The sequence below is a fragment of the Bos grunniens genome, chromosome 23 (assembly GCF_055505025.1).
Source record: "Bos grunniens cultivar Pamir isolate PY7600 chromosome 23, Bosgru_T2T1.0, whole genome shotgun sequence".
In the NCBI taxonomy this organism is placed as follows: Eukaryota; Metazoa; Chordata; class Mammalia; order Artiodactyla; family Bovidae; genus Bos; species Bos grunniens.
Genome location: NC_141187.1, coordinates 21,187,572 through 21,331,416, shown reverse-complemented (window position 1 = coordinate 21,331,416; position 143,845 = coordinate 21,187,572). Strand labels below are relative to the sequence as shown.

Sequence of the window (143,845 nt, the reverse complement as noted above, 5' to 3'; positions counted from 1 at the left end):
CATCTTGTCTATTTTAAAAATAATTATCTAGACATCTATTCTTTCCTTTTCACCTGAAAACTTTGAGGTGACGAACTGAAAGGTCATGAGTGTTCCCCCTGCACGAATGGGCCAACTTTGGGGATTACTCCAGCCCGTTCTCATCCCAAGGTTTTTATTTTTTCATGCAGAGCCAAGTCCCAAACGAAGTAGGCTAATGACTATTAGAAACTACACAGCAAATTCAGAAGTCCAGAAAAAAAGCAAACAAAAAACAACAAGAAAAACAAACAAACAAAAAAACCACCAGGCTCTTTCCTCATCATGAAAAGAAACAGGAACTGATCGGGCAAGTCCTGAGCAGATGGCTGCCACTTCCCACTTCCCATGTTCCAAGGTTGACTTAGGACCCCGCCTTTTTGGGAACCACTTTTGATGGGTATCATCCCAGGTCCTCCATCCTGCCAAACAGCCCACCCCGACCCCCTACCTCACCAAATGCAAGAGGCGTTTGATTTTGATTAATCGAGAAAATTCGTACATCCCTTTACTGCTTTTCTGGAACTGTGTTTCCCATGCCCAGAGGCGCTCAGTTCACAGCCGTCCTGGTCAGGGCAATTCTGATGGACGGCGGGTTGGGCTGACGAGTGACAGTTGTCCTCCACGCTGGGGCTCCTTCCACAACAGCCCGCCGGCTTTCCCTGAGGCTTGATCGCCACCTGCTGGCTATTAGAGGAAGCGCCTCCTCTGAGCCCCTTGGCAGGACCTCGAAGGTGTGCAGCTTACTCTTGGCAGCGGGGTGAGTGCCCGGAGGGCGGCGGGCAGAGCACAAGTAACTTGGGACGTATAAAAAGAATGATAGAAACCAGGCACGAAGAATGACTCTCGATGCCCTCCTCCTAACACGTTCATATTATCATCCTCGCAAGGAGAAAGAGAAATGATGCAGAGAGGGATGTCAGAGTATAGGCACGCAATTGCACTGGGTGTGATGGGTTTGCGGGCAGGTGTGCATTTCTGAGAGATACTAGCCGGGATCACTCCCTCCTTCTGTCTTTTATCCTCCTTCATGGACAGAGTCTTATTTATGGATCTAAAAGCAAAGCTAAAAGCAGCCCCGGAAATCACCTGGTCCCCTCATTTCAGACAGGAGTGTAGAAGGCAACTTGAGGAAGTAAAACCGGTGCCTTCCGCGCTTCTAGGGACCTTCCCACTTTCCCCTCTACGCGCCTTCTAGAGGATGAACCTGGACGGTCTTATTCCCCCTCCCTTTTTTTTTGCATTCACCCACAGAAACCTACTGCTGGGCTGGGCTTTCGTCTTCAGTCTGTTGAATCTGCAGCTGTCCCAGGGCTAGTGACACATCAGCCAGCAGCCACGGCCGGCTGGGTAAGGTTTTAGTCTAGTCTCTGGGACACGCAATGAAGAGCGGGCCGCTGACTCTGCAGCCAAAGTGTGATCCAAGAAGATTTAGAAGTAAACAGTACAGCTGCCGAAAGGGCCGGCCCTTGGGGCAGGGGGACAAGCTGACCTGGCCTTGCATGAGAGGCAGATGACTTCTGACTGCAGGGGACTGTCATATGCCTGGGGTATTACTCATAGCCCTCAGGATAGCTCTTCTCCCTTGTGCGGGACATCCCTTTAACAAACAAAATCACAAGGAGAGATGAGGCTTAACACGGACCAACCTCCAGGAGAGGGACACAACAAATCACAGGAAATGTACCCTCCATGGAAACGGCTGGTAACTCTCTATGTTAACCAACATTTATTGAGTTCTTACTATTTATTTGGTGCTGTCCTAGAATCTAATTTAAGCCTGACAACAACCCCTGACAGGGTGGAGGAAGTATTCTTTTTCTCTTCATTTTACAGATGAATGAACTAAGCACAGAGAGGTTAATCACTTTCCCAGAGTCACACAGCTCAAGAATGATACCGAATGCAGTGTCTGACCTAGAACATGAGCACATCACCACCTCGCTTGTTGCTTTCCTGTGATGCAGGCAGACGCCCATGGCGGGGAGTGTTCTGAACACAGGAAACGAGAGAGGGAGAACTAGGTGACACAAAGGGTGGAGAAGTTAAGACATCTCCAACCTTAATTCCACTTTATAATTTCATCTTGGGGCAGCCCATGCTAGTGTTCTGTGCAAACATGGAACCACTTCCTTTTCCAGTCTCTGATGGAGCATGAAAGGATGACAGCTTTACTGAAGGAGATCTCTCCAATCTGAAAGTTCGACAGTACTCTGCACATATTCTAACTCTACGTTCTTCTCTATCATCCCATTTTAATACTCTGTAACCCTGTAGATGTTAAAATGGGCTTAGAGACATCACTGGTGGTCCAGTGGCTAAGATTCTATGCTCCCGATGCAGCAGGCTGGGGTTTGATCCCTGGTCAGGGAAGCTGATCTCACATGCCACAGCTAAAGATGCTGCAACAAGGATCCCATATGGTACAGCTAAGACCCAGTACAACCAAATAAATAAATAGTTTTTAAATAAAAAAGTGAGCTGGGAGGAGGTAGACAGCTATTACTTCCATTTGAAAGATTAGTAAAGGAAGACCAAGTGTATGAGTGATTTTATGACAATTGCAGAGCAAGTTATTAATAGATGGCCCATTCAAGCCTGTAGCCAGGGACCCTAAAGTTCAGGCCTCTTTTCTGTCCACTAAAGCAGCAGTTCTCGCATCAGCATCACCTGGGAATCTGCTAGATGTGCAAATTCTTAGACTCTATCCCAGACCTACTGAATGAGAAATTCTGGGGGCAGTGCCTGTGATCTGTGTTTTAACCAATCGTCCTGGGGATGCTGACTCACCTCTGGCTGGAGAGTCGGTGTTGGGTGCGGAGGTTGCACCTGCTACAGACTCTTCTCACACCTTTGCATGAAAGGGACTCTTCTTAACCCCTTATGTTTATTTCCAGAATGGCCATGAGGTATATACTTAGAAGGCTGATAATGTAATGCCTTCCCAGGTGGCGCAGTATGGTGCACTACTGAAGAATCCACCTGCCAATGTAGGAGATGCAGAAGACTCAGGTTTGATCCCTGGGTCAGGAAGATCCCCTGGAGGAGGAAATGGCAACCCACTCCAGTATTCTTGCCTGGAGAATCCCATGATCAGAGGAGCCTGGCGGGCTACAGTCCATGGGGTCACAAAGAGTTGGACACTACTGAGCAGCTGAGCAAACACACACACAAGAGATAGCCTGGACTACTCAGGCTCCGTTAAGTACTGATATTTTCTTTTAGGAAACTTCTGGAGCCAGCTTTTTCTGGGGCTTGTGTTGACTGAGGACGGGAACCTCCGCTCTCCTTATTTGATCTCTCTTGCAGCTTTCTCCCCCCGGGAAGTTTTGTCTCCTTAGGAACTGTGGAAAGAAAGTATGTCTACAAATACCTTCTTCACCTGATACTTTTAATTTGTTAATAAGATAATTTTATACAGGAATATAGATCAAATATACTTTAAAACTTACAAAGAACTGAGGAATACCTTTTGAATGATTATCCCCCCCACCTCCACATGGACACACACACAAATTCACATACAATTCTGGACGTTTTGAAGGTACTGACAAAATAGCTATTTGAATTTATTAAAGATTTCCCCCTAGAATCGGAGGAGGAAAGCAAATGCTGTTGCTAGGAGAAATCTTTATTTAAAATTCTTTAACACACAAGATCCTCAAAGAATAATAACACTATTGTGTCCAATGGAAAAACGGGTATTTGAGAATTGGATTCTGGTACAAAAAGAAGTGTGCATTTCATTGTCCATGTCTTACCTGCAGTAGAAAGCAGAGAGTTTCTATAGCTTAGTTATTCATTCAGTTATTGGCCCATTCATTTGTTTTTGTTAAGTGATCCCCTGAGCTGGGCCGGGCAGGCTCCCAGCATTGGGCTAACATGGTAAAGGAGGGTCTGCTCACATGGAGCTTACTGTCTATGAGAAAGACAGTCTATTAAAGAAAGAATTTACAATCAAGGGATATGAGTGCTGTCACAGGACACCCTGGGTACACTGGGAGCACAGAGCAGGGTAACAGAACCATGTGGGGGCAGGGGTATAGAAAACAGAAGGGTCACACAGGAGGCTGGAGGCAAAGCAAGGCTGAAAGAAAACAGCCCCAAACTACACTGAGCAGCGGAAGCAAAGGGAGGGTCCAAGGGCATTTCTGCTTCTGGCTGACATCCTTGGGCATCACTGCCTTGACCTTTGGTAAAGGATGGAGATGACGGTGAAGGTCAAGAAGACCACGCCGGCCACGCCTCCGATCAGCAGGCCCAGGACGCTGCTGTGCACCTGCAGGGCCTGACATCGCTCCCCCGTGTAGAAGAAGGCGTGACCCGAGGTGCACCTGGGGAGATAGGACGGAGGGCACAGTGGGAACCACACAAGCCCCCAGGGCTTCCTGACCAAGAGACCGGCTCCGCAACTATGGCCTTGTTAAGAGCATTTGCATTCGTTAATGCTCATTTCTTCGCGTTGCTGATCGGAATTTGGTTACCGAAGATGTTGACTCTAGGTACTGGGAATTCTGTAGTATTGTGTCAGTGTATCTGCACATCTGGAATTATCTCAAAATAAAAGTTTAACAAAGAAGAAACAAAGTGGAGATCAAAAAAATGCTGAGAAGGGAACTTCCCTGGTAATCCAGTGGTTAGGATTCTGCACTTTCACTGCAGAACGGGTTCTGCATTGGGTTGGATCCCTGGTCAGAGAATTAAGATCCCACATGCCACAGGGTGTGGCCAAGAAAAAAAAATTCAATAATTAAAGAAAATTTCCTTTACTATTAAAAAAAAGAAAAAGGATATAAAAATCCATGATGAATAAAAAAGTAAAAGTTTAAAGAAAAAAAAAGAGGTGAGAAGAAATGTTGATATTTTGAACCAATCAGACCAGCTCCCACATCTGCTACTATTCTGTCAAATGAAAGTGATGCTTCTGTCATCCCACACATCCTTTTATGAAATATTTTATACAAGTAACAAGCATTATAAAAAGAACTATTAAATGTAACAGACAGTCAGACCTGGATGCAGATCCCAGCTCCAACATTCACAGACAAATTACTTATGTCTCTAAGTTTCTTATGCCCTACTTATGTGTCTAAGTTTCAAATTTCTTATGCCATAAAGGAAGGGCCTTTATGTCACAGGAAGGCTGTGAGGAATAATTTAGATCATGCATACATACTGCTTGGGGAAGCAGATGACATACAGTAAGCAGCCCCCAAATATCAGATATTTTTATTACTAGTATTGAAAACATAACTGTGATTATAGGACAATGATCTAATGGACAATAGAAATAATCTTAATTAATAACTCATACTAATATCTGTAGTCAGGGAAGATTTAAGCTTGGTCCTGAGTCTCACCATGATGGAGCATGGAAGCTAAAAGCTCTGAGTCACTTTCAAGCCCTGTAGTAGAGTTCAAAATTCCAACAACATTCAAGCTGTTATTGACGATGCCCCGGAGGAGATTCAGGACTCTTCTGCTCTGCAGGACCCTTGCTCTGCCCGTTGATTCGGGGCACAGCCTCATGGAGTCAAGGACAGCCACAGTTGACCATCTGATGCTACGGATGCCTGACCTGAGACTGTGCTTTCTAGCAGGGTAAGAAGACCTGGGGCTCCTCTCTGCCACCCCTCACCTGTGCCCCACCCCCGCCCCGACCACAGAGCCTACCTGCAGCTCACCATCCCCTTCACGTTCACGCAGATGCCCTCATTTTGACAAGGGTTTGGGTCACACGGGTCTCTGAAGTACTGTGGCCAGTTGTGGTTCTCCAAGGGGCCCGTGTTGTCCACTGACCGCTTCTGTCGGCTGCTCTGCCCCTGGGCCAGGCTGCTCGGGAGGGCTGTCTCTAAGGGGGCCTTTCTCGAATCTTCTTCTGAGGTCTGCTGCTCCTGGCCATGCAGAACAAGGCCTTGGGGGGTCAGCCTGCTGTTTTGAACTTGAACTTCAGTCTGATTAAGATGGGTGATATCTTGAGGAAATAGACAAAGAGACATGAGGGCAACAATGCACTTCCGCTCCCGGAGAAAGTTCCCTGGGCCGCGTCGACCTCTCTTGGACATCACGTTTAGTGGCACAGGAAAGTGGCTTTGAATCCAGTAGATTTTTATAATGTCAGCTATTTATTATTTTTTATTTTTATTGATGTATATAGCTGACTTAAATATTATATTAGTTTTAAGTTGTTTAACATGTAATTTGACATTTTTATAGATTACAGTCCCCATAAAGTTATTATAAATATTGACTATATTCCCTGGGTTGCACGTCACGCCCTTGTAATTTATTTCATTCTAGTAGTTTGTACCTCTTAATCCCCTCCCCCTAATTTGTCCCTCACTCTGCTACTCTGGTTCTTTATATCTGTGAGTTTGTTTATTATATTCATTCATTTGTTTTGTTTATCAGATTTCACATATAGGTGAAAACACAGAATGTTTGGCTTTCTCTGTCTGACTGATTTCACTAAGCATAATACTCTCCACGTCCATCCACGTTATCACACATGGCAAGACTTCAGTCTTATTTTGCTGTGTTTATTTTTTAAAGTAGTCCAATCGTGGTTTTATTTATTCCAACTTAAAAAAAGAAGCATAACGTGAGCATGGATAGGCTGATTGAGACTACACTGAAGTCAGTCTGAAAACTGTCACATTGGATAAATTATGCAAAAAGATGGCACTAAAATTGTAGTTTCTCCCAAGGGCAGTTAAAATCAAGATACAAGTCTTCGAAAAAGAGAGTAAAACATTGTTCCCTTAGGGCACATCTATTTTTTAACCTTGTTGCCCCCCAGAATATCCCCACCTTTCATGAGATGCTTAAAAATCCATGTAAAATCAGTAGAACGCCCAGAACATAGGATTACATATTCAGGAAAGCCAGCAAAATACCTTCAAAGTCCACAAAAATTATAAGGTCATCATTTTTAAGGAAGCTTCTCCTCTTCAGCATTTGGTGGGAGATGACAGCACTCCAACCCCAGTCAATGCTTCTGAAACATTCACAACTGTTGTCATAAGATCCCACGACCGAGGGCCTGTCCCAGATGACAGAGCCATTTATAGCTGCAAAGTTACAGATAACAGAAAATCACATTATCGCTTTAGCTTTCACTTTCCATTTGTCTTTGATGAGTATAGAGAGTTTTGTGGGATTTTTTTTAATTAAAGTATAATTGACTTACAAAGGTGTGTTAATTTCTACTGGACAGCCAAGTGATTCAGTTATACATGTATGCATATATACATTTTTTAAACAATCTTTTCTATCATGGTTTATCATAGGATACTGAATATAGTTCTCTGTACTATACAATAGAACCTTGTTTATCCATAAGGGCTTTGTTAATCAGAAAAAAAAATGTGTTGGAAAAAAATCAGGTTATTTACTTTTTCCAGGAGAATTAAAACTGAGAATTGGGAGAGGGAGAAGCAGAGAACCACTGCTCTGAGGGGTCACAGCCCCTTACTGAGTGACTTCCTCAACGAAGGGGAAGAGACAGCTATAGAATCTTCCTTTCAAGGCTTATGTCTCTTCTTTGAAAAAAAAAAAAAACAATAATAATAACTTGTCCATTCCTTTGTTATGCAAATTTGCTTCCTAGACATACTGACAATCAGTAATATTTTAAGAGTCAGTGCATCAGTTCAGCACAGAGCCTCACAAATTCTGAGTATTTAATAAATGACTAGCAGGATGCGTCTTCTCGGACTGAGCTCAGTGAAGCAGAATCTGCATGATTTGCTTGTATTCTAAGAAACTGGCACAGAATTTGGCACATTGCAAATCGTGACTAGATGCGCGATGGATGAATTTATGAACACGAGAGAAGATGACATTGAAAATTTTAATTTACATAGAAAAACAAAGTTGTTACTAAAGGGGAAAGGGAGTGGGGGGATAAATTGGGAGTTTGGGATCCGCAGCTACAAACTACTGTATATAAAATAGATAAACAGCAAAGTCCTACTGGATGGCACATGGAACTAAATTCAACAGCCTGTAATAAACCATCAGAGAAAAGAATATGAAAAAGAATATATATGTATGAGTGAATCACTCTGCTGTACACCGGAAACTAGCACAACATTGTAAATAAGCTATGCATCAATTAAAGAAAAAAGAAAAATTTAACTTAATGCTCCAACATGATGGTATTTTTAAAATTTATTTTAAATTGGAGGATAATTGCTTTACAATGTAAATTGCTTTACAATGTTGTGTTGGTTTCCGCTGTACAACGTGAATCAGCTGTAAGTATACATATATCCCCTCTCTCCCAATCCCCAAACCCACCCCTCCAGGCCATCACAGAGCTCCTGGCTGAGCTCCCTGGGCTATACAGCAGCTTCCCACTAGCTATCTATTTTAGGCATGGTAGTCTTAGCAGCAGCAGCATCAGTGGATATACCAATATGTGCCCAAGGAGGAAGTGTGAGAAGAAAGTTAATTTCTCCTACACAGATGGGAACTGTATCTGTTGGCCCTTCCAGGTGGAGGGGCAGTTCTTCCAACCACCTACCTGTAGATGTCTGGGTCTTGGAGGTAGTAAACACCATGCTGGAGGACATTCTCTTCCTGACATCAGCTTCTTGGTCGAGTATTGTCATGATCACCTGTCTGTTCTCCACTGGCCACTCGAGGACAGCATCGTTCTCTCCACTGCACAGGTGAAAGGCAAGTCCCAAGTACCCAGAGCTCCCGGAGCTCGTTCTGCCCTGAGGGTACAAGGTCAACCCCAGACCATAGCCCTCTGAATTATAGAATCGAGGGCTATGGAGTTTGTCCCCTTTCACCGTGTTCTGCAGGACCTGGGAGAAATTCCGGACTGTCCAAACCCCTGCGGGGCATGGGGTTTCCGTCAGAGTGATGTCATCTAAGTAAATTCCCCCACTCGAGTTCTGGGGGTCACCTTTTGTGCCCTGGAAAAGGTAGCGAAACTTCTTTTCCTCTCTGAGTGTCACATGGGCAATTTTCCAATTGTGGTCAAAATCTCCTGAGGATAGAGAATAAAATTGGTGACAACTGTGGCCAACATTTTTGGAGCAGTCTTTTGAGCCTGGTACTGTGGCAAGTGCTTTACATGAATGATCTCATGTAATCTTCACAAACGAACACAGGAGAGATCTGCTATAAACTTCTTAAGGAATGTTTCCAAAGTCACATATCGGATATGGGAAAACAGCTAAACAAGAAAACAAGCAAAAAAAAACACCCACTCTGTTTATCATAAAAATTTTAATTATGAATTTTTTTCTATTATTATTTCATTCTGCAGGTTCTGGGTTTTCCCTTGGTATAAATGCACCACATCCCTTAATATTAGCACTGCATGGTCCAAACAGACATTTGATAAGACAAAAGTCAAAAGATGGCAATTTCCGTATTTACAATTTATGTCCATATTTACAATACTTGTAACACAGCAAATTCTCGCCTCTTAAAGGGCACCTAGCTGTCATCCCTCCATTTAATAAAGATGCTCTGCAAATTTCAGCCAGAAAAGTGAACTCCTCAAAACCATTATTTGTAGCATTTTCTACTCACAGAGTGGCCTGGGTAGAGACGATTTGGGCCCCTGTTCTTCTGAGTAGTCTTTTACAAAGGAAGCCTCCTCCCTTCAAGAGCAGCAGCTTATGGGGACTCTTCTTGTGGTCCAGTGGTTAAAACTCCATGCTTCCACTACAGAGGACGTGGGTTCAATCCCTGGTCGGGGAAGTAAGATCCCACATACTTGGAGGCATGGCCAAAATATTAAAAAATATATAAATAAAACCAACATTGACTGGCTTTTGGGACTTCCCTGGCAGTCCAACAGTTAAGATTCCACTCTTCTAATAAAGGAGGCATGAGTTTGATCTCTTTTCAGAGAAATAAGATCCCATAAGTCCCATGGCACAGCCAGAAAAAAATTTTTTTTAAAAAAAGACCAGCCACTTCTTCTGGAAGTACAGAGAATGCTTCCTGTACCTGGAATCCTCATTTTAATTGAGAAATTCTTTGCTGAATGAAAAAATAGAAAAACACATTTTTCCCTCTCTGTTTATGAATGAACCACCACCACAATAAAAAAAAATGTAAGTACTTAGCTTTTATAACCCTGGATCCTGATTTTCGGTCAGATTGCTCTCACATGCCCCTAACTACCTTGGCATTTTATTAATGTGATTTTCATGATCTTCTCACAGAAATACACAAAATATCACTTAGGAATATATAAATGATTTTTAATGAAGTTAATGTATATGAATGGCTTACTTTCCACCAAATTCATAAGTAGGTTTCAAGGTACTTCAGTGTATTAAATAATGGTATCCTTCACTTTGCTGAAACAGATGCAGAAATGGTTGTGGTCCACTATCTAAACACATTCTTTCCCTCAGCATCAATTCCTGCTTCCTTTAACCTTCCAGTCTCCACCCTTGAATCACCAGTTCTCTCTGTCCTGGCTTTCTCCAAAGTTCCAGGAAAACTGGATTTTTATATTCCAATTATTTCCTTTATTCTTTCCCTGATTGGCCTCTTACAATCGTATATTTCAGCCTCACCTGAAACCGCAGCTTTTGAATGGTTAAAGCATCCATTGAGTGGTTAAAGCATGCCAGGCATTATGCATTTGGAAGACAAGAAGGGAGGCCAAGGAAAAGGAGGAGGAGGCAGAGGAGAGGAAGGTTGGGAGGATGCGGAGGAATGGAGACGGGCAGGAGGGTGAAAAGGGCGGGGGAGGGGGAGGAGGGCAAAGAGCACAGTCCTGGGTGTGAAGCCCAATCAGTCCCCGCAGGATGCCTCCACGTACCTTGAAAGGTCTTCAGCTTGACCAGCTTGCGCACGTTGCCAGTACTGTCGTCCCTCCTGATCCAGACGACCAGTCTATCTGAAGGGCTGCCTGACATTTTATAAAAAAACTGCAGGCATTGCTGCTTCCTCTTCCGGTAAAGAATCCGAGACTCCAACATGGCCGCCTCCTCCGCTGCCCCGAAGCTGGTGTTCAAGTACATGAAGTAGCCGGCGCCTACGGAGAGAGGACCCCGAAGTCCCATCTCTGCCCATCCACACCCCAGGCTTCCCTCAGCCCAGGTAAGGTGACAACAGTGAGCACCGGCCCTTATCCAGGCAGCAAAGGCTAGAGCTCTTCCGGGAAAATTGAAAGGTTGTTTGTCAGTAAACACTGTCTCCATAGACAGAATTGCTGGTGGAAGCCATAGCACTCCACTGTCTCTTTTTGATTACCTTTGTTCCCAAAGTTGGGAAATGTACACCTTTGACTTAAGGAAATACAGGGTTTAAGCAAAGTTTGATGGAATTTAGTGTCTATGAGATGAATTCCATCTTCTTCATTAACTTTGTTATTAAAGATTCATTCCAAGGAAAAGAGCTGGCCTCCTAGTTATGTCAGAAACTATGGGATTCAAAGTTTTAAGGGTTGGATTTTACATATTCACAATGATAAGGATTCAGTTTCAACCTTTTGTAGCCTAATAACTGGGTGTAGATCAGTAGTAAAGAATCACCTTTCCTATGTCCAAGGAAGAGGCATTCAAGGCATGTTAGGGACCAATTGAAGATTTCTCCTGAATGGAAAGAAAGCCTTGGAAGGACACTTAAAATAGGAGGTAAAGGGTCTATATTTGTGCCAGAGGTTGGGTTCACCCAACTCAGGTATCTCAAAATTCTCTCCCTTCAAACAGAAACAGGCAAGTGGCTAAACATATACATCACTTGGAAAACCAGCTCCCTTCTTCAAAGTCAAGGGCAATGAACAAGTCTCACATATAAAGAAGTCATTTAAACTTACTCCAGTAGTCATGTATGAATGTGAGAGTTGGACTATAAAGAAAGCTGAGTGCCAAAGAATTGATGCTTTTGAACTGTGGCCTTGGAGAAGACTGTTGAGAGTCCATTGGATTGCAAGGAGATCCAACCAGTCCATCCTAAAGGAAATCAGTCCTGAATATTCATTGAAAGGACTGATGCTGAAGCTGAAACTCCAATACTTTGGCCACCTGATGCAAAGAACTGACTCACTGGAAAAGACCCTGATGCTGTGGGAAAGATTGAAGGCAGGAGAAGGGGACAACAGAGGATGAGATGATCGGATGGCATCAGCGACTTGATGGACATGAGTTTAAGTAAGCTCCGGGAATTGGTGATGGACAGGAAAGCCTGGAGTGCTGCAGTCCATGGGGTCACAAAGAGCTGGACATGACTGAGTGACTGAACTGAACCGAACTGAACTGAATACTCAACCTCTTACCAAATGCTCCACTCAAAACATTTCACCAAGTAAAAAGGAAGTGAACATCTGGTACAGTTCTGCGTTCTGTGACACTACAAATCCCTGCTTCATCCTGCCTCATACATGGGGCACATGCCTTCCTCATTGACAGCAAGCAATGATGTTTAAATAAGCTTTCCACAAAGCTGAAAAATACAGTAATGGCTTTACTATTTCATCAGGGAAAATTATATTTTCCTGTATGTTCTTCTCAATACTTGATCTTACAAGCCCAAGACTTAGGTGTTGTGAATAGCCAAGGGCTTGGGTTAAGGTAAACAAGAGCTCACAGGTCTAAGGAGGCCTCTAGGTGGTCCTTGATCAGGAATTCCACCAGATATAGTCAGAAGTGTGAAGTGCAAATTCAATAACTCAGATCGGGGAGTTAGCAGACCTGAATTCTTGCCCTGATGCTGCCACTGACTGGATGTGCACTCATCTCTCTGGGGTTCAAGTGGGAAGTGGCTTCTATCCTTCAAGCTCTTTGAGTCTATGCATCTACCCAAATAATGCAGTGCTCTCTAGCAGAGGAAACCCCGTCCCATTAAGTGCCTCCTGTGGAAGAAGCATAGTGGCTGGTCAGGTTAACCTGATAAAGCTTTTCAAGATCCTTCCTCTGGGTCGTGGTCCATTCCTTTCCTACTAAAGTGCTAGAATAGTCAGTCAGCAGATTCTTCTCACACAGAGATCACGTTTCTGTTTAGCTGGAACTTGCACGTTAACCTAGTAGCAAGCCTACAGGAGAGATTAGATTAGAGGCTACAATGGGGATTAAGAGAGAACCTCGGGTATAAACCACCCTTTGGACACTGGAGATTATACATTTAATAATCTGATATGTGACAGAGACTTTCACCCTCTATCAAGGCGGAAGGAAGAGGAGCCATGGTTTACGACCTCTGACAATCCCCCTGGTGGCCTGGTATCTTGGTGATAAGCTAGATCCCTTCTGTGAAGGAACTCTAACCAACAGTCACACAGGTATGGACTAAGGGACTTGATAACAGCCCAGAATTTAAAGGGCAATTATAATCTATGACCCCACCTGCTTGCAAATAGGGTTGACATGATTTCGATACCAAGCACATAATAAAAGGGTCTTAAGATAGAAATTTAAAAATAAATAGAACCTCCAGAGAAAAGGGAAAGATGGGAGGAAAAAGTAATAGGGAGTGAAGTGGCTGGTCTGCCCTTTAAGGCTCTGTATGCTTTATCTCCTTCCATGCTCACGATAAAGTATCAATAGCTTGATGGCTTGTTATTGTTACTTAGTCGCTCAGTCGTGTCCAGCTCTTTGTGACCCCATGGACTGTAGCTGCCAGGCTCCTCTGTCCATGGGATTCTCCAGGCAAGAATACTGGAGTGGGTTGCCACTTCCTTCTCCAAGCTTGATGGCTTACAAAAGCCAAAAGACTTAACAGCATCAACAAAACAACTTCTTGTGGTCACAATTACCCAGATGGAGCCAGATTTTAAACCCAGGTCTCCCCAGACTTTGTGGCTTTTTTTTCACTGCACAAATCAGGTGTAGGAACTATCTGAAGTTATGCTATTCATTATGGTGGCTACCAAACATGCATGCTGATCAATCATTTGAACTGTGGTCAGTCCAAAGTGAAATGTGCTTTAAGGATAAAACAATACCAGATTTCAAATACTCACTACAAAAAAAGGTGAAGTACCTCATTAATAGCTTCTATGTTGATTACACATTGAAATGCTAAGATTTTGGATATATTGGATTAAATAAAATATATTATTGAAGAGACTCCATTGTTTCTTTTTTTATGTGACTGTTAGAAAATTTTACATTGCATATGTGGTTCGCACTGTAGTTCTATTGGAGGGCACTGCTCTAGAGACATTACCCTAATTTACAAACTTTCATCCTTTTTTTTAATTAAAAATTTTTTATTGAACGATAGTTGATTTACAGTGTCATAATAGTTTTAGGTATGCAGCACGATGATTCAGTTATATATATATAAACTGAATTTAGTGATTCAGTTTTATGTATACATATATGTATATTATGTATATATATACACTACAACTCTCCCTTATAAGTTATTACAAAATAATGATATAGTACCCTGCACTACACACTACTGTATATAAAATAGACAATCTATAAGTACAAAGTTGTATCTTATCAACCATCTGTCTGTATCAGTTTTGTTATTGCTTAAATTTATCTTTCTTTTGCATGTCCAGAACCTGGATGCTTTTTATTGCGTTAATAATAAAGATATGAGAAATGCTTTTTGTCCTCATTTAGAGTGTCAGGTTTGATAACAAACATTCCTACTTAAGCAAAACCTGCGGCTGCCATCACCCCTCAAATCTGGTGGCCCACCCCAGTGTAGTTCCTCGCTGCCTTTACTGACCTGTGCATTGTCCCGCCAAGGTGTGATCCGCTTGTCCAGGCTGAGCGTTGTCCTCATGGACCCAGTCAGTATCATCTCTGGTACCCTGAATCATCCCACAGATGTTTGCCTTCTCAAAATCACAGTGGTCCAAAAAGGTATGAGTTGTGGCTGCAAATATTTTTGTCAGCTGGTTAAAAACTTGAGGCATGTCATTTCAAATGCCTAAAGTCTTAGACTACTAAGGCCTCACTATTTAGCAGGATCATGAAACTTTTGTTGCCTGGATTTTTCTCAAATACAACTCTTACTGTCGCCCATTAGATCAAGGAACCTGCGAACATAGATGTGGCCCTGCCCACCTCAGAGTCAAAGGATAAAAAGGCTTACCATCATGCTTTGCTGTAGATGCCAACCGTCAACTCCCTTCAATTAAGAAAGAGGTACAACTATGCTGAGCTTGCCCTTAGTAGATCTTCTCTATGTACATACTGAACAGAATTAAAGAATGTGTCTCAGAAGACTAGTGAAGCCATTTTAGACAACAACCCATCTCTGAGGATTAGATGACTCTAGGAGCCACTAAGCCCGACAAAGAATTTGCAAGATGCAAAATACTTTCAAGCCTGTAACTATCTTGAGCTTTACATGATGATACATCCTTCAGAAGGAAGCCAAAGAAGTAGGACAATTCCAGCTCCTTTCATTGGTCCAATACTCTCAATTTCATAAAATGCAACTACATAATTGATTTTCGTAACCATTCTGTGAGGTAGATGTTGTATTTTTTTCTAAGGAGAGAGAAACTAATTTTATGTAGTCTGTCCATTTCCCAATGGACAGGAAATCAGCAAAAATTAACACAAAGGAAAATGTACGGAAAACCTATAAGGTCAATGAGGGTACCCAGTCCTCAGACTCAGAGGTACTCACTGCAGTTGTACATTCGGTTCAGCCTCTCCAGATCAATGGCACTGAAATCCATACGCTGCCCAATGATGGAGTTAAACTCAGGGATCTTGGCCGTGATGGTAGGGATACTATCATTCTTGTTAAACGACAGAGGCCGGTAGTGCATCAGAGACTCGTAATCATAGGGTGTGTTGAGGTCTGTGATGAAGTTGTCATCATAGGTGTTAAAGTTGTGCTGGTAACCTGTCAGGAAGGGAGTCCACAGGTCCTGAGTAGTCATGCTATTTCCCTGTCCTTCCCTCTGACTAGATACTCAGGCAGAGACCAAAAAGGGGAGGGGGCAGAATAAAATTTCTTTAAGTACATATACACATTTAACATATTTTATAATTATATAATATATATAATTATTATGTATTTATTAATATGTACTAATAATATTGCAATGTACTGTTGTTGTTTAGCCGCTAAGTCACATCTGACTCTTTACAGCCTCATGGACTATAGCTCACCAGGCTCCTCTGTCCATGGGATTTCCAGGCAAGACTACTGAGGTAGGTAGCCATTTCCTTCTCCAGGGGATCTTCCTGACCCAGGGATCAAACCCACATCTCCTACATTGGCAGATGGATTCTTTACCAGTGAACCACCAGGGAAGCCCTATTATAATGTATTAGTATGCTATATAATAGTATATAAAATTATTATAATGAATATTAAAGTACATGTTATATTAATAACAAATATACACATAGAATTGATGCTTTTAAACTGTGGTGTTGGAGAAGACTCTTGAAAGTCCCTTGGACTGCAAAGAGATCCAACCAGTCCATCCTAAAGGAGATCAGTCCTGAGTGTTCATTGGAAGGACTGATGTTGAAGCTGAAACTCCAGTACTTTGGCCACCTGATGTGAAGAACTGACTCATTTGAAAAGACCCTGATGCTGGGAAAGATTGAAGGCAGGAGGAGAAGGGGAAGACAGAGGATGAGATGGTTGGATGGCATCACCAACTCAATGGACATGAGTTTGAGTAAACTTCAGGAGTTGGTGATGGACAGGGAGGCCTGGTGTGCTACGGTCCATGGGGTTGAAAAGACTTGGATACGACTGAGTGACTGAACTGACTGATACACATATATAATAGTATATAATACAAAATGCATGTTGTTAAATGTATATTTAAATCAAAGTTTCATTTTTATACATACAAATAAATAATGTGTGTGTATGCATAAGACTTTAAGAAAGAGAAGATAAACTATCAAAGTGGAGGCAGATATTCCTTATGGCAGAAGAAAGGAATTTTTTAATTCAGAAAAATATTCAGGATTGATTCATCTCACTAACGGCCTAGTATCTCATCCACCAAGAGTTATACCTGGACAACTCTCCAACAAGTTAGGGAAAAGAAACCTGAGGGGCAAAGGGAAAGGTTAGCAGCTAACAAGAACATCGCATCCTGTAAATCAAGGCTCACATTCTCCTTTTCCATAAAATTCCCCATGATGAAAAAAATAAAATAGGAAGAAAACGGACTTTCCTTTCAAAATAGAAGAGGAAAATATTTTTGATGAGATTAGGTCATGGAAGAGAATATGCACTGTAAAGTGAAATGCCAAAATGATATACCACTCAGATGTCCTTTTAATCCAGCAGCCACGAGTAATTTACTGTTGAAGCTGTAGGAATGGCAAGTTTACAGATCTTTCACTGTCTTCGTAGGGAGTGATAGGAAAACTGAATGAGAATGCTCAACTCTCCCAATCATAGCTTTCCACTTCATCTCCTTCTGCCTTTTTAGCTTCCCATCCAACTGTATTTAGTAATTAGAAGAAAATGTGATCACCTTTTAAAGATATTAATGCAGGAACACTCAGGATTGGAGAACTCTGGCAGGTGGTCTCCAAATACTTTTGGAAAAGTCCGTGATCAAAAACTTGTTTTAACTATAAAACGAGAATACTGATGTTTCATCCTTCCAATTCACAAGAGTTTTGTGGGGACTGAACCCAAGAGGGATCAAAGGTAGGACTGATTGCAAGCAATAAATGACCCAAATAGGGAAGGAAGAAAGTCATTCCTTCTACAGTAGGAAATGGCAACCCACTCCAGTATTTTTGCCTAGAAAATCCAATGGATAGAAAATCATTCCTTCGATGGCAGTTAAGAGGGTAACATGATAAAAAGCATCAAAGTGGTGTGAGGACTAGGGTCTGGGATCTCCTGGTGACTCTCAGCAGCATCTTAGGCAAGGTACTTTCAATTCACCAGCTACTTTCCTTAACTTTCAATATAATCATTGGATTAGAATAGATGACTTTATTCTTTCTTATTCAAGGAGACTTATCAGAATGCTTTACCCAATAAATGTTTTTAATACATTTTAAAATTTAATTCAACACAGTTTTGTCATGCCTACTATTTACTGGGAGCTGTGCTAGGTGGGTGGTGGCCCCTGGAAGTGATTACGACAGGCATGGTCCTGCCTTCAAGGAACTCATAACCGAGGGCTTGAAAAGGAAGTGACCTTGTAAAGCAGAGATCATGGGCAAGCCTTTTGTGTAAAAGGTCAGGTAGAAAATACTTTTGGCTTTGCAAGCTGTATGGTATCTGTCACAACTACTAAACTCTGCTGATATAGCTGAAAACCAACCCTAGGTAATACATAAATAAATGGGCGTGGCTGTGTTTCCATAAAGCTTTATTTACAAAAGCAGATATGGCCCATGGGCTGTAGTTCTGTAGTTTGCAGATCCCTGCTAAACCTTCGAAGTGTTCTCCTTAATGGAAAAAAACAGATTCAGAAAACACAATTCTGACTTCAGAAACAGAGATGGATTTAGGGAGAGAATTGTATTGCCAATAGTCTCTAAGGTAAGATAAGTTAAGGTGAAGTCGCTCAGTCGTGTCCAACTCTTTGCAAGCCCATGGACTGTAGCTTACCAGGCTCCTCTGTCCATGGGATTTTCCAGGCAAGAGTACTGGAGTGGGTTGCCATTTCCTTCTACAGAGGATATTCCTGACCCAGGGATCGAACCCAGGTATCCCACATTGTAGGCAGAGGCTTTACCATCTGAGCCACCAGGGAAGTCTCTTCTTAGGTTAAATAATGAGACTACTGTCAACTGAAGACAAGATGCAGCAAAAGTCATAAATTCCCCTGAGTGATAATACTGCCATTGCTTATGATCTTATTTGGACTGAATGTCTCGCTTGAGAAAATTTCTCCAGTGATGGTCGGCAATTTAGGTATAAGGAATTACACCTGATGAAAACATAGACCGAGATGAGCAAACATGGCGAGTCATCCACGCTCAACCCAGAGCTGAGTACATCTGCAAATTCTCCTGGCAATCCCTCAAGAAAGGGGATTTCCTATAGCCTTTGTTGTTGTTGCTTACTCACTAAGTCATGTCTGACTTTTGCGACCCCATGGACTGTAGCCCACCAGGTGCTTCTATCCATTGGATTTTCTAGGCAAGAATACTGGAGTGGGTTACCATTCCCTACTCTAGGGGATCGTCCCAACCCAGGGATGAAACTGGTGTCTCCCACATTGCAGGCAGTTTCTTTACCACTGAGCCACCAGGGAAGATCCTTTATATAGCCTGCATGCATGCCAACTCGCTTCAGCTGTGTCCGACTCTTTGCAACCCTATGGACTGTAGCCTACCAGGCTCCTCTGTCCATGGGATTCTCCAGGCAAGAATACTGGAGTGGGTTGCCATGCCTTCCCCCTGGGGATCTTCCCATCCAGGGATCAAATCCACGACTCCTGCATTGCAGGTGGATTCTTTACCACTGAGCCACCAGGGAAGCCCTCATATAGCCTAAAACCATCTTAAAAGCTCTGAGCATCATGTTCTTGAAGACTTAAAAATGCACATATTTTCTGCTTCCTCATGTCCTTTTCGGCAGAGTTAAATATACAGAGGAGAAAGTGAGAAATTCAGGCCTCTAGCAAACACAAAGTCTACAAACCCCCCGAGCCTCATAGTCAGAGATTTGTTTCTTTGACTTTTGACCTGCCCTCTCTGTCCCCTCTACACAGACCCAGATATAAAGGAATTAGGCCTGGGAGACAAGCATATGTTTTTGATCTATTATTTCCTACCTGGTAATGGATTAGGGTTTTTTGGTTAAGTTTTTATTGACATTGTTACAATATTGCTTATTTTTTATGTTTCAGTTTTTGGCCACAGGCGTGTGGGATCTCAGCTCCCTAACCAGGGGTCAGGCCCACACTCCCTGTATTGGAAGGTGAAGTTCCAACCCCTGGACCGCCAGGGAAGTCCTTGGATTAGGATTTTACAAACCACATACTTTCTCCTCCTCCCACCAGCACTCCACATTCATAAAATATCAGAATAGGAGGTGTCCAGAGGGACACGTACTGTAAACCCCGTAGGTGCTTTTGATAGAATTAGCCAGCGGTACCCCCTCCTCCTATGAGAACCAGTGATGCCGCTTCCTCCCAAGGAGCTAGTTCTGGCAGAAGTCTTTTGGGGATTCACACTTTATTTTAAAGTATGGCCAGTTCTTCCAAGCCCATAAAATTATTAGAGATGCACTACTATCCATGAACTCATATGTGAAACTGAGATCTAAATGAAACAGATAATTACAAGGCCATGATTTGCTTCATGAAAACCATGTGTGGTCATCGCTAAGACATTTCCAATCCATTAAGGTTTCACTAAGCTATCACTGCCAAAAATAATGCTTTTCCACCTCCTGGACTAATTCCTGTTTAAAAACTAGGCGTTTTCAGAAACACAGCATGGAATTTTCCCCCACCCATTGGGCAACTCTTTGATAATAATATTTTCATGTACTCAAAAGCATTCAGCTTAGTTGTCTCAAAGAAGGTAGGTAGTGTTGAAGGAAATCCAACAAAACTAAAGAACATCAGAATTGTTAGAATAACTGCATAATAATATGTGAAATAAAACTGTGTTATCCTTTACAAAGTATGGGCTGGGGACAAAAAAAAAAAAAAGAGGCACTTAGAAAGGAGAAAGAAAAGATTTATATGTTTTGGTTAATCAAAACTCCAAACTATTAGCTACAGTTAACAAAATTAGGAGTATAATTTCAACTAAAAGAGCTTTTTTTTTTTTTTTCTAATGTAGTTGTTCTGTTTTTAAACATCTATCATTGATTTGGTAGAGCACAAAAATCCTCAAGTGTCTCAAGGTTATTATACAGTTTCTACTTTCCTAAAGTTACATGAGATTTCACATCCTGAAAAAAGGGACCCTGACATCCTCAAGGATCTAGTTCATTTTACACACTAAGACAGGAAGTAGAATTTTAGATAGAGTTTCAACAATAACACTGAAGCAAAACCAAAGCATCTGATTAACTTTTCAACCCCGCATTGAGATGAGCAAGATTCCTCATTTCCTGAGACCCTTATCTGGGATCAATTATGATCAGATCAACTCAGCCCAGAGGAGAGGTCATAGTCTGCGTTCCTCCTGGAGAAACTGAAGCTCCTGTTCACACATAGGTTTGGCCTGGTCATCCCAGGGTTGATCCCAGCAAGTGATAAAGGTAATAGCAAATCCCACCCAACCGGTTACCTTGCGTTCATACACACCTGGAAGAATTTCATCCCACCAGATATTCACATAATCATCTCGGTCCGTCCTTGACTGCTCATGGTAAAACCCCAGAGCATGCAAAATCTCATGTTCCACGATGGCCTTATAGTCACATCCCTGACCAATGGAGAGGTTCTGTCCCACGTGTTGGTCACCAACCTCAGACCAGCACCTTTAGAAAGGAGAGAAATTTTCTTCTAGAGAATTTTCAAGTGGCTGTAATTCCTAAGTTTCCAGAATACAAATTTGAAGGTTAGGTTTGATTTTAAGAAGAAGTTATTATTAGCCTTTTCATAAGCTAATTGTTCAACCTACATGACTGGTTAAAAAAGCAACATTTCCTGGAGGGATTATTATGTAGGCTTTACAAGTGACAGACCATTATAAAAGTGGTATCTACTTAGAAGCAAATCAAACCTAATAATGCATTAGGTAAAAAGAAGGAAAAATTGGCTATTTTCTTCACCTTCACAAACCCATGGGGCATTCCAAAAAATAATGTTATTGCAGTTATACCACAAAGGTGTCTCTGAGTGGTGACTGTGGTTGATTTATACTTTCTCCTTTACATTTTGATGACTTTTCAAATTTCCTTTAATGAGAAGGTATGTGTTTTATGATTATGAAAAACACCCTTATTAAAACTGCAAGTTCATCAAGTTCATATTTTGGGATTTTTCCCAATCTGCAGCATTATGACAGCACACAGCAGGCTGCCTAACTTATGTCTAAAAGGCTGCAGGCAAAAAGGACCCATAAATTCCCTCAGAAAATAGTGGACTCAGGAACTGCTGGCAGATACTCTAAATTCCTCATACACAGGCTCTTTCCCTCTTTTTCCCAATTATTTTTGTTTTTGTTCAGAAATCTGATTTTCCATCTCTATTAGCAAACCAGGAGCTGTATACAAATTGTCTCCTTGCCCCCTTTGAGTTGAGGAACAAGGCTCTATACACTGACCAGGGCTCAACAGAATGAGAGATTTACCAATTATTTTAAATGCTATCAATGAAGTGTGAGTTCCTTGGTGACAATCACATTAAATTACCTGCTATTGCTTTCCCCAAATTGCTAACATCATATATGTTCAAATGCTAATAGACTTGAATTCTACTCAAAAACGAATCTTAGTTATTTTCTAACAACTTATTAAGGTGTAATTTACATACCATAAAATTCACCAATTTTAGGGGTACAATTCAACGATCTTTAGTAAATGTATTGAGCTGTGCAAATATCACCATGTTCACCTTGCCTCTTAGATAGTAGCATTTAATTACCAAGTCAGAATTTACTCTGCAAAATATCCACAATCCAGAAGAAGCATATATTATTTATCATTTTTAACATCCCTCCCCCAAAGAAAGGTATACATTGTAAAATACCATAGCATTACCACTCTGAAATTTTGACCTTATCTTTCTGGAAGAGCCCCGTTAACCTCCAGCTTCAGAGCATCAGGATCTCCAAGGGTTTGGGGTGCTTTGGGCCAGTCATTTCTTGGAGTTACTTCCTCCCTTTTCCTCTCCCTCTAACTTAAATGTAAGAGACATCCCAACCACAGAGTCCCTAGATTGATTTTTTTTTTTCTATGAAAGAATTTTATTTTCAAAAAACTTTAAAATTCACTATTTGCTTATCTTTTATTGAAGTATAATGTCTTTATAATGTTAATGTTCATTTACATCATAATGTTGTTTCTGTTATAATGTCATAATGTTAGTTTCTGCTGTACAACACCACAAATCAGCTATATGTATATATTTCCCTTCCCCCTTGCACCTTCCTCTCACCCTCCCCCGATTCCACCCATCTCGGTCACCACAGAGCACGGAGCTGAGCTTCCTGTGTTATACAGGATTTTACCTCTCTTCCCACTCTCTATTTGTTCTTCCATCTCCTCTGCCTCTCCAGTGTTCTCCCTCCTGCATCTCTCTTGACACTCTATGCTGCTCCCCTGACCCTTCGATTCTCACTGTGTTAGAGATCCTGCGTCTGCACTCACCCCAGCGTATTAGAGCTTTTCACTTGCTTTTACCCCACGGCCCCTCCTGCCAAGTGCGCACCTTGTGAGGTCTAAGACTCTTTTCTTTAGAAGCTAAAACGAATGCTAACTTCCTTCTTTACCTTTGTTAGTCATCCACGATAAACAAAATCCCCACCTTCACAACTAGACAACCAAGTCCAGGCAACACCTGGAGGCCGTGATGGGAACCGCAATATGAAGAGAAACCTCCAGGTAGGTCTTTTCGGAGAAGGCAATGGCACCCCACTCCAGTACTCTTGCCTGGAAAATCCCATGGACGGAGGAGCCTGGTGGGCTGCAGTCCATGGGGTCGCTAGAGTAGGACACGACTGAGCAACTTCACTTTCACTCTTCACTTTCATGCATTGGAGAAGGAAATGGCAACCCACTCCAGTGTTCTTGCCTGGAGAATCCCAGGGACGGAGAAGCCTGGTGGGCTGCCGTCTATGGGGTCACACAGAGTCGGACACGACTGAAGCGACTTAGCAGCAGTAGCAGCAGCAGCAGGTCTTTTTGTTTTTAGTTTTTATTGGACTATAGTTGTTTTACAATGTTCTGTTAGTTTCTGCTGTACAGCAAAGTGAATCGGCTATAGTGAAAGTGAAGTTGCTCAGTCGTGTCCGACTCTTTGCGACCCCATGGACTGTAGCCTACCAGGTTCCACCATCCATGGGAGTTTCCAGGCAAGAATACTGGAGTGGGTTGCCATTTCCTTCTCCAGGAGATCTTCCCTACCCAGGGATTGAACCCGGGTCTCCTGCATTATAGGCAGACGCTTTACCGTCTGAGCCACCAGGAAAGTCCATGAATCGGCTATATGTATACATATATCCCCTCCCTTTTTTTGATTTCCTTCCCATTTAGGTCACCATAGAGCACTGAGTAGAGCTTCCTGTGCTCTACAGTAGGTTCTCATTAGTTACGTATTTTATGCATAGTATCAATAGTGTATATATGTCAATCCCAATCTTCCCATTCATCCCATCCCCTTTTCCCCTCCTTGGTATCCCTATGTTTGTTCTCTATGCCTGAGGTACATATATAATGTATGAAATGTAATGAAATATTACTCCGCCATTAAAAAGAATGAAATTGTGCCATTTGCAGAGGTGTAGATGGACCTAGAGACTTTCAAACATAGTGAAGTAAATCAGAGAAAAGCAAATATATAATATCACTTACATTGATAGAACTTTTCAGAAAAGTCTAGCCAATGGAGTACTAATAATCGAAAACAGTACCATCAAGAGAATGCAGCTTTAATAAACTTGATTTTTTTTTTAAAGGCTGTAATTTAAAACATGACCTCAACCCAGAAAAGAACTGAGATGAGTCTCCCTGGTTCCTAGAGGTATCCAAACAATGCATTCTTTATAGAGCACAATAAAAATGTGATGCCACTTTAAAAAATTCACAGTGAAATATTTGATTTTGCTTTTAGTTTCTTTCCAATTTCTTTGTTTAGTCTTTGAAAGGGATGTGTCACTTTTTATAAATCAGAGGACAGATTTCACACTCTGTAACATTTCATGCTCACCCACTAAACTCCTGAAAGATGATGTATGAGCTCTCGCCTTCATAGGGCTTGAAATCCACACAGGACTTGAGGCGGAACATTTCAAAGGCATAGAGAATGGCTCCTTTGGCATTCAGTGCTGTAGAAATCAATAAAACTATCAATGAGCCTTAGCTAGATCTTAGATAATATATATAACCTAGAAACATAGAAACTCATGCTGCTGTATGAAATCTACTGAAGTCCATGATAAATTTTTTGATAGTAAATGTAGCCCTTGGAAACTAAAACTGACAAACCATTTGTATATATAAACATGCTAAATGATAAATACATAATGTGTGTATATATATATATATTTATCTACAAAATAGGAATACACTTATGGTATGTGTGGCTGAACAAAATCATAAAATAATTTCCCCACTTTCTCCCTTTCATTTTCCCTCATTTAAGCAAAAATTCTGAGCGCATTGCCTCAAGAGACCAATATGGCCGAGCAGAAGACAGAAGTGACGTCACTTCTGTCTTCTGGAAAAACAGATAAATTACCTTGGAGAGAAGCAGTGAGAGTGGGGTTCCTTCCCCCAATCTAAAGAGACTGTCCCTCTTGCAGGAGAAAGACAGCTGAGAGAGGTTTGAGGGTTCTAAAAGCATAAGAAGTTAAGTGTAATATTTATGCGGCTTCCCTATAGGATCCCCATGCAATGACAAGGCTAGACAGGGAGTTCTGCAGACAGCCTTAGAAAAGATTTCTGTAACCCAAGTTTGGAACCAAGGCAGCAAAAACCTATGTACCTGAGTCAGCAAGAATAATAGATGCCTGTTAGTAACTTTTGTGGCTTGATGACCAAAGATCAAATGTCACTCCTCTTGCTTAACCTGCGCGCGTGCCTACCTTGGTATTGCATGAGACAAGGACGAGGTGGAGGAGAAAGAGACACCAGAGGAAAGGCAGCGGTTTCTCACTTTGTGTGTGTGTGGATTTTAACCCCATCAACTCGTTGGTTGTAGGTCTCTAAGTTAAAAATTAAGCTAAGTTCTATAAAACTAAACTGTATTCTTGCATACTTGATTTTTGGGGATTCTCCCAAAGAGTTTATCATTCTTGGCACTTTACTGTGTACTTATCTCACATTTTTATGGGCTTTATTTCAGGAACTCCTGAGTTGGAGACTCTACACTCAGATGTCATAAAATCATATTAAGGTCATTAAAGGAAGTCATTGGAATAACCAGTAAATAAATTATGGAAACATCACACACAACAACAGCAAGAGCATGCATTAAACCTGTTTGAAGGTTTTCATGAACTTTTATGTATTCTCACTGAGTAACATCTTTAAATTGAAGATATGTACCCCAGACAGCTTGGTTGCCACAAAATATAAGAAAAAAGTTTGATTATAATTAAAGTCATGCTGTCTGTAAGATTGTGTTGCTTTTGTTATCTTCAACTCAAATGGTGGAAACACTGAGAGTGGTGGATTTAAAAATCCCATCTCATCTGTTTTCAGGGTAGGAATAGAGATGCAGATGTAGAGAGTGGACTTATGGACTCAGTGAGGAAAGGGTTGGACAAATTGGGAGATTAGGACTGACATACATACACTACCATGTGTAAAATAGATAGCCAGTGAAAACCAACGGTATATAGCACAGGGAGCTCAGCTCGGTGCTCTGTGATGACCTGGAACGGTGGGATCGGGAGGGGAGGAGGAAGGGAAGTTTAAGAGGGAGGAGATATACGTAGTCACACAGCAGATTCACTTTGCTGTACAGCAGAAATTAACACAACATTGTAAAGCAATTATACTCCAATGAAGAACATAACTGAGAACAATAACATTTGTTTCTATGTAACTCTTCTCCAGAAAAGACGCTGGAAGCAACACTGATAAAAGTGATGGAAAATCTTGAAACACAATCTACGTCTCCTGAGAGCGGGAGCAGCCTAGCAGCTCATCAAGATTGAGCAACACTGTCCTAGCTTCCCCTCTGCTCTGGAGTCTTCCCATCCACAGAGGAAGGGCCTCCCAGACAGGCATCGCGTCATCGTGGCTGTTGAGCTGTCAGTCAGCTGCTTGAGGTCAGCCAGTGTCCACACGTGGCTTCTATTATTTATTTTACTTCCACCAGCTATTATTTCTGACAATGAGCAAAATCTAACTTATATTGTCCTTTCTCTTGAGACAGAGAAGAATAGAAAATTTTCATACCAAGGAATGAGAATGATGAACATATGAAATATAGCCTTTTCTAGTTCTCAAAAGTGTGACATGTTTGTTTTGCAACAGAAAGGGAAGACATCAATATGCTGAAATTGGTATCCTGGTACCATATTTGCTGCTGCTGCTGCTGCTGCTGCTAAGTCGCTTCAGTCATGTCTGACTCTGTGTGACCCCATAGACGGCAGCCCACCAGGCTCCCCTATCCCTGGGATTCTCCAGGCAAGAACACTGGAGTGGGTTGCCATTTCCTTCTCCAGTGCATGAAAGTGAAAAGTGAAAGTGAAGTCGCTCAGTCGTGTCCGACTCTGTGTGACCCCATGGACTGTAGCCCACCAGGCTCCTCCGTCCATGGGTTTTCCAGGCAAGAGTACTGGAGTGGGGTGCCATTGCCTTCTCCATATTTAGAGTCACTTAAACAAACTCTTATTTCAGGTGCGCGTTTTTCATTGCTATGATGTCAAACTGTATTTCATTTTGTCCTTCGTGTTGCTCTCTTGGTCTAATTAACATGTTAGTGTGTTCTGCATTTCAAAAAGTACTATTTGACATTCTGTATCTTAGACTGGTTAAGCAGCATGGGTTTCCATGAGATAAAGAATCCTCAGAGCTTAGAGACTCCCTTAGATGTTGGCAGTTACTCAACTTTGAAGCTGATGACCAGGAAGAGAGGGGAGAGAGAAGAGTTCAACTCAAGGCTTCCAATGAAAAACAATTAATGTTACCCAGATTGTCGGCCAGGATGTAAGGAATGGGGAACTTCCACCTGGAGCTCGGGTCTCTCAGGCCATTTCTGGAATTCTGCAGAAACAAAAGGCAAAGCTGACTGGATGGCTGGTCTCTTTGGCTTCTTTTCCCCTTCTATAAACTCTCACATCACAAACAATCTGTCACACTATTCAGATAGTCAAGTTGTCTTCCAATTATAAAAACAATAAATGTTCATTATAGACAATATAGAAATTTCCAGAGAAATTTTTAAGACCAAATAAAGGATGCTTGCTCCTTGAAAGAAAAGCTATGACTAACCTAGACAGCATATTAAAAAGCAGAGATATTACTTTGCTGACAAAGATCCATATAGTCAAAGTTATGTTTTTTCCAGTAGTCATGTATGGATGTGAGAGTTGGACCATGAAGAAGACTGAGGGCCAAAGAATTGATGCTTCCTAACTGGTGGTGAAGATTCCTGAGAGTCCCTTGGACTGCAAGTGGGTCAAACCAGTCAATCCTAATGAAAACCAACCCTGAATAGTCATTGGAAGGACTGATGCTGAAGCTGAAGCTCCAATACTTTGGTCACCTGAAGAAGAGCCTACTCATTGGAAAAGACCCTGATACAGGGAAAGATTGAAGGCAAGAGGAGAAGGGGGTGAGAGAGGATGAGATGGTTGGATGGCATCACCGACTCAATGGACATGAGTTTGAGCACACTCTGGGAGTTGGTGAAGAACAGGGAAGCCTGGTGTGCTGCAGTCCATGGGACTGCAAAGAGTCGGACGTGACTCAGCGATTGAACAACAACGAGAAAGACCTACATTTCTTCAAAATTGAAATAGTCACTTTCAGTATGGTGGTGGATTTCCTTCTCTCTCATTCTTCACTTCTTAGGAAAATTGGGTGGACAAGAAATTGAATAATTATAGACTCTTTTTCTGGTCGCTAATGTTTTCGTCTTTTTTTTTTTTTAACCAGCAACCACAGCGGAAGTCTTTGTGCATACAAATTATGGCTGAGATTCTTTCATCTTCATAATGGTCATCTCAGGGCTGGACACAGAGCAGAGGCCCACTGTACTGTCACAGCCGGTCCTGTGGGAATGCTCTGGTGTCACTGGAAGGTACTCACCTGCAGGAGGATGTCCCCTTCAAAGAGGTCCAAGCCTGCAGCTAGATGTGGATTTAAAAAGAGAAATATTTGAACAAGAAGTGCTCAAATGCATCTCTGATAAAATGAGTCTTTTCCATTGTTGTCTTTAGTTGTTCTTTATGTGGTTAAATTCTTTTTAAAATGATACAAAAATTCATTATAATTGAACAAATGTAAATAGCTAATAAATATCATATATTGTCACATCCACTGTTGCCATTTTTTGGAACAAGAAAACTTAGAGGGTATTCTGCTTAGTAAAATAAGTCAGACAGAGAAAGACATCTGAAAGATGTCTTTTAAAAAGACATTTATCACTTACATGTGAAATCTAAAAAATAAAACCAGCTAGTGAATAATAAAAGACAAACATAGACACCAAGAACAAACTGTTTACTAGTGAAGATTGAAAAGGAGGTTGGGAAGGGCAAGCGAGGGTAGGGGATAAAGAAGTACAGACTACTGTTTATAAAATAAATGTCACAAAGACACGGTGTACAGCACAGGAAATAGATCCAATATCTCATAGTAACTATGAATGGAGTATTACCTATAAAAATATTTGATCATGATGCTGTACATCTGAAAGGAATATAATAGGGTAAATCAACTACACTTCAATGAAAAAAAAGAAACCTTGTCCAAGAATCTTAAAAAGTGAGAGGTGAATTAGAAGGAAACTTTTTGGTTATTGGAATCAAAACTCTTGCACTCGAGGGATCGAAATGGGACTTCTGAAATAGGAAGTGAGGTACTAGGTGATCATGTCAAACTGCAAACTGGAAAAACGAATTTTTTTATAAACAAAAATCTTGTTATTTATTTCTAGAGCCACTGAATACTCACTAAAAAATTCAATCTAACAATTATTCTCTTCTCATGTTTCCATTTTTCAGAAATGCTGCAAATTCTAATGAGGCACCAATGAATAGTTCTCTCCTAAAGTTACTCAGTGTCATACTCTGAAAATTAAGAGATTTACAGCAATTCTATCGCAGGGTTTTAAATTATTTGAAGACATTAATAATGGCAGAAATTATACCCACCTAAGTTGATTTCTGAAATATCCTTCTGTTCGTCAAAGTCTCCATCATATTCTGTTAAAAGTGGGGAGAAAATTGTTATCAGTCTTGCTGAGCAAATGAAAGTTCAGAAAACTCTCTGTGAATTTCAATTAGTTCTTACCATTTCCTTTAGAAAGATGGTTAATCTGAAAAGAAATAAATATACAGAAAAAGGATAACATATACTAGAATTAATATTTCTAAATACCCTGAAGAGCAGAACTCTACTTACTGATACAGCTGCTATGTGGGCAAAAAACAAGATGAAAGGAATAATGCAAGCCAATCTCGTCCAAATCATTGTGGCAAGTGAACAGATTTTAGCAAAGACACCTTGTAATAAGCAAAGACACCTTGGACCTTGCTCTGGCTGTCAGATTAGAAACTTTGACCCTTACATATGTTCTGTAGCATTGAAGTCACAAGAGAAAATATCTTTGCTGATTTGAGGACAGATACAAAGTTTCACAGAAAAGCTCAAGTTCCAGAGACTAGAGAAGTTTGAAAAAGTTAAATCTGAGATGAGCATATAAAAATAAGTAACATTCCTACATACCAGCAATAACCATTCATCCACATAGCATAATATAACAGGTAAAAGGTCCGTTTTATAATAGAAATAAAAGCTATCTATAAAATGATAGCAAATTACTTAAAATGAATTAGAGTTGTATGTAAATATAAAGTAATTATTGAAGAACATAAACAGCTATCTATACACACTGCTGCTAAGTCACTTCAGTCGTGTCTGACTCTGTGCGACCCCATGGACGGCAGCCCACCAGGCTCCCCCGTCCCTGGGATTCTCCAGGGAAGAACACTGGAGTGGGTTGCCATTTCCTTCTCCAATGCATGAAAGTGAAAAGTGGAAGTGAAGTCGTTCAGTCAGGCCTGACTCTTCGCGACCCCATGGACTGCAGCCTACCAGGCTCCTCCATCCATGGGATTTTCCAGGCAAGAGTACTGGAGTGGGGTGCCATCGCCCTCTTGCATACACACACATATATATTTATTTAATACATGAAATATTCATGGACAGGAGGACTCAGTATAATAAAGATGGCCATTAATTTGATATTAGTCTATAAACTCAATGTTATTTCAATAAAAATCTTTTTTTAAATTTTTAATTGAAGTATAGTTGATTTGCAATGTTGTATTAGTTTTGGGTGTACAGAACAGTGATTCAGTTATACATATGTATATATGCATATATTTTAGATTCTTTTCCTATATAGTGTATTACAAAATGTTGAGTAGAGTTTCCTGTGCTATACAGTAGGTCCTTGTTGGTTATCCATTTTATATATTTTATATATAGTAACGTGGATATGTTAGTCTCAACCTCCTAATTTTCCCTCCTTGCCCCTTTCCCCTTTGGTAGCCATAGTTTGTTTCCTATGTCTGTGAGCCTCTTTCTGTTTTGTAAATAAGCTAAATATATCTTTTTTTTTTATTCCACACATAAGTGATATCATATGATATTTGTCTTTGTTTGCTTTATTTCACTTAGTATGATAATATCTGTGTCCATCCATGTGGCCCCAAACAGTATTATTTCATTCTTTGTTATTGTTGAGTGATATTCCATTGTATATTTGTACCACATCTTCTTTGTCTGTTCCTCTGTTGATGGATATTTAGGTTGCTATCAGCCGAATGAGATTTTATCTTTCCCTGTCTTCTTAGACTTATTTGCACAACTTACTCTAGTGGTGAACTTGGAATCAGATGAATAGAAAAATTGAATCCTACATCTGCCACTGGGCAGGTGTGGCATTTTGAGCATTTGCTTTCCATGTGTCAAAAAAAAGAGGGGCACCTATTTCGTGGGTGTAATGTTGAGATTCAGAGACAACCTATGTAAACCACAAGTACCAGGAACATAGGAAGCACTCAGCAAACTATAACACTTTTATCCATGTACACACCTCCTGGCAAAAGACAGGCATCCTCTTTGCTCAGCAGAACCTCTGGGTAGGAACTTATGTCTTCAGCAGATACAGCTTCTCCCTGGTGAGTTTCTTTTTATGATCTCGATTGCAGGTGTTAATTAGTTACCAGTTATTTGTAGTCCCAGGCACTTCTGGCCCCAGGGTGTCAAGTGAGCAAGACTGGAGCCTCAAGCCTTAGGTTTGAAGGGGCCTATACCTTTGCAGTTAAAAGGCAGATTATGCAATCCTTGGGGCAAGGTCCGTGTTTTATTTTCTGTACCTGCCCTGATGTTTGGCACACAGTAGGTTTTTGGTGATCATGTTGAATGAAATACAGTAAAAATACCATTTTCTAAAATGTTTTAGATGTAGTGATATGCTCTGGGTTCAGTGAGGGCGTTTTATGAATCAGCCAGTTGAGGAAGCAGTGGAAGGCCGTGGGCAGGTGGAAAGAGGGACAACTCTCCCTTAAGTGTTTCAGACATGCTCTAGCGTCACGGAAGCCCAGGCTGGACCTGCTCAGGACCAAGGCTGGAGGCTGCCAACATCCTCTCAGCCTGTCTCCCTCTCAGGAGGTCCTCTACCCACTGCTTCCTCCACTTTCTGCTCTCTTCTGAGACACCTGGTCCTTCTCCGTCACCCACAGAGTTCTGCCCTTGGCTTAATCTCCAGCACAACTGCCTTTGCTGTACCTCCAGAGAATCAGCCTGTTCCCTGGGGATCAGAGGCTTTTAGAGGAAGAGTTGGCAAATCTTTTTCTGCAAAGGTCGAAGAGTGAATATTTCAGGCTGTGCAGATCATGTAGTCTCTGTGGCAACTATTCAAGTCTGCTTTTGCAGCTGGAAGGCAGCAAAGACCTGAGCATAAAGGCGTGAGTGTGGCCACATCCCTAAAAAACTTTGTTGACAAAAAATATGTAAAGGGGCATAACTTACTGACCGCTGAGTTTTAGAGAATTGACTCCTCAAGATGGTGGTGATCAGTTCAGTTCAGTCGCTCAGTCATGTCCGACTTTTTGCGACCCATGGACTGCAGCATGCCAGGCTCCCCTGTCCATCAGCAACTCCCGAAGTTTACTCAAACTGGAGCCCACTGAGTCGGTGGTACCATCTAACCATCTCATCCTCTGTCATCCCCTTCTCCTGCCTTCAATCTTTCCTAGCATCAGGGTCTTTTCAAATGAGTCAGTTCTTCGCATCAGGTGGCCAAAGTATTGGAGTTTCAGCTTCAACATCAGTCCTTCCAATGAATATCAGGACTGATCTCCTTTAGGATGGACTGGTTGGATCTCCTTGCAGTCCAAGGGACTCTCAAGAGTCTTCTCCAACACTGCAGTTCAAAAGCATCAATTCTTTGGTGTTCAGCTTTCTTTATAGTCCAACTCTCATATCCATACATCACTACTGGAAAAACCATAGCTTTGACTAGATGGACCTTTGTTGGCAAAGTAATGTCTCTGCTTTTTAAGATGCTGTCTAGGTTGGTCGTAATTTTTCTCCCAAGGAGCAAGCATCTTTTAATTTCATGGCTGCAATCACCATCTGCAATGATTTGAAGCCCAAGAAAATAAAGTCTGTCACTGTTTCCACTGTTTCCCCATCTATTTGCCATGAAGTCATGGGACTGGAGGCCATGAACTTAGTTTTCTCAATGTTGAGCTTTAAGCCAACTTTTTCACTCTCCTCTTTCACTTTCATCAAGAGGCTCTTTAGTTCCTCTTCACTTTCTGCCATAAGGGTGGTATCATCTGTATATCTAAGGTTATTGATATTTCTTGCAGCAATCTTGATTCTAGCCTGTGCTTCATCCAGCCCAGCATTTCTCATGATGTACTCTGCATATAAGTTAAATAAGCAGGGTGACAATATATAGCCTTGAGGTACTCCAAGGTGGAGATGGAGATGGTGATAACAGTTATAACAGAAGCAACAGCAGCAGCAACTGACAAGTATTGACATGTATCAATACATAGTTTTTACTGTGGCCTGGGCCACTATTCATTTAATCTTGAGAATAATTCTATGAAGTAGACACTATCTATCCCCATTTTATAGACTGAGAAACTGTATACATATACAATGGAATGTTACTCAGCCATAAATAGGATTAAATAATGCCATTTGCAGAAACAAGGATGAACCCAGAAAGAGTCATATTAGGTACAGTAAGACAGACAGAGAAAGACAAATATCACATGAGATTGCTTATATGGGGAAACGAAAACAATAAAGATACATGTGAGCTCATTTACAAGACAGAAATAGACTCCCAGACATAGAAAGCAAACTTGATGGTTACCAAAGGGAAAAGGGAAGGAGGGATAAATTAGCAGTTTGGGATTAACAGATACACACTGCTCTCCACATCCAAGCAGGCTTTCCATAGGCTTTCATCTTGATTTCAGCTTCTCCTCCTCTATAGGATCTAAAGAAGATATTGTCACCCACATTTTATAGTGTGAAGAAGACAGACAAGAAGCTTACTTCATTTTTTCCCAATTCTCTTCCTATTTATTGAATCCTCATACAGTACTTGAAATTGAAGCACACTCAGCTGGGAGCTCTAAGATTGCCCGCTGATTTTAGGAAAAGTCTCTAACTCCTGCTGATTACAAGGGTTATCACTCTCCAAGAGGTCAAGCTGGACCATGACATCTGGGAGGAGAGACTAAATACATGAGAACTGTTGATTAAAGGGAAGATACAAAGAGGGGGAGAAATAAACTGGGAGATTGGGATTGACAGTTACACACTATTATATATAAAATAAATAGCTATTAAGGACCCACTGAACAGCACAGGGAACTCTATTCAGTACTCTGGAATGACCTACAGGCGAAAGGAACCTAAAAAAGAGTGAATATATGTGTAACTGATTCACTTTGCTATGCAGCTGAAAGTAATAAAACATTGTAAATCAACTATACTCCAATAAATAATTTTTAAAAAATAAAGGGAGGGTACAATTGGGATGGGCTTTTCTCTGAAAGGAAATATGACTCTAAAGAGGAAGAGGTCTACCTATTTCCTACTGTCAAAGGACAAAGCTAAAACAATGTAATGAACTTGATGTTCTTTTAGGGGAAACAATTCATGGGCCGGGGGAGTAGAGGGTCTCACAGGCCTCCCGTGGGATTTGGGGCAAGCATTTCATAGAGCATTTGAAGAAGTGATCAGAAAACAAGGCATAACTGGCTGGGGTTGCAGATCTGACCTGATTTAGAAAGATCAAGAAGCAAGGAAACAAGTATTGACCCCAGAGTCGGCTTGGCATTTGGGGACTGACCTGAATAGATTTTCTGTTTATCATCAAGCAGAGCATTCACGAGAAAATGAAAGCTTATTTGACTGATGTGTTGCCCTGGGCAGCAGTGGGTCCGTCCTGAGCCTAGAAATGTATTTCAACACTACTGTCCCTGAAGTCAGGAGACAAAGAAACAGGCTAAAATTTTAGAAAAGACGCTTAGTTGGTGGAGGCAAAGCCCTTCCTGATCATCTGAGGATTCCTGGATCCTGCTATGTTTCAAGGAGGCAGACAGCATTAGCCACAGAGAATAATGCCAGAGCCGCCAGCTGGAGGGGAAGGCAAGTGTGAACAGATGAAATTCTTCAGAAAGAGATGATGATGGGGAAGGAATGGGTGGGGACTTGCTTGGGGATTTTTCTTTGTCCTGGGAAATCATTCAGTTTTGAGGTCATCTAATGGAAGCAAGATGATGGTAAGTCGGACGTTTCACTTGATCCAGAGAACAAGAGTCTCAGCCCTCTTAGAAAACAAATGAGAACTGCCATCTCATTTCCCTTTGAAAACCACAACATTGTTTTTGGTACAGTGAATTCTATGCAAGTGGCCAGCAGGTCCATTCAGACCAATTACATTATCTGCCACGTGAACCGGAATCTGAGTTAGCACGAGGGGAAGGTAAAGGGAAGGTGTCTATGGGAGCATTATGGGAGGTTTCAGGGATAATTGGTCAAAGTCAATCAGGAGGTTTCCTAAACTAGCAACAGGTCTGTTTATGTTCCTAGGTTGGATCAAAATTTTCAAAATAAGTTGATCTCATTATCAGTGGGGAAGATGGCAGTGGAAGCCACTTTTCAAAGCAATGTTCACTAATGAGAACAGCTTTGCACAGACAGGCAAGCAGGAACATCAGTCACTGATGCCCTGTGAATAGATGGGCTAAATCAGGGGTTCCCAACCTCTGGGGCCACAGATTGGTTCAGAACTGGGCTGCAGAGCAGGAGGTGAGCAAAGGGCAAGCGAGCTAAGCTTCAACCTATATTTACAGCCACTCCTCATCTTGTTCTCCCATAACCCTCAGATGAGACTGTCTAGTTGCAGGAAAACAAGCTCAGGGCTCCCACTGAGTCTGCATTATGGTGAGTTGTGTAATTATCTCATTAGATACCACAATGTAATAATAATAGAAACAGAGTGCACAAAAAAATGTAATGCACTCCAATCATCCCCAAACCATCCCCTCCCTAGTCTGGAAAAACTGTCTTCCGTGAAATGGGTCCCTGGTGCCAAAAACATTAGGGACTGCTGGGCTACGTGATGGCACACCAGGAAAGGAAGAAAACTGGCTACCCCTTCATTTTCCAGTTGAATTTCTGGGAAGAGCAGTTTGTAACCCCCTACAAATTTTCCTACTTTGAATAGCATTTCTTGTTATTCAAATAATAGCAATGATTATGATAACAACCAGATGACGTTTTAGGCAGTTATTACCTGGCAGGCATGGTGACAACAAACTGTGGAAAATTCTTAGAGAGACGGGAATACCAGACCACCTGACCTGCCTCTTGAGAAACCTGTATGCAGGTCAGGAAGCAACAATTAGAACTGGACATGGAACGACAGACTGGTTCCAATTAGGGAAAGGAGTACGTCAAGGCTGTATATTGTAACCCTACTTATTTAACTTATATGCAGAGTACATCATGAGAAACGCTGGACTGGATGAAGCACAAGCTGGAGTCAAGATTTCTGGGAGAATATCCATAACTTCAGATATGCAGATGACACCACCCTTATGGCAGAAAGTGAAGAAGAACTAAAGAGCCTCTTGATGAAAGTGAAAGAGGAGAGTGAAAAAGTTGGCTTAAAGCTCAACATTCAGAAAACTAAGATCATGGTCTCCAGTCCCATCACTTCATGGCAAATAGATGGGGAAACAGTGGAAACAGTGTCAGACTTTATTTTGGGGGGCTCCAAAATCATTGTGTATGGTGACTGTGGCCATGAAATTAAAAGATGCTTACTACTTGGAAGGAAAGTCATGACCAACCTAGACAGCATCTTAAAAAGCAGAGATATTACTTTGCCAACAAAGCTTTGTCTAGCCAAAGCTCTGGTTTTTCTAGTAGTCATGTATGGATGTGAGAGTTGAACTATTAAGAAAGCTGAGCACTGAAGAACTGATGCTTTTGAACTGTGGTGTTGGAGAAGACTCTTGAGAGTCCCTTGGACTGCAAGGAGATCCAACCAGTCCATCCTAAAGGAAATCAGTCCTGAACATTCATTGGAAGGACTGATGCTGAAGCTGAAACTCCAATACTTTGGCCACCTGATGTGAATAACTGACTCATTTGAAAAGACCCCGATGCTGGGAAAGATTAAAGACAGGAGGAGAAGGGGATGACAGAGAATGAAACGGTTGGATGGCATCACTGACTCAGTGGACATGAGTTTGAGTAAACTCCGGGAGTTGGTGATGGACAGGGAAGCCTGGCATGCTGCAGTCCATGGGGTTGCAAAGAGTTGGACACGACTGAGCCACTGAACAGAACTGACTGAGGCATGGTGTAAAATGCTTTCCATAGGCTATTTCATGTCATTCTTGCAATAGACCCATATGGTAAGAATTGTTGCCCTCATTTATAAAAGATAGAGCTCAGAAAGGTTATATATAGTACCCAGAACCTGAAAAACATCAAAAGAGAGAAAATGGCTTAATGATGTGTTTCCCTTTCTACAGCAGTCTCCATTTGCAGTTGCTTAGTTACCAGTGGATTGTGTTCATTCATTCAGTTGTTCATCTGTGCATTCAGCCATAGAGTTATTATCAGGTGCATCCTCTGTGCTGGGCATTGTGTTAGGCACTGAGGACAGAGTTGTGAACCAGACAGGCACTGTCCTTGCCTTCATAGAGCTTAGACAGAGGTGAACATCATGGGGAGGAAAACATTTACCACCATTTCACTAGATCCCCAAGTAAGGATGGATCAACAGGTAAGTAGATAAACAAATGGTGATGTATTCACGGATCACATGAGGATACTGTCACAAGGGATGCTACTGCACAATTGAAAAGGGTTATGTTACACTGCTATATTTAAAATGAATAAACAACAAAGACCTAGTGTACAGCATAGGGATCTCTGCTCAATGTTTTGTGGCAGCCTGAATGGGAGGAGAGTTTGGGGGAGAATGGATACCCATGTACTTATGGCCAAGTCCCTTTGCTATCCACCTGAGACTATCACAACATTGTCAGTTGGCTATACTCCAGTATAAAATTTTTAAAAATAAATAAAATAAAAATTAACTAATTAAAAGTAAAAATGATTGTACTGCTAGTACACACAGAAACACGAATAAACCTCCAAAGCATTATGCTAATAGAAAGAAGACAGATAAGAACCATATGTTGTGGAATTCACTTATATAAAATACTGGAAAAGGCAAAACTATAGTCAGAATCCAAATCAACAGTTGCCAGGGACCAGAGATTGGGAGTAGAGAGAGACTGGAGGGCAAAAGAAAAGGTTTGGGGTAAAAGAAATGTTCTATATCTTGATTTTGTTGGTGGCTATGCAACTGTGTACATTTGTCAACACTCAAAGAATTATTTGCTAAAACTGGTGAGTTTAATGGCAGGCAAGTTACATCTCAGTAAAGTTGGCTTAAAACAATCAGAAACGTGGGGTCCACTTCCCACCCCTTTCACTAACATACTAGGTGACATTGGGTGAAATACCAAATCTATGTTTTCATTTATTCTTTTGTAACATGGGACTCCTGAGACCTGTTCTGCCTCTTCTGTTACTAAAGTGAATGTGTTAGTCACTCAGTCGTGTCCAACTCTTTGCAACCCCATGGACTGTAGCCTGCCAGGCTCCTCTGTCCATGGAATTCTCCAGGCAAGAATATTGGAGTGGACTGCATGTCTTCCTCGAGGGGATCTCCATTCCAGGGATCGAACCTGAGTCTTCTGCATTGCAGGCAGATTTTTTACCATCTGAGGCACCAGGGAAGCCCCTTCTATTACTAAGTAAGAGAATTTCAAATGTGCAGGATAAAAGCTTTACAGGGTATTGAATGTCGTGTGAATATGGAGCTTCATTGTTATTTTTCCCTCACTGAGGACTATTCAATTCTAGATGCTCAGAGATCTAGAGTGAATTTAATTTGGTAGGCTTCGTAACATTTGGGGTCTTGATCTTCTGATAAGAGGGGCAGCCCCAGAGGCTGTGACAGGGCTTCAGAGTCCCAGGTCAGCATGTTCCAGAGAAGACCCAGCCGTCTGTTTGGCATTTGGACCATCAGGCGACTGAGCCAAAGTGACATCTTCTGAAGGTCTTTGCTGATGGCCACACAGCCCTACATCATGAACAAATCATGTCCTCTGTCCAGCTGGATAAGAGACACATTCCGAGGGTGGATCCATGGAGCCTGGTCACAGAACAAAGCAAGGAATAGATGGTTGGCTGTGTGTTCAGAAAAGCTCCTTGATCCTCATCCAGGGATTTATCTCTTTCATGTGAACTGTTTTTCTGAAGAAGCAGAAACTCTTTCCAACTCTGAATGCAAGTCTCACACCACCAATTTTTATTTTATTTAGTTTACAGTTTCATAAATCACCAGTATTTACACTATTCACACTGAGAAGGAATATGAGTAGCACAGAAAATCCAGCTTGGCATATGACCCACCCAGCTGGTATTCGATCCAAAATTCTCTTGGTCCCATGCTGGATGCTGAGGAGAAAACAGGAATAATATTGCATGTTCCTTGTTCTCAAGGGCTTTAAATGTAACTTTTTTGAGAGTTCATCTTCCACATTTAGAGGGTAAAGAAAACAAAAACAGTTAAAACATGTTAAGATGTTCATTTTGAAACATTTAATAAACTATTAAAAAATATGAAAAAGAAAAAATCACCACCAATCATACTCTTGACATATAGTCTGTTTCTTCAAGTTTCTTATTATTTATACATGCATATTTATAATAATATAAAATTTTATCCACTTAAATGTTGGCCACCAGAGCTCTCAAGGAGTCACGGACACCTATTTTGGCTATATTATCCTTCTTTAGAATGTTCATTTGTGCTCAATCCTTCCCCAATAGATATTCACCAATGCAGAGTTTTGCCAAAAACACAGTGGATACTTAGATGCTTCAGCTTTTTAAAGTGTTAGCCACTCAGTTATGTCCAGCTCTTTGTGACCCCATGGACTGTAGCCCACCAGGCTCCTCTGTCCATGGAATTCTCCAGGCAAGAATACTGAAGTGGGTAGCCATTCCCTTCTCCAGGGGATCTTCCTGACCCAGGGATTGAACTCAAGTCTCCTTCATTGCAGGCAAATTCTTCACCATCTGAGCCACCAGGGAAGCCTCGAACTTTTTAAAGGATCATGTCTATTAAGTTTTCCTGTATTCATCATTACTACTTATTCAATGCAAAAAGTTGGAAGACACGATACAAAAACACTAACTTCAATCCCACCACCAAAAATAACCACTGCTAGCGGAAAAGGCGATGGCACCCACTCCAGTACTCTCGCCTGGAAAATCCCATGGATGGAGGAGCCTGGTGGGCTGCAGTCCGTGGGGTCGCTAAGAGTCAGACATGACTGAGCAACTTCACTTTCACTTTTCACTTTCATGCATTGGAGAAGGAAATGGCAACCCACTCCAGTGTTCTTGTCTGGAGAACCCCAAGGATGGGGGAGCCTGGTGGGCTGCCGTCTATGGGGTCACACAGAGTCGGACACGACTGAAGTGACTTAGCAGCAGCAGCATCTTGGTATATGTTCCAGATTTTCCACCATGCTTGTTTTTCTTTATAAGAATGTTAGTTACATGAGGTTTATAGACTGGGCTGTAAGTGTTTCCTCATGTCAGTAGCTATCCCTCAGCACCATACTTCTCAGTGGCTCCATGTAATTCCATTGAATGGATGGGCCGGATGTAACTAGCCAAGCCTGTGCTATGTGAGGAGGTTATTTTCAGTTGATTCCTCTTATCACAGGCTCTGCTGTAGTAAATATCCCTGCACTTGCAATTGTACACACTTTCAGTTTATTGCCCTAGAACAAATTCCAATAAGTAGAATTGCTGAGTCAAAATGTACCTAGTCATTTCATGTTTTTAAAGGAATATAATGAAAAAGACCTCCAATTTTTCCAAGCCCTGAAAGCATGTCACAGAAAGATGAAGGTGGTTTGAACTCCTTTAGCCAAAGACCCTGAGAATGCAGGAGTTAACTCTTTAAGAGGGAAGGAAAGTAATTGTACTATCGTTTGGAGACTTACAAAAGGTAACACAAAAGTGAGGAATATTAGGATCAATAATATGGACAAAGCAATGTCCATTCTTATTCTTTGTTGAATGCTGTGATACATGTACTAATAGATTTACCAAGACAGAGAATATGTTTCCAGTAGTAGGCCTTTCCTATGGGACAATGGCTATGCGCGCAATAGACATGACGGTATCTTAAGGGGCAGAGAAAGTCACCTGTGTTACCTGTATGCTGCAGCCAGAACAGACGGTTTTTAGCATCATTAAATCACTTAGTCTTCACTCAAGCCCTCTGAGGTATGTAAGTGACCTAATGGGCCTGGCTTCCTGTCAAATTCACGTGCTGAAGCTCTAACTTCCAGTGTGGCAGTATTTGAGGATGGAGTCTCTAAAGAAGTCATTAAGGTTAATGACTTAGGGGTAGCGGGAGGGCCCTGATCTTACTAAAAGAGCACCACAGAGCTCACTTTCTCCTCTCCATATGCATGCATTAAGGAAAGGCCAGATGAGGAGACAGCAAGAAGGCAGTCATCTACAAGCCAGGAAGAGAGGACTCACCAGAACCCAAATTTGCTAAAACCATGATCTTAGACTTGCCAGCCTCAATGACTGTGAGCAAATGAATTTCTGTTCTTTAAGCCACCTAGTCTGTGGTACTTTGCTATAGCAGCCCAAGCAGGCTAGTACCCCATGAAGACTATCATCATCACCTATGCTATAGATGAGAAAACTTTGAGAAAAATTAATAATGTGTACAAGGTCACACAGTAAGCAGTAACCACCTTTTAAATGCATCTCTCTCTGAGGCCCACGTTCCATTTGCTTTATCCCTTTGATTCTCCAGTAGGAAAAAATGGTGACTATCCTCCAAGTGTGACTTGAGACACTCAATTCAGTCATTTTAGAATCACGAAAGTGTGCATAGTCGTCTGTCTCTTCCTCTAAAAAGCCAGAGGGAGCAGAAGGTGGCAGGGAGACTCAAGAGGGAGGGGCCATATGTATAACTGTGGCTAACTCATATTTTGATATATGGCAGAAATTAACACAATATTATAAAGCAATTATCCTCCAATTAAAAAATTTAAAAATAAAACAAACCAAAAAGAACCCAGTGTCCTCTCTCCCAGAGGAGAACCCAAAGTCTCCTCTCTATTTTGTCCCCTTCTTGTAAAAGTCTGAAATCCTAAGAATAATATTTTTAAGCCAAGGAATCTGACATGCAGCCCCCTCTCCAAAGGTACAACCCACATGTAACTTGAGAACTTGTGTCCAATTATCTAAACTCAATAAGAAGACCAACTGGGCTTGACTAGTTTACCCACAAATGCAATTATATGGGCAAACAAACGGTGAACAGGAGGCTTGACTCAATAAGCGGTCATCATTGATGCTAAATGTAGTTATTACATCATTGAGATCTACTTAGTTCTTGTAATGATGTCTTAAAATTCTTTTGAAATTACAGGCATAATGAAAGTTTACTAACAAAAATAATACAAAGAACAAAGTCTGCATTATGTTCTCAGCTTTTTCTTTTTTGAGCCTCATTAACACTTGGAGAAGGCAATGGCACCCCACTCCAGTACTCTCGCCTGGAAAATCCCATGGACGGAGGAGCCTGGTAGGCTGCAGTCCATGGGGTCGTTAAGAGTCGGACACGACTGAGCGACTTCACTTTCACTTTTCACTTGCATGCATTGGAGAAGGAAATGGCAACCCACTGCAGTGTTCTTGCCTGGAGAATCCCAGGGACGGGGGAGCCTGGTGGGCTGCCGTCTATGGGGTCGCACAGAGTCGGACACGACTGAAGTGACTTAGCATAGCAACACTTGCAAGCCAAGCATGGACTTTCTCAAATGCCTTTGTTGTCAGTTAAATATCCATGTGGATGTACACACTCACAAAAGATTTCAGACTGTGTGTCCTGATCCTAAAAAAACATGTAGACAGCTCACCTACTCACTTTTGCAGCCATCTTTCCTCAAAAAAGCCCCAATCAGGATTTCACTGGTGGTCCAGTCGTTAAGACTCCACACTTCCACTGCAGGGGGAGTGGGTTCCACCCCTGGTCCAGAAACTAGCATCCTGCATGCTGTGCAGCCAAAAAGTTTTAAAAAAGAAGAAGTCTCTACCTCAGTTACCATCCACCTAACTACTCCAAAACAGAAACTCAGGAACTATCCTTGCCTCTTCCCCCTTGTAGCAATCAATTTCAGTAAGTTCTGTGGATTCAGCTTCATAACCAACTCTCAAAACCATCTGCTTCACACTCTTCCTAATAATCTGTACTCCATCACAGGTCAGCATCACCCATCCCTTCAAAACTGGATCAGCTTTCTAAGTAGATCCCCCTCCCCCCACCAATTAATTCACTCAGTCTATGGTGAAAATCTTCAAGAATGTTTAAAGAATGCAGAACAGTAAGACATTACTATAAGTTGTTTTTTTTTTTTAATGCCATTCTACAAGTATGCATTCCTCTTGACATATATCTCTATGTGGTCTTCTATATTAATGCTGTTTTCATAAAGGGTCTTAAATTCTTAGCACAACCTCAGATTTGTGATGCTTTATGATTTGAGGGCAAGTTGCTAACTTTTTGGAGCTTTGATTTTCTTATCTGTAATATGATGTCACACATTCATGATTAACACCTCAAATTCTAAGGTTCTGTGATGTCTTGACTGGAACGGGTGAATTTAACTCAGATGACCATTATATCTACTACCACGGGCAGGAATCCTTTAGAAGAAACGGAGTAGCCATCATGGTCAACAAAGAGCCCGAAATGCAGTATTTGGATCCAATCTCAAAAACGACAGAATGATCTCTGTTCGTTTCCAATGCAAACCATTCAATATCACGGTAATCCAAGCCTATGCCCCAACCAGTAATGCTGAAGAAGCTGAAGTTGAACGGTTCTATGAAGACCTACAAGACCTTTTAGAACTAACACCCAAAAAAGATGTCCTTTTCATTATAGGGGACTGGAATGCAAAAGTAGGAAGTCAAAAAACACCCAGAGTAACAGGCAAATTTGGCCTTGGAGTACAGAACAAAGCAGGGCAAAGGCTAATAGAGTTTTGTCAAGAGAACACACTGGTCATAGCAAACACACTCTTCCAACAACACAAGAGAAGACTCTACACATGGACATCACCAGATGGTCAACACTGAAATCAGATTGATTATATTCTTTGCAGCCAAAGATGGAGAAGCTCTATACAGTCAGCAAAAACAAGACTGGGAGCTGACTGTGACTCAGATCATGAACTCCTTATTGCCAAATTCAGACTTAAATTGAAGAAAGTGGGGAAAACCACTAGACTATTCAGGTATGACCTAAATCAAATCCCTTATGATTATACAGTGGAAGTGAGAAATAGATTTAAGGGACTAGATCTGATAGACAGAGTGCCTGATGAACTATGGACAGAGGTTCATGACATTGTACAGGAGACAGGGATCAAGACCATCCCCATGGAAAAGAAATGCAAAAAAGCAAAATGGCTGTCTGAGGAGGCCTTACAAATAGCTGTGAAAAGAAGAGAAGTGAAAAGCAAAGCATAAAAGGAAAGATATAAGCATCTAAATGCAGAGTTCCAAAGAATTCAGCAATCAATGCAAAGAAATAGAGGAAAACAACAGAATGGGACAGACTAGAGATCTCTTCAAGAAAATTAGAGATACCAAGGGAACATTTCATGCAAAGATGGGCTCAAAAAAGGACAGAAATGGTATGGACCTAACAGAAGCAGAAGATATTAAGAAGAGGTGGCAAGAATACACAGAAGAACTGTTCAAAAAAGAGCTTCAAGATAATCATGATAGTGTGATCACTCACCTAGAGCCAGACATCCTGGAATGTGAAGTCAAGTGGGCCTTAGAAAGCATCACTACGAACAAAGCTAGTGGAGGTGATGGAACTCCAGTTGAGCTATTTCAAGTCCTGAAAGATGCTGCTGTTAAAGTGCTGCACTCAATATGCCAGCAAATTTGGAAAACTCAGCAGTAGCCACAGGACTGGAAAAGGTCAGTTTTCATTCCAATCTCAAAGTAAGGCAATGCCAAAGAATGCTCAAACTACCACACAGTTACACTCATTTCACATGCTAGTAAAGTAATGCTCAAAATTCTCTAAGCCAGGCTTCAGCAGTATGTGAACCGTGAACTTCCAGATGTTCAAGCTGGTTTTAGAAAAGGCAGAGGAACCAAAGATCAAATTGCCAACATTTGATCATCTGCTGGATCATCAAAAAAGCAAGAGAGTTCCAGAAAAACATCTATTTCTGCTTTATTGACTATGCCAAAGCCTTTGACTATGTGGATCACAATAAACTGTGGAAAATTCTGAAAGAGATGGGAATACCAGACCACCTGACCTGCCTCTTGAGAAACCTATATGCAGGTCAGAAAGCAACAGTTAGAACTGGACATGGAACAGACTGGCTCCAAATAGGAAAAGGAGTACGTCAAGGCTGTATATTGTCACCCTGCTTATTTAACTTATATGCAGAGTACATCATGAGAAACGCTGAGCTGGAAGAAGCACAAGCTGGAATCAAGATTGCTGGGAGAAATATCAATAACCTCAGATATGCAGATGACACCACCCTTATGGCAGAAAGTGAAGAGGAACTAAAAAGCCTCTTGATGAAAGTGAAAGAGGAGAGTGAAAAAGTTGGCTTAAAGCTCAACATTCAGAAAACAAAGATCATGGCATCTGGTCCCATCACTTCATGGGAAATAGATGGGAAAACAGTGGAAACAGTGTCAGACTTTATTTTGGGGGGCTCCGAAATCACTGCAGATGGCTATTGCAGCCATGAAATTAAAAGACGCTTAGTCCTTGGAAGGAAAGTTATGACCAATCTAGACAGCGTATTGAAAAGCAGAGATATTACCTTGCCAACAAAGGTCCATCTAGTTAAGGCTATGGTTTTTCCAGTGTTCATGTATGGATGTGAGAATTGGACTGTGAAGAAAGCTGAGTGCTGAAGAATTGATGCTTTTGAACTGTGGTGTTGGAGAAGACTCTTGAGAGTCCCTTGGACTGCAAGGAGATCCAACCAGTCCATCCTAAAGGAGATCAGTCCTGGTTGTTCATTGGAAGGACTGATGCTGAAGCTGAAACTCCAGTATTTTGGCCACCTCATGCAAAGAGTTGACTTATTGGAAAAGACTCTGATACTGGGAGGGATTGGGGGCAGGAGGAGAAGGGGACGACAGAGGATGAGATGGCTGGATGGCATCACCGACTCGATGGACATGAGTTTGTGTGAACTCTGGGAGTTGATGATGGACAGGGAGGCCTGGTGTGCTGTGATTCATGGGGTTGCAAAGAGTCGGAGATGACTGAGCTGCTGAACTGAACTGAGGTGAACTGAACTGTGATGTCTTGAAAAAACTTACCATTCATTTCTAAGATTTTATTTGTTTCTATAATTCAAAGCTAAGAATTCAGTGTGTACATTGGTGGGGCTATTGCATTTAGATAATTTAATACTTTCTGACTTAAATCTGTCTCTTTGGTATTACATGGTCCACAAGAGGGCGCCCATTTTCCAGCAAATTGGAGGTCAGCTGTAGCCTTGGTTTCACAGAAATCATTCTCTTAAATTTCAGAGAAATTTCAGCAAGCACAAGATGTTAGTCAATTTAAAATGCACTCGTAATTTATTCAGATATTTCAAACCATAACTGTTAGTATAAGTAAATTTCAATTAAAAAAGCAAATGTCCTCACAAATGGAATGAATCTGTGTCTTTATCCATGATTTTAGAGTGATAAAATACATAAAATTTGTGTGAAGCTAGACTTGATGTTCTAGTAAACACTACAGAGAATCCCCAATTCCTTAACTTACCAGGTCATGCTTTCCAGTTACTTTGGCTCGTTCTACCTCAGAGGATTATTATGGAGATTAACTCAAAGAATATGAAAACACTGGTCATAGCAAACACCCTCTTCCAAGAACACAAGAGAAGACTCTACACATGGACATCAGAAGATGGTCAATACAGAAATCAGATTGATTATATTCTTTGCAGACAAAGATGGAGAAGCTCTATACAGTCAGCAAGAAACAAGACTGGGAGCTAACTGTGGCTCATATCATGAACTCCTTTTTGCCAAATTCAGACTTAAATTGAAGAAAGTAGGGAAAACCACTAGACTATTCAGGTATGACCTAAATCAAATCCCTCACAATTATACAGTGGAAGTGAGAAATAGATTCAAGGGATTAGATCTGATAGACAGAGTGCCTGAAGAACTATGGATGGAGGTTCATGACATTGTACAGGAGGCAGTGATCAAGGCCATCCTCAAGAAAAACAAATGAAAAAAGGCAAAATGGTTATCTGAGGAGACCTTACAAATAGCTGTGAAGAGAAGAGAAGCGAAAGGAGAAGGAAAGATATACCCATTTGAATGCAGAGTTCCAAAGAATAGCAAGGAGAGATAAGAAAGGCTTCCTCGGTGATCAATGCAAAGAAATAGAGGAAAACAAAAGAATGGGAAAGACTAGAGATCTCTTCAAGAAAATCAGAGATATCAAAGGAACATTTCATGCAAAGTTGGGCTCAATAAAGGACAGAAATGGTATGGACCTACAGTGGCTCAGATGGTAAAGCGTCTGTCTGCAATGCAGGAGACCCGGGTTCAATCCCTGGGTTGGGAAGATCCCCTGGAGAAGGAAATGGCAGCCCACTCCAGTATTCTTGCCTGGAAAATCCCATGGACCACAGAGCCTGGTAGGCTACTGTCCATGGGGTTGCAAAGAGTCGGACACGACTGAGCGACTTCACTTTCACTTTTACAGAAACAGAAGATATTAAGAAGAGGTGGCAAGAATACACAGAAGAACTATACAAAAAAGAACTCCACGACCCAGATAATCATGATTGTATGATCACTCACCTAGAGCCAGACATCTTGGAATGCGAAGTCAAGTGGGCCTTAAGAAGCATCACTACGAACAAAGCTAGTGGAGGTGACAGAATTCCAGTTTAGTTATTTCAAATCCTAAAAGATGCTGCTTTTAAAGTGTTGCACTCAATATGTCAGCACATTTGGAAAACTCAGCAGTGGCCACAGGACTGGAAAAGGTCAGTTTTCATTCCAATCCCAAAGAAAGGCAATGCCAAAGAATGCTCAAACTACTGCACAATTGCACTCATCTTACAGGCTAGCAAAGTAATGCTCAAAATTCTCCAAGCCAGGCTTCAACAGTACGTGAACCATGAACTTCCAAATGTTCAAAAGGCAGAGGAACCAGAGATCAAATTACCAACATCCACTGGATCACAGACAAAGCAAGAGAGTTCCAGAAAAACATCTATTTCTGCTTTATTGACTATGCCAAAGCCTTTGACTTTGTGGATCACAATAAACTGTGGAAAATTTTGAGAGATGGGCATACCAGACCACCTGACCTGCCTCCTGAGAAATCTGTATGCAGGTCAAGAAGCAACAGTTAGAACTGGACATGGAACAACAGACTGGTTCCAAACCAGGAAAGGAGTACGTCAAGGTGGTATATTGTCACCCTGTGTATTTAACTTATATGCAGGGTACATCATGAGAAATGCTGGACTGGAAGAAGCACAGTCGGGAATTGAGACTGGCAGGAGAAATATCAATAACCTCAGATATGCAGATGATACCACACTTATGGCGGAAAGCGAAGAAGAACTAAAGAGCCTCCTGATGATAGTGAAAGAGGAGAGTGAAAAAGTTGGCTTAAAGCTCAACATTCAGAAAACTAAGATCATGGCATGTGGTCCCATCACTTCATGGGAAATAGATGGGGAAACAGTGGAAACAGTGACAGACTTTATTTTGGGGCCTGCAAAATCACTGCAGATGGTGACTGCAACCATGAAATTAAAAGATGCTTGCTCCTTGGAAGAAAAGTTATGACCAAACTGGACAACATATTAAAAAGCAGTGATATTACTTTGTCAACAAAGGTCCGTCTAGCCAAAGCTCTGGTTTTTCCAGTAGTCATGTATAGATGTGAGAGTTGGACTATAAAGAAAGCTGAGAACTGAAGAATTGATGCTTTTGAACTGTGGTGTTGGAGAAGACTCTTGAGAGTCCCTTGGACAGCAAGAAGATCCAACCAGTCCATCCTAAAGGAAATCAGTCCTGAATATTCATTGGAAGGACTGATGCTGATACTGAAACTCTAATACTTTGGCCACCTGATGTGAAGAGCTGACTCATTTGAAAAGACCCTGATGCTGGGAAAAATTGAAGAGGGAAGGAGAAGGGGATGACAGAGGATGCGATGGTTGGATGTCAATGGACATGAGTTTGAGTAAGCTCTGGGAGTTGGTGATGGACAGGGAGGCCTGGCATGCTGCAGTCCATGGGGTCGCAGAGTAGGACATGACTGAGCAACTGAATGGAACTGGTATGGTTCTGAAATATAGGCTACTGCTTTTAGACAGGAGTTTATTGCTGAATAATTAGAACTCAGCATGTGTGTAAATTATCTTAAATATAATTAGAAATTCAAAGAGTTGGACACAACTGACCAACTAACACTTTCACTTCTTGCAAGGGAAAAAAAAGGTTCAATGAAATCATAAAAGATCCAGTTTTTCTTCTTGAAATGTATTTATTTGGAATTTTCATAAAATGGAAGAAAGGTGCTCACATAAGTAGCATGTTTGCAGTCAACAGCATCATCTATTTTATTCTTTTTATGGTGATTATCAAAATAAAGCCATTGAGCCAAACACTCTCCTTATAAAAGTTATCTGAGGCAAAATTCTTTACAAAAGCAGCAAAATATTTTGGAGAATAATGAAGCAGTTTTTAAGGAAGACTCTTCCAACCATTTAGAGAAATTGATTCAAAGATGCTCATTTATGGGGTTTAGGTAAATTGTAATGGGATTTGGTGATGGAGAGTGGTAATTATGAAGTGGGTAGGGGAAAATTGATAGGGAAAAGGCCGGGGAAAAGAAAGGAGTAGAGGACTTAGTGGAGGGGGCTGGGCCGAGAATGGAGAAATTAATAGTCAAAGGGACCCTGTGGACAGGCAGACATTAGGACCTCATGTGTCAGGACCTCAGACACCAGAGAGAAGCTGCCAAGAAAACCAGACATCCAAAGGATTTAAAATGTCTCATCAAAGGCAAAGCAGACACCCAGGAGGCTGATCAGGGCATTACGAGATGTGAGAGATGACATTTAAAGGGGCTTTAAAAAAAATAATTTTATTTATTTACTTATTTTTTGCTGTTCTGGTCTTCATTGCTGTGTGGGTTTTCCTTCAGTTGCCGCTAGTGGGAGCTACTCTCTAGCTGTAGTGCGCTGGCTTCTCATTGCTGTGGCTTCTCCTGTTATGGGGCACAGGCTCTAGGGCACTGATTTCAGTAGCTGCAGCGCCAGAGCTCAATAGTTGCGGCTCCAGATCCTAGAGCACAGGCTCAGTAGTTGTGGCACACAGCCTTAGTTGCTCCTTGGCAGGTGGGATCTTCCCGCATAAGGGATCCAACCCGTGTCTCCTGCGGTGGCAGGCTGATTCTTTACCACTGAGCCACCAGGGAAGCCCACAAGGACTTCTTATATGAGGTTATAGAAGTAGTAGAAAAAACATGGAATTCTTCTCCATGGATTTCAGTGGCTTTGAAAACATGCATTAACATCCCTGAGGCTGAGTTTCTTCAATTAAAAAATGAGGCTAATGATACCTGCCTCTCAGTGTTGCTGTAAGGATTCAGTAAAGTCATACAGAGAAACCCATGTGTGGTAACTTCTGCAAAAGCGTCATTAGGATCCTCCTTCCTCCCCTTCATCGTCATCATGATCATCATTGTTTTTCTTCTAAGGCTTAAAGACGGAAGTCTTGAAGTAGATGTACCTAGTTAAGGCTTGTACGCCTTCCCGTGCGTGAAAACCAAATCAAAACAAACTCTGATAAGGTACAACTCCAGGGCCAAGAAATTCCACTCCTAGGTGTTCACCAAAAAGAAATGAAACTACATGTAAATAAAATGTTCATTGCAGTTTTATCTTTTTGCAATAAGAACATTTAACATAAGGTCTATCCTTTCGTACCCAAAGCAGTACTGTTAACCAAGTGTAATGTTATACAGTTAGATCTCTAGCACTTAATCATCTTGCATAAATGAAATTTAATTTCCACCAAATAGCAACTTCTCATCTCCCAGATCCTGACAACTGCCAATCCACTTTCCACTTTTATGAGTCTGGCTGTTTAATATACCACTTCATGTGAGTGGAATCATGAAGTGTTTGTCCTTCTTTGACTAATTTGTTTCACACCAGGTAATATCCTTCATTTTCATCATGTCGTTGTATATTACAGTATTTCCTTCCTTTCTAAGGCTGGTTAATATGCCCCTGTGTGTATTCACTACATTTTCTTTATCTGTTCAACTGTTTCCATATCTTTGTTTACTATGAATAAAACTTCTCTGCAGTTTTAACCATGATGACCTCAAACTGGAAGCATCACAAACGTCCGCCAAGTGGTGAATTACTTTAAAAACTTGTGCTATATTTATCTAGGGTACATGTTACATGCATCTCAAACACATACATGCATCTCAAACACACTGTATTGAGTGAAAGAAGCCAGACACTAAGGAATGAACAGTAACTATTTTCTTAGATAAAGTTAAAGAATAGGTCAAAGTAATTCATGGCAAGCAGAAATCATAACAGAGGTTAGGCGGGGAAGGAGATGGTAGAGATTGATTGGAAAGGGGTCTAAGGGGACTATCTTGGGCTCTAGGAGTATTCTAATCCTGTTTGGAGTGGACATTTCACAGGTATACACATTAAACTGCTCTTGTAAGCTTTGTGATTCTGCTGTCTGTAAATTTACTTCGATCGGCTTCCCAGGTGGCACAGTGGTAAAGATCCACCTGCCAATGCAAGAGACACAAGAGACACGAGTTCAGTGCCTGGTTGGAAGATCCCCTGGAGGAGGAAATGGCAACCCACTCCAGGATTCTTGCCTGGAAAATTTCACGGACAGAGGAGCCTGGCAGGCTATAGCCATGAGGTCACAAAGAGCACGACATGACTGAGCACACACACAATATTTTCGTACTTTGGGGAAAAAAGACAAAACAAATCGAAACAAACAAGACCAATATTTGACTAGCCCCAAAAAGCTCACAAAACAAAGCAGGACTACCAAGATATAATGGAGGTCACACACGTAGAGATAACTTTTCTGGCAAAGAGACAGAAGCAGATAGTGATGAATAAAGCAAGAGCAACTTTCCAGAAGGGCAGGGACATGCATAGCCATTCAGAAAATAATCAGCTGACGGGGGCCATCTAGCAGAGGCTTCCCTCTGTGACAGCTGAATTGTCAGCAGGCATAATCGAGGTCTCTGAAAGGGTTGATGGTGCTCATCCTGAGAATGTGTGTATTTTTCTATGAAAGTGTCTATTAATTTGTCTGTTCATCCAATAACTGGGCCCTCTGCTGGGCTGGATGGCGTCACTGACTCAATGGACGTGAGTTTGAGTGAACTCTGGGAGTTGGTGATGGACAGGGAGGCCTGGCGTGCTGCAATTCAAGGGATCGCAAAGAGTAAGACACGACTGAGCGACTGAACTGAACTGCTGGCCCTCTAAAGTAGCTCCATAATCTGGCTGCCTCTCATGGCCTTTGCAGCATCCATTGTTGCCAAAGCCACCATCCTCTGTAGTCTGATTATGACAACAAGCTCAGTGATGGTGTGTCCCAGCTTCCACCCTGCCCCCTCTGCAGTCTGTTCTCAGCACAGTAGCCAGATACATGTGGCTCACACTCACCAGTGGCTTTCCACGATCCTTTAAGAATGCCTGAGTCTCAGCTTGATCCCAAGGTTTCATGAACCAGGTGCTGTCCACCTCTCAAACCACAGCTCCTTCCCTGGGAGTCTTCCCCTCCCTGAGCCCTCCTCCTGCTCCCCATCTATGCTCCAGCCATAGTGGCTCATTACTGTAGCTTCGACATTCTGAGCTTGCCCCAAACACAGAGTTTTATATTTGCCATTCCCTCAACTCAAAATTCACTTTCACTTTTCCACTCAAAATGATCCTTCTCGACAGCTTTATTCTGGGTCCTTCTGTGAGGGTGTTTGGAGATGAAATTGACATTTAAGCCCCCTTCTTGAGTAAAGCAGGTTGCTCTCCCTAATGTGGGTTGCTGCTGCTGCTGCTAAGTCACTTCAGTCGTGTCTGACTCTCTGCAACCCCATAGACAGCAGCTTACCAGGCCCCCCCGTCCCTGGGATTCTCCAGGCAAGAACACTGGAGTGGGTTGCTGCCAGGAGCCGGCATATTGCATATTGAGTGCATATTGCATATTGCATATTGAGTGCAGCACTTTCCACGGCATCATCTTTCAGGACCTGGAATAGCTCAACTAGAATTCTATCACTGCCGGGAGCCAGTGTGAGGAGCTCCACCCATGACAAAGGTCATGAGGAAGGAGGCTCAGCAGACGCAAAGGCGGAATCAAGCCTCAGGAGTCCCCCTGGAAATTCTCGAGCATCTACCCCCAAAACCAGAGTCTGCCTACTTTCTGCTTTGTGCTTTCACCTACACCTCTGACTTTACGGGGGGCTGTCCCCCACTACCTCTCTCTGAAAAAAGAGTTAGCTTACAGCTCCAGTTAATAATTCCTGGGTGTGACAGTGTTTCAACCTACAAACTCCTTTGGAAATCCTCTAGCCTGCCTGAATAGGTTTTTCCGGCCACATGTGATTGTTCAGAGCCTCCCAACTGTGAGAGGCAGGAGATGTTCTAAACTGTCTAAACACAGATTCCTTTGAGTAGTTAAAAGATTGATTAGAAATCATATTGGTGAAGGGATTTTCACTTGTTGGGCCAATGTTTGCTGCTAAGTTTCCATATCCCTTACCTGCTGTGTCCGTGGCAGTGTATTGATTAATATAATTGGTGTAAGTAGTAGCTTTAATGTTGTAACCTGGGACCCTTGAGTTAATTCTTTTTCTTGTTATAGCCCACCACACCTTTGCTCTGTAGGAATGCAACTTTATCTAATGCTTTTGGAGGGTGGCTCCTGACCAATCACCTTTAGAGAAAAATAAGTTTTCTGAAGAAAGGGTCTTAAAATGTTAACAGGCCTCCAGGCCAGAAGATGATGCAAATCACCTAGGCTTTTGCATATGATAAGTTTGCAGGAAGAAAGCCTGGCTTGCTGCATGACTCTACCCCTTCCCCCATTATCCTCTATGCATAACTTAACGTATAAAAACTACTTTGGAAAATAAAGTGCGGGCCTTGTTCACCCAAACTTGGTCTCCCCATGTCGTTCTTTCTCTTACCTTCTGGCTGAATTATTCAGCCTCTTTTCTTCACTGAATTTTCCTACTGAGCTATCCTTATTTCAGCCTTTTTTCTCCACTGAATTTCTTCACTGAGCTATCCTTATTCTATTACTCTTTATATCCTTAATTAAAGTTTAATTAAGCAGTTGTTTCCTGATCCTCGCTGACGCCGTCCTCGCTTCGAATTCCCTGGATCCACCGGGGCTGGACCCGGGCAGGTTGCCATTTCCTTCTCCAATGCACGAAAGTGAAAAGTGAAAGTGAAGTCGCTCAGTCGTGTCCGACCCTCAGTGACGCCATGGACTGCAGCCTTCCAGGCTCCTCCGTCCATGGAATTTTCCAGGCAAGAGTACTGGAGTGGGGTGCCATTGCCTTCTCTGCTAATGTGGGTTGGCCGCATCCAATCAGTGGAAGGTCTGAATAGAACAAGAAGCTGATGCTCTTCCAGGTAAGAGAGGATTCTCATGTCTGGGGACAGAGAGAGAGAGAGAGAGAGAGAGAGAGAGAAAGAGAGAGAGATCTTCTAGAGGCTCAGTTTCTGTGAGTTTTATTTTTGTAAATACTTAATTTTCCCCACAGCACCTATCACCAGCTGATATGCTGTATGATTCTGAGTTTATTTGTTTATTGCCAACCCCCCTTGTGTAAGTTCATGACAGCTGCTGCTGCTGCTGCTTAAGTCGCTTCAGTCATGTCCAACTCTGTGCGACCCCATAGACGGCAGCCCACCAGGCTCCCCCGTCCCTGGGATTCTCCAGGCAAGAACACTGGAGTGGGTTGCCATTTCCTTCTCCAATGCATGAAAGTGAAAAGTGAAAGTGAAGTTGCTCAGTCGTGTCCGACTCTCTGCGACCCCATGGACTACAGCCTACCAGGCTCCTCCGTCCATGGAATTTTCCAGGCGAGAGTACTGGAGTGGGGTGCCATTGCCTTCTCCGTCATGACAGCAGGAATGTCATTTTTATTCTCTGCTGTCAGGAACGTCATTTTATTCTCTGCTGTATTTCTACTGCCCAGTGCACAGTAGGTGCTCAGTAAATGCCTAAAAAATTGTTCTATTCCAAAGGCTATCCAAGAATACAAAAAGGCTTTCTCTCATAATACCAGACCTCTAGAGTGGTGGTCCTCCCACTTCCGTCATTCATGAGAATCCACGGGGCCCTTTTATAGATTGATTTTGTGCTTTTAAAATACAATTTTGAGAAGAGGTCTGTAAGCTTCACCAGACAACCAAAGGGGTCCAGGGTATGAAACGGTCAAGAACTTACCCTGCTCAAGGAAAATGGCTTGAAGGCAGGAATGAGGCCTTCCTCCTCGGTCACAGAGCTTAACACAGTGTGGAAGCTCAGCACGCATTTTCTGAGCAGAGGGAGGCTGGGCGGCCCCTCAGCGGGCCCCCCAGCTCACAGTGGCTGAGCATAGCCTTCGTGCCCGGTCCTGTGTGACATACTGCACATGCCTCTGTCCACTGAATTATCATAGGGACAGTCTTTCTAAGACAGTCCATTAGTCTCCTCAGCTCACAGACGAGAAGTTTAGAGATGTGAAGTATCCAAAGTTAAACTCCTCTGTTAAACAGATACATCTGGCAGGGAATCCAAGTTTCATTCCCTGGGCTACACTGCCTCCGGCGGCTCCTCTCCCCTGGGCTACCCCAGCACTTCCCCAGGTGGTCTTCATACCTGTTTCTGGCCCTGCTCCAATCTGTTTGCACGGCCACTATGTCACTTCCCTCCTCCACCAGGAAGTCCCTCCTAGGCTGCTTGACACCATCTAAGTGCCATCCTAACGCCAACTCTGAGTTGCCTCATTTTACCCTCCTGGGACCCCCACCCATCCCCACCCCATGGCCACCCTTTTCACGGCCCATCTTCATCTGTTATTGTTTTGGGTTAACTTTTTGCCTTTCTAGCTGGATGGGATCTAGTCTGTTTCATTCATTAAAGACAAGCAGCACGCGCAGTGCCTGGGCCATGATTGTCAGTAAGTGATGGATCCAATTTGTGAGTCGTAAAGATATGGCTATCTACTGTGACACATCCATCTATTTTTTTATGAAATGCCTAGAAAAGATAAATCTATAGAGAAACGGAATCATGTTTGCTGGGAGGGAGAGTGGGGAGTACAGCCTATGAAGCAGAAGGGATCTCTTTGGTGTAATGAAAAAGGTCTATGAGGTTATAAAATTCTTAAAATCATTGAATTTTACACTTACAATGAGAACACTTTTGACATGTTATTATCCATGTCAAACACATGTATAATACTGAGGTATCATGTACATAATACCTCAATAAAACTGTTAAAAAAAAAAAACAAACTAATGCCTGTCAGCTCTTTGCAAGTCAGTTCCAGAGATTTCTCTGATGGCGGGAAAGATACTCCCAAGTGGCATGTAGCTTGACACTTTTGTAAAAGCAATAATATTCAGACATCAAAGTTCACTGTTTCATAGGGAACCTTAACTTCTCAGGGAAGATATTTCACTACTTTGGATTCTTCAGGGTCTGTGATCAAGTTTCATGGCAACTGATAAAGAATTTCAGAGTCATGTGGTCATGCAAATTAAATTTTTAGACAGAAATCTTTGTGGCTTAGTTCGGCTGAAAACTAGAACGATGTATAGAAATGGGATGATGAGGTAGCAATCAGAAGCTGTTATCTCCAATTTCTGAGCCCTTGGGGCAATATTGCTAAACAGTCCTTTGGTTCCTAGTGGGAAGAAGGTCACTCCTTTCTTTTCTACAGATTTAGCAAGAGTTTGAAGTTTCCTAGGCTAACATGGAGGGACATAGGTGAAAACGGGCGGGCCTGGGGCCCCAGTCATATTCTAGGAGGGAGCTGCTTCTTTGCCCTGTTCTGGTTGAATGAGAGGCGGCAAGATATACCTGCAAGGGGCTGAAGCTGGACCTAATGGACCTATGAAGTTGCTATACACCATGCTCTGGTTCTCAAACGAAAACCATGGCACTTCTCAGGCCAAAGGTCCTTGGAAAGCTCAAGGCCAGCTGCCCCAAAGCCCCTTGATCTTACGGAATTTAAGACTGCTGGAGTGTGGCAGAGAGAAAGTTCCACTGCTCCAACCTGGGTTGCCTCCTGCTGGATTATTGCTCTCTTGCACTAGAAAGATTGGTGTAACTGATGGCCATATACTTTGTCTGCTGCATTTTACAAGATGGAAGGAAGCCTCAGCAGGAAGAGTGATCCAGTGGACAGAAGATGGACTGGAACACAGAAGACCTGAATTCAAAGGCCAGTGTTATAACTAAGCAGCTGTATGACACTGGGAAAATCACTTCTCTCTGAGCATCTGATTGTCCATCTGTAAAACGGAGGAGTCTGAGTTAAACGAATTTGAAGGTCCTTTTGACTCTAATACTAAGAATATTGATAACTCTAATTTCCTAACCTTGGTGTCCGGAATATTCACATTTATTCCTATGAGGCAGGCACAGTTTTCACTGCTTATAAACAAGGAAACTAAGGATAAGGCAGGCTAACCAAATGGCTCAAGTTCAAGTGAAAATGTTAATCACCCACTTGAACTTGTGTCTGACTCTGCAACCCGGTGGGCTGTAGCCTGCTAAGCTCCTATGTCCAAGCCTGCCAAGTTCCTCTATCCAAGAGATACTCCAAGCAAGAATACTGAAATAGGTTGCCATTTCCTTCTCCAGAGAATCTTCCCAACCCAGGGATCGCACCCAAGTCTCCTGCATTGCAGACAGATTCTTTACCATCTGAGCCATTCAAAGTGCTTAGAAATGGAATTGCTTGAACTTACCCAGATCGTCTACACTGGGTCCTCAACTCCAGCTACACAGCTAAGTGTGAGAGGATGTTCTTCGTTCCCTGGCTTGGGAGCACCATAAACATTTTCAAAGGCCACTCACTGCTATAGAAAAGCTTTAGATTTTTTTCCTCCAACAGTATGAAACTTTTAACAGTTATAACTTTTAACATACAGAAAATTAAAAGAACTTTACAGAGACTCTGTCATAACTATTTGTTACTAGCTCTGTTTGCTTTGAAACCTACCCAGCCATCTAGCCATCCCTCTGTTCCCCTATCAATTCATCTTATTTTTGGTAGAATCCTTTGTTTTTAATTAACTTTGAGAAGGGTTGCTCCCATCAGTTTTTCTCAGTTCTTTCTCCCTGGTCACATATCATTTAATCATTTCAAGAGCCAATGGAACCGAAATTGGAGAAAACAATGTCTACCCTCTAGATCATCTTCCTATTTCTTACTTCTTTAAAAAAACTTTTTTTGGCCCTGTGACACTCAGTATTTAATCCCCAACCAGGGATTGAACCTCCACCCCTGATGCAGTGGAAGTGTGGAATCTTAACTACTGGACCATCAGAGAAGTCCCATCTTCTTATTTCCACACATCATGCTAGTCTTCAAGCAAAGTCAAAAAGATTTCTCTTATTAAACATTCAGTACTAGAACTCCCATGACAATGTGACCCTGAGCTCCTTTATCCTGCCTTAGTGTGAGTTGCTCAGTCATGTCTACTCTTTGCAACCCCGTGGACTGTAGCCCGCCAGGCTCCTCTGTCCATGGGATTCTCCAGGCAAGAATACTGGAGTGGGTTGCCATTGCCTTCTCTAGGGGATCTTCCCAACCCAGGGATCAAACCCAGGTCTCCTTCATCCTGCCTTACAGATGAAGAAACAGGCTCATAAAAGTTAACAGCTGTCTGACTGTCACTTAGCTGGGGAGCGCTGGAGCTCAAGCCTCTGTAGGGCTAAAGCTTTGACTCGTAGCCCTGTGCCCTCATGCCTTTTGACATGGCAATTTCCCCATCATAGGCATTATGCTTTATCTTGAACCAATTTTTGTTAATTTCCGTTAGGAATTTTCTCCATAGGCAATTAACATCTTTTATAGCCAAACAAGGGAGAAGGCGATGGCACCCCACTCCAGTACTCTTGCCTGGAAAATCCCATGGATGGAGAAGCCTGGAAGGCTGCAGTCCATGGGGTTGCGAAGAGTCGGAAACAACTGAGCGACTTCACTTTCGCTTTTCACTTTAATGCATTGGAGAAGGAAATGGCAACCCACTCCAGTGTTCTTGCCTGGAGAATCCCAGGGACGGGGGAGCCTGGTGGGCTGCCGTCTATGGGGTCGCACAGAGTCGGACATGACTGAAGTGGCTTAACAACAACAATAGCCAAACAAAACAAAAACAACTGAGGGTTTATTCACTCTGTTATGACTAGAAATTCAGATACAGTATCTTAGAATAGTAAATTACATGGCCTTCTCTCATAAAGCTTAACATTTACAGTTTGTGTGTGTGAGTGTGTGTGTGTCCTGTGGATTCTGTAATAGTTGTTGCTTTTACAGACCAATGCCTTTGAACTCAGTTCACAAGCTTGACTGTTTCTTTTAAATTTCTTTTCCTTTTGCTTGTCCTGCTCTTGAAATAGAAGAGGTTTCATCAGGGGGCACCAGGGTAAGGGTTGGCGCTGGTGTGACATGGGATTGTTCAGATTACTCAGCATGGCTCTCAAGACCCAAGCTTATCATCCTCAATCTATCAGCGTGGCTCAAGAAGAAGAAGAAAAAGTCGCTCAGTCATGTCTGACTCTTTGCAACCCTATGAACTGTAGTCTGCCAGGGTCCTTTGTCCATGGGATTCTCCAGGCAAGAATACTGGAGTGGGTTGCCATGTCCTCCTCCAGGGGATCTTCCTGATCCAGGGAGCAAATCTGGGTCTCCTGCATTGCAGGCAGATTCTTTACCATCTGAGCCAAATTCCCTGGCCAACCTGCTTGAGTGATATTATCCTCTGTGAAATAAACAGGTCATAGAAGGACAAATATGGCACAATTCCATTTATATGAGGTATACAATATAGCCAATCTGTAGATGTGTAGGAAGTCTACCAGAGGCAGCAGGAACCAGGGCAGTGTGCAGAGGTCCAGTAATACCATTGACACGTGGCCAGGCTGTGGAGCTGGTTAAGTCCAAGTTCCAGTTCTGTCCTTTGCCAGTTGTACGGCCCAGGAAAGTTACCTAACTTCCCTCAACCCCTATGTCCTCTCTTATAACATCTGCCTCACAGAATTATTGACTGGGACACAGTAACATGTCCAGCACGCTTGGTAAATATTACCAGGTGTTAGGGAAATTAAATGGAAGTAGTCTTATTCGGGCTTCAGAGAAAAGAGAAAGCAGGGCAGGCCTCTGACCTTGTTTCCAACCTCCCTGGACACTGCCCTGACTACGTGCCTGCTGTGAGTGCAAGCCCAGGGCACCATAGATAAAATAGGAGGCAGATCTTGGAATTGTTGAGCCCCTGGAGGGGGTCTGACCAACCGAGCCCCAGGCTTAGCAACATTCCAAAATTTGCAAGAAAAAACAAACAACATTGTAAAAAAAAAAAAAAAAAGGTTAACATAAAACCAGAGCTACAGTTTGCTCCAGTCAACTACCCACTCCAGTACTCTTGCCTGGAAAATCCCATGGATGGAGGAGCTTGGGAGGCTGCAGTCCATGGGGTCGCAAAGAGTTGGACACGACGGAGTGACTTCACATAAAAGCATTGTCAATGACTGAACAGCAAAGGTGTTTGCCATCTGCCTCTAGGAGAATGAACCCAGTGCTGCCATAGCTGTTGACCTTCAACACCCTCTGAGGGAGTTCAGGGTGGAGTGAGGCACTGTGCTCCAGGGAATCTGGTGGGACAGGTCTGTAGATGGATGTTTTTAGGAATAGATTTTATGATCTCAATGCTTGCATCTCCTCATATTTCAGTCAGTTCAGTCGCTCAGCCGTGTCTGATTCTTTGCAACCCCATGAATCACAGCACGCCAGGCTTCCCTGTCCATCACCAACTCCCGGAGTTCACTCAGACTCACGTCCATCGAGTCAGTGATGCCATCCAGCCATCTCGTCCTCTGTCGTCCCCTTCTCCTCCTGCCCCCAATCCCTCCCAGCATCAGAGTCTTTTCCAATGAGTCAACTCTTCGCATGAGGTGGCCAAAGTACTGGAGTTTCAGCTTTAGCATCATTCCTTCCAAAGTAATCCCAGGGCTGATCTCCTTCAGGATGGACTGGTTGGATCTCCTTGCAGTCCAAGGGACTCTCAAGAGTCTTCTCCAACACCACAGTTCAAAAGCATCAATTCTTCAGCACTCAGCTTTCTTCACAGTCCAACTCTCACATCCATACATGACCACAGGAAAAACCATAGCCTTGACTAGACGGACCTCTGTTGGCAAAGTAATGTCTCTGCTTTTGAATATGCTATCTAGGTTGGTCATAACTTTCCTTTCAAGGAGTAAGCGTCTTTTAATTTCCTGGCTGCAGTCACCACCTGCAGTGATTTTGGAGCCCCCTAAAATAAAGTCTGACACTGTTTCCACTGTTTCCCCATCTATTTCCCATGAAGTGATGGGACCAGATGCCATGATCTTCGTTTTCTGAATGTTGAGCTTTAAGCCAACTTTTTCACTCTCCTCTTTCACTTTCATCAAGAGGCTTTTTAGTTCTTCTTCACTTTCTGCCATAAGGGTGGTGTCCTCTGCATATCTGAGGTTATTGATATTTCTCCCAGCAATCTTGATTCCAGCTTGTGTTTCTTCCAGTCCAGCGTTTCTCATGATGTATTCTGCATAGAAGTTAAACAAGCAGGGTGACAATATACAGCCTTGACGTACTCCTTTTCCTATTTGGAACCAGTCTTTTGTTCCATGTCCAGTTCTAACTGTTGCTTCCTGACCTGCATACAAATTTTCTCATATTTAGAGAAGCACTAAATCCCTTCATGTTGACATCAATCCTCTTGACTAACAAAAACCTTTTGTAAAATGAGTGCTTCATGGCACTGAACTCCCCCTTCACCAAAATCTTTATATATTGACTTTCCCCCACTGCCACTTTGGAGGAGTCTCTCAGAACTATCGGAGATGCTGCCTCCTGGGCTGTGGTCCTCATTTTGCCCCAAATAAAACTTAAGTCACAACTCTCAAGTTGTACATCTTTTTTTAGTCGACACTCCCAAACTGATGATGGTATTAGTTTGCAGCCTGGGATTATTAGTGAGAACACCCACACGGCAATTTTGAAGTCTCACCTGTGGAGTGATTATGCTGCCTGGGACCTATTCCCACTGGGGACTCCAGACTGCTATTACAGGGGATTTCCTAGTGCTGTTTGACTTGACCCCGGATGCTGTCAACCCATTTAGGAGATGTATATGGGTTATGATTGTATACTGAAAGTAAATTAGAAAATTCTCTATTAACTATTGAAAGTGTTTATTTGAGTTTAACTAGTGGTTTCTTTGGGCTTCCCTGGTGGCTCAGATGGTAAAGCATCTGCCTGCAATGTGGGAGACTTGGGTTCGATCCCTGGGTTGGGAAGATCCCCTGGAGAAGGATATGGCAACCCACTCCAGTACTCTTGCCTGGAAAATTCCATGGACAGAGGAGCTTCATAGGCTACAGTCCTTATTAATGAATCCTTCAAACCTGAAACCAAAGTTAAAATTTTTGGCAAAACACCAGGCAGTGAGCAGCCCAGCTTGACAGGCAGTGGCAGTCTCGAAGGAAAAGAATTCAGATGTGAGATGAGATTATACACTTCAGGTCTGGAGTGGGTTGCCATTTCCTCCTCCAGAGGATCTTCCTGACCCAGGGATTGAAACCAGGTCTCCTGCTTTGCAGGCGGATTCTTTACCATCTGAGCCACCAGGGAAGCCTGTGTGAGACATGGGATTTGGTTAACATTTTTTGGTAGGGTGTTTTTGTCTTCACCCACGAAGTTTCTCTTTTCAGGGCTTTTAAGTGCACACTGCCTGCCAACAGAGTATACAGGACAGAAACAGAAAAAGTGTTGGCCTGAATTCATAAGGTCAAAGATGAAAGTCAGAATGCTGGTAAGAAAAAACCTTAATAATGTTTTTGGCTGAACTCAAGCTGTTTGGGACTCTTTCTCAAGCAATGCCAAATAATTCATGCTGTAAAAAATAAATTCCACAAACTCCTTTGATATCATAAATACCGAACAATAGAACTGTTGACTGCATTTTCTCTGGCATTTTCAGGAAGACACACCCTGAGTGCTCTGTTCCATGGTACAGTTCTTAGAATCTGTTCATAAATAATGGCTTTTTAAAATAAGATATAAAATTTTTCCATGGCCAAGAAAAGATGTCCAGGTAATTTAAAGACCCTTAAATGTGGAAAGCATTGTACCAAGTGCTTAACATGAGTTATCTCATTTAATTCTCCCCACAACGCTATGGTATAGACATTCTGTCCTCCCCAAGTTACAATGAAGAAAACTATAGATGTTAAGCAACTTGCCTGAGGTTTCAGCTTGCAGGGTTAGAGTTCCTTCCAGTCCAGGCAGGCTTTCAAGATTTTATGAGCCATCAGCCAGATGGCCTCGAGGCAGGAGGCAGATGGGCACCCCCAGGGTAAAGCATCGGGGTTTCATTCCCTGTGGACTGAAACTCCAAGACAAGATAACAGGACAATAAAGAGAGGAGGCTGGGCCCTGTTCGGACCACATATTTCTTTTCTTGAAGTTAGGAGACCTCCACTACCACACAGGCACAGAAAGGCTCCTTGGAGGGAGGAATTATGTCAAGAGATATTCTACCCAGACACCTTTTCGGTAGAATCCATTTGGCTAAGGGATGCATGTGCACACATGGGAAGACCCTGAGATAAACCAAATATGGACTGTGAACCCAGGCAAATTAAAATGGCTGACCAAAGGAAATCTGGAAGAAATGCCACATAAAAGTAATTCAAACTGCCACAAGGGTGCGACTAAGCGACTCTCTCTCTCTCTCTGTCTCTCTGTCTCTCTCTCTCTCTCTCTCTCGCTGAGTCTGCCCACGTGTCTATCCACACATATTGTATTTTCTCTCTTAAAAAATATTTCACTTGTTTTACTACTTTCTGTCTTTGTGGGAATTCTTTTCTGCAAAGCCTAAGGGCCAGGGCCCTTGTCACTGACCACTGATCTAGTGGCTAGGATCTGGTGCTTTCAACCGCTCTGACCCAACCCGATCTCTGACTGGGAACTCAAGCCATTGCAAGCGAGGCCACCGAGATCAGCCTAGGGCAAGTCACTCAGCCTCTCAGAATTTTAGTTTGTGATGTCAACTGGGGATGATACCTGCCTTGCAGGTGTGTCATGCAGAGTAGATATAATACATGTAAAGTGCTTAGTACAGAATCTGAATGGCAAAAAAAAAAAAAAAAAGGAATCTGCATGGCAATAGCTTCTTCATTGATGCTTCTGAATTGTGGTGTTGGAGAAGACTCTTGAGAGTCCCTTGGACTGCAAGGAGATCCAACCAGTCCATTCTGAAGGAGATTAGCCCTGGGATTTCTTTGGAAAGAATGATGCTGAAGCTGAAACTCCAGTACTTTGGCCACCTCATGCGAAGAGTTGACTCATTGTAAAAGACTCTGATGCTGGGAGGGATTGGGGGCAGGAGGAGAAGGGGACGACAGAGGATGAGATGGCTGGATGGCATCACTGACTTGATGGACGTGAGTCTGAGTGAACTCTGGGAGTTGGTGATGGACAGGGAGGCCTGGCGTGCTGCGATTCATGGGGTTGCAAATAGTCGGACACGAGTGAGCGACTGAACTGAACTGAACTGACAAGGAAGCTATTTTTGTGTCCTCTTTCTGTTGTTCTTATAAAGTATACAAACTCGAGTGGGACCAGAAATATATTCCTTCTCCTAATGCCTCGATGAGGATAACAATGAAAGGAGGACTCAGTAAGGACACTGGGAGGCCATGGGTTATGGACCCAGTGAAGGACCCGAAGAACACACACCACAGTTTGGTCCAACCAAGGGAAGAAGGGCTATTACCTGTGCCACAAAACTAGGCAGGGGGTATTTATGCACTGAACAATGGCGCGCCTCACTCAACCCATAAAAGGCATTCATTCTGGATCTCTTTGGGGTTCTCAGGGGAAAACTGAGCTCACCCCTATAAGTAATACAATTAGCCATTACATGTACCAGGTACAGAGTGCCAGTGCCAGCATCTTACACATCGTCTCATCTGCACAGCAACCCCAGGCTGTAAGGATTATTTTGCCCGCTTCCTAGGGGAGGTTACAAACCTAAGCCTGCTTGACTCATATGCCCATGATCTTAAAATACGGTGCTTATGAAGAAAGATTGGTTGTGAGGGAGAAAGCAATCAAGTCAATGTACTGTAAGCAAAAGAGGAAATCTCATTATGAAAGTGGTATTTCACAGATTTCCTGAGTAAGGAGCCAGAACTGGAAACTAGAAAGGTTGTGAGCGTGCTCACTCACTGTCTTGCTGTCTGTCTCTGTCCATCTTTTCTTTCTTTTGCTAGAACACTCCTCTACCCTTCCTCAGCCCCATCATAGTATTAGCCACTTCACTCTTCTGAGGTTATATGTTATTGGTCCACGTTCTCATGAAGACTTCACATTCCCAGGGGAAGACTCTTTAGTAAAAATTCTCTTTCTTTTTTTTTTGTTAAAGAAGTGAATACATCACTGATAGTAAAGTATTTAGGATGCATTCCTTTTAAAAAATATTTATTTATTTTCACTGTACCAAGTTTTAGTTGCAGCTCTTGGATCTTTGATCTTTGTTGTGGTATGCAGGATGTTTAGTTGGGCATGTGGGATCTAGCTTCCTGATGGAAATCGAACCTGAGCCCCCTGCATCGGGAGTGTAGAGTCTCAGCCACTGAAAGGCAGGGAAGTCCCCTTTTTCTTATTTTATTACCCAGGTAGAATGTGAAAGTTGAAGAGGGGGCCACAGAAATTTCTGAGTCCGGCCTAGTCTTAAGCAGGAATCTATAAAACCCCTGGAGAGTGCTTACCCATCTGTTTAGACACTTCAGGGGGGCCAATTGTACTGTAGGAGTCCTGGCTCTTAAAATGTGCGTGCTCAGTGGCTCAGTTGTGTCCAACTCTTTGCCACCCCATGGACAGTAGCCCGCAGACTCCTCTGTCCATGGAATTTACCAGGCAAGAACACTGGAGTGGGTTGCCATTTTCTTCTCCAAGGGACCTTCCTGACCCAGGGATTGAACCACACAGGTCTTGTGTCTCCTGCATTGCAGGCAGATACTTCACCACTGTGCACCTGGGAGGGATGGGTCTTAAAATACCTTCCCTTTCACTATTCCTGCCTCTATTAATTCTCCTCCACGGAACCCACCTGGGCTGAGGGAGCAGGCCTGGTAGATGGCCCTAGCCCTTACTGTTGCAGGAAAGGGGACCCTTTCCAAGGCCTGAAACTGGGCTCTTGTCTAACACTTGGAAATGAATTGTCCGAGGAGACACATGTGCTGACAAAGCAAAAGATTTTATTGGGAAAGGACCCCCAGGGGAGAGCAGTAGGGTAAGGGAACCCAGGAGAACAGCTCTGTCACATGGCTTGCAGTCTCGGGTTTTATGGTGACAGGATTCGTTTCCAGGTTGTCTTTAGCCAATCACTCTGACTCAGAGTACTTCCTGGTGGTGCACGCCTCGTTCAGCCAAGATGGATGCCAGAGAGAAGAATTCTGGGAGGTGGTCGGACATGCGGTGTCTTCATTTGACCTTTCCCAAACTCTTCCGGTTGGTGGAGGCTTATTAGTTCCGTATCCCTTACCAAAACATCCTGTCGTAAAACAACTCATGCAAATAGTTACTATGGTGCCTGGCCAGGGTGGGTGGTTTCAATCAGTGTGCTTCCCCTAACATTACCTCCCAGCTTCTTGTCCACAAGCTCCCATTATTAATATTCCTCTGAAAATGAACACCCAGACCAGAGCCAGACTGAATCTGCCACCCTCCAGGTCTGACCTCTGGGCAAGATTTCCATGCCATTTGGTCAGCGCAGCACCTGGTGGCCAGCGCCCAGAAGGACAAATTGCCCTAGAGGAAGAACCATTAGGGAGTCACTCAGGGGCCAAAGGCAATGATGAGGGGAGAGGGTGGACATGAAGACCACCCTGTTCCTGAGGATGCTTAGGGAGTAAGGACCCCAGGAAGGTCCTGGCTGGGATAGGAAGGCCAGAACCTGCAGCTTCCTCCCCTCTGGGCCCAGCCTGGTGTCACAGGTCCTGAGTGGGGTCTTTCTGAGAGTGTGACCAGGGCCAAGGGTAGGGGGAAAGTTATGACAAGGGGGCTGTTGAGAAGACTGAGGTTTCTAAATCAGCAGGGGACTCAGGGAGGGCAATTAGTGCCCAGTGAGGGAGGGGGCTTACCAGTGCGGGGGTCCATCAGTGAGGGGCCCTATGAAAAGATGGGGCTCAATTTAAGTGATGAGGGGGAAAACTATAGGACTTTGTTTTTGTCAACTTTGGGGTCTCAGTGTTGCAGCCTGGGCCCTTTTCCACCCACTTCCACCCCTCACCCCTCTCCCTCCCTCCCTTCCCTCTTCCCTTCTCCCTTGGACAGAGTCGAGGGCAAGTATGCTGTTCATTAACATAGCTTAAGATAAACATTTCCATAAGATTTGAGAAAAGTTAAGTTCAGGGGGAACCAGGTGTCCTCATGGCAACAGAGAATTTTAAAAGAAACCTCTTTTTTAATTTGTATAGAGAAGTGGAAAAAATATAACGCTAGTAATTTGCTTCCTCCTGCTGCTTAAGAGAGAGATAAAAAATGTCTGACACTTGCAGCCTATATCCTCCATTTGGAGACTCCTGTCCTTCCTGCCTGTTACCCTCTCAAAACCAGCAAGCAGGGTATCCCCATTCACAATCCCAGAAGAAGATGCATTGGTCCAGCTGGAGCTGCTGCTTGTTGAGGACCAATACAAGGATGGCAGCAGGAACCACATCTATAAACTGCAGGGATAAGAGAAAGAAAATTGATGCTCCAGAGGGATGAACACTAGACAGGGTGTCCTCCACAGCTACACTGCTTTCCTGTAAGATGCTCAAGCATTCATTTATTTTAGAAAATTCAACCTATATTTGTATAAGCATTGAGGAGCGTGTAATTAACACAATGTCAGGTGCCTCAAGATATTGATTTAGGCAGAAAAATTAATCAACTTAGAATGTGGGGTAGTCAATTCAAGGGCACCAGATCAGCTACTTAGTGGAGACTCTAAATATTGTCTGTTTCTACTATAGTACTAGTTAATAAGGAAAAAAAATCAAGCCACCTATGCATTTTTTTTTTCACCTATGCAATTTTAAACACTCTACTAGCCACATTTTAAAAAAACTGAAAGGAGAAAGGCAAAATTCATGTTAGTAATATGTTTTATTTAATCCCAATATTCAAAATATTATATTTCAACCTGCAATTAATATTATTGATGAGCTATTTTACATTTTTTATTCTGTCTTAAAATTACCATCTGTACTTCACATTTATAGCATATCTCAATTTGAATGCAGCATTTTCATTGGAAATACCTGATCTATATTTAGATACCCTAAAATATACAGTTGATCAAGTAAAGTTATAGTTACAAGTTCCATGATTTTACGCCAGCTCTCATTATTAAGCAGAATAAAATTAATTTAAGGTTTTTAATTTTTCACTGAGCCAATCTTATGGCCAAATTGTTTCTCCTGTGTAGAAGGGATCTTTGCCCTGCTAGATTGTGGGCTTGTACGCCACCTACACATACACACACACACACACACACATACATCTGGAAATTCAAAGCTACATCTCTTCACTTCTTTTCTTGGTCTATATGACAACAAGTAATTTTTTTTTCATAGATTAACTGACCTGAGAATGTTGGAGATTTCTGAGATTTTGTTGTTGCTTTTTTTTTTTTTTCCCATTGAAACAACTAAGTTTCCTTAGCAGAAGTTTTCTTTGCCCCTGAAACTCTGTAATTGCATATGGAGGCTCAGGAGATGCTGACAGCGTAAATCATTGATGACAAAATGCAAGCAGCTGATATTTGTCTTCTCTTGGTAGCTCTTGGAGACAATAGGTACTGGCATGGAGGAACAGCCCATATATAGAGTGCCCAGGCCAGACTTGAGGATTGAATGACAGATCAGGAGCTACCAGTCAAAGCCATGTGGGTAATTAAGGATCTAGGAGTAAAATCATGCCAGGACAACACATACCTTACAACATCTAGTACGGCACCATGGAAAGTGTCCCGCCAGGTAACACACCTACAGTCCCTGGGAGGCGGGCCTCTCATGCTCCCCTCTCCTTGGTATTGCTGAGCCTGCTTGGGCCTCCAGTTTTCTTACTCTTTTTCTTATTAGTGTTTTTATTCCAGGAAGGAAGAGACAGCTCCAGCTCCCTCTTCTTGGCGTCCCAGTCTTCATCTCGCTGATCGAGTTGCAGCCCCATCCGCCTGGCGACCTGGCGATATTCCCGGCACTGGGGTTCAGCCCTAGGAGAGGGAAGCCAGCTCTCAACCCCTGCATCAGACAGCATGTCCAGCCTGTGGAGCAGCCTCTCCTCTACCCTCTGCATGCGGCCTGGGCACCTAGGCCATTCACTCAAGGAGAAATGAGGTCAAGTTCGAGCATTTCCAAGTGTACACTTAGAGAGGTCTCAGACACTAAAGAAACTAGCAATACTTTGAGGTGGAGAAGACTGGGGTGCCTGGGTCAAATGTTCATAGAATCAAAGACAACCACTTAGCTTGAAGGCCCTGCTCATTTTTTAAATGCTCACATCAATAGAGGTCAAGGAAGACTGCCCTGTTTGTACGTACGCAGGAAGGCTTCTTGAGGGTCGAAAAGGGAGGGGACCCCATCCCATAGTAAATGTGGACATGCACCCACAGGTCTGTATGATGGGATCCATCTTAGAAAAAAGTTGCTCGTGCTTCTTGGCAAGGGTTCATGGACCATCAGGGTAAAAAAAGAAACAAGATAATTGGCCAAAGGTAAACAAAGACCCGGAAGGACTAGCCTGTGTAAGTGATTTACATCACCTCCATACTGCGCTCCGTCTTGCTCAGAGCGCCACACTGCTCTCTGGGTGTGTATCTCCGCCTAGGGTCTGACTTACTGCGCTCCTCCTCAATAGAGAGGATACCCATACCGTTTCTCTCTGAGTGTGTATCTCTGCCCTGCTTCTGAGTTAGATAAACTAACTGTTTTCCTGTGTGCTCTCCCACACATTGTGAAAGTGAAAGTCACTCAGTCGTGTCCAACTCTTTGTGACCCCATGGACTATACAATCCATGGAGTTCTCCAGGCCAGAATACTGGAGTGGGTAGCCATTCCCTTCTCCAGGGATCTTCCCAACCCAGGGATCAAACCCAGGTCTCCTGCTTTGCAGGCGGATTCTTTACCAGCTGAGTCACCAGGGAAGCCCCCCATACACTGTGCTGTGTGTCTCTAATAGTAAACTTCGTACCTTTTTGTACAGCTTTTGCCTCCTTGAAACATTCTTGTTTTCAAACAGGGGCAAGAGCCCAGGGCCACTTTGCTTCTAGCCTCTAGCCCCTGGTGAGTAGTGGCTAGGGCTCTTGGTTTTTATTCAGGTTTAAACCCAGGTTTAATTCCTGGGCAAGGAACTAAGATTTCGCTTCAGGACAGCTCACTGCTCTCCCTCTGACATCAGAAGACTGTTTTCCTTCATTTATCTATTTTATTTAAAGATTTTTTTTTTTAATGTGGACCAGGACCATTTTTAAAGTCTTTATTGAATTTGCTATTGTCCATGGGGTCACTAAGAGTGACTCACGACTGAAGCTACTTAGCACACATGCACAGTATTGCTCCTGTTTTAGGTTTTGGTTTTGTGGCTGTGAGGCATGTGGGATCTTAGCTTGAACCTCCTGCAATGGAAGGTGAAGTCTTAACCACTGGATCACCAGAGAAGTCCTATCGTTTATTTTTTAATGGCATATTTCACTGATTACAAAAGCTGTGTCTGTTCATTGTAGAAAATTTTAAAGTACAGAAACATGTAGAGAAGAAAATAAAAATTACAGTCACATATATTGTATGTATAGATAGATTTATGTAAAGCATAGTTAGATGATATTATATAAATGAGAGATATATATGTATATATAAATCATAGAATAGGTTATAGAAAAATAGATGAATTGATCATCAGACATGCACAGGCAATGAGAAGCATACAAAAAATATTGTATATGAGGCCAAAGGTTAGCATGTGACTTCTTTAAGGACACTGGTGAAAGCCAGTTCACAGAGATAGTATTTGAGTCAGTATGAGGACAAATGCAATTTGAGAGGATAGATGATCGTATAGCCAGAGCAAACAGTATTTTAAGTGCAAAGCATGATGAAATGCACCATTCATTCAGTGGATAGAAAACCAGCTTGTCCCTCAGCCCCTGTGCCCCCAACAAGATGGAAGGGACCTCTCCGTATTCAGACCACACAGTGTCCCTCCTCCAGCCCGCTCTTTTGACCTCTGTCACTGTCTATCTTGCGTTAGTGTAATTTATATAAACAAGTTATCTCTTCTCTGAGACAGAGAGCTTCTTATTGCCCAGCACTGTATTTGCTGCATCGTTACATCCTTTTTAGTATTTAGTTCGATGCCATGCACGTGAAAGTGAAAGTGTTAGTCCCCCAGTCGTGTCCGACTCTTTGAAACCCTATGGATCGTAGCTCGCCAGGCTCCTCTGTCCATGGGATTCTTCAGGCAAGAATACTGGAACGGGTTGCCATTTCCTTCTCTAGGGGATCTTTCCGACCCAGCGATAGAACCTGCGTCTGCTACACTGCAGGCAGATTTCTAACTGTCTAAACTACCAGGGACCCGCTGCCATGCATATAGTAGGGCTCAAAAATAATTGTTTTCTTAAATTTTACTGAAGTAGAGTTGATTTACAATGTATTAATTTCTCCTGAAAGAAATATTTGTTGAATGAGAGATTTACAACTTAAGAGAAGCTGAATCAAGGACTTCCCTGGTGGCCCAGTGGCTGAGACTAGCCTTCCCGCTTGTGGGGGACACGGATTCCATCCTTGATAGGGGAACCAAATCCTGCCTGCTGTGTGGCCAGAAAAAAAAATATCGAATTGAATAAAAACAAAAATACAACATATCAACTTAAAATAACTATATGGGGAAACTAACACTTTTAAAAAGAAGTGAAAAACTGAATTGAATGTTGATTGTTCCACTAGGATACCTAGAATATTCTGAAAACCGTCAAATCCTGTCTAAACTTCTTTTGATATTCTTTTATATTTTTTCCCTTCATCATCCTAGCCCATGCCCTCACCTACTTGCAAAATGAAGCATTAAAAAATTCCTTATGTGATCTCCTTGCCTGTAGGGTAAGTACATTCAGTCCAGGCTGCACAGCATCATTTCCACCTCTTCCCCTATAGGAGTAACTTAGCTAGAGCCTCTGTTTCATCTTGCCAGTCCTCTGATGAGTTCACATCCACTTGCTTGCTCACCCATCCAGCCTTATTCTCCATTCCTCTCCACTGTGAAGTCTCTATTCTGCCAGGGCCACTCATCCCTTCTTTGTCTTTCCACTTCCTCACATCCACACACAACCTACTCTCATTTCCAACTTGGTACCTTCACTCCAAATCAGGAATCTTTCTCCCTCCTCCATTAAGCAAGTTTTAGCTAGCTTTTAGGATCCAGATTAATTTCTCCTTAACCAGAATTCCTTCCCTCTAAGCCCCAGCTGTCACAAGCCAAGTTCCTCATAGGAGATGATAAGTAAAAATGACTTACACGTGATGTGGTTGATTGACCTTTGTTGTATTTGTCTGCTCAGCGCTGCCTGCCCACTTTTCCTGGTAATAGCACTCATTCCCCATTATATGGAAGAATCGCTCCTCCTCCACTTCAGTTACGCTGCGATCGGGTATCCTAGTCATTCACCCACCGGTTACTACAGAAGGGCTGAGATTATTCAGAGAAATTCAGTAGAGGAGAACCAAGGACAGGCCCCTGAGGAATTCCAGCATCTAAAAGGCATGCAAGAATAGGAACTTAGAAAAATCATGAGAAGAAATGGCCCTCGAGTAGGAGAACCAGAAGAGAGCAGCAGCAGATAAAACAAGGAAGAGCAACCAAATACCAGATTAAGTGGAGGTAAGATGTGCACTGAAAAGACGCCATTAATCTAGCAGCGAGATCTCCGTGAATGAGAGCTGATTCAGTACGATGGGGGAACAAGTCAGAAGAGTGGGTGAAGAAGTAGAGACAATTGCATAGATGACCTTTCAAGTAGCTTAGAAATGTAGGGAAGAAGAAAGGCATAGCAGACACTGGAAGGACCTCTAACTCTTCGTGTGTTTGTTTAATAAAAGCTATCTGAGCATGTTCAGAAGACAAAGAGAAGGGCAGAGGAGGAATAGAGAAAACTTAAAAATACAAAAGATGCAACAAAGAATAAGGAAATGATGATCTTGTAGGAGACATAAAGGTTTGGATAAAGGATCTATATGGAGGGATAACACTTGCTACACAAGGATGGATGGGAAAGCACGAAGGAACAGATATATATAATATATTGGTTTGAGAGGTTTGAAAATGTATGCCCATGACTTTAACACTCTCTATGAAGTGGAAGGCATACATTCTGAAGGACAGGCTGAGATGTGATGGGGACTTGCAATTGTCAACACTGGAGAAGGACAGGAAGCGATGGCCAGAGTAACTAAAGGTTCAGCTGGAGACAGAAGTCTTAGAACTTCTGGTGGTACTGGTCGATTTATCTGTGGTCTTTTCCCTAGAAGAACAAGAACAGGCATGGAGAAGACAGAGACCAACCCAAGGCTAGGAATTCTGGGTTATATACTACAGAAGGACCAAGGGGTGGGAAGTTAAAAATAGTGGAAAGAGAGTGAAAGAAGCAGTGTATCATGGCACAGCAAACCAAAGGAAAGGGCGTTTTGCTCACCATCCAATCTACAAAGATCAGCCTGCTGCAGGCAATGACGCACAGTGCACTCTGTGCTTCAGACAGAAGAGATTGAGGTGATAAGGTACTTCGTTTAGTACTCTGTGCTTCTGCCAGGAAATGAAAGACGATAACAGGATGCTCTGTGCTTTGGATAAGCAGGTTCTTTACTTAGATGTGTCTCAGGAAGACTTGTAATGAATCCAAAGATTCTTGTATCTTCCCGTACATAGAAAAGCAGTATAATCATGACACCTGTTCTTAGTGATGAGCAGTAATCTTTTACCAAGATGTATCCTTGACTGCGACTGAAGTGACTTAGCAGCAGTAGCAGCAGCATCCTTGACTGCATGTATTCCTTTAACCAAAAAAATCATATATAGACTAGCCTTGCCTCCACCTCTTGAGATCAATTTCTCAGAGCTACTGAAAGGCTTTCTCCTGAGCTAAAGTCCTCAGTAAGACCTCAAATAAAACTGAACTCACAGGTCTCATGTTGTGCTTTTTGTCTTTTAGCCCACAGTGTCCAGCTGGCAGACAGAAGGAAGATAGTGAAACCTGCAGGGAGGTGAGAGGATGGAAGGGAAAGAATTTGAATAAGATGAGGTCTGGGACTCAAATACCTACATGAGGATTCAAAAACTGGGAAAATGAAGACAGGGAGTCATGGTCACAGGGTGGTATATTACAGTCTGAGAGAGTCCAGGAAACAATGCCGCTGATGTTGAGGTCTACGACAGATGGAGATTACTGAATGCAGGCGATGGCTGCAGGGTCAGGGAGAAGAGAGAATCTTAAAGTTAGGACTCAGGGTTCTGCCTCTATTTCCCAAATCACCTTAATGATTATTTTGAGTATTTTTAAGGTGGGACACCACTTTTCATCATAAGCAAAGATTTTACTGGTTTAACTTTCGGAAGATAACTGTATTTCTGAGAAGGGCATTTCATTATCACCCTCATTCCCCAATGAATCTACGGTTAGATTTACTCTTGATTTCATTTTGGTTTTCAAGCAATGTTGTCCTCACTCTGCTGCTTTACTGTCTCAACTATGAATTACTTATTAACCTAACCAGATTATGTTGTTGCTGTTGTTTAGTCGCTAAGTCGTGTCTCACTCTTTGTGACCCCATGGACTGTACCCTGCCAGGCTCTTCTGTCCATGGGATTTCCCAGGCAAGAACACTGGAGTGGCTTGCTATTTCCTTCTCCAGGAGATCTTCCCAGCCCAGGGATCGAACCCACATCTCCTGCATTGCAGGTGGATTCTTGACTACTGAGCCACCAGAGAAGCAGCCAGATTATACATTCTTCAACTTTACCAACATCCCTCTCAGAGCTATAATCTTCATGTACATGAAAGTGAAGTTTCTCAGTCACGTCCAACTTTTCGCAACCCCATGGGCTGTAGTCCGCCAGGCTCCTCTGTCTATGGGGATTCTTCGGACAAGAACACTGGAGTGGGTTGCCATTCCCATCTCCAGGGAACTGAACCTGGGTTTCCTGCATTGCAGGCAGACTCTTTACCCTCTGAGCCACCAGGGAAGCCCAATCATGTACATAATTGATACTTAATTCTATTTGAATATTTGGCTGAGAGAAAAAAATTAATGGGTGCTAGAAAAGTTCTTAACTTTCCTGAGTGTGTAAGTAGGAGAGTCACAGATAAGTAGGCATTTTAAAAAGTATAAGGACCCTTATGGATGACAGCAGCCTAATTCACCTGCTTCATTTTAAATATGAGGAAACTGAGGGCCAGGAAGGAGACATTTTGTCTAAGGTGACACAGCTGGTTTGAAGACTTTTCAAGAATCTGAAGGGGGTCCAAGAATCTTGTACTATCTCCCATTTTCAAATTTGTGTCCCACCTCTCTTATCTCAGATAGTTTATGTATAGTCTAAGATAACAATTATAATTATTATATATTATTAAAATTATTATAATAATCATGTAAAGTTATAATAATTATAATGTTGCATAATTTTAAAACAATAGATTTTTCCATAAAAATATAATTTTTAAATTAATTAACTGCCTGACATGCCCCTCTAATTTTTATTTTCTGTAAGGTAACAATAAATTTTTAAAAAATGGAAGTATAGTTGATTTACAAAGTTGTGTTAATACCTGATATACAGCAAGGTGATTCTGTTTTACATATACATATATGAATATATATATTCTTTTTTCAGATATTTTTCTCATAGGTTATTACAAGATACATTGAATATAGTTTCCTGTGCCATACAATAGGACTTTGTTGTTTATCTAGTTTATATATAGTAATGTCTGCTAATCTCAAACAATAGATTTTGATATTATATTTAATTATAATCTAAATAGTCTAAAACAATATAATTTCCACCCCAAACTAGTCATTTCAATGAAATATTAATAAAAACTCAAACAACGATTGGTTGGATTGTGTCACTTCATTTTCATCAACCTGAGACCACTGAATTGGTAAAGATCTTGGTCACTGGTGTTTCTGTTTCTCTGACCTTTTTAACTGGGAATACAGTCCGTGGGGTCACAAAGAGGCAGACACGACTAAGCATGGAGCACAGCACCAAAGGAAACTTACTTCTCCAGGAACGCCACACAGGCTTTCTGCCCATAGATCTGCGCGAGCCTCTTTGGTGTGTCTCCAAAGAAGTCGGGGGCGTCGATGGCGGCATGCAAGGCATGGAGGGCTTTGAGCACGTTCAGATGGCCTGACTCAGCTGCGAAATGAGCGGGGGTCCAGCCCACATCAGTTACCAGGCACGGCCGGGCTCCATGTTCTATCAGGAGCTGTAGCACCTCCATGTGTCCTTAGATGAAGCCAGAAGAAACAGGAGGTTAAGGTGAAAGTGTCTCTGCCAGGCTGACGCCAGAGCTAGCCTAGGTGGCACAGAAGAGGGGGAGACATTTGCCCTGGAGGCCCCTCCAGTTTCTTAGCATCACCCCCTCCTCTGTTCTCCCTCTTCTTACCAGGGACTCAGGGTCCCACCCTAACCCCTTTGCTCCTGCTCCGGGTCTGAGCCCTCGAAGGATTCCCTCTTCTCCTTTCAGGATGCTCCCCTCTCTTGTCCATTCTTACAGATGCCACCCAGGAATTTGCTTTTTCTCCTAAGGTACTCTATCCACTCCCCAACTCCCCATCTGAGCTGGCACCCATAAGTTTCCCTCTGCTTTCAGCAGTACCGGTGCTGATTGCAAAACCAAATATTTTGCAACAACATGGATGGACCTTGAGGGGCATGATCCTAAATGGAATAAGTCAGACAGAGGAAGACAAGTATCATATGATCGCACTATAGGCAGAAGCTAAAAACAAAAAACTGAGCTCATAGGCACAGAGAACAGAGCGCTGGGGTGTGGGTGGGTGTGAGATGGGTGAAGATGGTCAAAAGGTACAAACTTCCGGTTATAAATGTCAGTAGGATGTAATATATACCATGGTGACTATCATCAATAATACTCCATTGCATACTTGAAAGTTGTTAAGAGGGTAGATCTTAAAAGTTATCACAAGGAAAAAAATATATATGGTGACAGAAGTTAACCAAACTTATCGTGGTATTGGACAATTTATACAAAAATGGAATCATTATGTTAGACACTAATACTGATATAATAATGTATGTTAATTACATCTCAATAAAAAAATAGTTTAAGTCCCAGTTACATGAAAACTAGCACAGATTAAGAGCTCATGCTTTCTAGTCATATGGACGTGGGTTTATACCTGAGAATAAATACTGCTTGCTAACCATAACAACCCAGATGAGAAACAAACGGCTGAGGTTTAGTTTCCTTATTTGTATAAAATATCACTTATCTCACTGAGCTCTTGAGAAGTACAAATGAAATCACAGGCAAAAAGTACAGGGCACAGAGACCGGCATTCAGCAAATGTTCCACTGACAGGTGCTTTAGTGTAACTCCCATCACTGTGCTTAAATTTCTGCAAAATTCTCCCAACTGATTTCTTTGGCTTGCTTCCTGGCAGCCCAGTCTCCATACAGGAGTCAAAGCAAAATTTTAAAAAGCAAAGTTGACTATCACACTTTCCAAACATTCTTTAATGGTATTCTATGGCTGAAGGTCTTCACAGGCCCCTTGGCGGCGTTTCTGCCATGATCCTTCTCCAGTTCTATAACCGAGACTAGTTTAGCGTGCCCCCCGGCCACGAACAAGACAAAGTTCCTATCCTATGAGCAGGAATGATGCTCCATTTCTGCTAGAGGTTAAGAGGGCTAGTATTAATTAGGAGTCCCTACGTGCTAGGCAATGCACACTCACTATCTTCCTGAATTTTCACCGCAAAACAGCATTACTGCTCTCATTATACAGATAAATAGACTAAGACTCAGAGATGTTACATAACTTGCCTAAGGTGCTACAGCTAGTTTAAGTGGTGGTGCCAGGACTGAAATGGTTGTCATTCATGTGTCTGATTTCCAAGAAATGTTCTTTCTACTACCCCACAACGACTGCCTACTGGGAACCTCATGAACAGTGGTCTTGAAAGGAGAGACCTATATAGGCATTGCCCTCTCACCCTTGATCGCAGCCCAGTGAAGTGGGGTTCGGTCATTCCAGTCCACGTCCTTGTAGTTTGGGTCACAGAGACCTTTCTTCAAAATCTTTTTCACTGAACTGTAGTCCCCTGCAGCCACAGCTTGGTGGAGCTTTGTCATGTCGGACAGTTTGGTCAATTCCATGATCAAGAAAAGCAACTGTGGGAAAAGCATGCCACTTAGGAAATTCTCTACAACACTTGATTTCTAGTGAGTGATTCCATAGGGTTCCCACTGTTTACTTTCTGTTTTACTTCGTACATTTGCATCCAGGGTTACTTCATGTGTGTGCCCTATTGAGGGTGTATTTGGATCTTAGCTACTACGTGGTTAGTGCCTGCCAATGCCCCATCCAAAAACTTTCAATGGTTCCTTTCTACTTATAGGATTATAGGCTAAACTCAAGGGCTGACATTTGCTAATTGGCCTCAAACCACTTCCCAGTACTACTTCCCACTCCTACTCTGAAGTGATAGCAGTGTGACCCTGAGTTAGTTGTGTAACTCTGTACCTCATCTTTCTCATCTAAAGAGTGAATATTATTAGCCAGGGTCTTGTGAGGATACAAGGGCAATTCATGTGAACAGTTTATACTGGATACAGACCAGGTAATTAACTATTGTTAATTCAAGAGATGGTATGTGTGCCGGATTGCTCAGTTGTGTCTGACTCTATGCAGCCCTTTGGACAAGAGCCCACCAGGCTTCTCCATCTCAGGGATTTTTCAGCAAGAATTCTGGAGTGGGTAGCCATTTCCTCCTCCAGGGGATCTTCCTGACCCAGGGATCAAACACGCATCTCCTGTGTCTTCTGCACTGCAGGCAGATTCTTTACCTCTAGCCACCAGGAAGGTAAACAAACAAATAAAATGGCTAAATTGTTTACAACATTAAGAGATAAACCCACAGTTCTCAAATTACAGTCTGTAGACAGGACTCAGGGAACTTTTCTGGAGATCCATGGGGTCAAAATTCTTTTTTATTATAATATTAAAATGTCATTGGTCTTGTTCACTGTGCTGATGTTTGGCCTGATGATTCAAAAGTAATGATGTAGAAAACCGCTGATGCCTTAGCGTGAAGCAAAGCTGTGTCACCAAATTGAACTTAGCAGTCAAGGTTTTCTTCACAGGGTACACACAGAGTGTAAAAAACAAAAAACAAACAAAAAAAACAACTAAGTTTTGGAAAGAAATTAAGGCAGTAAAAATTATTTATATCAGGACTTCCTTGGTAGTCCAGTGGTTAAGAATCTGCCTGCCAATGCAGGGGCAGGGATTCCATCCCTGGTCCAGAAAGATCTCACAGGGTAAATAAGCCTGCAAACTGCAACTAGAGAAAAGCCCACGTACTACAATGTGCTGCCACTAAGACCCAACACAGCCAAAAGTAAATAAATTTAAAAAAAAGAATAGATACTTGGGTGTCAGCCCACAGTGGTTCTAAATCTCTGAGCATGCAGGACAAAGATACATCTTTTGCAGGAAGTGCATATACTGAGTAATCAAAGATGACACAGGTTATGTTTTATCTTTTTGGCTTGCATGTTTTAGTAGAAAACCTTGACACTGGAGCATTTGCTCAATGATAAAATGAAATGGCAAACGGAAGTACTAGAGGATTTCCAACTTGCAGGCGTCACAAAAAGTCATATCATTGTGTCTGGGAGCCTCTTTGCCCTTCTCACAAACCTTTAAGCAGGTTTATGCAAAAATCAGCCCCATTTGGTTTGCAACTGATTTCATCCCAAGGATATTCCACAACTTCTCATGGGAAAGTTGCAATTCAAGTGTAAGTTTTCAGTGGAATATAAGCAGAAGATTTAAAAAAATAAATGTACAGAGCCAATAAGCACATGAAAAGATGCTCAATATCATTAGTTACTGCGTGTGTGCATGCTAAGTCACTTCAGTCATGTTCAACTCTTTGCTATCCTATGGAATGTAGCCCACAAGATTCCTCTATCCATGGGATTCTCCAGGCAAGAATACTGGAGTGGCTTGCCATGCCCTCCTCCTGGGGATATTCCAACCCAGGGACTGAACCTGTGTCTCAGGCAAGTCCTGCATTGCAGGTAGATTTTTTACTGCTGAGCTAATGGGGAAGCCCCATTAGTCATTAGGTAAATGCAAATCAAAAGCACAATGAGACACCACTTCACAGCCATTAGGATAACAAATAATTTAAAAGACAAATAATAACAAGTGTGAGGATGTGGAGAAACTGGGATCGTCATACCCTGTGATGGGAATATAAAATGATGCAGTCACTTTGGAAAGCAGTTGGTAATTCTTCATAAGATTAAAATGAAACATGGAGTTCTCATATGACCAGAACTCCACTTCTAGGAGTAAACCTAAAAGAAATGAAACCGTATGACCACACATATACTTGTACACAAATGTTTATAGCAGTATTATTCAATACAGAATACTTCAAAAAGTGGGAAAATATGTCTAACAGATGAATGCAGAAATAAAATATGGGATACTCATATTTTATTGGAATAGTACTTGACAATTTAAAAATGAGGACTTGATACATGCTATAATTTGCATGAACCTTGAAACCATGCTAAGAGAAAGAAGCCAGTCACAAAAGACCACATGCTGTAAGATTCCATGTGTGTCAAATGTCCAGAGTAGGCAAATCTATAGAGACGGAACGTAGATTATTGGTGACCTAGGACTAGGATGATTTTGGGGTGGAAAGTGAGCTAAGGAGCACAGGATTTCTTTCTGGGGTGATAAAATGCCTTAAAATTAGGTAGTGGAGGGTGATACTTTCACAACTTTAAATATATTAAAACCCACTGAACTGTATACTTGAAAGAGATGAATTTTATGGTGGTGGTGGTGGTGGTTTAATCGCTAAGTCTGACTCTTGAAACCACATGGACTGTAGCTTGTCCGGCTCCTCTGTTCATGGGATTCTCCAGGAAAGAATACTGGAGTGGGTTGCCATTCCCTTCTCCAGGGGATCTTCCCGACCCAGGAAACCTGAGTCTCCTGCATTGCAGGCAGATTTTTATGGTATGTGAATTATATCTCAAAAAAGCTGTTTAAAAATCAATGATACTATTAATTAGTGCCTTTCTTACAAAAAGCCAAAAATGTATTTTAGAAAACAGAAACAATTCACTAAGCTTACCATAACTGGAAATTTAACAAAATTTCCAGCACTAGAATCCTTGTAAATTTGATTGTGTACTTGAATTCCATCTTTCTCATGACAGGTGTCTCAATGTCAAAAAGTTGTCAGTAAATATAAGTTCTAATAAATATGAATGATCTAAAATAATTTCCAGTACTTTGGCCACCAAAAGAGTTTGACAAATTGGAAAAGACTCTGATGCTGGGAGGGATTGGGGGCAGGAAGAAAAGGGGATGACACAGGATGAGCTGGCTGGATGGCATCCCTGACTCGATCGACGTGAGTCTGAGTGAACTCCAGGAGTTGGTGATGGACAGGGAGGCCTGGCATGCTGCGATCCACGGGGTCGCAAAGAGTCAGACACGACTGAGCGACTGAACTGAACTGAACTGAAAATAATTTCAGTAAAGATCTGAAGACAGAAGCAATATAAAAATACTCACTGTCTTGTTTGCAATCTGCAATGCTCAGGCTTGGCAGGAAGTCCTAGCTGCTTGTCTTGTTGTGTTCATACCATGGAAACTGACTCCGCCTGCTTCATTAAAGCCCGCCAATCAAGGTCAGCCTCACTTGGGCCCCTCTATTGTGGGCGGAGACTGTCCCTCTACTGGCACTGATGCTATTCAGCCATTCGTGTCTGCTTCTGTAGTTCAACTGACGTCTTTAACAGGCTGTTTGGAACTCTATTTGATTAGAAACCATGAAAATTAAAAAACAAACAAAAAGATCACCCGTTCTCAAGATACCATGGAGGAGGTAAGCTGTTGGTAGCCAGCTTGAAGTTATGAAAGCAATGTGTGCCCCTCATATTCAGCACACTACTACTGTGCTTTTTTAAAAAATAGTATTTACTTAAATTTAATTATTATTTATTTGGCTGCCCTGGGTCTTAGTTGTGGCATGTGGGATCTAGTTCCTTGACCAAGGATTGAACCCAGGCCCCCTGCATTGTACCACCAGGGAAGTCCTTGCTATTGGTTTGTTTGTTTAATTGTCTGATAATTGCTTTACAATTTTGTGCTGGTTTCTGCCATACAACAATGTGAATCAGCTGTAAGTATACATATATCCCCTCCCTCTTGAGCCACCCTTATCCCACCCTTCTAGGCTTCACAGAGCACCAAGCTGAGTTCACAGAATTCCCTGTGGTATACAGCTGCTGCTATTGTGTTTTAATTCATCTCTTCCCAATTCTCCCACCCCAGTTAAGCTCAACATACAGAGTAGGTGCACAGTAACTTCAAGTTTGAGCTGGCCAGTTTGCCACTCTCTTGCATATATACTGCTTACGGGCGACCCCCAGTTCGGAATGCTGTGATTTGATCCTTTTCTACCTCCCTCCAATTTGAAAGAAGATAATAACAAACCTATATAAGTTTTGTTCTTAGTGCTTTAGGGTATATTTACAAGTTTAATCATGTGGAGCAGGTACAATTATGATTCCTACTTTACAGAAGAGCAAACTAAGGCACACAGTAATCAAGTAACTCTCCTAAGGTTATAAACCCAGTCGTTGGACAACTCAGTAGTTTGGCTGCAGTAGCCATGTTCTTATCTATTCTGCCAATGAATATTCAGGACTAATTTCCTTTAGGATTGACTGATTTGATCTCCTTGCTGTCCAAGGGACTCTCCAACACTGCATTTCAAAAGCATCAAAGTCACTTGCCAAGATAAATTAAAGTCACATGCAAAAGCAATTAAGTTTAAGCTTTCCCCACCTGGGAAACAATGCAGTTCCAGTCTCAAATCAATATTGTGAAAGAGACAAGACAATGAGGCAGATAGAATGGTGATATGGGAGCTGGGTGTGGCAGGAAGGAAATTAACTCTTTGTTAAACGTCTTTGTGCATCAGACCTTGTTCTAGGAGTTTTATGGATATTATCTCATCAATCCTAATGCCAAGTCTGAAATATAGGTAGTTTCCAAGCAAGGAAACTGAGTCTTAGAGGGCTTAAGCCTACTTAGACCAGGTCTGTCTACTTCCTGTTGGGAGCTGAGTGTGAGAACATTAATCAGACTTAGTACCTAATGGTGTTATTGTCAGAATCTAGATCTCTGGGAAGTTCTGGCGTTCCTTGCACTTAGGCCTGGGAGGGTGAGAGTCAGGCAGGGTTCACTTGTGAATTCTGGATCACACATTCCCTTCCTCCTATAACCAGCTTGTAGGAGCTTTCATGGCTGTCCCTAGTGGTGCAGTGGTTAAATAATCTGCTGCCAATGTAGGAGACTTGGGTTTGATCCCTAGGTTAGGAGGATACCCTGGAGGAGGGGATGGCAACCTACTCCAGGATTCTTGCCTGGGGAATTCCATGGCAGAGGACTGGCAAGCTACAGTCCATGGGATCACAAGAGAGTCAGCACAACTGAGTGATTAAGCACACACATGTATTCTAGGAGCTTGCATGGGGTCACTTTGTTAGGGAGCAGGAACTTGGTTGACATCTGGGACCATCCCTAGGATCAAGAGGAGAAGGATGTGCTGGGTCTAGGATTCCAGCTTTTCTGCTGATCAGCACAAGCTGGAAATGTGTGCCAATCCGGGGTGAGATTTATGAAAGCTTGTTCTGGGGAGAGAGGATTTGCAGATTGGTCTTTTCTTTAAGGTGCTATTTTGCCATCGGGTGTCCTTCAGAGACCACCTTCAAAGACACAGCTGCAGGTCTGCTCTCAGCCTCTCCTGTTTCTGCACAACTTGAATGTGGGTCTTTGTAGCTTCATCATATGCTGACTTTTGCATGGACTTCTTCTATAAGGGATTTGTATTACTGTCTTGGTACCAGGTACCCCTTCCACTGAGTAGCCCTTGTCCAGACACTTCATCTTCCCTATCACCTCCTGTAGGCCTGCCTCAGGCTCAGTTCCCTCGAGGAAGTCTCTCCCATTTGCTCCTTCAGGCCCAGGGTGTCTAAAGAGGCATTGCATGCTGCCTTGTGGGGTTCCCTAAACCCTGCTCTCACTTTTAGAAACAGTCACTTTATCAAACACTCATCAAATAAACCAGTTTGAGGATAATACATGCTTCTCGTCAGGATCCAGATCAGAAGGACAAGATTCTACAAGCAAAAGCAATGCCCCAGCATGGAGGCCAGAATGACTGTGTATAAAGTGAAAGACCTAAATGAAAAGGAGTTTGAGGCCAGATCCTAGAAGGCCGCAAGCGCCAGTCAGGACATCTGGACCTTATTTCTCCCTGTGCACAACAGAAACCATTGACAGTTTCTGAATGGGGAAGTAAGAGGATTACAAGTCCAGCATTTTTAGAGAAGTAGTTTTGTCACAAGGTGGTATAATGTCTTCTGGGGTAAGGGCACCCATAGAAGAGGGAGAGAGAGTTAGAAGGCTTTAAAAATGCATATACTTTGAGAAAACGTATTTCTAGGGATTTATCACAAAGAAATCAATAAAAACATATACAAAAATTTAACTTTAAGAATATGCACAGAAGTGCTATTTCAAAAATTATGAATTACAAATAACCTAGTTTTCTAATAAAAAGGTATTAAACCCAGCTTTCCAGATTTTCATTATACGGCAAAATAATATACAGCCTTTTTAAATGATACTATATATGTGTATTTATTAGCTTGCTAAAAAGTTAGTGTTATACTGTTGCTGTTTAGTTGCTAAGTCATGTCTGATTCTTTTGTGACCCCATGGACTGTAGCCCACCAGGTTCCTCTGTCCATGGGATTTCCCAGGTAAGAGTATTGGAGTGGGTTGTCTTTTCCTCCATCAGGGGATCTTCCAACCCATGGAACCCACATCTCCTGCATTGAAAGGCAGATTCTTTACCACTGAGCTACCAGGGAAGACCTAGTATTATACTACTAAGTTAAAATAGAATATTACAAAAATGACCAATAACATAGTTTACATATATTATTTGTTTTATGACAAAAAGCTTAAAAGAATATACATTGAATTTAGATTAGTTGAATGAGCACCTATAACTCATGCAGACAAAAGGGACATTTTGTAATTGTCAAGGATAGAGCTTTTAAGGACTTGATTAGGATGGTAGCTGTGGAAATGGGAAGGAGAAATTGATGACACTGTAGGTGCAAAATCAGATAACTTGGCGGCTGGATAAGAGAGTCAAGTGACTATGAATCATAGTGTCACTGAGAGAAACCAGGTATCTTAGACTTAGTACAAAGCCTCCTACATCTTGACTGAGTTTAGTAGGGGTGTTATCAATGACTGGAGCAAGCAAAAATGTCCTGGAAACCAGTTTGGCAAGCCAGATCTTAGAGTCCACTTACTGAATGGATACAAACAAGTCAGTTGTAACATCCATAGTTCCAAGAGTCCATAAATCAATCAAGTCTACAGAAGGTATTAAGAAAGTGAAAGTGAAGTCGCTCAGTCGTGTCGGACTCTTTGTGACCCCATGGATGGCAGGCTCCGCAATCCATGGGATTTTCCAGGCAAGAATACTGGAGTGGGCTGCCATTGCCTTCGCCAGGGGATCTTCCCAACCCAGGGATCGAACCCAGGTCTCTGGCATTGCAGGCGGATTCTTTACCAGCTGAGCCACAAAGGAAAATGTTGAATATGAGGGTTCCCTCATAACCCCAACCTCATTAGGTAATTATTTAACAATTATTTAACCCCTCAGTTAGAGGGGTTAAAAGTCTGTAAATTGCCCTAGGCCTTAGAGCTAGTAAAGGTAGAACTCGATTGGAGCCCAGGTCTGTCTGACACAGCCCTCTTAATTACTACATTTACCTCTGAAAAGATATCTGAAAGATATGCACCACAATGTTAAATAATTACCTAATGCGGTTGGGGTTATGAGGGAACCCTCATATTCGATATTTTCTCCTTTGTTTTGTTTAGATCTCTATCTAAAAATTCCATATTTCTACATTAACATCAATTCCTTCCTTTTTTCACTGCCTCTGGCTAATTTGCTCGCCCAGGTCCAGGCCCATGTAATTCTCCTCTCCGGCCTAGTTTCTAGTCTGGCAAACTTCCCTGGGGAAAGTTCACCACCAGACAGACTGACTCCATGACTAAGAAGTGGATTCCAGTCACCTCAGGGCTCAGAAAAATTCCAACATCCTTGGGCAGATCTCCTGACCATCCCCCAGATTTTCACTCTCCTCATTTTTTCTTTCACTCACACTGTTGCCATATGTCTTTTCTTTTGTTTTCCATTAACTGTCTTAAAAGTCTACACATATTGTCTTCGTATCCTCACCTCTTTACCTTACTGACCCCCTGCCTTCACTGCTGTATTATACTCAAGTTGATTAAGGGGTTAACAAGACCTTCCTAAATGAGAAATCCCACAGCCCTTGCTTTAGTCCGTTCTGTTTAATCAACCATGTCAAACATACTTTTAAAACTCCTTTCTCTCTTGACTTCTGTACAGCTTCTCTCTCCCATTTTCTATCCTCACTTTGACCAACCTCTCATTTTCATTCACCACCTTCTTTTCTTCCTACCTTCTTCCATGAATGTGATGTTATTGAGAATTTTATCTTCTGCCTTTGCTCTGTTTAAACCCTCCGTGCCAGTTCCGTGCATATTCTCAGTACTTTTATCTCCTAATAAACAACTTCTGTCCGGGTCTCTATACTGAGCTTCAGACCAGTTATAGCTAACCACTCAGAGGTGTGCTGTCTCTCTAGAGGGGACAAAGATCACATTTTGTAGTGTTTGCTAATTCCTATAACATGAGGTTCTCACTGGGATGATTTCAAGCCATCCATGTGAAATCATTGCAGACAGAATTGAAAAATGTGCAGTCTCTCCAGCAGGGATAAGTTTTAATTTTAAATTTAAGTAATTTAACTTTTTTTTTCTTCTACATTTTGTTATCTTCTACAGGACTCAAAGATTTCCAAGTTTCCAATTATACACTTTCAGTTTTATTGAATCCCATTGTTCCCTCCAGTTTCATTGCTTTAATCAGGATGGGTTAGTTTCCAGGCCAAGGCACAGCCATCACCCAGGGACTTCCCTCCTTGGCTTATCTGTATCATAGTCTCTTTTCCGTGGACCCTGTGCAGTAAGGATGCCTTTCACTTCCACCCCTTCCAAGGAGAATTAATAACTCACTTCTCAGAAACCCCACAGTCCTGGACGTACCTACATAGGGAAGGCTCACTGTGGTGTCATTTCCCTAGCCTCCAGGGCTAGTCATCCTTGAAATGGTACCTAATATACAGTTTGCCCTCAGTAAACACTATTTGAAAACACTACTGAGTACATTATTACTATTTATTCCAATATCTTGATTGAAGACAGTCATCAGAGTTAAGAAGCACTGCTATGTTAATGAGAAAGGGAAGTAAGAATGAAGAGGTAAGAAACGGCAAAACAGATCAAAACAGAATCAATTTATAAACAGAAGTGAATTTTTTTCACCACATCAAAACAAAAATAAGGGACTTCCCTGGGGGTCTAGCAACCCGCTCTAGTATTCTTGCCTGGAGAATCCCAAGGACAAGGATCCTGGAAGGCTATAGTCCATAGGGTCACACAGAGTTGGACACTACTGACTTAGCATGGCACGGCATGGCTAGGGGGTGGTTAAGACTTTGCACTTGCACTGCAGGGGGTGAGGTTCAATCCTGGGTTGGGGAACTAAGATCTTGCATGCCTCATAGCATGGCCAAAAAAATTTTTTTTTAATTCTTTGAGCTCTAATATTAAAAACAAAAACAAAACCCTTATCAAACCCACCTTATAATCTGTATGTCTATGTTGACTTGTCATCCTTTTGGAATCTGAGGCTTATGCATTCATTTCACTGGACTAGGGTTGCCAGAAAAAGTATAGGAAGCCTAGTTAAATTTGAATTTCAAACGAACAACACATAATTTTGAGTATAAGTAGGTTTCAAATATTGCATGCAGTCGACTTATACTAAAACCTTTTTGTGGTTTGTCTGGAATTCAAATTTAATGGGGTGTTCTGTGTTTCATTTACTGAATCTGGCACCCCTACACTGGAAACCTTCTCAGGATGTTAACCTGCTAAATGCTAGCCACTCTAACATCCTCAGAGAGTGTGATCTGATTACAATGAGAGAGGGCATAGAGTTGGCATTGAACAAAGAAAGTATTTCATACTAGCCTTCAAGACCTGCTTTCAAAGCCCACCACCTTTTTAGGTGGGATGATGAATCTTCTGATTTTGTCTTCTAAATATTCACCCAGTCTTAAAGGGCAAAGGGAGGAGGTCCTGAGTGACCTCTTGAGTAGGGTATCATGTTCCCTTTTAGATTAATATTCTGGGACAATTTGTATCATAGGAGGTTATTCCAGGAAGTACAGGAAATTGTCACTAGGCTGAGATAGGTTAATTTAAATTTGCATCTATTGTTAGATTTAAATGTCACAACTTCCTTAAAGATAATACTGTTAAATACCTGTGTGACTGCTTCTCCCATGCCAGGTTCCGTCCTAAGTATTTCATGTATATTTCCATTTCATTTTCACAAGGCGCCTCTGACTAATGTATTTTGATTAGCCCCACTTTACCCATGAGGAAGAAAGTGAAAGTGAAGTCTCTCAGTCGTGTCCGCCTCTTTGGGACCCGTAGACTGTAGCCCACCAAGCTCCTCCGTCCATGGGATTCTCCAGGCAAGAATACTGGAGTGGGTTGCCATTTCCTTCTCCAACCGATGAGGAAACTGAGAAGCAGAAAGGATAAAGAACATGCTCAAGTTCATGGCCACTAATACGCGACAGAAAGGAACTATAATCCATGCCTTCTTATCCAGTATGCGTGTTCCACATCAATTTAATAGTGTCCGACTCTTCGACACTATGGATGGTAGCCTGCCAGGCTCCTCTGTCCATGGGATTTTTCAGACAAGAATACTGGAGTGGGTTGCCGTTTCTTTCTCCGGGGGATCTTCCCAATCCAGGGACCGAACCCGTCTTATTCAGAGTCCTCCTTAAATAAAAAAATAAAATAAATTTCATCTACAGACCTGTCAACCTTGCCAAAAATAAAAAATACAAAGAATTAACTGCGCATGAATTTCAAATTATTTTCTCTGCGTCTCTCACTGAAGCTTTAAATGAATAGGATTAAATTAGAAAGTGGATTGAGGAGAAAGCATTGGAAAATAAAGGAAGGGATTTCAGTTAAACCCCAAAGAACTGGGATGGCTCCTTTTTACACCGTTTCCCCCAATAAAAGCTCTTACTGATTGCCCTTCACTGTATTTACACGGAGAAATGAAACTAACTCAGGGGCAGGTCTTCCAAGCCGAAGCATCTTCCATATAATTTCTGAGTTGGCGTCCAATGCGGTAATACTACCGAGCGGAAAGCGGGATACGCGGGGCACTGCGGATCGCAGATGGAAAAAGTAGCCAGGGATTCAGTGAAATAAACAAAGCAGGGAGTTAATGAAACTGGGGAAGGTCTGATCAGAATCGAGGCTGAGAACAGGAAGTGGAGACGCAACACCTGCCCTCTACACGTGTGGGTAGGTCCTCGCGGGGGGCGGGTGGGTAGAGGGATAAGTTAATCCGGGGGTCCAGCTTGCGGACTCCAAGCCCTGCGGGTGTGCGGTGTGCGCGGAGCTCGCCCGTCCCAGCGCCCGGATCAGTGGGAGGCCGGCGGTCACACAGCTCCTCCCCCTCCCTCCTCCTGCGGCGCCGGGGCAGGCCAGGGTCGGGGCTACCAGACCGCCTGGAGCTGAACGTGCGCAAAACCGGCGCGCAGCCCCCCGCCCCAGCGCCCCGCGGCCAGGGTGACGCGGTGACTGCGGGCGACAGAGCCCGCGGTGCTGGCAACAAGCAGGCAGCAGGCGGGATCGTAAAGCCTTGTCCCGGTTCTCGCGAGCAGTTCACCGCGGCGTCCGGGTGAGGAGGGACCCCCAGGCGGGCTGGAGCCCCGTGCGGCCGCGGGCTGGGGGTGGGGTGAGGGTGGGTGGCTGGGATGTTGGGGGATGGGAGGATGGGGTGAATGGAAAAATGGGGGTGCTGGGGAGGCTGGTGCGCTGGGAAGATAGGGATGGGACGATGTGGGTGCTGGAGGTTGGGGGACTGGGACTCAACCCGCACCCACCCCCAAGCCGGAGTTGGACTCTCGGTCCCCGCCGCCCTCCTAGCAGCTCTGGGATCCTTGCGGGGAGAGTGATGGAATTTGAATTCAGTTCTCCCAGACCTTTTTCCCCCGGGAAGTAACCTCTAAGAGTTTGGTACTGAGAGGGAATCCGGCCGGCCGCGGGATCCCGGAGCACTGAAAGCGTTCTTATCCGTGGGTCACCCGCGTGCTCAAAAGAAACACACACACACACATACACACACACACACGCACACGCACACACACACACACACACACACACACCTCCCTCTGGGGAGTAGAAGCTTTCTTATCCGTGGGTTACCCGCGTGCTCAAAAGAAACACACACCTCCCTCTGAGGAGTGTTGCTCCATACCCTGAATGAGGGAGAGGCTTGTTTTGTTTTTAAGTCAACGGAACCAGAAAGCAGGGAATATTCTCTTCCCCTTCACCCTCTGGAGCCTCTCGTAGACCTTTCTATCTCTGAAAACGACAAGGTCAGGCTTTCATTCAGACCTGTGGTTCCCGGGAAGGTTGCGGAGGTGAGAGGAGGGAGGAGGGAGAGGTGCGTGGCCGCCCTTGAAAGACTTGGCTGATCAGGTTCTAGACGGATTTGTGTTAACAGATCAGTCTTGCAAAAATTAGCTTTGACCCCAGTAAGAATGCTGAGCCGGGAGGTTGGTCTCTTTGAGTAGGAGCTGGAAATGCTTCAGAATGTTGATAGTTACGGAAGCCACAGTACGTGGTCTTGGGCTAACACCGAACTCGGGGATCTGGGCTTTAAGTATTGGGCTGGACCGTACGGAGGGGAAGGAGAAGGGGTCGGGGAAGGGAAAGGGGAAGGGATGGCTTTCTGGCCACCAGGAGGCACTGGCAAGCTGCCAGCATTCTCCGATTTCCTCGCAAAGGGCTTTCTGGTGGACCTGCTGAAGCTGGTGAGAGAGCCCCGGACTTGGCCTTTTCTCGCCCTCTCTGCTACTCGTCGCATACCGGCACTGAATGTCACCCCCACCCTCGGCCATTTGTGCAAGAACTCTGTCACGGCTGAGGTCATGATGCTTTTCGTGGAAATGGACCCTTCTTACTCAAGCCATTGAGGGTGAAGGACTAGCAGAGTTGAGGGGGGCAGTGATTACTTTGGTTCAGCCACTCCTTTTACGTGGGCTTCCCTGGTGACTCCCTTGGTAAAGAATTAGCGGGCAATGCGGGAGACCTGGGTTGGAACCCTGGGTTGGGAAGATCCCCTGGAGAAGGGAAAGGCTATCCACTCCAGTATTCTGGCCTGGAGAATTCCATGGAGTGTATAGTCCATGGGATCTCTAAGAGTTGACCGAGCGACTTTCACTTCACTCCTTTTACAGCTGAGAAATTCTCGCTGAGGTGTGAAAGAGTTTGCCCAGCATCTGGAGGAGTTTCCAGCACGCAGAACCCTGGGCAACTGGTTGCTCATTTCTCCTCCACTGTGTATCGTACCTTTTAAACTTCAGTGGTGACGAACGCGTGTTCCATCACCCAGCTAGCTTTGTGATCCGATACAGTTTACCACCCTTTTTGAGGCTCTCCGTGTAGAGCATCAAGGAAAGAGCTAACTAGGTACCTGGGCAACTGGAGTGAGCCCTGAGAATGCCAGCTGGTGTTAGGAATCTGTATTCCTTACCCTGACATCTTAGAAAATGGATATTTCCTGAAAACAAAGATCATCCTGAGGTTATTTAGGATCATCCTGAGGATCAGCCTGAAATTTTTTTCAAGACCCTTTTGATAACTGAGGTCAGACTTTTTGAGACATTGAGAAATTTCCATAAACGTGATGCATTGAAGACAAAGTAATGAGTGAAGAGAAGCTGAAGGGGAACATTTAGCTCTAAAATCATACTGTTCCAGAATTTCTAGTTTTTTTTTTTTTTTTGCTTTCACTAAGAAAGCAACTCTTTTTCTTATTTAGAAAGGCTAATCATATCCATTTGTCAGTATTTTCAGCAGTAAGGAAACTAGTTTAAAAACATAAAAGTGTAAGTACAGTCAGCAGTAACTGCTATGAAACGGTTGTGAAGAGGCAGAAAATGTAGGCTTTCCTTTTACCAGAATTTCCAGAATTTCGAGGAAGCTTTGTAGTTTGAAGGGACAGGCCGTGGGTTCTTACTGCCTTTCTCTATGAAGCCAAGCACCTGTTCAGAGTCCTGTCCTTTGCTCCACGTTACTGGAATGACTCATAACACACTAATAGACACAGTCTAACAGTCTAGTATATATAAGCTTGTAGTTTAAAAAAATAAACATAGCAGTTGAGGAGAAAGAAAAACTCTGCTATCTAAATAGGTATCAACTGAGTTATGTGGGCTAGTTGATTCCTCGTACAAACTTCATTCATTCCTTCACTAACCTCAAGAAATCTTTATTGAGCACCAACAACATGTCAGGTGCAGTGAGTATAGCAGTGCTGTCTCTTTACTCATGGAGTTCACTTTCTAGAACCAAGGGATGAGCAAGGTCAATTTGGAAAGGACTAGATGTTTTAAAGCAAATGGAAAAAAAGATGCTGTAATAGAGTACTGGGGTGTGTGTGTGTGTGTGTGATGGGCTTCTTGATTGCGTTTTAAAAAAGACTTTCTTGAGAGATGGCTTTAGGATGAGCCTCCAGAAGATGGACAGGCAGTTCTGGTGGAGAGAACCACAGGCACGCGGGGCTGGAAACTAGCTTGATTTGGTCCAGGCATAGCTGAGGGCAGTGAGTCTGCAGAAGGGAAGGAGGAGGGTGGCAGAGGCATGAGGCTAAATCCAGGCTGGGCAGAGACTGGGAGGCTGAGGTAAGCAGTTTGGACTTTGTTTCAAGTGCAGTGGGTAGCCTTGAGCAGAGGCAAGACTTGGTAGATTTACATTTTTCTTGAGGGTTCCTCTGGGTACTCTGTGGAGGATGGGTAATAGGAGGAGAAGAGGAGAGGTGATGAAACTGTCTCCAGGTATATTTATTATGGAGATTTACCAGGGTGTGGGAGCAGTCTGTGTTTTGGGGCAGAATGGGAAGTCACTTCATGTTTCTGTCTCAAATTTCCCATCTGCATAGTGAGATGACATTGCTATGTCTGGTCCACTCATCTTGCAAAAACGAATAAGCTAATGAATATGTTCTTTAAAGTAAAGCAGTCCTATTTGCAAAGCAGAAATAGAGACACAGACACAGAGAACAGCTGTATGGATACCAAGCAGGTAGGGGGGTGAGTGCGAGGAATTGGGAGATTGGAGTTGACACTATACACTATTGATACTGTATATAAAATAGATAACTAATGAGCACCTACTGTATAGCACAGGGAGCTCTACTCAATCCACTGTGGCGACCTGAATGGTGAGGAAGTCCAAAAGGGAGACAATGGATGTATAAGTGGCTTCCCTGGTGGCTCAGCAGGTAAAAAATCTGCCTGCAGTGCAGGAGACACAGGAGATGTGGATTCGATCCCTGGGTCAGGAAGATCACCTGAAGGAGAAGGTGGCAACCCACTCCAGTATTCTTCCCATGGACAGGAGCCTGGTGGGCTTTAGCCTGGTGGGTTACCCAGAAGGTTGCAAAGAGTTGGATGTGACTAAGAATAAACACCTGTGTATAAGTATGGCTGATTCATTTTGCTGTATAGGAGGAACTAACACAACATTATAAAGCAGTTGTACTCCAATAAAAATTTAAAAATGAAGTAATGTAAGATTTTGTTACTATTCTAATATGCTAATATTATGCTACTTTGAATTCCTTGTGCTTCATTTGCCAACATTTTATACCAGTTTCAATGTCTTTTTATTTATTCTTTTCCATAAATATAATTTACTAAACATAAAAAAATATTTTGCTCTGCTCAGGGTGTTGAAAAACCTAAATCAAGAATTACTAATGAAACATACCGTCATAGAAGGCAGGGAAATTAATGCTAACATAATAGCCAGTTTGCTTTTTAAACATACTCCATCAAAAATTTTAATGTGGGATAAAAGGTAGTTTATTAAACTGATATTCAGTATAAACTAAAATTCAGAAATGAGCAATGATGGTCAAAAGGCTCAAACATCCAGTTATAAAATATATAAGCCCTGGGGATATCATACATAGCGTGATGACTATAGTTAAAAATACTGTATTGTATAGCCAGCTTACTTTTTTATTTAATTATTTTGTATTGGAGTATTGTTGCCTTATTTATTTATTTTAGCCAGCTTACTTTTAAAATTTTAATGTAATCAGATAAAATTCAGAATAGAAGCTAGACTTGGAAACTATTTTTTTTTTTTTAATTTGGCAGATTTGTCTTTGTGCTGGATATGGCTGGGTACAGATATGTGTGTGTGCAAAGATCTGTTGACAACTGAAAACCTATACATGACAGCAGAATTTCTGGAGGGGGCTGGGAACCAGGGCTGAATAGGATTATTTCCCTTAGCGAAGCGTCCTCTCTCAGAGGAAACTCTTGAATTTTCCCTAGTTGATCACAGTTTCTGGGGACCAGGCAAGAGTTTCAAAGTTGTTTACCAGCTACGGTAGGCCTGACCTTCTCAGCAGCCAGACAGCTGAGAAAATCTGTTTCTCTTCCCTGCCTCATTTTGACATGCAGCATACTAGAAGAAAAGGTGTCTGTTAGAGGGAAATAGAAGCCTTTCCTCATTTACATCTTGTGCAATGCAGTTCTCAGTGACTTAGTGGTTCCCCAGTTAGCTTCCCCTTGCCAGACCTTATTAATTATTGATTGGTCGGCTCATCTGACCTTGAAGTGGTCAGACTGGTGATTCAAATTGCAGACAAGATGTGACCGTAATTCTAGAATCTGTACGCTTTCTCTCTTGCCTTATTTACTATCAGAGTCCCTTAGGGTTGAGGGTGGTTAGGGCATCTTTAAGGAAGACATTACAGTTTCTCCCAGAGGCCACAGCATTTTCTGTTTAACTTATATAATGCTTTGGAATATTGGATTAGGTGCTCTTCTTTAAAAATCAATAGGTTTTACATACAATGACACCCCACTCCAGTACTCCTGCCTGGAAAATCCCATGGACAGAGGAACCTGGAAGGCTGCAGTCCATGGGGTCGCTGAGGGTCGGACACGACTGAGCAACTTCACTTTCACTTTTCACTTTCATGCATTGGAGAAGGAAATGACAACCCACTCCAGTGTTCTTGCCTGGAGAATCCCAGGGGTGGGGGAGCCTGGTGGGCTGCCATCTATGGAGTCTCACAGAGTCGGACACGACTGAAGTGACTTAGCAGTAGCATGGTTTTCTGGCTTTAATTGAAAAAAAAAAAATGAAGATCTGGTAACTTGAAGAGCTCATTCCCACATGACAGCAACCAACTGCGATATACCTGGGCCCTTTCAGATGGCCCCATCTACCGCAGCCCCCACCATAGTTTTTCTATTACACAGGGTCTGTTGAGCTCACTTAAGTTACCTAACTGGGAGCCCTAGGGTTAGGGTTATCTAGTCTGGCCTGTCCAGTTCACATTCACCCTTATCCAAATGCAGGAATTCCTTCTCCAGTATGCTTGATGGTGTTCCGCAGATGTGCGCTTCAACTGCTCCTGTGATAGAGAGAATGTGGTACTTGTCCAAGAGCTCCAGCTAACAGAGTTCTACAGTCTGGGTCCACGTAGGACTCATCCCTTTTCCATGAAACTGTGGCTGTCATGTGCCATCTGGGTTTCCCCCAGTGTAAACATCCCTGTTTCCTTCAACAGCTCCTCATGTGACTTGTTGCCTTGTTCCCTCATCTGTTTGGTTATTGCTGGGTTATTGTCCCTTTAAGTAAACTGTCATTTGTCGAAGCCTTTAAAGCTGGGCTAGTTCAATGAGATGTGGTTTAACTGGCACGGAAAGTACCAGAATGCTTCCAATATGGCTGCAAACGGCCCAGAGATCTTAGATAACTTAACCGTTTGTGATTTGAAAACCACAGACGGCAGCAAACATATGGATATTTGCAAAGTGGAGGCAAATGAGCTCCAGTGTTCTAAATATGAGTAGAATCACGAAATTGGTTCCACAATAGGGAACTGCTGCTTCTTTTTTTTTGGCCATATCTCTTTTCTTAGGTTGTGAAATGATTGCACAAGAACTGTATCAGCTTGTGCCCAGGATAAGAGGCTTTAGACTTTTCTGCAGAAGTCACTTGCATATTGCACATTTGGGATAATGTCCATATTAAGTTTTGATCCTATTAGCTAATATGGTAGAAATAAAACAAATTAGTAGAGCAGGTATTGTGTTTTCTCTTTCCTAGTTTCAATAATAATAAGTACTCTTGCTTGGAAAATCCCATGGATGGAGGAGCCTGGTAGGCTGCAGTCCATGGGGTCGCGAAGAGTTGGACACGACTGAGCGACTTCACTTTCACCTTTCCCTTTCATGCATTGGAGAAGGAAATGGCAACCCACTCCGGTGTTCTTGCCTGGAGAATCCCAGGGATGGTGGAGCCTGGCAGGCTGCCGTCTATGGGGTCGCACAGAGTCGGACACGACTGAAGCAACTTAGCAGCAGCAGGAAATGTTTGCTGACACTTTTAAATGGAATCATATATCTTTACTAGGAGAAGGCAATGGCACCCCACTCCAGTACTCTTGCCTGGAAAATCCCATGGACGGAGGAACCTGGTAGGCTGCAGTCCATGGAGTCTCTAAGAGTCAGACATGACTGAGCGACTTCGATTTCACTTTTCACTTTCATGCAATGGAGAAGGAAATGGCAACCCACTCCAGTGTTCTTGCCTGGAGAATCCCAGGGACGGCGGGGCCTGGTGGGCTGCCGTCTATGGGTTCGAACAGAGTCGGACACAACTGAAGCGACTTAGCTGCAGCAGCAGCATATCTTTACTAAAGGTGAAAACTCAGAGTCCAACTACACCCAAGGACCTCTACCTTTTTCAGCATCCCGGTATAGGACCAGTTAGCTCCGTTAGAATCCTTTATATGATAGTGAGCTCTCTCTACATTGTAAGGAATACATCATAAATTACCTGATTATGTTAAAAGTTCTTCCTTGTATTTACCAGGCATCTACCTTCCTATAGCCTGTTTCAGAATAGAATAAATATTCTTTATTATTAAAGAATATGGTTTATTATTAAAGGATACGGTTTCACCCGTATCCTTTTATACCAAGGTCTCTCCATCTCAGCATTGTTTGCATTTTGAGCTATAAATGTCTGTGTTGTGGGTCTGTCCTGTGTATTGTAAGATGTTTAGCATCATTCATGGTCTCTGCCCTCCAGATGCCAGTAATAGTCACCTCTCAGTTGTGACAACCAAAAATGTTTCCAGCAGAGAAGGCAATGGCACCCCACTCCAGTACTCTTGCTTGGAAAATCCCATGAATGGAGGAGCCTGGTAGGCTGCAGTCCATGGGGTCGCTAAGAGTCGGACATGACTGAGCGACTTTGCTTTCACTTTTCACTTTCATGCAATGGAGAAGGAAATGGCAAGCCACTCCAGTGTTCTTGCCTGGAGAATCCCAGGGATGGGGGAGCCTAGTGGCTGCTGTCTATGGGGTCACACAGAGTCGGACACGACTGAAGTGACTTAGCATAGCATTAGCATAGGTTCAGTTCAGTTCAGTCGATCAGTCGTGTCCGACTCTTTGCGACCCCATGAATCACAGCACACCAGGCCTCCCTGTCCATCACCAACTCCGGGAGTTCACTCAGACTCATGTCCGTCGCGTCAGTGATGCCATTCAGCCATCTCATCCTCTGTCGTCCCCTTCTCCTCCTGCCCCCAATCCCTCCTAGCATCAGAGTCTTTTCCAATGAGTCAACTCTTCCCATGAGGTAGTCAAAGTGCTGGAGTTTCAGCTTTAGCATCATTCCTTCCAAAGAAATCCCAGGGCTGATCTCCTTCAGAATGGACTGGTTGGATCTCCTTGCAGTCCAAGGGACTCTCAAGAGTCTTCTCCAACACCACAGTTCAAAAGCATCAGTTCTTTGGCTCTCAGCTTTCTTCACAGTCCAACTCTCACATCCATACATGACCACTGGAAAAACCATAGCCTTGACTAAATGGACCTTTGTTGGCAAAGTAATGTCTCTGCTTTTGAATATGCTATCTAGGTTGGTCATAACTTTCCTTCCAAGGAGTAAGCGTCTTTTAATTTCATGGCTGCATTCACCATCTGCAGTGATTTTGGAGCCCCAAAAAATAAAGTCTGACGCTGTTTCCACTGTTTCCCCATCTATTTCCCATGAAGTGATGGGACCAGATGCCATGATCTTCATTTTCTGAATGTTGAGCTTTAAGCCAACTTTTTCACTCTCCTCTTTCACTTTCATCAAGAGGCTCTTTAGTTCCTCTTCACTTTTTGCCATAAGGGTGGTGTCATCTGCATATCTGAGGTTATTAATATTTCTCCCGGCAATCTTGATTCCAGCTTGTGCTTCTTCCAGCCCAGAGTTTCTCATGATGTGCTCTGCATAGAAGTTAAATAAGCAGGGTGACAATATACAGCCTTGACGAACTCCTTTTCCTATTTGGAACCAGTCTGTTGTTCCGTGTCCAGTTCTAACTGTTGCTTCCTGACCTGCATATAGGTTTCTCAAGAGTCAGGTCAGGTGGTCTGATATTCCCATCTCTTTCAGAATTTTCCACAGTTTACTGTGATCCACACAGTCAAAGGCTCTGGCATAGTCAATAAAGCAGAAATAGATGTTTTTCTGGAACTCTCTTGCTTTTTTGATGATCCAGAGGATGTTGGCAATTTGATCTCTGGTTCCTCTGCCTTTTCTAAAACTAGCTTGAACATCTCCAGACATTGCCAGATGTCCCCTGGGGAATAAAGTTGCCCCTGTTGAGAATTGCTGCTATAGTCTGATGTTCAAGCTGCCTTTAGCCTGTTTCAGAATGGAGTAAATATTTTTCTTCATTAAACAAGGATATAGTTGCTTAAAATGTCACTTATAGAAAAATAACTGAATATAATCCCATTTATGGTATTCCTTTACTGTTTGACATCTGTAGGGTTTCCATGTGTTGATTCTTCTAGAGTTAGAATAAATGAAGGGGTATACCATTTTTAGGATTTTAGTTCCCTGTGTATAAGATTTGTGTGCTGTGCCTATCTCAGAAAAGTAGTGAAAAAATCAAAGGATATGGACAGTTGGAAGTCTTGCCAGATTACCATCCAATAATCAGGATGGCTTTTATACCCCCATTAGAATCGCTGGTTTTGCTGTGGTAAATTTGGCACTGTTAAGGAATAAATAAGTCCTGTGTTCCCAGCTTTTTGTTTACTAGTTATTGCTGTCTGTCCAGTTACATCTTTCTCAAAGAAAAGATTATTTTGGCTGGTGGTGGTGGTGGATTTTCATACATTGTGATTGGGAAGACTGTGTGTCACTTTGGATTCCCTGTTGTAAATGTCCAAAGTCAATATTAGACTTTTCAGGGTCCTAGTTGGTCCATGTAAATACATTTCTAGCTAAGCTGTATCCCACAGTTGAGAAAAAGGCACTTTTCTGCGAAAAGAGGACTGGGAGAAATGAAAGACTTCTTATGAATTATTCCTCTGTGTTCAGATAAGAGAGCCTTACGGTCATCCTCCCAAAGGTCTCAGAAGATAAAAGAAGCCAGTGTCCCAGCAAACCAGTGACTTAGAGAATTACAGTAGTTCTTTGTTTGGAAAAGCAAGAAGTGCTGTTTTCCTTTTAGCAACATGGGAAGCGTTGGGTCATATTTACCTAAATTGTGTGATACCTCCACAGAAGATGGGTGGCTTCTTATAATAAAATCACATAAAAGAATAAAACAGCTTACTTTAAGCAATAAAGCTAGAGAAGTGAATCCGAAACCAGAGGAACATTGTTAAGGACCTCCCCCACCAAGTACGTAGAACTATGAGAAATTTAAAAAGATGAAGGGTACTGGATCTTTAGTGGGAGCAGCTGCATTCCATTTGGGGGAAAATGGACAAGAACCCCTACATGGGGTTTCATGTGCTTATGGTTGCTTAGTACTCAGCACGTGGTGCTCTGTAGATGTTTGAATGGGTGGATGGTTGAATGGGTGGTCTGGTGGATAGGCTGTTGTGGTTAAGTCAGCACTGTCAGAGGTGAACACACAGCCCTGTGGGCATTTTGGGAAGGGGTGGGGCTTCTGGGCAAGGGCATCATGGGAAGATCCCCAACTAGATTAATTGGAGAATAAGATGAAAAGCAAATGCAGTGATGCATACATATCACATATGGAATTCACTGATGAAGAATTCATGTATCTTTGTAAATCTAAACCAGCACATACATGGAATACTTAGATACACCTGCCTGCTTTGCAAGAGGGCTCAGAGTTATAGTTATTTGTCTTAAAGTAGATGGCTTCCCTGGTAGCTCAGACGGTAAAGAATCTGCCTGCAGTGCTGGAGAGCCGGGTTCAATTTCTGGGTCATAAAGATCCTCTGGAGAAGGGAACAGCTACCCACTCCAGTATTCTTGCCTATAGAATTCCATGGACAGAGGAGCCTGGTGGGCTACAGTCCACGGGGTCACAAAGAGTCAGACATGACTGAGCACATGCACACACACACACACACACACACATACGAAGATGGTTTTCCACACTGTTTCTAAGTGTATGGTTTTGTCTCATCTCCTAGGTAAGACAGACCCATGCCTGTGCTCGCTTGCCCATTATGTAGCCCAGGGTTCTCAACTGGAGGCAGTTCCTCCCTGCTGCAGAAGTCACTTGGCAATGTTTGGAGACATTTTTGCTTGTCACAAGTAAAGGGAGGGGGCGCTACCACTGGCATCTGGTGAGTAGAGGTCAGGGATGCTGCTAAACATCCTACGATACACAGAACAGACCCCATTCCCAGGAATTACCTGGTCCCAAGTGTCAATGATGGGCTTCCCGGTGGCTCAGGGATAAAGAATCTGCCTGCAATTCAGGAAACATGAGTTCGATCTCTGGGTCCGGAAGATCCCCTGGAGGAGGGCATGGCAACCCACTCCAGTATTCTTGCCTGGAGAATGCCATGTATTGAAGAGCCTGGCCAGCTATAGTCTATAGTGTTGCAAAGAGTTGGACACGACTGAAGCGACTGAGCATGCACACATGCACACACAAGTGTCAGTGATGAAGAGGGTGAGAAACCTGATGGAGCCAGAGCCTGCAGCACTGATGCTGTGTTGACAGCTTGGCAGGACACAGTTACTGGCTTTCGGATCACTGGGGTCTTTCTTAGAAGGTAATCTCGAGAATCTAATCTACTTTGCTTCCAGTGGAGCTAATCTTGTTTCTGGGGAAGAAGGGAAAAGGGCACTCTGCTGGCTTGATGGTTGGCATTTTCTCACCTCATCAACTCTACAAGATAAGGTTGTTTCTTTCATTTCAATGATTAGGTGATTTAGGTTCCAGATACCCAATGATTGGCCTGGAGTTGATCCTTCTGACTGCAAACTCAGGCCCTTCCCATTGCCCAGGGGAATTTCCTGTCCAGATCTCCACAGGATCCACATTCTTCACTCCTCACCTACTGGGGAGGGCTCACTACTGCTGCAAATCTGATGACTGGGTGATCAGGGAATGAGATCTTCTGATCTTAAAGTGGCCACTAACTTACTGTGTTGTTCCTGCAAGTTGCTTCCCCTCTCTGGGCCTCAGTTTCTTTGTTTATAAAACAACAGAATTGGACTAATTAGTGTCTCCTAACTTCACCTGAACCAGAGTAGATTACCTCCATCTTCATCTAGATCACAAAACTGGGCACACTTTTTAAAATTTTTAGACATTTTACATTTTTGTCTGTTCAGTGAGGCATGTGGGATGGGATCTTAGTTCCCTGACCAGGGATTTACCTACTGCATCCCCTGCAGGGGAGGCCCGGAGTCTTAATCACCGAACCACTGGGGAAGTCCAAAACTGGACACGGTTTTTTTTTGGCTCTTTGTTGCAATGTGTGGTCTCCCTAGTTGTGGCGTGCAGGCTTAGTTGCTCCACAACATGTGGGATCTTAGTCCTGTGACCAGGGATCGAACCCGAGTCCTCTGCAATGGAAGATGGATTCTTAACCGCTGGGCCACCAGGGAAGTCCCTATTCTTTTTTTAACAGGGCACTCTTTGAAGCATGTTTCTCTTTTGTTTGTCATCCTACACTTCATCCCCACTCCGTACCCATGCAGGAAAACACGCTTGTATTCCACACACTGGGACTCCCTTAAAAGCCTAGTACAATGACTAGCTCATGGGTCCTATTTGAAATTTTGAAAAACCTATTCCAGTTTTTGAAACTGAAACTAAAACATATCTTTCTCCTAAAATTAGTGCTCTAAAGCAAAGTCTCCAATCTAACATTATCCCTAAATTGGACCTAAAATATCTAAGTGGAAGTGTTAGTTGCTCAGTCATGTCTGAATCTTTGTGACCCCATGGACTGTAAGCCTGCCGGGCTCCTCTGTCCATGGAATTCTCCAGGCAAGAATACTGGAATGGGTTGCCATTCCTTCTCCAGGGGATCTTCCCAACCCAGAGATTGAACCCGGATTCTTTACTGTCTGAGCCACCGGGAAGCCCAGCATATCTAAGAGTGTAGCTTATTTCTGACAGGAAGCCATCGATTTAGATTTAGTTGCTCAAGGAAAGAGCTAGGGTTTTGTTTCCTTTTTTTTCCCTACTCAAGTGGTGCTTGTTCACTGTTGACAGATTAGAAAAGCACATGTGAAAAAGGAAAACAAAAATCACCCGTAATCTTGCCCCTTAAATGTAACTATTGAGAATATTCTGGCTTTATATTCATCCAGACTTTTATTTTTTCTATTTGTGTATAAATGTGCATGTTCAAGTAAAAAGTAGAGCCTATATACTGATTATTTTTTTCTCACATGCCTCAGAGGGTGGGACTTGATAGTGAAGTCACTGAAACCCACCAGTCAATACAAGAGTAAGCCAATCTCTCCACGCCTCAGTGGGTTTTGTTTGTTTTTATTTTTAAATTTTATTGAAATATAGCTCATTGACAATGTTGTGTTAATTCCTGTTATACAGCAAAGTGATTCAATTATATATTCTTTTTCGTATTCTTTTCCCTTATGGGTTATCACAGGCTATTGGATATAGTTCCCTGGGCTATACAGTAGGACCTTGTTGTTTATCCATCCTATATATGGAAGTTTGCAGCTGCTAAGCCCAGACTCCTCATCCTTCCCTCTCCCACCCTGCTTGGCAACCACATGTCTATTCTGTATGTTTGTGAGCCTGTTTCTCTTTCATGGATAAGTTCATTTGCGTCGTATTCTGGATTCCACATATAAGTGATAGCATATGATATTTCTCTTTCTCTTTATGATTTACGTTGCTTAGTATGATCATCTCTAGTTCCATCCATGTTGCTGCAAATGCAAGCCTCTGTGTTTTATCTGTAAAATGGAGGTAACAATACCTGCCTAACCCTACTCCTTATTGAGGGGACTAGACGTTACGTAAATTACCCAGCTATCTAGTGTTGGCCTACAGTAGATGCTAAGTACAAGATAATTAGTTATGCTCATATCACCTTCTTTTTATTTCTTAACCAAACCAATAATCAAGATTTGGATTCAGAAGGCCTGAGCTGCAATCAAAACATTTCTTTATCTTTAAGAGTTCCTGCCTAATATTAAAGCCAATCAAAACCAAAATTAACAAGGGGAGATGCAAGAAAACCAACCCCAAGTCTCAGACACCCAGGACACTTTAATCAGGAGTGTGTGTTCACTCTTCGAGAATCTAATCCTCATCAAGTCCCCTTCCTGGTCTAAGTAGCTCTGATTCAGTTTTTTATAAAATGTAAAACTGATGCAAAATACATATCAAAATATTTTTATTACTTAGTTGGCCTTGGCCACAGCATCAGTGATTCAGTTTCAGAAGGACTTCTCATCCAGAATTGCCTGTTAAACCTCCTGAGAGAGGACTGACTTCTGCTTCCTTGCAGTTAGAGAAAAAAATGTTTTACAAGAGAATAGTTGTCCCATTTTTATTTTAAATTCTAAGAAGAAGTAGCATTCCTAGAACAGAGAGGGTTCTAACTGAATGGTTTGTGATGTAACTTCTGTGTTTAACGGAGGAGATGGCTAATAATAATACTTAAGGGTGGGGAGGGGGTGAAACCTCAGAGCAAATAACAGAGAAGTTACATCGAAAACCATACTTGATTCAGACCCAGGCAGTTGGGATGCAGGCACTAAAGTCCAAGAGGCCAGGCCCCACCCACTTTGTATTGGGAACCTAGTGCTGAAGCGTTGGTGAATGGGTTTCTCAGTTTTCTGATGGCCCAAACCAAAAGGAAGACAGTATCTTTCATCCTCCTTCAGGAAGCATTTAGGAGTGCTTACTATAGCCTGGGCCCTTCATTAAGAACCAATAATAGAAAGACAAATGGGACCAATTCCTGCTTTGGAGAAGCTCACAGGTTACTGGGGTAAGCAATTCTGCACATTGTACAACAGAGCATTGCAGTAGCGGGCAGATATAGTACCCCGATGGAGGCATGGCCTGAATGTGCTGGGCAAAGAGGATCCAGCCTTCTGTGCTGCCCGTGGCTCCGCCTCCTGACTGTGCCCAGATGGGTGAGCTCTGCTCGCTGAGCTGGGAGGTGTCTTCTCATTTTGCACCCTGGAGGAACCAGGTCAGAGATCACATCCTTTCCTGGCCCAGGGAAACTTTGGTGATGGTTGGTAATGGCTTTGTGTAGTCAACTGGGAAGATCTCATTGAGAGGGTAACATGGAAGCCAAACCTAGGAGTGAGGGAGCCAGTTATTTGGGTATCAGAGCAAAGAGCCTTCCTGGAAGAGGGACACAGGTTCAGATCCCAAGGAGGAGTAGGGGTGCCTGGATGCCTGGAATGTTTGCTGGGTGGCAAAGGAGGTGTGTGGCTGCAGCGGGTATGTGGGTGAGTGTACAGGAGGGGCTGGGGGCGGGGGTCAGATCTGGAGTCTGTTGGGTACATGCTGTAGAGCCTTTAATGTTACTTTAAGGCCTGTGGCTTGTGCTCTGTGTGATATGAAGTCATCTGGGGGCTTTGAGCAAGAGGAATGGCATTGTCACTCCAGCTGCTATACTGGGAATTGACCATAGGCTTTGCGGGAAACCAGTTAGAAGTTACTGCAAAATTCAAGGAGATAGATGGTGGTGGCTTGGACCATTTCCATCACCCTGAAAAGCTGAGGGGGAAAGTGTGCAAGGGGACAGATGAGGCACAGATCCAAGATAGTTTTTTGCTGATAAGATGTTAGCAAAGAGTCTCACTGTAATATAATTTATTATTACCATGAGTCAGACTTTATTTACTGGTTCCACTGACATTTGTTCCACCCTGGCTGCCTGCTAGGTCCCCTGTTAGACACTTGGAACAGCAAGTACAATCTACCCCTTGAGACTCTCAGTGGAGCAGAATTATAGAGATTCTACCCAAATATAACATCATCAGCACCACAAAAAACCCCAGCTGCTGTTTTTACAAATATAGGGAAACATTAGCCAAAACACTGAGGATTTACTATGTGCTTGACAAGCCCATGTTTATGATTATGATATGTGATTGTTATAATTATTACAGTTGGATGCTCTTCTTTATAACCCAACTAGACCGCTACAAATTAGGAAACTAGTGGCCAACAACCTAATATTCCAGCCTAAAAATGTTATTTCTGGGCTCTGCAATCCAGCATGACCAAGACCCCTAACACCCTAGTGCCTCCCCAAAACCTATCATAGAAAATGCATGTGCCATTTTTTTCCAAACATCTTCTCCCTTCATAACCCATGGAATCATGTTACTAGTCCCTTAATCTCACTGATTGGTCAGCCTATTTAAGTACTATTTATTGCATGTCTGTTTTTCCATGTCATTCTTTGCCTTAAAGAAGGTTAAGCTGAAACGGCAGCTCAGCTTCGGAGATGTTACCGTCCAAATTGCATGCGCTTTTCTGCCTCTGCACCTGCCTTGCGCTGGTTTATCCTTTTGACTGGCAAGACCTGAATCCAGTTGCCTATATTGAATCACCAGGTAAGAGGTATATTTGTTCAAGGGCTTGAACTATCCACCTGTTGCCAGACTCGAAGTGGCCCCAGGGAAGTTATGTGTGGGATCATCTAAGAAGATGCTGATGGGGATCCTTAATTCTCCTGAGGGAATGGAGGGGCCTCATTCTTTCTTCTTCCTACTAACCGAGAGAAAGAAGTACCTTCTTCTTCAACATCAGAACTGTAAGACAGGGACTTCCCCGGCAGTCCTGTGGTTAAGACTCTGCACTTCCAGTGCAGGGTATATGGGTTCAGTCCCTGGTCGGGGAAGTAAGATCCCACATGCGGCATGGCCAAAAGAAAAAAGACTGCAGGACTGCTCAGATGAGGCCTTTTCAGACAAGCTGGAAGCTCAGTTTGCAATCACCGGGGAGAAGGTCCACGCTGCCTTTTTTCTACATCACTGCCCTGACCCATGCCCTCTGGGTACAGTAACACATCTCTCCTGGAGTACCCTCCGAGGCAACCCCAAACCTGCCCCCAAGATGGTGAAGAAGAGGCAGGTGTCTCGATCAACAGATGTAGTCCTGGTTGATGGTGGGAAGGTGTTAGAAGATGGTGATTTAGAGTTTGGATACAGAGGGAGACAACCTTTTCTATCTAATGACAGGAGAAAGCAGGGACCAGCAGGCACTTGGAGTCCCAGATAAGCATGGATGTGCATCCCCGCTCTTTCTTACCTTTTGTGGGGAGGGAAGGAGAGGAGGCGACAGAGGATGAGATGATTGGATGGCATCACCAACTCAATGGACATAAGTTTGAGCAAACTCTGGGAGATAGTGAAGGACAGGGAAGCCTGGAGTACTGCCGTCCTTGGGGTCGCAAAGAGTCGGACGCGACTGAGCAACTGAGCAACATTGACAAAAGAAAGGAGGCGGCGGCTTGGTCAAGCCCAGGAGTGGTGGCCAGACTGGGACAGCCATCTCTAGACAGGGACATCTATGACCCCTAAAAGGACCTTGATTGCAAAGTGATTCCTTCTGGAGTCTTGAGAATTCTTGCTAATTCCAGAGAGTTGGGCTCAGGAATTTTCTCCTCTGCTCGGGTGAGCAGTGTTGGTGACCTCTGAAAGGTACTATACTGTCTGAACCTACCGACCTGTGCAACTAGGGAGACATGACTTCTCTGAATCTAGGTGTGCAGGGTTGATGGGTGACTCCTGACTGTGACATTTACCAAGGATCTTTCATAACCCACTGCCTTACTAATCTGGCCCTACTTCATAGCTGGGGAAATGAACACAACAGCAGAAGAGAGACTAGGTCTTCTATGTTTGCATAGAAATGGCCTCTTATCTCACAGGTCCATACATGCAACAATACTTGCCAGAAAGGTGGGGCATGAGTCATACCCCATTGGTGACTAACACAGAGGGCTCATAATCGAGTTCAGGGGCCTGCAGCCTGATTATATTAATTCTCTTATTGTCTTATCTGTAGGTTGAAAACAGGTAGCATCTGATGTGATGAGCAGATTCTTTTACATAATGTGCTTTATATTGGTACAGGGTGGGAATTTCAAAACATGTTCCCTATTCCCCCATGTTTGAAAATAACTTGAAAGCTGTTATTGAGCCAGCAGAAATTTGAGGACACTGCTTGATTCATCTGTCATCCCAGCCCATTCATTCTAAATACTCAAAAAAGAATGCATGAATATGTTTTAAATTATTAGAAATAGTTTATTCAATAAAAGATGAAAGTAATGTATGATTATTTGTATCATTCGTACTAAATGAATACATAGAAAATATGGTCATATAGCTAAAAGGTTTATCAGCATGGCTAGAGATGTCCCATTTGTTAATGGAGGACATAAAACCATAAAGAGACAGTCATTTTCCTCACATTTGTACAATCCATCTCCAACCCCAGAAATAGACATTGGGACTATTTGATAAATGAACATCACCAAAAATGTATACTAAGATTAATAGCATACCATAGATTCTAATGCACCTATTAAAATGAAGTTGAAGAAAAATAGGAAGTGACATCTATAAGTTCTGAACCATGAAACAGTATCATCTAGAGAGTGGCCATGCAACCTGGCAAGTCTCCTACCTATCTCTTTTTTTTCATGAGGTGTGCTGATCGATGGCTAGAGAATGGGAAATCCAGAATCCTATCCATTAGCTATGGGCTGCTGAACCTTTTCTTTTTTTAAAACTTTACTGAAATATAGTTGATTTACATGTTGTATTTAATTTCTCCTATACAGAAAAGTGAATCAGTTACACACACACACACACATACACACACATGAGGTCCTCCAGCCACAGGGCCCCGGAGACCTATACTCAAACCCCAGCTTAAAGTTTTCTGAGACCTTCTCAGGGGTCAGGCATCCTGGAACTGGCAGCCTTGCACTCTCACCTTGACCTGGGCTCCTGAACGCTGGATGAGGCTTTTTGGTAGGGCAGGTTTTAAAGGACCAGGTTACTCAGGTGAATGGAAAGGTTCCCAGAGCCTGGGTGGAACTGACATCTCATAAGAGCAACCTTGTGCAACATGGAATCTCCCCATGGCCCTAGAACTGAACACTCAATTCCAGAGGTTGTACCTCCCAGGCAGCTGTGGGTTCTCTGGGGCTCCTCACCAAACTGTGGTTTGAGTCCCTGTGGCCACACCATGGTTCCTGTGGGTCGGGGATACAGGAGAACCCAGGCTGTTCGTCACAGGCCTGCCCTTCTGTCCTCCGGACTTGAAGTCTTGCTATTACATTATGAAAGACCACTCAGCCGACAGTCTTAAATGGGAGAGAAAAAGCCTTTTGTAATTCTAAATAGACCCTAAAATGTTAGCCTTTAGGGAAAGCATTTTAAAGAATTGTTTCAGAGGAAATGCCTTGGATTTCGTATTTATACAGAGAAAAATGGTATGATCTAGCATGCGTGCCTGCTAAGTTGCTTCAGTCATGTCTGACTCTGTGTGACCCCATGGACTGCAGCCCACCAGGCTTCTTTGTCCGTGGGATTCTCCAGGCAAGAATACTGGAGTGGGTTTTCTGCCTCCTTCAAGGGATCTTCCTGACCCAGGGATTGACCCCACATCTCTTATGTCTTCTGCATTGGCAGGCAGGTTCTTTACCACTCACACCACCTGGGAAGCCCATGATCTAGTGTAGATCTGCTAAAACTCCTCTTCGGGCTTGAATTTGGGTAAACCAGAGTTAGCTAACTCTAGGGAAGGGGCAAATAACCTCAGTTGTCTGCCTTTTATAGGTGGTGGTCATAACGCACCTGTAAGTCAAGTCAGGACATGAATTTGAGTGAGTTCTGGGCGTTGGTGTTGGACAGGGAAGCCTGGCACACTGCAGTCCACGGGGTTGCAAAGAGTTAGACATGACTGAGTGACTGAACTGAACTGGCCAAGTCAAGCTACCTTGATTTATATGATCACTGATCCTTACAGCTGTCCTGAGGGCTGGCCAAGTGATTGTATCCCCACTTTACAAATGAGGATCAGAGAAGGGGGTAAAATGCCTAGGGCAGAGCAGCATAGCTTGTAAGATGTACAACTGGAACCCAAGATAGCATCACTTGGCTCCAGCACCAGGGTCCATTCATTGCAACCACTGCCTTCCTTGGAGCTACCTCCTACAATTCGAACATGAATTGCTGACTGTGTGTCAGGCCAGGTGGTCTGGTACCTTAGCCCAGTGCTTCTGACAAACGATACAACTTTTCAGATTCAGTAGAATTGAGGTGAGGCCTAAGAGCCTCATCCCCAGTCTTGCGTTTGATGCCGTGATGCTGGCCCATGGACCAACTTAAAGTAGCAAGGCCTCATGAATTGAAAGGCTCCTCACTGGCAGGTGTTTCACACCCAAGTGTGGAGGATGTAAATGACTTCTTCTCATGACTCAACACCTTTCTGAGAGATGCCCTATGAAGTCAGATGCCATACATAACATAGTTTGCAGTGTCTACGTGGCAGAGGCAGAGTGTGATAGAAAGCATGAAAAGACTGTCCAGCAAAGTAATCAGCTCACACAGTCCAGAAGAAGGAATGGAGCAGGCTAGCTGAATCTAGAAAAGTGAGTCAGATGCATTGATATGTGGTCTCACCATGCTGAAATTAAATGTGGACTTGATTGTGGGTTAGAAAGGAGAACAGGTGAGACTTCAGGTGTGTTGAAGGGTTTTGGTGCCAGAGAGAGAAAATATTTCAAAAATGGGTGGATAAAAGAATATATGCCATAAAGCATTTAACAGAGACAGAAGAGACCCAGTGATAGTGTAAAGTTTAGTTCTGGTCATTTTCACAAATATTTGTTGCGCTCCAATCATTGCGCCAGACTTTGTGTTAAAGATCCGAGGATACAAAGATATGGATGCGGCTCTTATGAGATACTCTTAGGAGACAGAGTAGTAAAACATAAGTTTAGTCTAATGTGATAGGAAGGAAGATAAAAATATATACAGGGAATTTATTTAATACTGAGGGTGAGTCTGAGGAATCAGAGAAGGTTTCAGAGAAGACCTGACATCCAATCAAGATGTTAAAGGTTGAATAGGAGTTTGCCACGGGGATTTCAAATGCAGGGAACAGCATTTACTCAGGCGCAGATACAAGGAACAGCCCACTGTTGCTCAGAAGTGCCAGAGCACACAGAAGGAAGGTAACTTACAGGGGAAAAGAAGAAGAGTAGGAAGCAATGGACCTTTAGATCACCGAGGGTTTTTCTCACAGTGCCCAGGAACTTGGGGTTTAACTTGTACACCTATGAATCTCTCTGAGTTTCAATCCCCCAGTAGAGAAAAGAAGCCACCCCACACTGGAAGGCATTGTGGATTTATATATAATCTACAAACTGCCTTCCAGAAAGATTCCAATACATGCTCTCTTCAAGGAAAAACAACTGGTGGAAGGAAGGCATTGAAGGATTTGAAGACTTGCCTGGTGAGGTTCATACTTTAAATCCTTCCAGAAACTGTGTGAAGGATACAGTTGAAGGGGTCAGGATCCAAGGTGAACAGGATGTTCAGGAGAGATGGTAACTGTCTGGTCAAAAGCACTGAAGGTGTAAGCGAGACAGGTGAGCTAGCAGAGCAGAGACATACTGGAGAGAGAATGTGAAGCTAAAAACAAATGTTAGAAGTTGGAACTTGGTTGGATGTAGATGGCAAGGAAGAAACAGGAGAGTAGCATGATTCCTAGATCTCTGCCCTGGGATCCCCAGGCTATGGAATTCTGGAGTTGCAGGCTGTGTTGTTGGAGGGTGAAGTGGGGGAGTTGGGAGACAGTCATGTACTTTCACTCTGGACCATGGGCTTTGCTGATCCTGTGGGAAGGTTGTCAGATGCAGATATCCAGTGGGAAGATGTGAGCCCAAATCTGAAATATCAGGTAAAGTTCATGTTTAGGAAAAACAGATTTAGGGAGTGGTCTTTAATATGCTCTGGATAGGAGTAGCAGGTAAGGGCAAAGCTACAAGGATTAGGAGGTGATGATGATCTTAAATATCTCAGGAGAAGGGGGATGTCGACTGCCATCTTTTTCCTCACCCAGTTCTTCACATGCAGAGGGTCTTCAATAACTATTTGTGTATTTTACTAGTTAGTGAAGAAATGAAGGCCAGAAACTATGGGTGGTCATTTGATTCCCTCCAAGTTTCTTGGCATAATCAAGTCTGGGGAGTTGTGGATGACAAGCGAAATAATATTGACCTGTTTTCCAGCATGGGTCAGTAAGATACAAGCTCTGATGGCTGCTGCAAACATTGGTCAATCTAAAATCCCCAGAGGAAATGGATCTTATTCCGTCGGTTGTACAGACTTGATGTTTGATTACACTAATAAGGTAATGTTTTAATACCATTTATCCTTATATTCTAATATTAACTGTGGCTATGGTCCATAAGAAGGTTTTGAAAACTGACCCTGCTCTCACCTGAGAATGACTTATTTTGTCATTGGTATGATTTCATGGCAAGCCTTTGGCTGGTGAAGCCATTCCTCAGGTCACTGCTGTCTTCAGATTAACTTATCCATAAACTCAGTTTTCCTCCCTTCTCTAATGTCTGAAACCAGGCTGCTCATACTTTCTTTTCATTCAAAAAGCATATTTTTCTCTTTCTATTCCTTTTGACTATATTCAGTCACCATGGCAACTTATCAAAAAAAGCTCTCTGGACCTCTTTAGGCACAATAGAGGTATTTGGGTCCCCACTAATTAAATATGCAAAACAGCTGTTGGAATAGGTTTGAGAAGCAACTTGACTAAAAGCACATTCATGTCCTTCCTCTACAGGGCACCTTCTTGCGTTTGTATTATCCATCTCAAGATGATGATCACTCCGACACCCTTTGGATCCCAAACAAAGAATATTTTTTGGGTCTTAGTAAATTTCTTGGAACACACTGGCTTGTGGGCAAAATTATGGGCTTATTCTTCGGTAAGATTTCTGTTGATCCTGCTTTGTAAGCTCTAGACTATAAGGAAAGCTTGAAAACAGCAAGAGTTTCAGGCAGTTAAAGATCAAAGTAGATTGTCTCCAGTCTAAACATCTCCTAAGATGACAAAGTATTACTTAAAAGACCAGGTGACTATCAGAGAATCAAGGGTTCTTGTTTTGTCTGTTCTGAATATGACAGGGTGGGTGGAGGGAGTGAAGGTATCAGACTTTCAGACAGGCTCCAACATCTTTCTATGGGTGGTCAGATTTTGCCTTCTTCCATTCTCTGTGGGGGCAATAATGTGATGAGAACAGCAATTGGGCTGGTGTGACCTCTCCCTTCTATGCTATGTGCTGAAGTGTGTTTTACAGTTGGGCAAAGAGAGAAAGAAGGCAGAAGCCACCTTACCTCTCTATATCCTAAACCAAGGAGTGAAAGCTAATTTCTTATTTATCATAAATGAGGAACTCCACTCTCATTCCCATAACCACCCCCAAGGGGCCAGCCTCTCTCACTAAGACAATTGATGTGCATTCATCACTTAGTATGTCTACATTTCATTAATATTGGCTTTTGTCCTTTATCTGTTTCACCAGATACTACTCTTGACCTGGTGTTAACTACATCTTCAAATTTCCCCCTCAAAACTACCTACACCTTTTGGCATTCGTTTTAAACGTCTCCTTGGAGTTTTCTTAATAGCCCACTTTATATGAGAAATGATGAACATAATTACACATCTTTATGATGCTGAATCAGAGAAGGCAATGGCACCCCACTCCAATACTCTTGCCTGGAAAATCCCATGGACAGAGGAGCCTAGAAGGCTGAAGCCCATGGGGTCACTGAGGTCAGACACGACTGAGCAACTTCACTTTCACTTTTCACTTTCATGCATTGGAGAAGGAAATGGCAACCCACTCCAGTGTTCTTGCCTGGAGAATCCCAGGGACGGGGGAGCCTGGCAGGCTGCCATCTATGGGGTCTCACAGAGTCGGACACAACTGAAGTGACTTAGCAGCAGCAGCAGCATGATGCTGAATAGTTTACAGGTCACTGCTATAGCAATCTTTACATTCGGTTTCTGTGGGCACATCTCCATTGTATTGATGAGAAAGTGGAACACAAATAATTGATGATAATGATGACCATAATAAGTGAGAAGTGAAGGAAAAGACCACGGCCTCCATTCTGAGCCCTTAACTATGTGACTGGATAGGTGTGCTTTACATATTGTTGTTGTTCAGTCGCTAAGTCGTGTATGACTCTTCGCGACCCCATGGCCTGCAGCACGCCAGGCTTCCCTGTCCTCCACTGTTCCCGGAATTTGCCCAAGTTCATGTCAGTTGAGTCAGTGATGCTATCTACATATATTCCCACTTAAATATGATTCTCACCAACCCCCCATGAGAGAGCTATATTTTCCTTCACTTTACTGAAGAAGACTCTGAGGCTCAGAGAGTTCTCTTGACCTGCACAAGGTCAGCAGCAACTCAGTGGCAGAACTTCATCCAAAGCCACATCTGAGGGTGAAGTCTAAGGTCTCCCCATCTTTCTCTTGACCTTGATCAAATTAGAGTTGGAGGAGTTTCCCATTTGAAGATTCTGAATCTCAGTTTAATGTTCCTGAGGTTTACTTGTTGTTTGGTTTCAGAACATTCCCTTTGAAGTTTTGCCAAGATCTGTGATTGATGATAAGGAGCAGCCTTCCTGAATACACCTCTCAGTAGGAAATGTCTCACCTCAAGTTCAGAGCTGACAGTGAGAACTAATAATTCATGATCGTATGGTCTTAAGAAAAAAAAACCAAATGGTTCATGCCCATGCTTGGTGGTATCTAGTAGGAGACTTTTTTTCACATGAATTTACTATTGATGCATAAAAGAATAAATTCCATGGGTCAGGTTTTTATACTCAGGAGATGTAGGTTAAATTAACCAGCGATATTCAAGTCAGAAAAAGACACTAATTATCACCTCCCACTGCTCTCTAGGTTCAATGACAACTCCTGCAGCCTGGAATGCACATCTGAGGACTGGGGAAAAATACCCACTAATTATTTTTTCTCATGGTCTTGGAGCATTCAGGTAAAGTGTCAAGAGGCTGAACAATTTTAGCCTCCAGGGATCAATGACTGAATGCATTCCCCCTAAAAAAAAATAGGGGGACAGCAGATTTTGGAGTGTCAGGCTGGTCCGAGTCCTGGGAGGACTTGGAGTTCCTTCAGAATTAGCTGTGATCTACGTACTAATCAGTCCTTAGCCTTGTCTTTTCCTGCCGCCAGCCCATGGAGACCAGCCTCACAACAGAGGAGAGGGGCGGTTGCAATTTGGGTGGTTGTCTTTCTATATAACAGTATTTACACTCTCAAAATCATTCACTGTATTAGTTCAGGTTCTCCAAGAAATAGACACCATGATTAGATTAGCTGTGAAAGGCATGTATTGGGAAATGCCCATGAAGGATAGAAGGGAAGGAACAGAGAAGATGGGGAGAGATTTCAGCCTATGATGCAGGCTGGACAGTTGAGAAGGAGATGGGAAACAGAAGGACTGGGTATGAAGGGTATGAATGTGGTACAGTTCTAAGAAAAACTGGGCCAGGCTGATGGAGGTAGAGCTTGACCAAGACTTGCTCACCAGAGTCCTGCATCTCATAGGAAGGGACCTATGGTAAATACACGCCATGTCCTGTCACTGGAACCAACCTACAGGAAGTCTTGCTTTACTTGGATCCACTGGGGCAGGAGCTGGGTGGGCTCTTTAGTCAACTATGGTCTCTGGATCATGACAGGTAGCATGTTTTCATGGCTACCACCCCATCTTCTTTTTTTCGACATTTTCTCAACTCCCTTCCCATCTTCTGCCTCAGGTTTGTAAGAATTTTAGAAAAGGAAAAGTGGCTTGTAGCTGGTAAAAAAAATCAGGTAGCATCTGCAATGAGAAATTTTCACTTGTTTAATTGTAGCCCAACTGGTTATTTGATTCCTATGAGACCAACGATTGGCATCTTAGACTCCGAGGACCACATTCAGCCTGCATCTGTGTATACGGTTCTATTGAAACACCAGCCACACTCATTTACTTTCCCCATTGTCTCTTCTAGTCTTGTGCTACAGCGGCAGAACTGAGTCTGATACAAATAACATAAGGCCCACAGAGCTGGAAGCAATTACTCTCTGGCTTTTTACAGAAAAGGTTTTGCTGATCCCTGTACTAGATGATTTTCCCTTCCTGAGATGGCCTTCCATCATCAGGAGTAGAAAACATGATACTCGCCGACCTCCTTTTTGTTCTTTAAGGCCATTTACTCTGGAATACATAAAAGGCAGGAGTTCCCTTTTGATCCAGTGGTTAAGACTTTGCCTTCAAATCCTGGGGGTGCAAGTTCAATCCCTGGTCAGGGAGTTAGGATCCCACACGCCTCGAGAACCAAACCAAACCAAACAAAAAACAGAGGCAATATTATAATGAATTCAACAAAGACTTTAAAAATGGTTCACATTAAAAAAAAAAAAAAAGAATACATAATAGGAGAAGAAGATTGTGCAGAACCAAGATGTGGAAGGGATTCTAAATGTAGTTGCTTATTAGCACATGACTCTTCAACCATCTCACCCTGTCTAGTTATTTACCTAACAGCTGACTTGTGTTTGGTATTTCCACTGTTTTAGACATGGTTATAAGCACTGAACATGTGTTAACTTACTAAATCCTTATAATAATCCCACCAGGTCCCAGATGTTATAACATCACCCTTCTGCAGGTAAAGAACCAAGGCAGAGAGAAGATAACGTGATTTATCCCAGGTAGACAGCTAGTAAGTGAAGGAGCCAGGATCCAATAACCTGCGGTGGTCAGAGTGTAGGAACTGTTGTCTTAAGCATCACATTGTACAACCTGCCTATGTTAGTATTTTCTTATCGTGACCTAGTAACTGGGACTTCCCTGGTGGTACAGTGGTTAAGGCTCTGTGCTTCCAACAGGGACGTGAGTTCAATCCCTGGCCAGGGAACTAAAGTCCCCATGCCACTTGGTGTAGCCAAAAAATGAAAAAAAAAAAAAAATAAATAACAACAACCAAAAAACCTTATAATTATTCTAAAGCCAAGACTTTATTATCTGTCCCCACTGATGAGGACAGGAATGGAGTAATGTAAGTATTTAAAGTCATGTAACTGGAAACAGGCAGAGCCAAGATTTAAACTCAGAACTCTCAAAGGCAATATTTATAATCACTGCACCAGTGTTTCTCAGCCTTGGTACCCTGGATGCTTTGGACTGGATCATTTCCTGTTGTGGAGGTAGTCCTGTACATCAGAGAATGGTTTTAGCAGTATCTCTACCCACTGGACGGCAGTAATATACCCCCCACTACTCCTGATAATGAAAATACCTCCAGACATTGTCAAGTATCCCCAGAGGACTAAAATCAGCCCCCTTTGAGAACCACAGCCCCGTGCTTTACCCCAGGGCACTCCTACCGGGGGATAATTACCATCCAATTCCCAGGTTTTATTTGTGGATCCCTTGTAATTGTGACTGGTAGTTGAATGCTTCTCTCATTTTTGTTTTGCAGGACGATTTATTCTGCTATTGGCATTGACCTGGCATCCCACGGGTTTATAGTTGCTGCTGTAGAACACAGGTACGTCACTTGGTATGTGGCTGAGCTCTACCTTTCTTAAAGGTTTATACAAAGTACTGTTAGAGGGAATTCCTTGGTGGTGCAGTGGTTGGGACCCATTCTCACTGTCGAGGACCTGTGTTCAATGCCTGGTGGGGAACGAAAATCCTATAAGCTGTGCCACTCAGCAGGAAAAAAAAAATACTGATACAGTTGTCAACTATGGTTACCCATGACTGAGAAGAAAAAGAGACTGAATTAGATTGTCGTGTATATAAAAAAACAGCTAACATTTCTAGAGTTTGTGTTCATATACCATCATTGAACTCATCATTGTGTTCATTGAGTGCTGTGTTCATATACCATCTCATTTAATCTTCTTAACAATCCTTTAAGATGTTACTATCACTGTTTCAAGGGAGGCAGAATATGAAGCCGAGGAAGGGTAATTTGCCCCAAACTACACAGCTAGTAAGTGGTGGTGCTGGGATCTGATTCGGGAGAGAATGTTCCACTCCAGGGTCTCCCAGAATTGTGAAGACAGAGTGCCTTCTTTACAGGCAACAATGTCTTTTTCTTAGAACTCCCTTGGGGGCCTCTTTGATTTAAAAAAAAAAATGTAGAGTGGAAGAAGGGAAGTCAGAAAGAGTCAAGGATGGGAGTGAGGAACATGCGTGATACAAGTCATTGATTCTGTTTGTATTGTAGAGATGGCTCTGCATCCTCGACATACTATTTCAAGGACCAGTCTGCTGTAGAAATAGGCAACAAGTCTTGGCTCTATCTCAGAACCCTGAAGCGAGGAGAGGAGGAGTTTCCTTTACGAAATGAGCAGGTATGTTGAGGAAGAGAAGAGGTGGCACGCCTACACCAAAAGGTGTAGGTGAAATGATGACATTTGTTCATTTAATTATCTTACATTGGGCAGACTGCGCCCCTAGGTCTCCTTACTTCCCATTCCCAAAAGATATGTCAAAAGATTCCCTGAGTGATCAAATTCCCTTAATGAAATATCTGGATCGCAGTAAAAACAAAGACCAACATGAAAATCCTAGGAGATGACTGAATACTCAGAATTCTTTTGTGTTAGAACTAAAGTCTACTTTTCACTGAGGTGATAGAGAATATTATTAAGAGTTCAGGCCTTAGAATGCAACTTTCTTTGTTTGAATCCTGATACCATTACTCTGCAGGTGCAGTGGGCTTATCTTGGACAAGTTACTTATTCTTTTTGTTTTGTTTCCATGCTTTATCTGTTATGAAATAATGAACATTAACAGTATCTCATATGAGGCTTTGAGGGAGACCAAGTGAATTAAAGCATATTGTTTTCTACCTGTGCCAAGCTTTATGGCTTCCCAGGTGGCTCAATGGTAAAGAATCCACCTGCAATGCAGGAGACCCGGGTTTGATCCCTGGGTTGGAACCCACTCCAGTATTCTTGCCTGGGACATCCCATGGACGGAGGAGCCTGGTGGGCTACAGTCCTTGGAGTCACCAAAGAGTTGGACACGACTGAGTGAACAACAAGCCAGACTTTATAGTGGGTGCTTTTACATGGATTATTGCACTTAATCCCACCTGCATTTCACTGAGGTGGACATTATTAGACAATAAATGGAAGCCCAGAGAGGTTAAGCAAATCCTCTGAGGTCACACAGTGGGTAAGCAACAGAGCCAGGATTTAGACTAAGCGATGACCACCTGCAAAGCTGGGGCCTGGGTCATTATGTAGGTTGTGTTCTATAGGCAACCAATTTTTTTCCCTGTGTTTCACCCTCTACACAAACTTTAAATGTTACAGCTTTTTACTTTGTCATGTCCTTCTTATAATAATCCTATTAGTTACGGCAACGAGCAAAGGAATGTTCTCAAGCTCTCAGTTTGATTCTGGACATTGATCATGGGAGGCCAGTGACGAATGTACTAGATTTAGAGTTTGATGTGGAACAGCTGAAGGTGAGCTTAAAAAAATTCATTTTCCCTTGGCCTGGACGTCTTTGTTGCTCTTATTATTGTCTGTTTTACTGCTGTAATACAAGGTACAACATGATAAAGGGCTGCAAAAAAATAAAAAGAGTACTGGGAAAGTATTCCAACAACAAGAAATGCATTAGGTTGAAGTACGTGTACAATTGCCACCAGCCACCTTTGATCTACAAAAAAAAAATGGTAATTTCGTATGTTCAATATAATATAAACAGTGGAAGTATTGTAATTTCTTGGGCAGCTCCTGCATCTTTTTGAACTTGATCCTGAAACACTGGTCAAAAGTTTTAGACAAAATGTTGGGGTAGGGTAGAAGAACAGCACAGTGGATAGTGTGCTTGAAGACTCAGAAGTGTGTGGGGGTGTGGAGTACAAGGGAGGGAACAAACTAAGATGATGGTCTGTCCTCTGGAGTATGAGTCATTTGTGTCGTTCAACTAGCCACTCCTATCTCCATGGCTTTGGACGTGTGGTCCCCTTGGCCTGACTCCCCGTCCTCCTGACTTAGACCTGCTAAATCATCAACCTAAGTCAGGCATCTCCTTATCCATGAAGCTTGCCTGGACCCCGCTGCCCATCTGGACTGGGCTAGCCATCTATCACACATGCTCCTTGGCACCTCCTTACCTCATCTGCATTGTGTATCTGTAACTCCTTCCCCAGTAGACTAGGAACTCATGGGAAATGAACTGCAGTGCCTGGCGCAGAGCAGGTGTTCAATAAATACTCAGAGAATGGACAAAGTCATGAATGTGGAGTGCGGGAGAGGGAGCCATCAGCAATGACATTGATGTTCCAAGTGTGGGTGATGAAGAAAGCCGTGAAGTTCACTTCTTTATTTGAGGTTTTTGTTTGTTTTTCTTTTGGTGCTGAAACCAAAGAAGTTTTTGTATATATATATATATATATATATAAAACTTATATATATGTTTTATAAGTATATATATATGTTTTATAAGTATTATATATATAACATGTTTTTAAATAGAAGTGTTCGTGTGTGTGTATATATATATATATAGAGAGAGAGAGAGAGGGAGAGAGAGAGGCAAGTATGTGTATGTACATATGTGTGGGTGTGTGGGTGCATGTGAGTGTGTATATATTTCTTTTCTAAGAATCAAGGTACTTAACCGTGCCTGTGAAATAATAATCTTGTGATTTACAAAATCTCTGCCTATCCTCTGAACAGCCTGTGAGATACTTATGCATTTATATCATGCTTTTTTCACATAGGACTCTATTGATAGGGATAAAATAGCCGTTATTGGACATTCTTTTGGTGGAGCCACAGTTATTCAGACTCTTAGTGAAGACCAGAGATTCAGGTAAGAGAATAAGGCTGAGAGAGAGAATGCTAAGTTATTGGAACAGGGGGAAGTGGTAACACATGTGATATTGAATGTATCCAGTTCTTAGTGAGGAAGAGATCTTTTGGAGTTCACAAGTCCATTCTTCTTCCTCCATAAAATCCTTCACATGAATTTTCCTAAACAGAAACATTGACTTTGGCTATTGAAAATTCTCCCCATCTCTGTTTTTCCTCATTATTATTTATCTGTTCAAGGGCTTATCATTTTCATTTGGAAATTTATCTTTATATATACATATTATCTGTGACATAATGATAATAATGTTGTCATCTTATACTATTTTCTAGATTCCCCAATTGGCAGGGCATTAAAAAAAAACTGTTTTACATTTAATTTATTGACAGTAATTCACATTTACACTATCTAGCTCCAGGTTTTCATACATGAAATTTTTACTGAGAACATACCACCCACCTCCAAACTTTTATTCTTTGTATCTCAGCTTTGACATCCTTTTCTCTCAGAAGTTGACTCCAATTCTATGTTAGATGGGCAGGGCATTTTTAAATTATTATTTTTTCCATCTTTAAGGTTGAGCATGGGATAAAATTGCATAGCTACTGGAGTGGAAGTCAGGACCCCAGTCTTCTAACTTGAAGGAACATTTTCTTTCTTGAAGCGTTTCATCCCAAGCTGATGAGATCATGTAGAATCGACCACGTAGAAAGTAGACAGGATCATGCGTGAAACTTCAGCTCACATTTCTTAAAAGCTATTTCAACATAAGAAGATCCTCTTCTTTCATCCATTTAGCACATAAAATAGAGTCTCCAAAAGGCCAAGAAACATTGGATAACTTAACTTTAAAAAAAGAAAATGAATTACATTTTCAAATGATATACTCCATATGCTTTTCTTCAACTCTCCCAGGGGAAATATCTTTACACGCAAAGGAAAGAGTCTAACTGTTACTCAGAAAGATATAATGATGAGTACATGACAGGGTCCAGAAGAACTAGAAAGACAGGGGCAATAGTGTATAGACTATTTTTTCAGACACTCCACAATTTTATAGAATTACTTATTTTAAAATTTATCTTGAAGGATGACAAAAAATTTTTTAATGTTTTTAAGGGTTGTAATTCTCAAATGCCTCCTAAAGAAAATGGTGATTTTATTACAAGTTTGCTGCCTTGCAAAGCTAATGATATCCCCTTCCCACACTGAAGGGTAATACCTCTTCCGCCCAGTGAGATCACCCATAATGAACCAGTGAGGTGTTTGTCTCCGAATCCCTGTGATATTAGAAATCCCTGTATGCGGGCAGCATGTAACCAGCCTTCTTCCATCAGGTGTGGCATTGCTCTGGATGCATGGATGTTTCCTGTGGGTGATGAAGTATATTCCAGAATTCCTCAACCCCTCTTTTTTATCAACTCGGAACGATTCCAATACCCTTCTAATATCATAAGAATGAAAAAATGCTTCTTACCTGATAGAGAACGAAAAATGATTACAATCAGGTGAGTATCAGTAAGTGACATTACATCATCTGAAACGGAAACCTGAAACTGGGATACACAATCCATGAATATCACTGAGTAGCTAGTCTAGAATTGTTCAGTTTGTTGTTTAGACTTGGAATAAGGGAGACTATTAGGTAATCTCAGTTTCCAAGTGCATTTAGACTTCCTCTTTTTAAAATGCACTTTTTTTGAGTAGTGTTTGTATATATCGTGCATATGCTGATAATTAAAATTTGCATCAGGATGCATGCTACTGCTATCTGAATATAAGAGCAGGCCTACACATTTTTAGGACTGGGGTAGAACTGTACAAAAAAGATCTTCACGACCCAGATAATCACGATGGTGTGATCACTCATCTAGAGCCAGACATCCTGGAATGAATGTGAAGTCAAGTGGGCCTTAGGAAGCATAAGGAACAAAGCTAGTGGATGTGATGGAATTCCAGCTGAGCTATTTCAAATCCTGAAAGATGATGCTGTGAAAGTGCTGCACTCAATATGCCAGCAAATTTGGAAAACTCAGCAGTGGCCACAGGACTGGAAAAGGTCAGTTTTCATTCCGATCCCAAAGAAAGGCAATGCAAAAGAATGCTCAAACTATCACACAATTGCACTCATCTCAAATGCTAATAAAGTAATGCTCAAAATTCTCCAAGCCAGGCTTCAGCAATATGTGAACCATGAACTTCCTGATATACAAGCTGGTTTTAGAAAAGGCAGAGGAACCAGAGATCAAACTGCCAACATCTGCTGGATCATCAAAAAAGCAAGAGAGTTCCAGAAAAACATCTATTTCTGCTTTATTGACTATGCTAAAGCCTTTGACTGTGTAGATCACAATAAACTGTGGAAAATTCTGAAAGAGATGGGAATACCAGACCACCTGACCTGCTTCTTGAGACATCTGTATGCAGGTCAGGAAGCAACAGTTAGAACTGGACATGGAACAACAGACTGGTTCCAAATAGGACAAGGAGTACGTCAAGGCTGTATATTGTCACCCTGCTTATTTAACTTCTATGCAGAGTACATCATGAGAAATGCTGGGCTGGAAGAAGCACAAGGTGGAATCAAGATTGCCGGGAGAAATATCAATAACCTCAGCTATGCAGATGACACCACCCTTATGGCAGAAAGTGAAGAGGAACTAAAAAGCCTCTTGATGAAAGTAAAAGTGGAGAGTGAAAAATTTGGCTTAAAGCTCAACATTCAGAAAACAAAGATCATGGCATCTGGTCCCATCACTTCATGGAAAATAGATGGGGAAACAGTAGAAACAGTGTCAGACTTTATCTTTTTGGGCTCCAAAATCACTGCAGATGGTGACTGCAGCCAGGAAATTAAAAGACGCTTATTCCTTGGAAGGAAAGTTATGACCAACCTAGATAGCATATTCAAAAGCAGAGACATTACTTTGCCAACAAAGGTCCATCTAGTCAAGGCTATGGTTTTTCCTGTGGTCATGTATGGATGTGAGAGTTGGACTGTGAAGAGGGCTGAGCGCCGAAGAGTTGATGCTTTTGAACTGTGGTGTTGGAGAAGACTCTTGAGAGTCCCTTGGACTGCAAGGAGATCCAACCAGTCCATTCTGAAGGAGATCAGCCCTGGGATTTCTTTGGAAGGAATGATGCTAAAGCTGAAACTCCAGTACTCTGGCCACCTCATATGAAGAATTGACTCATTGGAAAAGACTCTGATGCTGGGAGGGATTGAGGGCAGGAGGAGAAGGGGACGACAGAGGATGAGATGGCTGGATGGCATCACCGACTCGATGGACGTGAGTCTGAGTGAACTCCGGGAGTTGGTGATGGACAGGGAGGCCTGGTGTGCTGCGATTCATGGGGTCACAAAGAGTCGGACGTGACTGAGCGACTGAACTGAACTGAACTGAGGGGGAAGTATTCCATCATTAGGCTTGGCTTAGAACATTTTTTTTTTTTTAAGTAAGATGATCTGCTGAGATCTGCTGTGTGTTTACTCGTTTGGTAAGTATATGAATTTATTAATTTCCAAAGCTATAATGGGATCCCTTTGAGAGTTGACAATATACTTATATCATGGATAAAAAAGAATTCCCATAGGGTTTTGAAGTCATAGTGAGATGTTACAAAAACTGGGCTTCTGCTTCTGTCTGAAACCTGATTTACTTAGAAGGGCAGAGAAGAGGCGCCAGGAAGTAAACACACACAGTAAAGGCAATAAACACTCTGGAGACAGAACGGAGGGATCTTTTCTAAGTGAAAGTGAAAGTGTTAGTCGCTCAATAGTGTCTGACTCTTGTGACCGCAAGGACTGTAGATCACCAGGCTCCTCTGTCCATGGAATTCTCCAGGCTAGAATACTGGAGTGGGTAGCTGTTCCCTTCTCCAGAGGATCTTCTCAACCCAGGAATCAAACCTGGATCTGCCCTTTGCAGGCAGATTCTTTACAGTCTTTGAGCCACCAAGTAAGGTGCTCATAAAAGGCTGCTTAGAAGAAAGGGTGGTACAGTTGGGTCTTAAAGAATCAAAAGACTTTAGATAGATGGTGAGAAAGGACCCAGATATTTAAGGTAAGGAGGTCAATTTAGCTTATTGGTATATGCAAGTCTATTTAATTCTAAAACAGAAATAGTAGAGAATACTCAACCTTCCTTATTAGGCTATCACTCTGTCCGTTTTTTCCCTTCTCTGCTTCCCTGTCCTGACTTCTGTTTACTCTGACTTCTGCAATCTGTCTTCCTGACCTTGGCAGTGAGCTGAAGCTGGCCCCACTAAGGATACAGATGGCCCCGTTGCTATTGGCAGTGTCAGCCCTTCTCTCTGCATCCCTCCCACCTGTGGACTACCCCTGTTTCTCCTCCCTTGGGCACCACAACTCCATTCTCTTGCGCTTCTCACATCCTGTAGATGGCTCCCTTCTTTTCTCCTCTACATGCTCCTTCTCTTCAGGCCCTCTCTCCACTGCGGGTGGCATTCAAGGTTCTGCTTTCAGCTGTCTCGTGGCCCTGACTCTGTTTACCTCCTACTTTTGACTCAAAGTTTGGATTGGGATGTGGCAAACACTGAGCAGAGTTCTGGGCTCTAGTTTGAGTAGAGATAACTAAAATAATAGGGGTTTGCTTAAAAGTAGCAAAGTAAAGAGGAAGAATGACATTGGGTGGGGCTGGAAAGGTATTTTTTGTTCTGTTTTTTACATTTTCTTGGCTGCACCACATAACATGCGGGATCTTAGTTCCCAGATCAAACTCACGCCCCTTGCATTGGAAGCAGGGTGCCTTAACCACTGGACCACCAGGGGAGTCCCTGGAACGGGTGTGTTTTAACCTTTAGATATATGTGTCTGGTCACAAATTGGAAAAGTACAGAATTTGTATTCAATGTATTATCAGTGAAATCTATGGAGGAGCTGAGACTGCAAAGTGAGAAAAGAATTGGTCTGAAAATAGAATCTTGAGGATTTAGGGGATGAACCAGTGAAGAACAGAATAGTTCAGGCAGAGGAGGAAAGATGTGATGTCAAGGAAATAAAGCGGGGGGAAAAATGCAAGAAAATCAAATGTCAAATGCCCAGAGATGGTAAAAACTATGCATTAAAAGTGGCTGTTCTATTTGATGTTTGAAAGTTGCTAAGTTGTGTCTGACTCTTTGCAACCCCACGGACTATGCAGTCCATGGAATTCTCCAGGCTGGAATACTGGAGAGGGTATCCTTTCCTTCTCCAGGGGATCTTCCCAGCCCAGGGATTGAACCCAGGTCTCCCGCATTGCAGGCAGATTCTTTACCAGCTGAGCCACAAGTTCATCGATTAGCAATATTTATGAAGTGCTTTGCAGTTTAAATAATACAAGGCAAATTTTTGCTTGTCTTTTAATCTACTTAATCCAAAGCTGAAATACAAAGTGTTTTGCTCAACAGCAAATAGAGATCCAGTTAAGTGTGGTGGTAAGGGGGCAGGATTCTGGCTCTGGGTTTAAAGACCGTCAACATAAAAAGCATTCCATCTACTCAAATCAGAAGTGACCTACAAAGCAGAAATCAACTGTTCTAAAACCAAGATGCCAAGCAAGACAGGAATCTTTGTCTTATTTGTCTGGAGGGAAGGATGCTTACATACTCGTGTGTGCATACTAAGTCGCTGAGTCATGTCTGACTCTTTGCAACCTCATGGACTGTAGCCCACCAGGCTCCTCTCCCCATGGGATTCTCCAGGCAAGAATACTGGAGTGGGTTACCAAGCCCTCCTCCAGGGGATCTTCCAGACCCAGGGCCCAAACCCCCGTCCGTCTCCTGCATTGGCAGGCGGGTTCTTTACCACTAGAACCACCTCTCATACCCCTAAATGAACAGTCTTGTGACCCTTGAGTACATATAGGGAGACCAGATTTACAAGTTTTGTTTCCTTGGTTTTTGGCCAGCATCTTTCCTGCACCTTAACTACAAAAATAATATTGTCTAACAAAGTGATTTGCGGATAACTCCTTTCTCTTTCAGGGGTTCGGTCCATCAGAATTTTGTTGACTTCACTTTTGCCACTAGCAAAATAATTGGCTACCTATTCACACTGAAAGGAGACATCGATTCCAATGTAGCCATCAGCCTTAGCAACAAAGCTTCCTTAGCGTTCTTACAAAAACATTTAGGTAAGATACGGCATCTTCTTTCCCGACATAGACAGGATGATTCTCAGGACAAAACTATCTATCCTAATTCATGTGCATGTGGCTCAGTCATGTCTGACTTTTTGTGACCCTGTGCAGCCTGCCAGGCCCCTCTGTCCATGGCATTCTCCAGGTAAGAATACTGGAGTGGAAGATGCCCTCCTCCAGGGGATCTTCCCAACCCAGAAGACCAAACTTGGGTCTCTTGCATTAGCAGGAGGGTTTTTTTTTTGTTTTTTTTTTACCACTGAGGCACCTGGGAAGCCCTACCTTAGCGTAAGTCCTATTTTAACGGTTCCCAGTTGGTTTACAACGTAACAGTGCAGTCAATTAGTTGGAAAACAATTTGCTGTTTTGCGTACTGTGTCATAGGAAGCAAGCCTGCCTGTTAGAGCTAACAGTATTTCAGTGAAGTGGGGGCGGGGACGGGGTGGGGGGGGCGGCGAGGTAGCGGGCAGGGATTTCCATGCTCAGACAGCACGGGGCCTCAATCCTCTCATTCAGATGTTGCAGCTATCTCGTGCTCACAGAGGGCTTGTCCACTCCTTAATCCTGACGTGGTGTGTGTGGTTTGTGAGGCTAGGATGCCCCCTAGAGGCACTGAGCTGTTTAGTGCTCTCAAAAGTTGAATATGTTTATGACGTTTCTATCTTACAGGACTTCAGAAAGATTTTGATCAGTGGGATTCTTTAGTTGAAGGCGAAGATCACAATCTTATTCCAGGGACCAACATTAACACAACCAACCACCAAGCCACTCTGCAGAACTCCACAGGAATAGAGAGACCAAATTTAGATTAAAAGAGCTTTTTAAAAAGTTTTGTTTACGAACTTGTCTAAAAGTGTGTGTGTGTATGATTTAAATGTATTTTCTCAAATAGCTCATATTAAAAAATGTAGGCTATACCACAGTAGTGACTGAAGCTTGTATTATTTTTTTTCCCTTTAAATTTAGAAAAAGACACCTACATATGAAAATCATAGCAGCCTAAATTTTAATTTTACTAAAGTGATCCTTTTTCACAGTAAAAAAACTGATTTTACATTAGTTCAACAGGCACATATAATAAAACTGGCACAAGGCCACTGGAAATGTGTTACAGTGACCTAACACTCCTAAAAATATAATAAAAACATTTTCTTGCCTCTTTTTTTTTCTGTTATAGGCTACAGAATTGAGTTTTAGCATTATGGTCTGCTATGTAGGATTTGGCAGTGGTTCCATTTGACTCCGGGTCACAGTAAGAAAAAGTAGACCAAGTGGATAATAAAGCCATTGCTTTAACTGTGGAATGAGTGCTAGAGCGCAATTTCAATAAGATGACCACACAGGGATGGACACTGGTGACGAAACAAAGGCAGCAGATTAAAGAAAGCTGGTAATTTGCTTGCATTCACTTTGTTTACCTCAGAGATACTGTGCAAATGAGTGGCCCTCGATTCCAGCCATCACACATAAAGTTACCGATTCACCCATAGGCTGTGAAGGATATAAAGGGAGAGAATATAGGTGTGTGTATGGCTGGTACGTTTTGCTGTCCAGTAGAAATTAACACAGCACTGTACTCCAATAATAATTAATTAAAAACAGGAAAACAGGAAAAGTGAAAAAAAAAAAAGATCAAGATTCAACTTTGAAGAAATTCCAGTTTTGCTAACTTAAAAAGAAAAGGCCATAATTTTCACTGCTTCATGTTCCATGAGTGTTATTTAATGGATCTTTTTAATTTTATATGGAATAATAAAAGGAGAAAAACACAATAAATGGAGGTAAAAAGATCACTGAAAGATTTGCACACTTCCGCCTCTGGGAGTCATGGAAAATATGTTTTGTTTCCCAAGCAGTGTAAACACTTCTGCCACTCACCAGTCAAGTATATTTGGGTCTAAGAATGGTCTTGTTCCTATGAATGCTGCATAATGGATTTTCACGAAAGCCAGTGAGAACAAGGATAATCAGTACTTAGTAAGCAAGCCTGGTTAACTATTCTATGCCTATACCTTTTGCCTTGTTCATAAGTAACTGCATTTTCTGATTTGGCACTCAGGCCTACCTTAATGTTTTAATGTGCAAAATCACTCATTTTGAGAAATATAATTTCTCCTGTAACTGTTCAGAGTAAATATTTTTAAATGAAGAGTTAAAATTTTTTATCATGAAACTGATGGCTTTCTATAAGCTGGCCTTCATACATCTTCTCTGACCTTTGCTCCCAGGAATTAATTCACAACGACAACTCCTACATGAATGAGCCAAATTTGTCTGTTCATTATCCTGGGAACAAGCAATATATTCATCTACTTCAATTACGCTTAATGTAAAATCCTCTCCTTTTTTACTTATTGAAATTTTACCCAACTTTTAAGGTTTTTAATTCTCACTCTTCTCATCAGGCTTTAGAGTTCTCATAACGTTTCATATACATGTTTTTAGAAATGGACAACCATTTCAATAGACCTGATGTTCCATTCAATAGCACCTCTTTAAAATACTGTTTGTGGCACATGCTGATGCGAAAGGATCCAATGAAGTTTAAAAAATATAACCTACCATAGTGCATACTGAGCCTCTTTCAGGGAAAAGAAGGAAATATTTATCAAATGCCTACTCCTTTTCTGGCACATTCAGTTCAGTTCAGTTCAGTCGCTCAGTCGTGTCCGACTCTTTGCGACCCCATGAATCGCAGCACGCCAGGCCTCCCTGTCCATCACCAACTCCCAGAGTTCACTCAGACTCACATCCATCGAGTCGGTGATGCCATCCAGCCATCTCATCCTCTGTCGTCCCCTTCTCCTCCTGCCCCCAATCCCTCCCAGCATCAGAGTCTTTTCCAATGAGTCAACTCTTCCCATGAGGTGGCCAAAGTACTGGAGTTTCAGCTTTAGCATCATTCCCTCCAAAGAAATCCCAGGGCTGATCTCCTTCAGAATGGACTGGTTGGATCTCCTTGCAGTCCAAGGGACTCTCAAGAGTCTTCTCCAACACCACAGTTCAAAAGCATCAACTCTTCGGCGCTCAGCCCTCTTCACAGTCCAACTCTCACATCCATACCTGACCACAGGAAAAACCATAGCCTTGACTAGACGAACCTTTGTTGGCAAAGTAATGTCTCTGCTTTGAATATGCTACCTAGGTTGGTCATAACTTTCCTTCCAAGGAGTAAGCGTCTTCTAATTTCCTGGCTGCAGTCACCATCTGCAGTGATTTTGGAGCCCAAAAAAATAAAGTCTGACATTGTTTCCCCATCTATTTCCCATGGCACATTAAGTTATTTCTTATCTTAAAAACACTGCAAGAAAAGTTTTATTATCCCCATTTTACAGCTAAGGAAGATCAAGGCTGAACAATAATATAATAACCTGCCCAGGTCACATATCTAGTAAGCCGCGTACAGGTAAGATCGATTTCCTAATGTTAGGGTCTGTTTGTGTGCTGCCACCTATGCAAAGCCTTGTTTTAAAAGCGTGGGCTTTGAAGTTAGATGGGTCTAGGTTTGCTCAAGCCTCTGAGATTTGCTAGCTCTTTGACAGGCAAATTATTTATCTTCTCTGAAAAGCTTCAACTTTCTCACCTATAAAATATGGGTAATATTAATATGCACCTCAGAATCCAGGATTACATGAAAAAAAGTGCATTGGAAGGACAATGAGGGACTAACAGGAAAGCTACCATTTACTATTACTATGTATCCCCAGTTGTAGAATTGTGGTTTGTTCCATGACCACAGACTTCCTTTTTTTTTTTCCTTCTTTGTACCTTAGGTCCTCAGGAATTGAACCCCTGCCCCCTGCAGTGGAAACTCAGAGTCGTAACCACTGAACTGCCAAGGAAGTCCCAGATGTTTTCTTTTTAATGAAATGAAATTATACTTTTAAGGACAAACTTTATTCAAATTTTGTGTCATATTAGTATACTTCTAAATTCAAACAGAGTATTAGTCAAAACTAGAACAGCAAAGCTTCAGAAACAAAACAAAAATTTTGAAGGAGTTACTGCTAACAAAGCCATCCCCCCAAGCAGCATCATATATTATGCTTGTCAGAAACCTATAATTTTCTATCTTAAACTATTATTCAGAAGAAACCAAAATATTCCTTTTTTTGCAATGTGAGTAATGTGTTAGCAAACTGTTTAGCCAGATAAATCCTCCCAACTGATTAGAAAGATGACACATTTAAACGGAGAGGAAACATCTCAACTCAATATATACAGAAACAGCACTATAAATACACCACACAGGGAGTCTGAGATCTGTTTTGTTTTCAACACAAAGTTTTCAAAAATGACAATATCTTGTATTTACACGCTCTCAATTTTCTCAAATATTTTTGTTGGTCTGGTTGAGATGGCACTTATTTCAGAGCAGCTTTGAACTGACTGACCACACTTACAGATCCACAGTTAAATCTGTATCATCTCCAGGCCTCTTTTCTGAAACAAAAAGAGAAAAACCTCAGGTTGAGGAAGAAATGTATAAATAAGAAAAAAAATGGGGAGGGGGGCGCGGTGTAGGGGGGACTGTGTTGTGGCTTACAGAATCTTAGTTCCCTGACCAAAGATTGAACCCATGTCCCCTGCAGTGGACACATGGAGTCCTAACCTCTGAACCACCAGGGAGTGCCCAAGAAGATTATTTACGTGGGTGCTACCATGACAAAATTCATGTCCTGTAAAAATGGGGAGAGGGAAAAGATGTGTATTCTAATTACTACAGGGAATTATTCCTACAGATATGATTTTTAAAAAAATATTTTAGTCCTCACACTGTATCTATTATCATACAAAGTTTCTCCTAAAGATTATGAAATTGGCATATTTTATATTTTACTAGGATGATGTTCGGAGAAGGCAATGGCAACCCACTCCAGTACTCTTGCCTGGAAAATCCCATGGATGGAGGACCCCGGTGGGCTGCAGTCCATGGGGTAGCTAAGAGTCGGACACGACCAAGCAACTTCAGTTTCACTTTTCACTTTCATGCACTGGAGAAGGAAATGGCAACCCACTCCAGTGTTCTTGCCTGGAGAATCCCAAGGACAGCGGAGCCTGGTGGGCTGCCATCTATGGGGTCGCACAGAGTTGGATATGACTGAAGCAACTTAGCAGCAGCAGCAGGATGATGTTGGCAAATAGTTCTTTGTTCTCTTTCATTGGTGCATACTTTCACATAACACTAAAGTCATCAAGAGCTGATTTCATTCTCCACATGCCTCAATATTGAGAGTCCCTTGGACTGCAAGGAGATCCAACCAGTCCATCCTAAAGGAGATCAGTCCTGGGTGTTCATTGGAAGGACTGATGCTGAAGCTGAAACTCCAATACTTTGGCCACCTGATGCGAAGAGCTGACTCATTTGAAAAGGCCCTGATGCTGGGAAAGATTGAGGGCAGGAGGAGAAGGGGACGACAGAGGATGAGATGGTTGGATGGCATCACCGACTCGATGGACATGGGTTTGGGTGAACTCCGGGAGCTGGTGATGGACAGGGAGGCCTGGCGTGCTGCAGTTCATGGGGTTGCAAAGAGTCGGACACAACTGAGCGACTAAACTGAACTGAACTGATGCCTCAATTCTAAGAACCAGTGTGTTTCTTATGAACAAGACCATGCATTAACCAGGAACATCCAACAAACTGAATCACCATATAAACTAAAAAATCTCCAAAGAAATTCCAAGAGATTATTTAACAAAGATCACTTGAATGTCTGTATCTGATTAAGTAGATGCAAACCCTGACATGACCAGATATTGGAACTATCCAATACAGATTTTGAAGCAAGAAGTTCAACAAACTCCAAACAGGATAAACTCAAGTATCTAGACATAGCCCGGGAAATCACCTATCATATAATCTTAACTGAAAAACACAATTTATGTGTGTATGTACGATGAAATCAACCATGTTCAAAATATATTGCTGATATGTTTATATCCCATATAAACAAAAATTATTAAAATCAAACTGATTAATCTGTCTTTGGATGGATGTATTATAGGTGATTGCTACTTTCTCCTTTTTAACTTTACCATTTTCTCAGATTTTCTGCATCAAATGTATTTTATCAAGGTCAGAAACAACAAACAATTTCTTTTTTTTAATCCCAAAATGAAAATCAAGGAGGAAAACATTAATAAATAGTTTTCCCAAAAAGATACAGGGCATAAAATCCAGAAGCATTGATTGTGTTGTTGCTGTTTTCCATTGCTGTTATCACAAGTGTTTTTCCTTCCATTATTCCTAAACACAAATGCTTAGAAAACAGTTCAAGTTGAAACAGAGCAGGACTCTATGGTCCATGCCCCACTGTGTCCTCAGCCTGCCTTTTGTCTGAAAATCAATTTAATCAGAAAAGTGAGACAATTCAGAAGCAAGGGAAAACAGTCAAAGGAGACCAAATAATAACAATGCAGTCATTAAGCATAGTCAAGGACCTTCTCAAGGGCTGTAGATAATATGCTGAGCCATATCCTGTGAGCTGTCTTGCAGATATTAAAATACCAGATAGAGAAATTAACTACATGATGATCAGACTTTAGCCATGACATAACCTGACATAATTGGCCTTAAAGAAATGGAAACAAACTGGCCCTGGAACTGAAGATCAACTACCTAAAACAACCAAGATGACTCTGGTCAGACCACTGATGACCAGTTTCAGGATGACTGCCAGAGATGACTGTGTTGTTTCTACAGGTAGTGCCCTCCTTCTGTCTATAAAAGCTCTTGCCTACTGACAGTGGGGGGAGCCTTTGGACAGACGTCCGCCCTGCCCTCATCCCAACCCAGATGCCAGCATCTGAAATAAAGCAAACTTTCCTTTCCACTAACCTGGCCTCTTTAATGGTTTCTAAGCGGTGAGCCACGGGACCTGCACCTTTCAGTAACAAGGTTACCTTTCAAAATGAACAACAGCCTTACTAATTACTGCTTAAATATACTCATACCTCAGATGGACTCTTATCCAATTTGGGTATACCATTCCAGACATTCTCAGGGTTTACTACCTCCTCTATGCCATTTGAAAGGTCCAAAACCTGCAAGAGAGAAAGAGTAATAAAAACTGGTAATTCCAAACACTGTCACTGATTTATGTTAGTTACACAGTGTCCTTTATCAAATGAAATACTTTAAAAGGCAGTCACAATGATTTTGTTAAACTTTAACATTGCATTTCAACTCAATGGTACATCAGTCCCAAAAAACATATTGAGTATCTATGCCTAGACATCAAAGATGGATGTTCTCAAATTCTCATGGTATAAGTCTGCACATTGCTAATCCTTCCCCCTAGAAATTCTTCATTAGCCAAGCCAGCAAGGGAAAAGTCCAGGGATCAATATTTAGGAAATGTGGCAAAGGATTCTGACACAGGTGGTTTTTCAAACCACAGGAGAAACACCATTTACTGAAGGTTTCAAGGAGATTTTACACAAGGGAATAATAGTCAGATTCTCATTTGACAAACACCACACTGGCAATGTGGAGAAGCAACGGATGGAAGACGAGAGGTAAACCAATTGAAGGTTATTAGAGGAAGCTAGTCGGGGTTGGTTCCCTGGTAGCTCAGACGGTTAGGACTCTGCCTGCAGTGCAGGAGACCCGGGTTTGATCCTTGAGTTGGGAAGATCCCCTGGAGAAGGGAATGGCTATCCACTCCAGTTTCTTGTCTGGAGAATTCCATGGACAGAAGAGCCTGGCAGGCTACATGGGATTGCAAAGAATTGGACAAGACTAAGTAACTAACACCAACAGTTGTGAAATGAGAAACTTAACCAAAATAGTGGCATTAATAAAAACAGTTTTAACTGAGATAAGTGGAAAGTATGGAACTCAGTGACTGATAGGATTCCAGGGAGACGAAAGAGCCCTGAATGTTTAAATATAAACTTTTAAAATGGTTTTTGCATTGGATCAATTATCAGAGAGAATGAGCAGGTAACTAATCTGTTCAATGGGATTTTCTAATCTGGTAAAGTTTGGTAAAATTTCCTTAACAATCTGCAAGTACATTTTGAGACAAAGTACTTCACTGCAATTTTACATACCTTTGTGCCCTCTTCAGCTATTTCCAAAATCTCACATTTAGACCACGTGTTTCTGAGACTTGACCACACAACACATTTGGATCCGACAGTAAATCCTTTCAGAGTGTACGTGTTCTCTGGTTGAGCTACCAGATTGAATACAGCAAGAGTCAAAGCATGTCTCTTAATTTCTTAATGTTAGACATGCAAGCAAAGCATTTCCCTACGATGCATTTACTACTCCCATATCATTGGTATCATGGCACAGTACAACGTGTTCTGTCTCCCTAAATAACATGATCTCTATTTAGTTTTTAAAACTGTGTGTATGTGGACACAGGGAAAGGGTGAGACACAGATGAAGGAAGTATACGCACCATCACAGCACTCACAGTGGCCATTTCTTGGTGGTGGAATTATGATGATTTTCATTCTCCTTAGTCTACTGTTCTATTTCGTACAGTGTAATAATATTGTAATTATGCAACAATCGAGTAAATAAAATTGACATTTAAAAGTCTAACATTGATTTTTTTAAAAAACCTAAAAGATAAGCCATTTTGTGTAACTTTCAAATCTTATTACGTAGGCAAGAAAAGAGCAGCAAAAATAATTTATAAAAAACGTATAAAAAAGGTAATGGTAATAAGTGTTCTCCAATATTTACTTGTGGCTGTTAACTTTCTTGATTAATATAGGCTCCCTAACTCTATTGTTTTAAGTGTTTCAAATGAACAGCAAAGTATATGTACGAAGAAAACCAGTTGTTTTAAAACTCTGCTAAAATGATCCCCAATGTAAATTCATGCCTACAATAAGCTTGGCAAAGGAGCACTACATATTTTTAAAAACTGACCAAAAAACGTAATGTCTTGATCTAGAGATGATTTGTTTACATTTGAAATGGGACTACTTTTTAGAGACACAGATTTTAAGCATTCTATTTTTAAAAGCAAAAATAATTCAGCATTTTACACAGCATATAAAGTATTATTTCACATTAATTTCATCACTTAATTTCTTCATGTTTAAAATACCCTTCATAAAAATCCAAATCTAATTCTCTTTTCAGGTTTTCAACTCCCCTCAAATTATTTTTTTAATTCAGTAAGAATTATTCTCTTCTTTTTAAGATAAGTAACTGTTTTTCCCTAAGCTAAATAAAAGTGAACGGGGGGTCAAAAACTGCACATACCTGGGATATGATCTGGTAAGGTGTAATTGTGTTTCCTTGCATCTTTGTATTCTTCTTCAGAAAACAGAGAGGTCAATGGTGGCATGGCATCTCTACTTGTACATTCTGTAAATTCTTCTTTAAAGATACTCATTTCACTCTGCATCTTGGCATCGCAAGTCTGTCTGCGCAGGCGCAGCCTCCGCTCCTCATCAAAGCTTTCCGCACAACTGGATCCTCTTATGTCTTCAGTGCACAGGGCTTCTTGGGCTTTCTGACTAGCTGTTAAAGACAAAGGGTTTATTCTGTCCTCCAGACACAGCTGGGCTGTAGGCAGTTCTAGTTCAGGCTGTTTCTCGTCTTCACAGTTGAGGGGCAGCTGCCCTGGCAATGGTGGCAGGGTGACCTCTGGGTCACAGCCTTGGGGAAGAGTCATGGTTGGAGGCACCAGGTCCAGATCTTCTTTCTCCTCATCCCCGACCAGGGAATGCTGCAACTCAATGGATTCCAGCTCCAGGAATTCTTTGGACTCATCGTCAGGAGAAAGTGGTACCTCGAGAGAATTCAGTTCCAGGACCTCCTTTGCCTCGGTGGCATGTGGTAAGAATGTGTTAAATCCTGGCATTGGGTACTTATCATCAAACTTTGTTTTGTCACCCAATAGGCCCTTGACTTTTTCTTCCAGCAACTCGGTGCCAATCTTATTTTTGCCTGGGTTTTCAAAAGCTTCAAAAATGTTATCAGTTTTGGGGTCATAGAATTTACCTGGTTGTGTTTCAAGGATGTTTAAGTCTTTGTTGAGTCTTTGCAAGAGCTCAGCTGTCTGGGATTCAACATGGAGTATTCTCTCTCGTCCAGTTTTACTGCTTGATTTCTTAAGTCCAACATCGGGACTGGGGACCCCGAGAGCTCCCTTTACTTCTGCATCATTTTTTTCATACCTCAGATCACTGCTACGCATATCAATCTTAGAATATTTCTTCATTTTCTCACTAATGCTTTCACCTTTGCTTTTCAAGTCAACGACGGCTAAAGGGATATCACAAACGTCCCTTTTGATGTCTAATATTGTTATCTCCAACACATCTTCTGTGACTATTTCGTAAAAGTAGTCACATCCCTCACGAGGGCATGCGCCCTGTGAAATATTAAATCCTGAGAGGCAACATGGAAAGGCTTGCATGGGCACAGCCAAAAGCTCAGAAGGGATGTTCCAGAGTGCTTTCGGGTCCACGGAGTCTACAATGTTTCCAAAGTCCACAAGCCTGATGGACACAAGATAATCTTCACAAATACTGGTGACAAGGGCCCTATAATAATGCCCATCTTCTCTGTATCTCACTATGCAAGGATCTCCAATACGAGGGCAGTGGATACGACTTCTCCAATCTGTCACCTGCTCTCCCACAGTCTGTACTTCCACTTCTAAATGCTGAAGTTTCTTGGTATCTGCAAACTGACACCAAAAATATTCAGGTCCGTCGATCACTGTGGCATAAGCTCTTATAGTCTTCATCTTTGGATTATACCAGTTAAGAAACATAGAAGTATCTACGTCTGTTTTGCTGACCAATGTGGAACAGGCCCCTTGAACTATTTGCGTAGAAAATCCTAGTTGAGATTTTTCACTGAATGTATATCTGCTCACCATATCTTCGGCTATGATCCCATGTTCATCAGCAAGAGTAACTTCCCATTTGTCTTGAAACTGAACAAATTCGCATCTTATTTGAGTCTCATTTGTCCTTTGGGAAAAGTAATGCATCACTTCCTTATGGTTTAAAATCCCAGGAACCCCACATCCCTTTAAGGAACAGGGAATGCACAGTCCTGGTAACAGCACGTTAACACGGTCAAGTTTGCCTATTTTGTTTGTGTGAACCACAGAGACATTGCCATAATCTATAAACTGCACAGAGAGAAGGTCATTGAGTTGTGGTTCCTTGACCACAGCACGATACCATAAATTGTCTTCTGGGAAAACAGCACATATTACATCTCCTCTTTGCAAAGGTGGACCTGCATAATATTCAGGCCTTGTTCTAGTATCATTTAACCTCTCTGAAAGATGATCAATTTCAGCCTCATCTTCTGTTAGTTGAACGTAAAAGTCTGAAAGGTCATTTATATGAGAAACATACACAGTTGTTTTAAATCCAGGCATTATGGCCTTCTTAGGGAACTCAGAAATTTTTAGAGGCAAACCTTTGTCACATGAATCTCTTAGTTTTCTCTCTGAAAGAAAGGCTTCTAGTTTTGTGGCTTTCAAAGAGGGCTCCGCTGAACTTTCTAATTTCTTGTCTGTTGTTAATGGAGACACTTGATTATTTTTATTTCCCACAGAGTCCTGGTGCGGAGTGACTAAGTTTGTCTTTGTTGAACTCTGTAAAAATTTGAGTTCCCTACATGCTGAGCTGATCTTAGGTTTGTATGATTCTCCTAAGAGTGCCATACCATCTGGTTTGTTCTCTGATTTACTTAAATACTCTGTAGGTGACAACTTCACATCTTCCTTTTTCACTTCAAGAGTTTCAGTTGTAGAGAGGAGTGCTTTGCTTTTTTTTCTCCTTGTCCCACCTCTGTAACCCCGGAGCCCTAACTTCTCGTTAATATTAGCATTAATTTGAATGCTATCATTGTATAGTTCAATAATCAGTCTTCCATCTGGATCTTTTGCTACGACCAGAGCCTTCAATGACTTATCTGAAACAGTCTCCCGAAACCACGCTGTAACTTCTTCCGGTATATGATCAGGAATATCAGATAACGAACATTTAATGGCTTGCATGGGCCAAAGTAAGACATCATGTGCATCGCTAGGCACTGGGCACAGATCATCACTTGTTACCACACAAATGTTCCCAAAATCAACAAAGAATACTTTATTTGGTTCTTTTTCTATGATTACCCCCCTACACCAGTTTCCGTCAGTATACTTGGCAAGGCACAATGTGCCGGGGACCAAGGGAGATGTTCTTAAATGCAGCAAAACTTGACTTAATTGTGTAATATGATGGGACAGCTGTTCTAAAATACTTGCATTTCTTCCCAGTTGGCAATAAAATGCCCAAGGGTCATCAACATGTGTTATGTACACTGATTCTTCACTTCCAATTTTCATGTCATGTGTAGAATAGAAGTAAGAATGGAGCTTAACAGAGAACTCTAGAGGTTTCTGAAATTTTACTGGTCTCGCAAGTCTCTTTTGTATCAAAAAGTGGCACACACTCTGGAAAGGTGTTAGCAGATCCACCACATTAAACAGTTCATCATGAATGGAAGCCAGAGCAAATATTGTGCACTTTAATTCAAGACTGTTTTCCTGTGCATTATCTATAAATTCAATAAAAGCTTGGATTGCCTTTTCATCCCAAAGAAAAGGATTTTGTCCCATTGGCTGAATTAAATTATAAAGGCTGCACCTAAAAGCCTGAACCTTAGCCATCAGAAACTCTTCAGTAATTGAATAAATATTCTTCACAGATACCATTTCTTTGTCCCCATAATCTACAAATATGATGTTGACATACTCTGAAGACTGTGCCCCGGTAATTAGAGCTCTGGACCATTTTCCATCTGCTGTTCGTTTTGCCAAACAAGCAGGAGTAGTTCCCTGGTGGGGAGGAGCTGTGTTGTTGCAATAGTCCTGAATACTACACATGAGTGCTTTAAATCTTTGTGTGTTCCTGGTCAGCTGACACCAAAAATAGCCGGGATTTTCAACGCAAGATACTCTGACTTCCACTGTAGTTCCAACTTGTAGCTCTCCTTTACAAGAAGAGCCCGGCTCAATTCCCAAGAAATTCTGTACCAGAGGAGAATAAACAGACACTCTTTTCTCATTGTCTTGCACAAGTCCAGCTGAAACGTTTGTCGTAACTGCTGTGTCAGTCACTACTTCTGGAACAGCTGTAGTTTTACCATCTCTCATGGCTTTTTGTTCTTCCTTCTTGGCAGAAGATATTCTGTTACCGTCTATGGTAAAATGGTTTGAAACATGCCCTGGAGAGTGGACACTTACGGAAAGACTGTCCTGTGTTTCAAATTCCTGGTACTTGGCAAATCCAGCTTGAGCCATCACCTTACTAATGTTTTCCTCCCCCGTTCTTGATTCATCAAGAATCTCAATAATATACTGATTATCCTGCTTATCAAGGACATGGATAACTAACTCTTTGTGGAGCACAGTCTTTTTAAAAAAGGAAATTGCCTCTTGGCTCCAGTTTTCTTCCAAAGGCCAAATATCAGCCAGGGTGCACTGCAGGGCCAATATTGGTAGCCGCCTGAACTGAGGGAGTAGCATCCTCACGTCATACCGGTCCACGTTTTCCGAATTGCCCCGGTCAACTAAGAACACATCCACATTCTGGTCCTCTAATCGGGTGACCATAGCCCGGAAATAGCCATTTTCTTTCCATTTGACACAGCAAAGATCATCGGCTTCAGGTTTCAAGATGACACCATCCAGCTTACTGGCGGAGGCATAGAAACTGCACATTTTCTTCATCAGTTTGCTGAAGGTGCCATTGTGTTTCCTCAACCTAATCCAAAACTCAGAAGGATTTTTCACAAACTCCACCTGGGCATCATAGAAGGTGTTCATCTTTAACTTGATAGATGGTAAGGTGGGGAGTGAAATCTCTTCATCCATTTCTTCCGCAGAAGATTGACACTGAAAAGCTGTTTCCGGTTCTTCCTCCTCTTCCTCTTCTTCTCTGCCCTGGCTCTGAAGGAACTGGTCAGCCAAGCAACAGGACTGTACTCCGAACACACAGTTAAGATTAATCCCATCTTCGCCATATAAGGTGACGTAATACACATGCTCGAAGGAACAATAAAATTCAATCTTTGCGTTCACTGCCTGGCCCAGAATCAGTGCCTTCAGGTCACCGACCTGTGACCGAGACCAACCTCTCCCACCATCCCAGAGTCCGTACAGTGCGCAAGGGTAGGTCACCACGGGCATCCGAAAATATTCAGGCAGCAAGTAGCGGAGGCTACTACAACTCACTAACTCCTTCCTTCCATAGTCGACGTGAAGCACCTGGGCACAGCGCTGGGGCCGGAAAGTCTCAAGCAAGAGCGCCCTGTACCAAAGTCCATCCAACCCGCAGGATGCGCAAGGAGAGCCCGGCTTGTCTGGGCTCTCCTCTCTCTCCTCCCAGGGGGCACTAGTAGAGTGCTCGTCCCCAGTCCCCGGGGAACCCCGGTATACCTGAGCCATGCTCTCGGAGAGGCGGTGGATCTCCTGAGAGAGGCTGCGGAGCTGGCAGTGAATGCGGTGGGGATGGCACACCTGGGTAACCACCATGGGCTCCGTCACGCCCAGCTGCAGCTGAGGGTAGAAGTAATCCAGGCCAGGCTGCTCCTGCTTAGGGGGAACTCGCGGGACCACGACAGGCGTGGAGGCCGAGAGGTAGCGCTTTAGCAGGGAGCGGAAGACACTGTCGGGCACCTGCCGGGCCAGGCCGAGCTCCTGCATCTGCTGGGACAGCTCGGGCACCTCCAGGAGGACCAGGCGGTGGAGCAGCAGCACGTCCAGGACGCGCCCGTGCACTTCCTTGCCCTGCAAGTGGCTAAGGAAGTCCACGGCCCTGGCCGCCCAGTGCTGGGGCTCTCCCCCGCCCGCGCCGCCGCCGCCCGCCGGCACCAGGCCGGCCAGCACGCAGCCCAGCACCTCCGACGGCAGGTGGAAGAACTCGCTGCGCCCGGGAGCCAGCGAGCCCGCCCCGGCCGCGATGGTGCAGCCCTCGTCCAGCAGGAAGACGCGGCTCTCCTGCGCCTGCCTGCTGACCACGCGGCCGCGGTGCCACAGCCTCCCCACCTGCACCAGGCACAACTCGCCAGGCAAGGCCGAGGCACCGCCCAGCATCCAAGGGCCGCGCGCAGCCGCCGCCGCTTCCTGGATCTCCCTGCTCAGCCGCACGTACTCGTCCCGCCGCTCTCCCAGCAGCCCCCACAGCTGCACGGGAATCACCTCGGGCTGCACGTCCACGAAGGACACCCGCAGCACCAGCGAGGCCCCCGGCGTCGGCAGCCCGGGCGTCGAACACATCTCCGCCGCGCAGCCCGGCCCGGCCAGCGAAACCCCGGGGCTGCTAGGAGGAGAGCCCAGCAGACGCGGGCTCGCCCGACACACGGACAGGGAAGGATACCCGGCCTGGCGCCCACGCCGCAACGCCGCCGCCGTCGCCTCACCTGCTCGCGCCGACTGGTAAGACCCGACGGCCGGCCCAACCGCTCAGGGTCGCGCCGCCGCGCAGGCATTTGCAGCGCGAGGCCCCTTGGCTTCCGGCCGCGGGCCGCCGGCGGGTCTGCGTGGGCGGGCGGGGCGGAGCCGGGCCCCCCGGGGGGCGGCGGGATCGCAGGCTCGGGGTGCAGAAGGGGCCTCGGGGAGCCCAGATGCCCGTCGCTGCTCCGAGCCCCTTCGAGTTGCTTCGGCCCGGTCCGGGGCCTGGCGAGGCCCAGACCACGCAGGGACCTCCTTCTGGGCCATCTGACCGAGACAGACGGAGCCCGGCGAGCCCTGCACGGTGCGAGCCATTGAAGAACCGCGAAGGAGAAAGGGAGGCGCGAATGGTACGTTCGGGGCGTTGGGCCAGAACTCTCAGAGACCCGGAGCGGACCGTGCGGTGGCGCTGGCGTCCCCGGGGCGGACATTGGCTGTGCGCTCTCAACGACGTAGCCGCGGAGCCTGTTGCTGATAATCTCGTCTATGAACTTGTTGGATCACCTGGATAGAGTTATGATGAGGGTTACATAGATTGTTAAATGCTTCTTTCCCCACGATTACCCCGTGTATTTCTTTGCTGTTTTGTCTGCCCACTTTGCAGGCGTTTGGTCTCCATTTACGCACGGAGCTACTGT

General features: G+C 42.8%; 4 protein-coding genes, 3 long non-coding RNA genes and 1 other non-coding gene across 19 annotated transcripts; 3 read left to right on the top strand and 5 right to left on the bottom strand.

Annotated features, from left to right (window-relative positions):
- Positions 1-3,554: 3,554 nt before the first annotated feature.
- Positions 3,555-30,457, bottom strand: MEP1A (meprin A subunit alpha). The gene is made up of 13 exons (XM_086370554.1): positions 30,445-30,457; positions 29,871-29,921; positions 28,804-28,844; positions 27,681-27,756; positions 24,749-24,866; positions 21,182-21,357; positions 15,598-15,819; positions 14,686-14,835; positions 10,820-11,035; positions 8,546-9,019; positions 6,915-7,088; positions 5,692-5,992; positions 3,555-4,352 (listed from the first exon to the last, which is right to left on the bottom strand). Exons 1-13 carry the CDS (start codon positions 30,455-30,457, stop codon positions 4,196-4,198), a joined length of 2,169 nt encoding a protein of 722 aa, XP_086226680.1. The 3' UTR covers positions 3,555-4,195.
- Positions 23,939-24,010, bottom strand: TRNAY-AUA (transfer RNA tyrosine (anticodon AUA)). The gene has a single exon. It is a non-coding gene; the product is annotated as a tRNA-Tyr (tRNA).
- Positions 30,458-54,963: 24,506 nt separating the features above from the next.
- LOC147346905 (uncharacterized) lies at positions 54,964-71,014 on the top strand. Its single transcript, XR_015153273.1, has 3 exons — positions 54,964-55,139; positions 63,481-63,581; positions 69,918-71,014. It is a non-coding gene; the product is annotated as an uncharacterized LOC147346905 (long non-coding RNA).
- Positions 68,908-82,757, bottom strand: ANKRD66 (ankyrin repeat domain 66). Its single transcript, XM_086372006.1, has 4 exons — positions 82,671-82,757; positions 79,057-79,234; positions 77,095-77,323; positions 68,908-70,034 (listed from the first exon to the last, which is right to left on the bottom strand). The coding sequence occupies exons 2-4, from the start codon at positions 79,217-79,219 to the stop codon at positions 69,833-69,835; spliced, it is 594 nt and encodes a 197-aa protein (XP_086228132.1). The 5' UTR covers positions 79,220-79,234; positions 82,671-82,757; the 3' UTR covers positions 68,908-69,832.
- A 51-nt stretch (positions 82,758-82,808) lies between these two features.
- Positions 82,809-90,219, top strand: LOC147346903 (uncharacterized). Of its 2 annotated transcripts, none has more exons than XR_015153272.1 (2): positions 82,809-82,983; positions 89,687-90,219. It is a non-coding gene; the product is annotated as an uncharacterized LOC147346903 (long non-coding RNA). The 2 variants fall into 2 exon arrangements; XR_015153271.1 differs by having other exon boundaries at positions 82,835-82,983; positions 89,715-90,219.
- Positions 88,565-90,577, bottom strand: LOC147346902 (uncharacterized). The gene is made up of 2 exons (XR_015153274.1): positions 90,442-90,577; positions 88,565-90,143 (listed from the first exon to the last, which is right to left on the bottom strand). It is a non-coding gene; the product is annotated as an uncharacterized LOC147346902 (long non-coding RNA).
- On the top strand, positions 90,415-128,689 carry PLA2G7 (phospholipase A2 group VII). Of its 11 annotated transcripts, none has more exons than XM_086371995.1 (13): positions 90,632-90,683; positions 101,879-102,034; positions 107,125-107,267; positions 112,967-113,088; positions 113,539-113,683; positions 115,678-115,771; positions 118,263-118,331; positions 119,019-119,145; positions 120,156-120,269; positions 121,536-121,627; positions 122,965-123,135; positions 127,613-127,761; positions 128,437-128,689. In XM_086371995.1, the coding sequence occupies exons 3-13, from the start codon at positions 107,159-107,161 to the stop codon at positions 128,577-128,579; spliced, it is 1,335 nt and encodes a 444-aa protein (XP_086228121.1). In that variant the 5' UTR covers positions 90,632-90,683; positions 101,879-102,034; positions 107,125-107,158; the 3' UTR covers positions 128,580-128,689. The 11 variants fall into 11 exon arrangements, with proteins under 11 accessions (XP_086228119.1, XP_086228124.1, XP_086228126.1 ...); XM_086371991.1 differs by lacking the exon at positions 90,632-90,683 and adding an exon at positions 90,852-91,062; XM_086371994.1 differs by lacking the exons at positions 90,632-90,683; positions 101,879-102,034 and adding exons at positions 90,852-91,062; positions 92,174-92,314.
- A 2,956-nt stretch (positions 128,690-131,645) lies between these two features.
- On the bottom strand, positions 131,646-143,206 carry TDRD6 (tudor domain containing 6). The gene is made up of 4 exons (XM_086371979.1): positions 137,000-143,206; positions 135,826-135,950; positions 134,725-134,814; positions 131,646-132,210 (listed from the first exon to the last, which is right to left on the bottom strand). The coding sequence occupies exons 1-4, from the start codon at positions 143,031-143,033 to the stop codon at positions 132,181-132,183; spliced, it is 6,279 nt and encodes a 2,092-aa protein (XP_086228105.1). The 5' UTR covers positions 143,034-143,206; the 3' UTR covers positions 131,646-132,180.
- Between the last annotated feature and the right edge of the window lie 639 nt (positions 143,207-143,845).

Bases quoted from the DNA above. Each gene is read 5' to 3' on its own strand.
- MEP1A (XM_086370554.1), bottom strand. The intron at 15,820-21,181 runs GTGTGTATGAAC...CCTTCCTGACAG, and splicing joins GTGGGATGAAATTCTTCCAG to GTTACCAGCACAACTTTAAC. The intron at 5,993-6,914 runs GTATTTTGCTGG...TATTTCCTCAAG, and splicing joins AATTTTTGTGGACTTTGAAG to ATATCACCCATCTTAATCAG.
- ANKRD66 (XM_086372006.1), bottom strand. From the start codon at position 79,219: ATGGAATTGACCAAACTGTCCGACATGACAAAGCTCCACCAAGCTGTG. The intron at 77,324-79,056 runs GTGAGAGGGCAA...GCTTCATCTAAG, and splicing joins TCACTGGGCTGCGATCAAGG to GACACATGGAGGTGCTACAG. The intron at 70,035-77,094 runs GTAAGTTTCCTT...TCCCTCTCCTAG, and splicing joins TGTGTGGCGTTCCTGGAGAA to GGCTGAACCCCAGTGCCGGG.
- PLA2G7 (XM_086371993.1), top strand. From the start codon at position 107,159: ATGTTACCGTCCAAATTGCATGCGCTTTTCTGCCTCTGCACCTGCCTT. The intron at 113,684-115,677 runs GTAAGATTTCTG...ACTGCTCTCTAG, and splicing joins AATTATGGGCTTATTCTTCG to GTTCAATGACAACTCCTGCA. The intron at 118,332-119,018 runs GTACGTCACTTG...TTTGTATTGTAG, and splicing joins GTTGCTGCTGTAGAACACAG to AGATGGCTCTGCATCCTCGA.
- TDRD6 (XM_086371979.1), bottom strand. From the start codon at position 143,033: ATGTGTTCGACGCCCGGGCTGCCGACGCCGGGGGCCTCGCTGGTGCTG. The intron at 135,951-136,999 runs GTATGTGCAGTT...TCAATCTGGTAG, and splicing joins CTTACCAGATCATATCCCAG to CTCAACCAGAGAACACGTAC. The intron at 132,211-134,724 runs GTATGAGTATAT...TTTTTGTTTCAG, and splicing joins TGGATAAGAGTCCATCTGAG to AAAAGAGGCCTGGAGATGAT.